Raw genomic sequence first — 139,148 nt, forward strand, 5'->3', positions numbered from 1 at the left:
TGAGAACATCTCCAAAAGACATAAAAATATATCAAGATGCGTTTTGCCTGCATGAAAGTCTGGGATTTAAGTGTTGCATCTGATTTGAAGTCCAATTGGGTTTTTTCCACCCACTTCCACATTAGTAATCACTATTAGAGCCAATTCCAACCCCAGATCCCAATCTGCTCATAATAAAGCTGCATTGTTATGCTCAAGTCCCCCCAGAGTCATGTGACCAGAGTGAGCGAGTTCATGAACTTCCAGAGAGAGGCAGACAAACACACGGGAACAATTTGGAGCTACGCAGATGCACGTGTACCCTCTTTGTTTTTGTTTCGTGGTCGCCTCGTCTTTCTCGTCGTGGATCTCTTTTTCATCCTCTGGTCAAAGTTGGAGGCAAATTCAAGGTTAAAGCGTGCGCCAAGTCCACACAATGACCGTTATCTCCAAGTGTCACATAAGCAGACTGCGAGGCCGGATGTGTCACAGCCCCCCCCCCCCCCCCCCGCTGCAGAAAACAACCAGGGAACACAAAAAGTTACATCTTTTTTTAAACAAAACAAAGCAATACGTCCAGTCTTGGGAGCTGAAGGTTGCTTCTTGAGGTGCTGTCGGAGCTTTGTCTTTTTGATGTTGTTGTTGTTGTTGTTGTTGTTGTGTTTTGGCACTGATAGCCCTGCAATTAAGTCCTCCATTACCGGCAAAGAGAAACAGTCCAAATCTCCTCCGATTAGGGCCATGGCTTTCAGTCAAGTCATCTGACAGATCATTGTCACACCGAACAAACCATTTCACGAGAACTGTACAGCCAAAAGAGACAAAAATAGACACAAAAATAGACTTGATATTATATTCTGCTAGGACAGCCCTATTAGTACTAGCTGCTAAGAAGGGGTAGAGAGACAGACGGGTAAAAGGGACAGACAGGCACTTAAGTGCTGATGCATAGCGGAGATTAAAGTAAGAGCTAAGCAAAAGACAGAAAGGAGGGAAGGAGATAGAAACAGAGTGTTGAAGAAGGATTTAAGGTCAGAGCACTTTCAATTTCAATTTTAAAAATGTAAAAGTGTATACTCTGAAACAGTTTGGTACCCTAATGTATAAAATAGCTGAGAACAAATTAGCAGATCCGTTTGTTATTTCGTACGGACAGAATTGAAAACGGTGAGACCCCTTTTTCTGTGCTAAAAGCTGTGTGCCGACCGCCACAAAGCTAGCATTAGCATGGCTATTGATAGGGTCTCTATCCTCCGCTGTTTGTACCTAAGGTTATTTTGCATCCTGAGACAAAGTGGATTAAATGAGACACAAGTGTCTGGAGCTAATAGCACTAATGGGATACCGTGGCTCTGTATCAGGGGTCTTAACCTGAGCTGTGGTCAGCAGGATGCTGGCACGATGCTTATATGTTAATTTGACCTCGCTGACTTAAGCTAACTAGCAAGCTACTATATCCCCTGCTACAGTGCCTTTTCTTTCAATCCTGTGGGTTTAATACTTTCGGTGTATGGCTTTGTTAAAAAAGTTAACGGAGAGATAAAAAGACAGAATAAGAGCAGCACGGGTCACAACGAGTCAAACGCTAACACAGGCTATGCTAATAGTTCTCACAGTAGACGGGAAGGCCAGCAGATTGGCTCGTACCATTATCGTTATTGACGTTAGCGGAAAAATGCTGCATTCGTGTCGTATCAGATTTATTGTGTTTTCCAGTTTCCGACTTCACCCAAGTCGTACTTATGAATGTTAAACCCATCGACACAGAGGTACATTTCACGGATATAGTGTTATATTGACCATGCGCAGTAGTTTCAGCCCTCGCAGGACCAACTCTTCAACTGGCAAGTTGTAAACACCAGAATCAAACTACAGGACATGAACGCAGCAGAAGCTCACACCAACGCTACCCCTTCTTTTGCTGCATTTTTTTGTAACTACATCAAATCAAGCACAACCCCCCCCCCCCCCCCCCCCAAAAAAAAAACATCAAAACTTCAGTTAGTTTTTTGTAAAATGGCTACAATCTGAAAACGAGGCACTTTTTGAGCAGATATATAATTCTATTAACTGTCTTATTCATAAACTCAATATCCACCTTAATGATTAGAATTTTTCTCCTGGGGAAAAAAATAAAAATAAACCATCAATCTCCATTTTTTTTTTTTTGTACCCTTCTCTGATTGGCTTTCACTCAAGGAACGAGAGCAGCAAATAGCTTTTCAAGAATGTCATTTGGCACAAATGTCTCTGTTGGATTCCACAACCAACGAGATAAAAATCAAAGAAAAAGTTTTCCATCAGTCTGTCAAAGTGCTTCAGGGGGCGTGTCCGATCCAGCTGCTCCCTCCATGTGATTGGTCGTCACAGAAGCAACGGGCAAAGCTTTGAAGCTCTCTCAGTGGCACCAGATTGTTTCCCAAAGGACGACGCACTGACATCAGCACTCTGAAGAGAGAAAAAGATCATTGTTTGGTGAGATGCAGAATATACAATAACCCAGATATGAAGAAATACATATTATGACATGTACAGTGTCTCTTGCTTATCGAGGTATTATAATATTTAATGTAAGTTATCAGTGTCTGCATACCATCTTAGGAACACAGTGACCCTAAAACGAACAACGGGAATAAACAATGAAGCCAAACAAGCTGGAAAAAGACTCTCAGATTAAGAAAGGAAGACAGCAGTAAAAGGGAACAGCGGGGGAAGGAGAAAGTGAAGACGCAGCGAGGGAAAACAGACCCAGAAATCCTTTTTCGTGGGCTTTTGTGTGGCAATTTCAGCTCCTCACGTCACATACAGGTGTACATTGCCGGGAAAACGTCACTACAGTGTGCCACCAGCGAATCAGAGTCTTTCCTGGCCTCGTTTGCACAGTTGATAGGATTAGCGGGAATGCAGACTTAATGATGATTCTGCTCCAGAGCAGAGAGAGCAGACGAATCACATGGCGTCGGGCAGCCATCTGCTCCTCTTTTTTTTCCACGGCCCTTATGCGCTGCGTGATTCTTGGGGCTGTCCCCGGCGAAAAGTTGATAATTGCGAGAGAAACCGGGCGAGATCTGAATGGTGGCACTGTGAGACACGACCGGCCGATGACAGATGTCAACGTGCTCTGAATGCATTCGCAAATTTGACTCATCCCCAAAAGCCCCGATCGATTTATTTTGGGGAAAAACAAAGTTCCCAATCGTCCGTGAAATCGTTCGTCTTCGAGTCCAAAAAAAAACAAAAAAAGGGGCTAGATTGCATTGTGATCATATGACATAATATTTCCAGACAGGCGGCTCCTTTTCATGGAGGACAACTGAACGCCTCACGACATCCTTTCAACACATGACAAGAGTTTTTTGCTTTGCGTCCTCATATGTGGTTCCACAACTTGGAGGTGAAGTAATACATACTCATAGCATCTGTGCGCGACTATAAACATGCCACAGCGCAAGACTGATGACGATGTTGGTGTTGACACCGTCTCCATCACCTATGACCCACGTGCAGGGGGCCTTGAGTCACGCCAAGGATTTACGATTCTGTGTTTCTTTTTTACGACCGAACCGACCGATCAGAAAACAGAATTAAGAGATGCAGAATAAACCGGCTGACACACATTTTGTTAGACCCGTTTCCTCCGGCGTGACGCGCAAGATGGGTGGCCATTGAGAATGTTTATTAACGTAGTTGTTCTGGTTGGTTCATAATGATTATTGCACACGGTGCAATTGCTTCGTCAGCGCCTGCAAAGTCATATTTCGTATATTACAATGTTTTAATTTTTAAAAAAAAAGAAGCTAAATAGTGGAGTTCGTCGAGGGGTTCGCAGGCTCACGACTCCGGCTACCAACATTCGTCGGTGCCCTTTAAACTGGGTTACGCTGTCAGACGTGATGATGATGACTCACACCAAAGGCACTCGGGCCGCCTCAAGCCAAATTAACGAATGCGCGACAGAGAGCACAGAGAACAGGTTGAGAGAGTTCCCCGTGTCTCCTGCCCCAAAATTTCCCAGCAGCGCTTGACTCCCTAATTGCATGAGGGGTACTCTATATTTATGCCCCTCCCTCTCTCTCTCTCCCCCCCTCTCTCTCCCTCCAGTTGGTCCTCTTCCTGGTGCAGTGAGCTATATTTAGCCCCCCTCGGCACAGACGGTGCCCGCCAGCCGGCCAAAGCCGTGACGGCCCAAAACCAGAGCGCAGCGGCGAGGGAGGCTCGCCCGTTCCGTCGACGAGCGGCTTCGAAAAACAGCAACACAAACAATCAAGCCGGCCAACCAGAGGGACCGGAGGAGACAGCCCGGACACGCACTGATGCAGTGCCATGGACACACACACACACACACACGCACACATGAAACCACGCACACACAAAAAAAAGGACACGAGAGCAAGAGCCTATAATTATGCGGATGACATTCACTTAATGATGACCTTTCACCAAACACAGACATGGGAAATTATAGAGGGAAACAACTCTCCAATGCCTCATCCTAATGCACATGCACCCTCTTTTATGCAACGACAAATGTTTCCACTCTCCTCCAATAGTGCCTTCTTATTCCCCCCCCCCCTCCCCCAACTCCATCGCTTCTCCTTCCACGAGTCTGACCCTCCCGCGGTGGTTTGTCCATCGATCTGGTTCATTTCCTCGCATCGTTTCTCCATCTGCGGGCCGATCGATGGAATAATGACCGCGGTGAGGATCGTGTGCTTCTCTTTCCCTTTTCTCTGCCAGACTGTTTAAATCAAGAGGTTAGACAGGGCGATCTGCCTCCGCAGTCTGTGTCTCGCCAGTAACTATTCTCCAGCCGCCTGTGTGTGTGTGTGCGTGTGTGTGTGTGCGCCTGTGTGTGTGTGTGTAATTAGGAGAGTCTGGGTCTTTGTGATGTCTCAATCGAGTACAGTCTAAAATTGAAAGCCACCGTGTTCTCTGGTCGTAAATCGAGTGTCAGTCTGTCATTTCCACGCCGCCCCGGCTCCCACAAGACACGGAGCTGGTCGTAGCAATGTGATGTGAGTCACCGAGTCCACTGGTCCCTTAGTCAGTTTGAGTTAAATCATGTTTTATTTTTTTTTAAAAAAGGAGAGACCGACACTGGATTTATTCGATTCATCAGTTCCAGTAAATGGAAACAGAAGCTGCGGAGAGAACAAAAACAGCAGTGTACTCCGTCAACCTGCATGCTTTCGCTGGACTTGACTTCACACGGGAAGAGATGAATGACCGGGAATCCCCGCTGTGTTTATCACTACATCTCCTCTTTTTGCTACTCCTTAGACGCATCAATCTGTGCTTTGCGTCCAAAAATGTGTGGTGTGAGAGATTTGTCTCCAAGCTCCACGAGAGCTGGCGTCGAAACCCGCGGAGACGTCTTCTTTACGCGCAAGATACCCGATTCCTCCCCGGCGCCGAGGCGGCAGCTTTGACGCCAACCCTGACCTCTGACCTTTATGGACAGAAGGTGTCGTTTCTTGTACTGATTACGAAGCCCCCCCCCCCGCTGAGAGCCAATTTGCGGTTTGTGACGTTGGGCTAAAATTGGACTCGACCATAACGGACACTTTTCACAGTAAGTAATCCGCCATGAACAGGAATCTGCAGCCTCGTCCAAAAAAAAAAGAGAAGAAGAAGCAAGCTGCAACCTCTTTAAAGTCTGCAGGGAACGAGGGTTTGATACTCAGACTTCTTTTTATGGGATGGGAGAGGCGAAGAGTGCAAGCTTTCATATTTTCTCTTTTTGATTGTCAAGGACGCTGATTCAGAGAGAATACGTTCAACCGGTTTGATGACGCTCCACTGGTGCAGATCTGGAGACAGCTGGGGAAAAATATATCCGGGAAAACATTGCGACTGAGTGGGCCGTCCCACATTAAGAATGCATGTTTTGTGGTTCCAATTATCAGTGACACATTTGCAAAGAATTCCTTGTCGGCATGCGTCTCCACTGTCGCTCCACCAATCCAGAGTCAACCTTTAATGAAGTGAATCTGTGACCAAAACTTCCACATTTTCTACACTCGCTTGCTCTCAACTGGCGTGGATCAGACGCGTCTTTCCAGGGAAACATGAAGCCCTTTTTTGTTTGTTTTCGTAGAAACACCGGCGGCAGTGTGTTTGGAATAAATGTGGAAAGCAATAAGAGACAATCCCCCCAAAAAAAGGGGAGAAGAGCTTCGCGTGGGGTTTCTGGGAAGCAACGACGAAGCAGCCGCATGCGGCGGCGAGTAGCTCCCATTCATTTTGATACAGTTTTGTTTTAATTTGTTGTCTTTTTTTAATTTTTTTATTGTTGGAGCGCTTACGGGATATGACCGGATAAACTCGACATCGTTGGAGAACGCAGCGTGCACGCCACTGAAAGCGGTCGAGAACTAAACCAGGATCTGTTCCACCACCCAGTCTGGCTAATGTCCAGGCGCAGAGAAAAATAATGAGGCTAACCCGGCAATGGGAGGTCTGTGGCTCCGTTCTTGCAGTATTATGGTCAAAAAATTGACGGACAGTGTCAAATTTGTAATCTTAAGATGTCGGCCATATCGCATAGGGAATTGTTTTATTGATTGCTCCTGATGCACATGGCTGCACGACTGATTTTTGTTTTGTCGCACGACATGTTTTCACTTGCGTATCAACGCAATACTTGTATCGTGTGTGTATCAGTGTGTACAGTGTCACGGTACCAGTGTTTTACTGGATCTGACATTAAATTATCCAGGCTAATGTAGCGAGCGGACGACAAATGCATTTTGTTGTGTCACCCATGTTGCGTAACGACAACACATGCTTGAATCCTTGCGCGTGCTCGCCTTTGATAATGTCATTCTTCGCGGAAAATTATGGCGACAACACCAATCCCTTAATACCACCGATGAATTGTCCGACAGGAAGCTTTTTTTATTGTTTCAAATGCCCCCATTATGAGAACCGTGAACGCAGCACATTTCCCCTCCACGCCGAGCCGTTCCATACATTACACTAAGCAGTTGGCAGCGGAGAGCAGGCAGTGTGGCGTTTGAAAGACGGATGCTGCGTGCGCTTAATGCACTTTCACACACACACACACACACACACACACACACACACACACACACACTCTCTCTCTCTCTCTCTCTATCCCGCCTGCCTTAAACGCTGCTGCTGTCAGTCACGCTCGCTGCAGCTACAAGCGCTCCGAAACAACCTGTTACCCAGGTGTGTGTGCGCGCACGTGCACAAATACGCGCGTCATTTGTTTAGACGTGCGACGGTGTGCTCGCGGGTCTGCGGTTGCTGAGGCTGGACCGACGAGGCGATGACAAGGGGTTACGAAATCTCGAGGAGGTGGGAGGAGTCGGGGATCTAGTCGAGTCCGAAAGCAATTTTTTGCTCGACATATTAGACGCTCCAACTCATTAAATGTTGCAATTTCTGTCTGTGTTTTCGTTGGCGTGATTGTGTAATTATTCCAAGTGTGAGAGTCTGCAGGCGGGTTTCATTATGCAGCGACACAGTGGGAGAGACTGAGTGGGTGTGTTATGCCACACAGAGGAGCTGGAATGTGTGGGGACAGGAAGAGGCAGACAGAGGCAGAGCGGCAGTGCTGAGTGGGGGGAAAAACAAAAAAATAGGGGGGGGGGAAAGAGCGCGGATGTATGTGGGAGAACCACGTTCACCGCCCACGTGCGGCCGAGTATTTTTAGATCACCCTCGGACAAAGTTCTGAACATGCAGGGTGCGTTCGTAATCCTGGGGAAGCGCGTCGGGCTTCACATACCTGGCTGTCGACAGCCAGAAGACTTTTGTGATTTTAAGAACAACAAACGAAGAGCTGCTGGAGAGTTTACTGAACTCTACATTGGCCCATGTGTGTGTGTGTGTGTGTGTGTGTGTGTGTGTGTGTGTGTGTGTGTGTGTGTGTGTGTGTGTGTGTGTGTGTGTGTGTGTGTGTGTGTGTGTGGTCTGCAGGTACAACACTATTTATTAGGGCTGAAACGATTAAGTCAGCTGTCATAAACATGTAAACATGTATCATGTAACATGATATGCGATTGATGGTTGATGTCAAATACACCAAATATTCAGGTTTATAATATTGTTATACACACACACACACACACACACACAATGAAAATGTATTTAGCGCACCATGGAAAATGTGTCACCTGCAATCAGGCTTAGTTGCTTCTTTGCTGCATATTAACCTAAATATGCCTCAGATAGGACAGCAATTGGGTTTAAAGTGCCAGCGACTCAAAAGTGAGTCTATTGTAAGCAAAAATATTTCGCACGTCGGTCCAAAAGTCAAACGAGCACCTTGAGGTTGAAAAGATGAACCGACGCTGGTGCAAACCGTGAAAAATAAATAAATAATAAAGGTGTAAAAGTTGAGCCTGGTTTGAGAAGAGACTTCCTTCAGCGGTTGTAAATATAGCGTATCAAACGAGGGCGACCTTGTGCCACAGAAACTGGCTACTGTACTGAAATCTGACATGGGACGTCCTGTCCCTGGACGGGACACGCGGCGCTAACGCCAAGAGGACTGAAGGGTTTTTTTTTTGGGGGGGGGGTGAGGGGGAATGTTTTCTCATTCAATCTCTGTCTCTTGCACACATTTCCAGTATTTGCTGACTCAGGCCACCGATTTCTCTCTCCGGCTCCGCGTGTCGTGTCGCTCCACCAGTTCTGCCACTTTCTCCCAATGTGGAAGGCTCTCCAGTACACACACACACACACACACACAGACACACACACACTGACACGCGTAGGCGGCGTCTCCAGTGAAGTGATATATAGAGTAATAGCAAAAGCAGGTGGGGTCCTCGGTTCTGAGTAAGGCTTTTTTCCAGAGCGCCAACTCGCCGCGGGTCTCTGACGGAGACGGACAAACAGACCGAAACACAAGAAGCTGTTGCACCATCTTGGAGAAGTTGAGCGACGGAGCTGCTGTTGAGACATTTTGTCTTCTCGTCTTGCTTCACTTGGTGCATGATTCAAATAACAGTCAGTGGGACACTTCTTTTGTTTCTTATCAGACTGTCTTTTTTTTTTTTTTGAAAGTCGAAAAACGGTAAAACTTCCAGTTCGAGCGAGATAAAAATTCCTCACTACTCAAACGTCGACGCCTTCCGACACGCCCTCGTTAAAGTAACAAGGTTTTCTCATGTTTGAGATGGATAGATATCTTTGTCCTCGTGCCGTGCCCAACCCCTCGCGGGGTTTTATGAGACACCAGCAGCACAGCTGCGGCGGACACACGTTTCAATAAGTTTCCTTCATTTGCAAAATTACAGGTTGCTTCACCGCTCCAGCTTAAACGAAACATTCTGCCTGCGCTCTCAGGCCCCGGGCGAAAAAAAAAAAATCCGCTTTAAAAATAAAAAAGGTTCATTTCCTGGAGCTCAACAAGTTTCTCGTAATCATCCAGTCGAAATAAATCAGATTTTGTCCTCTAAAAGTAAAATTAAACCTCGCGGTCTCTGGAGCTAATGGCAATGTCCCCGAGTGTAACTGCAAATAGAGGTACGTGTCTTCTGTTTAAGTTAAACTTCACACAACGTTCTGCACTACAGTCAGAAAGCCACATTTCTAAGATGTATATATATATTAAATCAAACTCTGGACACCATGTTGTGTAAAGTAGCCATACATTGTATTTACTTTATACTGTAATTACTCTCTAGATAGCAGTTTTTATTGTGGCGGAGTCCGCCATTCACTGTTCACAAATCATATCCAACACAAACCCAGTGAGATCCAACGCAAAATTATATTATACTACTAATAACTAATCTTATGAGAGTTAGCTTGCAGCTAATTCCCCCTCCATATTATTACCATCTGCTTCCACCGAACATTATACACCACAACGTTTAATAATGCACTTCTTATGGTCCTGTTGTCGTTTCAGAGTGATTATGAATTCAAAACTCCGCAAACTCCAAACAAAAGTAGCTTTCGGTCACATCTGCTTCACGCCGACATCGGCTCGGTAGTCGCGGAGTCTTTCGCCCGGATCAATTAAAAGCTTCCTTCTTCCGCTCGGACGGGACGGTAAATAATACATGTGGTCGTCACTTACCGACTAAACTAGATCCACCCTGTTTCTGCAGCACCAGACGGTGCAAAGAGCAATTGACAAACCTCCGGATCATTAAAACGAAGAGGGGCCGACAGCGGGGAATCTAGTTTGCATTTGGAAATCTTTTTCCTGCGTGTTTACAAACTGATGCCAATCTGTGTCTCGGAGTGCCTCTGTGTGCGTGTGTGTGTGTGTGTGTGTCCTCGTGCCAGCTTCTGGCCTCCAGTCTCATGATAAATTGTGTAATTATTAATAGAGACACCTCTGCCCCCTTCGTACTGCACGCGCACACAAAATCTTCCCTCTTCCGTTTGAAGTTGCTCCACGTAGCTCTATTACCGGCCGTAACTGTGACTACGACTGTATGTGTGTTTTAACACAATATCCATCCGACTACTATGAGTGTAGGTGTGTGTGTGTGTGTGTGTGTGTGTGTGTGCGTAAGTCAATGTGTGGCTGACTGGTTCGATAGCCAGACTAGGCCAACATGCACCGCAAATATTTATCTACGGACCTTCTGGAAGGCTCCGCCAGCGACGCTCCTCGCTCTCACTTCATCTCCACGGGGGGAAAAAAAACACATTTAACAAGAGTCCTTTCCTTCTCCGCCTTCCTCGCCATCCTGTTTTGAGCCTCCTCGACATTACTCGAATCCCTCTTCTTCATTTATTAGGTTTAGTTTGCGCGAAACTGTTTGATACAGGACTTTTCGGCCCCGTGTCAAATCTTTTGTCCTTTTATTCCCTTCTTTACTCCGGCGACACTATGGAGGGTGAAACGCTTACGGTCTTCCCACCGGCTTGCAAAACCTTCCACTGCGTTAAGTACATGTGATTTGTAGCAAATGGGCTCCTTTAAGGAGCTGGTTTTGACAGATTGAAGACGGCTGGAAACAAGAAAATAACATCAGATTTTTAAAAAAAACAAAAAAAAACAGTTAAAGTGACCTCACGTAAATGTAAGTGTCAGATAGCACAACAACAGGACACGCTGCTCGAGGTCACGACCGCACAAGGACATTACTACAGTGTGTGACTGGACAAGAGATACAAAAGAAAACGTGAACGCACACAAGTATTTTTTCACTGTTTCCATTTAAGTCAGACCCCGACGTAGATATGACGTCCCCGCGGCGCGTAGATGAGCGGCACGGTGACGCAGGGCCGATCCCTCTCTGTGTGCGTTTGTGTTGTTTTGGACAGGAGGTGACGATTCATATTCATATTCTGCTGTACTCTAACAAACACGTGTTGACGACACGCAAACACCCAGTCCCACACAACTGGGGAAACACGTGCAAGCAAAAACTCATGTTTCTTTCAGCTCCTCTTGACTCACAACCGGCCATGAATACAAACAATTTCATTACACGGCAAATGAAATTCAGCGGGGACAGCGGGGGTAAACGCACCGGGCGCCTGCACAGATGCCACCCCTCCCCAACCGCTTCCCGCATGTTATTTTTGACTTGTTTGTTCTGGACCGCGTATGACTAATAAGCAGGCAGGAGAGTCGGGCGCGTTTCATTTCCTCTCCCCGCTCGTTCGGGCTTCTTTTAATGCTCCGGTTAGGCGCCGTGCGGCGCAGAAGCACATCGTCTTAGCGGCTGTGCGGAGGTGCAGTCGGTGCGGGGGCTGTAATTGTAGATTCCAGAGATGCTGCCTGTCAGACGACAGAAACAGAACATGCAGTTTCCGCGGAGCATACAAAAAAAGAAATTGGCCTTAATAATGATAATATTCCAACCAGAGCCAAGAGGTTAATTCACATGTCGCCGCCGTTGGTATTTATTCTCATCGGCTGCAGAATCAGTCGCACTACCTGATTGTGTTAACCGTAGCTGCCGGCTCGAGCAGTTCAACTGGAACTAGCTGTAAACGGTGCGTGTGGTTGTCTAATAAAAGCCTTTTAAGTGTTTGGAGGATGTTGCTTTAGGCCTTGAAAATGTAAGGAGTGTACTGAACCACTTATTTGTCTATTTTAACGTTAGCTATAATTGCTAGTATGCTCGGCGAACTAACGGCAGTGGCCTAGCTTAACTTCCAGAGACCAGCGGCGTGTCTTAAGATGACTAGAATATTTTGTTAGGTTCAAAAAGGTCAAGTTGGAAACATACTTGTTCAACACTGTGAATATTTTGGGTATCAATAACCCGGAAACAGCGTTTTCAATGAAGCGAAAAGGATTTAGCGTCCGCATCGGCTAACATTAGCGACAGCCGTCACGTTTCGCGGTCCAATCCTGCTTTTTGTTCACTTTTGCGTGAAATTGATCGGCGAACCACCAATTATACTGTCAAGTATTGAATACTTTAATACTTATATACTTATTTATTCAGTCTCGACCAATTCTAACGCAAACACAAATGAACTATTGGCTAAATGTGCTAGCGGCTGTGCAATACAAGGTACAAAGGTCTCCTAATGTAATAAATCAATTTCCAGCGAGAAAGCCCACGTGTTCGCGTGCAACCCACTCCTCACAATGTAATCACTTCAATAAAGAAAGCCCCGCCAAGCACAGGGAGTTCTGCCACTGAGGCCCGGTGCAGGGTGCTGACGCCGAGGTGACGCCGAGGTGAGGCAGCACTCTAAAGGTTAACGACCGTTCTCAGTCCAATAATGGCAGCGGCGAGCAAACATCGCAGCTCCTTCATCCGATCCGCACTGACGAGCACCACGAGGCGGGTCGAGGAGCTGTTTGTTCTTTCTCTCACATCACCACAGAGACGGCGGCCACGATCTCGGCTGCGGAAGGTGTCCTGATGTGGGGCCCGGCATGCCGGGTTTGCACGCGGGGAACAGTCGGGGGGGGGGGGGGTTTCAACTGAAATCTCTCTGTCCACGTGTGTCTGGGTTGGAAAATGTTCTCTCGTGAAATGAAATTCTTGACTCTTTGTCAATTTGGCTTCCTGATGCCGCTGAACAGAGCTGCAGAGAACGTGGACCCTGGTCCATGTGTCAGGATTAGGTAACTGAAATGTGGGCTGTGTGTGTTTAGTCTACTGCGTCCCTCCAGGCCGTCAAGAGTTGAGCAATCCATATGTTTAAACGATGTCCTCATGCATCGCAGTTTCTAAGTAGAAACACACAATTTATAAACTTCCACTTTGCAGAAAGTCCTCAGAGTCCCATGCTGCAAGATCTGTTGGCTAACGCTACGGAGGAAAAAAAAAAGGTTGAGTTTGCATTTTCACTTCTTACTTCACACTTGAATAAATAAAAGGAACCGCATGTCGACACCAGATTATTGCCACCATAAACCCAAAACCTTTGACTCTTTGAACTTCAACCATCATGACGATGGTAATTATGAACGCCTGCACGCAAACTAAGCGGTTTCAAAATCTGGTCCGATTGGTCAGCATTCTTTTTGGTTGCAATTACGTTTTATTTCTTCTTTTCCACACATTTTAAATCAGCTAAGGAGTTATGAATGAATAACAACTGTCATTAGCAAATGTAATCCCCTGCAGAAAATAAATATATCTGGTTATATCTGCAAGCTATATGAGTTACACTCAAGGCGAACGTGAAGCAGTAAACATGTGAAAGACGTGCATGTCAGAAGTGCATACTGCAGTATTTTGTCGGGAAGATATGAAACTTGACATGTACGCTGTTCCAGTTAAGTGTTGGGTGTTTGACTGCTGTAATTGGGCGGAAACCATCAATAATATACTGATAATTCCTCAAAATAACACCAGTAATACTCAACATTTGGAGCATCGGCCTAAACCGATAACTTGGAGTTTGACTTGGTACAGCCCTGCTGTTTTGTGCCCTTTCTTTATTTCATTGCAAAGTGCCACCTTCGTCTCAAAAGGCGAAGGGTTATTCGACAAGTCGCCTGGTCTCAAATGGCTTAATTGGGCGACCGAGTAGCGGCACGGCCTCGCAGGCCAAAGCCCCTGTGGGAAAGAAAGAGATTTGATGGCCGCTCCTCTGAGAATAGCTTGACCTCTCTGCAGGAGTCTTAGCTGGATGTTCAACCCCGTCGTGCCCGTCAGCACTTCAGCTGCCCCCGGGATCAACTCTGACCTCCTCCACCTGAACCGTCCGGCCTACGCACGGCTCAAGACGCAACGCACGCTAACCTGTTACTGAAACCACACGCGGCCGCATAAACAAACAAGAGAAAAGACAAGCGCAAACACTCACACTCACACACACACACACACACACACACGCGCGCGCGGCCTCCATAGGAGAAGTGGCTCGTTAGTAGACGGTAATCAGCTTAGGGCTCACCTACGCCCACCGGCGCTAAGCTCTTTACAGACAAACCCAGTTAGAGAGGGAGCAGCTGAGCGATGCCGTTGCCCCAAATCCAATGAAACGCACACAGTCAGACACACACAGATCATGGTGGAGACATGGGGAGAAACACTTTGGCGGTGTCAAGACAATCACCTGAGACTGAGCAGAGCTGGTGTGCCAAAAGAAAAGGGGGGCGGGAGGGGGAGAGGGGGGGGGAAAGTACATTTATAGGGGCGACAGACGGAGAAGAAAAAGAGGCCGGGAAACAAACACGGAGGGAGAAGAACGGCCAGCGAAAAGGGAAACTTGGATGTTTTCCAGGGAGAGAGTGTGTGAGGAAGAAGGAGGGGTAAAAAAGCGGACAAATAAGAAGGAGTGTGTGCGAAAAACTCCCTCCTCTTCCTCCTCCTCCTCCTCCTCCTCCTCTGTGGCCTCAGTAACCCCAGTAGGTTGGTGGGTGGCTGCTCAGTTCTTTTCGGCAGCACCCGACGCTTCTCCAAACCCGGCATACATCCCATACCACAGCGCACAATCAGCGCTCTGTAGCCAGGATCACACTCGCACAGGGGGCTGGCACGCTGCCAAGCACACACACACACATACCAACACACTCACAGAGAAGAATACGTACAGTAAAGTGAGTTCATGTCAACGTAACCGGTCGGTGCAGACTGAAACATCCCAACAAGTGCTCGATGGATTGCCAGGAAATTTGGCACCGATATCCAGGCTTTGATGATCAACTCACATTCATATTCCCCTTCAGGAATGTAACAAGGTTTCGATGCGCGGCACTATCTCAGGAATGAGGAATCAACCGTTTCGTGTCCCGACAAGAAATTAATTGAGCCTATTTTTTTCCGAAAATGTCAAACTGTCCCTTTGAGGGCAACTTCAAAAATGCACCGACACGTTCACAAATTGTCGAAGCGATACACATCCATCACTCAAACTCGGCTAAGTACACAGGGTATTGATTCTGCAATGCAGACATGAGCAAAAAAACAAACATGGCGGTCATCTCTAAATGCAGACGGGCTCTGTACATTATCCAAGACTGTCATTCATTCATTCATTCATTCATTCATTTAGAAAACCTCTTATACACAAAACCCCGGCTCACACCAGCAGCTGAAAGCTGCTTAATTTGTGGAACGTGATTATGAGAGGAAAAGAAAAAAAGGGTCTGGTGTGAAAGTAAAGAAGAGCGAACAAAAAGTCTGCAGCAAGAAAGAAAGAGAGAGAGAGAGAAAAGACAGGAAGAGAGAAGAAAGACAGGTTTGGAGAGCGGAGGAGAGAGAGAGAGGCATGGCGGGGCAGAGGGGCTTTGTTCAAGACAGAAAGAGCAAAACAGTGTTGACAAAAGGGACAGGAGGGGTGTGTGTGTGTGTGTGTGTGTGTGTGTGTGTGTGTGTGTGTGTGAGCCAGGTCGGTGAAGGTAACTTTGGCCATTAGTTAAGGGGCTTTTGGCTGATCCCTGCTTCCTGAAAGGTGATTGGCTTGGATGATCTGTCTCAGCTTTTCTTATTTAGAGCAGTACGGCTTCGACACTGTGTGTGTGTGTGTGTGTGTGTGTGTGTGTGTGTGTGTGTTTTCATGTACATTATTCACTTTGTAATGTAACTAAAGAGAGCAGACGTGCTCAGGTAATCAAATGCTTTTCTGTCACATCTAATGACAAGTCCGATGGTTGCAGTCTTCAAGGCACACACACACACACACACACACACACACACACACACACACACACACACACACACACACACACACACACACACACACACACGGCGCCTCATTGCCTGACCAAGCTGCCAATACAATTCATTCTCCTGATGCTGTGTGTGTGTGTGTGTGTGTGTGTGTGTGTGTGTGTGTGTGTGTGTGTGTGTGTGTGTGTGTGTTTGCCAAATGCATGTAAATAAGGCACTAGTCAATCAAAACATGACTAGAGTACTGAGTCATTAGCCTCAGTTTTACTACTTAATTACCATTCGCTCAGCCGGGCGGCTCACCAGAAACATACACACAGACGCACACAAGGACACACACAGACACACACAGTCACACATGGACCCTGATAGAGATCCTGGTGAGAAGCCCTTGAGCAAGGTGCTTAAATCCTTAATAGGCTGGTGGGTAAGTGAGGGATTTACTGATGAAAAAGAGCCATTAATCTGTAAATAAATTAACCAAAGATCATACAAAACTACTCCAATTGAGACTTTTGATTCATTTTAGAAAGCCAGAGAGAAAATAATCTACAGCTGACAGGGATTTGAGAGTGTGCTAAGATGCGGGTACATTTTGTCACGCGCCGGTCAATCTTCTTACGATTTGTTAGTCTGACTAGTCAGATATTTGTGAGGGGATTTTTTCCCCTCACGAGCAGCTCAAATGTCTTCGCAATAACAGGTCGCTTGCAGAAAATGCCCACAAATACATAAAATCGTTGTAATAAATCTCAGTCAGACAGCCAGTGTTATAGATAATAATATATTTTACTGTGTTATATTATATAGTTCTATTTTTTAAGTTTCATATGGTGTCTTTTTTTTTTTACAAAGTCTAATTTTTTCTTGTCCCAAGGTAAGTATATTTCTGTTTTTTGTGCTTTGTGATACTTATTTTCCTTCCAAGGAAACGTACTGTTGCCTTTGCTGCTCATGTTAATTTAGTTTATCTTTAAAACAGATTTTAAAAAAATTGTAAAATATACAAGGAGCACATTTAGTCATGATGTGTTGATTGAGCAGAAATGGGAAAAAAAAGACGTCACAGACCGAACAACAAGTCAGAACAACCCATAAAATAATCAGCAGATGAACCTCTCGGACCTTTAAATACGAATTTTGTTATCAGCCGTAAAAATCCAATATGGGCTGGGCTCAAAGAGCAGCGGTTATCTTTATCCTCGCGGTTGTTTTCTTCAAAGTAGCTCCAGTTTCTCATGAACGCCTCACCGTCGAATACCTCGCTGTGTCCGTCTGTGTTTAAGTTTTAGTTTGAACACAACAAGCGATAAAACATTGATGGAGCGGGCAAGTGTGTGTGTGTGTGTGTGTGTGTGTCTGTGTGTCTGTGTGTGTGTGTGTGTGTGTGTCTGTGTGTCTGTGTGTCTGTGTGTGTGTGTGTGTACGTGCCTTTGTAAGTGATATAGTGGAGTTGAGTATGTGTCTGTTACATTACCGGAAACAAGATCTGATCCTTATTGGCCGTGTGGAATTACTGGAACACACACACACACACACACACAACTTTTTACTTGTATAATATTAAAGACCTCTGTGTTGAACTAAGCTTATTCTTACACCACCTTAATTCAGACGGATAATTCCCGACACCCTTATCTTCTCCACTTCACCTCGAACGTACCTCTCCTCCGGCCTTCGCTCTCCCCCAATGACTCATCACTTTGCTCCGTAAAAAAAGCAGTGAAAAGCATTCTCGTCCATTATCTGTGCTTTCCGGCGTGTCCGGCTTCAAAGTTCGAGTGTCAACAAGCCTTCATGAAAAGGCCCTTTGATGCGCGTAATGAGGAAATTAGTTACAGTATGGGGGCAAATATATGCAGAGGGGACGGTAAATATTACGCAATCTACAAAGAGAGAAATACATTTCCATCCAAATATGGAAGACAGTGAGATATAGAGACGGCTCAGTTCAACGGTTTGCTTACAGATGGTGTAGGGAGGTTCAACAAGTGCACTAGACTACATATCGCACACACACACAGACACACACATTAGAGATTTAGTCTCTATTCATTGTGCTGAACCAAACCACCCATTTCCTGTCCCCCCTTAGTCAATGGAAGATGATGTATGTGGCAGAGTGGACCTCGGGCAATATCTGAAAGAAAAACACACACATATAGACATATGGACACACACCTACTCTCTCACACTTACGCAAACAAGTCCCAACGTCTCTCCGCTCTGAAGGAACGAGTGAGTTCCTGCTTTAAATGACAGCTTTGACTCCATCGTTACTGAGGAGTTGTTTCGTTTGGATTTCCCCGAACAGAGAAGTCTACCAAAGCGAAAGACAGTAACACTAAGCACAACACTGGTCCGTCTTAAAATTTCTGTCAGTAAACTGAAATTCCCACCGCGAGGACACACACACACACGGTCGATTTTGTGCGACGGATTGAGGTCGTGTCGTCCATCACTGAGAGGAACTGAATGTAAACTGATAGTTTGTTACGACCGCATGAATCAACGCAACCTTTTCATTCACTCCGACGATGCGCTGACGGGAAGGACTCCGGGGAAATCAAGTTCGGGCAAAAGCACATTTCAGGTAGAGGACTTTCTAACGGCCGTAGAGCCGCTCTTCGTCGGAGGGATGAATGCCATCGTAAACAACGCTGCCGCGCTGGAACAAAAGCCGCCGTGGCCTCCGATAAGCCTCCAAATTCATGAGCATAGTACTCAGACCAGTCCTGCTACGGCTTAATTCCCTGACACGTCGAGTAATATTCCCACAAAGTCAAGAGCAGCAACAGTCACGGGAAGCGGACGCATGCTTCCAGAGACGCTCCTGTGCACTTTATAGGATTTCCCTAAAAATCAAACTGTTGCCTAAAAATGTTACCTAAGCAAAAACGGACACATTTGGACCCGTTTACAGCGGCCATTATACATTACGCACGTTGCTTTTCACAAAGTCAAACTCTCCATGATGGCGCCAGATGTGGCGGCAAAGAGATTTGTGGAGCTATTAGCGGCTCTGCATGCAGCCGAGAGCGGAACGGAGAGGGGAAACCGGTGAGGAACCTGGACTTTTTTTTTTTTTTTTTTTCGACAGCTCCGTGTGCGACGGCTCAATCAACCGCCGCAAATCTGTGTGGATATATGTGTGTGTGTGTGTGTGTGTGTGTGTGTGTCAGCGTTCAACTCAGGTTACTCCTCCAGGCCTCAGTTTCGCCTAATTGCACAGAGGCGAGGGCCGGTAATGAGTCCATGTTGCCGCCGCGGCGCACGCAGATGACCTCATCACGCGGCCTGCGCTTGAAGTGAGAGGGAAAAAACGTCTCAGCCTTCCGTGCCCTGTAATAAAAGTGTGTGCGTGCGTGCGTGCGTGTGTGGTGGTGACGAACACACAACCTTCAACACTCCCGGAAAAAAAAACCCCAAACAGAGAGTTGTTGCTATGTGCAGCGTGAGCTCCGTGACTCCCTGAACAGACCACCCAAACAAAAGCAGACCGGACTCCAGAAAACCAAATGTCCTTCGACTTTAACAGAAACAAACTCGCTCCCAAAAAAAAAAAAAAAAAAAAGGAAGAAAAAAAAAAAAAAGGCCGTCCTCCATTTTGTGATATTTTCCAAATCTAAATGTGAGGGGAAAATATTAAACAAGCGCAGAAATATGGCTTTTGTTTACTCAGAGGAGGAACTGGATCCAGACTTCTCTGCTGTCCTCGAATAAACTCGCAGGTTGTCCCGCGTCTTCTCTCTGTGGCGAGTTGTGTAACGCTGTAATTGGGCTAATGATGCGGAGACATTTGAGCTAATTTCCATCGTCCTATGGCTTATGTAACCATAAAGGAGACGGGGCTGTACCTCTCATCTCATCCGTACAGTTGAAGTCCGGGAGGCGAAGAATAATTTAAAATGTGACATTACGAAGTTGCTTTCATCTTCAGCTTTGACTAAATGCATCGCCGTTGGTCTCTCTTAATCTCAAAGCGGTCGCGGTGAATTGGAGAGAGTGCCGGACGGTTTTGTCCTCCACAATTTCCCTCCCGCTGCTCCCACATCTGTGTGCGTTTACACTCGGCATGAACGTAAGCGGAGCCGTGCGTCGCTGTGCTGGAGCACTCTCGCGTCGCTGAGTCCGATTCCTGCACAAACCAGGTTAAAACTGCACGTTCACACACATTCACACACTCTGCCCTGAGCCTCACCCTGTTGGGAGGGAGGGGGAGGAGAGGAGGGGAGGGGGGGGGGGGGGGTCATGTCCCATCCACGTGGTGGTGTTTTACATAACACTACGAGTGTTGTTAGTCTAACCTAGCGTTGCCCTAGATTACACACCCGACAATAAAAGTCTGTCACCTGCATAAAGAAAACTGTGGTTTGTAGAGGAATGAATGTGTGTTTTATTACGACGTGTACTCGGTCTACATAAACAGCCAGTTTAATGATTACGCGATCAAATACACATCATTTCTATTGGTTAGAATTAACGACAATTCAAATCCATTGCTGAGATGTTGTAATGTTTTTCTTGCTATCAGATAGAAACTTATTTGGAGGTAAAACAAATGAAAGGTGAAGTTTATCTTTTGGTATTAACTTTGAACATTGATCATTATTGAAGTATCCAGTACACTCACTTTCAGTTTTAACACAACTCAGTGGTTTAGAGACACAAGTTGGTCTCTTTGCATCCGACGGCTTCTTTTCCTGTTGATAATTACTTTAGTCGAGTACTTTGGTGAGTACAATGTTAAACGATACCAAGGCCCAGTTGTAATAAGCCTGAATCATCCTTTACATTTTCTTTTTTTTTCTCCAATCTTTATAATTCTATTTCCATTATTCCCAGAGAAGCACTCCCTCAGACAGACTGACGGGGCGAATGGGAGTGAATTACACGCCACGTTTAATGCCTATGGCGGACAGGACTTGGTTGCTAAAAGGACTTGGCTGTGTCTGTGTGTGTCTGTGTGTGTGTGTGTGTGTGTGTGTTCCACATTGCTCCACTGACTGACTTCAAGTATGTTTACCTCTTCCTGGCACACATGACCCGGCCTTGGAGGAGGTAGCAACCAGCTGCCAAGCAGGCCAATAAAACGACATGTTGCTGGCAGGGTCACCGTCAGTATAGCTTTATCTCTATGTAGTTAAAGTTCAGTTGTCATTTGGGTATTATTGTATTTGATATACATGTATTTTGAAAGGGCTTTGTAATGGTAATAATATCAATTGATATATTTTTCAGTATTTTTGAATGACTATGCTAAAGTTACTTCATCGGAAAGCTTTTTTTCCCACAGATTAAGCTAAAAAAAATATTTTTCATCCACTTACTTTATCTCTAAAACGGCTTCTTAAATGAACAAATTATTAATATCTAAATATAAACCATTGTGCGTATATATAGTATACACCGTGAGAGAAGATTTGAATCACATCGACTCACTATATGGCATTTTATTCCTCACAATGTTTGGCATTTTTCCTGAAAGACATTGCATTGAGCCCCAAAAAAGAATCTATGAATATCTATTTATAACATTCATCCGTATAGCATCATTACAAGTGATGAAAGAAAACATACTTAAAGTTTTTTAACCAATGCATATGTACACTGTAGATACTTTAGATCTATTTGGTCAGTTATGCATGACTTTGTCCAATTAGCAAACAGTAAACAAATGTCAACGTTCCCACTTCTGTAAACAAAAACAATGTTTTCAAATGGATCAAGGCTAAATTTGACACAATGAATATTCATGTCTCTCCCCATTAGAAGCTCCTTCCTCGATGTAGTGTGTCCCAGGGAAGGAGTTTTAAAAAGAGCTACAGGTTATTTTGAGGCTGGCACACACATCCTCCTCCAGATGGTAAAGAAATAGAGTTCAGGGACAGCTGGAAGCGTGGATAATAAACTTTTCTCACATGATTTCTCTGGAGGAGTTTGTGGGAGTGGTGGCTGATTTAATCTAATTAACATTTTGTCCCGAAAAATCCCTTCCCCTACATAAACTAATGTTTCCCCTCCGTTCTGCTGAAGGTCACGGCGACGCACATTATGAGGGGGGAAACGCTCACACGCACGCAAAGATCTACACCGCTAAGTGAAATGCCCACATCACAGCCCCTCATGCTTTGGCTGGGCGTCATAAAAAGCAGTCACATCAACAGAGGCGCTTGTATTTTCTACCATAAGGCTCAACGTGTTTGCCGCGGGGCACCGACGCACACGCACGTCACATTTGTTGCATTCAATTGGATTTTCTTAAAAGATGTTACTTGGAGTGAAATAGATCACGCTGTGTTTCCTCATTCTCCAAATCATGTGAGGATATCTTTACACATTACATAACCGGTGTCAAATAGGAGTGTTTTTGGCCCATGTCCCACTACTGATGTTCAAATTTAGCCTTTGGCCCTCTGTGCCAAAAGTATGCAGACCTGAGACACACACACACACACACACACACACACACACACACACACACACACACACACACACACACTCTTTCTATACAAGCTGGTTCCTGTTGGGTAAAAAGATCCTTGTAATTACAGCAATCAGAACTCTTTAAAAAAAAAAAGCACACAGGATCCAAGCAGACAAGATAATTAATCGTTTCTAATCTGTATTTAGTTTGTAGAAACGGATAGATTGGTTTGCTTTTTGTTTTCGTCCGTCTCTTCCTCCGGTCGCTGTCTGCTGTGCAGTAAAAGGAAAATGTCTAAAATCTATTTTTAAGTGCCTCTGCAAGCGTTTAAAGGATGAGGGAAGCACAATGTGAAAAAGAAGTAGGACGAAAGGCGTTTTGGTGAAAAAAGTAGTGTGTAGTGAACAGAAGGGAGGGAAGGAATCTCAAAAATCTGTCAGAGTGGATGTCGGGCGAGGACGCAGATTGTAGTACAATGACTAAGTGCGAGGTAGTTAAAAAAACAAAAGACAGTAATAAAGCGCAAAGTAGGTTAAGAAAGGAATCACGAACGCTCGATGGAAAGACCACAAATTCTGGCTGACAGGGGAAAACTCTTTCAGGAGAGTCCACTAGTCTTGGGGCTGAGGCCTGCCAGCCCACCGCGGCAAAAACACCCGAACAAAAGGATCATTTATTGGAGGAGGAAAGAGGGGGAGGCGGAATGGAGGGATGAAAGGAGGGGAAGGGGGGGGGGCACTGTACAGAGGCATTTGAGAGCTGTGTGAGTGAAACACTGGCCCCATCTCAACATTCACAGCCAACGTGCAACATTGTCCCCCACGCTGCCCCGCTGACACTCAGCAGCCAGAGCCCGTATGGTCCCACAGTGGTAGCCTGCTCGCTTATATGTTTAAAGTACACCTAACGATACCGTCTGCATCCACCAACAAGGCCTCCACTTCCTAATAAAAAACAAAAACGGGTACATATGGATGCAGACTGATGGTTAATTTCCTTGTGTGGAATATAAAAAAACAACTGTGGAGCTCAGCGGTGCGGCACTCACCACAAGATCCCCTCGATGAATTTTTGCTAATGCCTCAAATTCTTTATTAAATCCAACTCTGGAGCCAGGCTATGAAATGTTAACCACAGAACCCCATGAGGTTTAAGTCTGACAGAACCGTCGGTACAAATCAAGTGGAAGCTAGCAGGGCTACATAAACAACAAGGCTTGGCAGGATGCATTCATCACAAGAGCCCCACTGTGGAAAGCTAAGTGAGACTACTGAGTGTTTTACTGATGCATATAAATCCACATCTCCATTTAAATGCCTCTCTATCTGCAGGCGTCTATTTCTTAACGGGCCAATTTAGTGCAGACAGTGGCTCAAAGAGAATGTTTTTCTATGAGGAAACGTCTCACAGTGACCTAGTTGAGGCATTGTTTAGCTGCGGTGGAACCCCACCGCCAGAGAATTACCACACACAGTAGAAAAAAAAATTGCATACAATGAAAATTCATCATCTGGCCTTATTGACCTCCCTTCCTGACAATAAAGTAGATGTCTGTGGATGCTTTCTCATATGAGAACAGAAAAAAGAAAGCCCTGTAGGTGGCCGCATTGAACAATCACAGCTGTCAGCTTGGATTAAGCGAAGGAAAACTATTTTCGTATAGTCACGTCTATAAGCATGGCTATCCCTCCTCAATGCTTACATACTATCCTTCATGACATCATCATAACGTCAGAGATTTGGGGTTCTGGGAACTTAAAATAACATGAAATCTGAATTGTGAATCGTGGAACAATCCGTTTTCTCCATTGGTTTCCTATACCCATGTCACAATGGAGGTTATCAGGTCAACTAAAACTGGGCCAGAGTTCAACTTTATTCTACTTGAAGGAGAATGCCACAACGGTATGCCAAAATGTTTTCGTTTGATTTGAGTGTGTGAGCTGTTTGCAACAGCTCTTCTCCTTGGAAAGTAATGGTTATATGGAGCAGAAGGATTCTGCCGCTTGTCAAACATCTATAACGAACGTCTCCTGAATTTGCCCCTAAACATCAGAAGGAAGCCTTGAGGGGATCAATAGTAATTTCAAGAATATCGATATTCATTGTTATTCCAATACGTTGTCTGGCCTTTAGCACCTCAGATAATCACATAAGGTAAAAAGTGTGCACATGCCTTTCAAAGAAATCTACTTATGCATCGTCAGAGCAGACGATCTATATCTCATATTGTGCATCATACAAATCAAATTTGTGTCTCCATGGCGCCAGGTGAAGTTTGATAACAAGCACAGGTGGAAAGTGAGGCTGGGCCTCACTGGATTATCTTGCACGCGAATTATTTTTTTCTATCTGAACAATGTCACAGAGCTTGAGTAGCAAAAGAGAGAGAGACAAAACCTGATGTTAAACAAATGTGTTTCAAAAGAATAATGGAAACTTGTACCTGTTCCCTCCTTGTTTCCATTCTGATGCGTCCGCAGTTCCTCTGATTTGTAGAAGTCGATGCTGGCGTAAGTGTTGAGTGTTGAGCTGCTGCTGCCGACTCCTGCGCCCACTCCCACGACCCCAGACCCTCCACCCAGTACAGAGAAGAGGCGAGAGGGGGCCTGGCTACCTGAGGGTCCATCCAGGCCCAAATGGGGGCCCTCTTTGTTGGCCAAGTCCAAGTCTATGTAGTTAAGGCCTTGCTCTGCGGACGAAGTCTGAGAGTTTGTGGCAAGGGACTGCTGTCCAGCGAGGGCGAACTGAGCGGGGTTGTCGGTGACAGCACCGTTCCCCCACAGCATGCTTTCAAAGCCCAGCCGGCGGGCCACAGCTTGGGGGTGTTCTGGAAAGAGGGAGGCAGTGGAGGAAGAGGAAGTGGAGGTAGCGGTGGGGAGGGAAGGCGAGGCAAGGAAGGTTTCTGAGCAGTGCCGTCTGCGTCCTTGGGGGTCGGCCCGGATAACTTTAGCCCCATGGTCTGGGTTAGGTCCGGGTTTGGCTAGGGGGAAATCTAAACCCCGTGATAGCACTGGAACAGAAGGATCAGTCCGGGTGGGGGAAAGGGCTTTGGGGGAGACACTGGATGATGACCTAGGGACGGTGTTGCAATTCAAGCTGAAGACCATGTCTGTGTAGTCTCCACAGGATGATGGGGATAAAGACTCAGACACTGAGGGGACACTTTCTCTGCTTTTCCTAAGTGGGGCTTCAAGCACTTCGGCCCTCTCTTCACGAGGGCTGGCAGTACCCTCATCGCAGGACTTGGAAGCAAGAGTTGGTGGCGTTGGAGGGGTGTGGAAGGAAGGGAAAACGAGAGGATTAAGGGAGAGGGGTGAGGGGGATGGAGAAGGACCCAAGTCCATGTTGACATACTCAGAGGCAGCTGGGGGCGTGATGGGCGCAGAGGGGCTACGGGAAAGGGGGATAAAGTTCCCTAAGCAAGAAGTTGGCCTGTGCTGATGATGCTTGCTGCTTGAGCCATGAGGGAGTGATAAGCCATGCCTGAGACCCCGGCCGCGGCCTCCTCCAACCCCAGTCTGGCTGCTCTTCTCCCCCTTAAACTCAATGCTTACATACTCCCCAGGGCTCTTAGGTTCTGGGGGCAGGGGGTTCTCACGGACCCTAGGAAGGGTGTTAGCCTTGGATACGTCAACAAACAGGCTCACTGGTCTGTTCCTACTATGGCTACCCTGCTTGGACAATCCACCAGAGCCCCGTCTCTGCTGGAGCTTATTCCCATCTTTGGACTGAGTTCCCCCAGCCATTGTGCTCGCTGCCTGGGTAGCACGTTCCTCGCTCTCCCCGAGGCTCTCGCTGCTGGCTGAGCTGGAGGAGTATGAGGATGAGGAGAGTGACAGGTGGCGTCCAACCGCTGAATTGCCTGCTACTGTTGGCTCCTGACGTACTCCCGCAGTCCTACCTCCACCCATTCCCCTCGTAAAACTCCCATTGGACCTTCTGCCTCGTCCGGGCCCATCGTCAAAGTGTCCAGGAGAGGGGTTATGTTTGTATGAGCGGGGAAGAGAATAGTAAGAATAAACCATCTTGGGGACTTGCTGCTGAGAACTGGTCTCCAAATGACTGTTGTGTTCAGGTGGTGGGGGGCTGCCATTTACAGAACGTGCACTGATTGGAGACATATTCATATAGTCACTGCCTGCCCTGCTGTCTGCACTACCACTGCCGACCCAAGCTCCTCCAGAGAGGAGACCCCCACGCTGGTCAGGGGAGCAGCTGCTATTGGGTGACATTATCATGTAGCCATCAGAAGCCGGTGGAGGCCGGATCTGCTGTGGCGGGGACACGCTGTTGTTAGGGGTCATGGCCATGTAGTCGTCAGCAGGTTTGGAATCAGAGTCTGGGACAGATACAGCCAACGACTGGGACACCGGAGGCTGAGTGACGCCAGGCAGCATGGACATGTACCCGTTGTCCACACCTATGTCTACACTAACAATTGCTCCTCCGCCAACTTCACTCTTGAACTCACCAGCCACATCTAAGTACCCTCCCCCTGTCCCGGCTGACCCAACCCCCATGACCGATTCTCTCTGGGTGGTAGAAGAGGTCGAAGCAAAGGACTCGCGGCTTGTGCTCCTGGACATGATGGCATAATCGGCTGAATCTTCATCTGCGGGCTCCTCAGCTCTGCGCTGACGTGGGGCCAGCCTCTCCAGGGCCATCGGAGGTAATGAAGCCCGCTTGCTCAGCAGCCTACGTTCAGCTTCACATTCACGACTAGAGGAGCGGCGCAAAACTCTTCTGCTTTGTGACTGGGAGGCAGAGGCTGGTGTTACTGGTGCTGGCAGGGAACTGGATGTCAAGCCCCCCTGGTTGCCATTGCTAATACCGCCACTGCGTTGGCCCATCAGGATATAGTTGGCTCCCTCGTCGCCAAGGGACTGGCTGCCAGCACTACTAACAGAGCTTCCGGGGAGGATCGGGGAGGGGAGAACAGTGTGATCCCCAGGACTCGAGCCATACTCGTCCGAGGAGCCATAGTCACTGGGTGAGCCCGAGACAGAGGCGCGATGGGAGGGGACACGACTGTAGGCACCAGAGCCTGGACCAGCACCTGCTGATGTCGCGACTCCAAACTCAGAGCCATGCCCCGAGCTAGAAGAGAGGCTTGGGGCTGGGGAGGGCGTTGGAGTAGAGATGGACCGCATCAACCCAAGAGGAGTTTTAGCAGCTGTGGTGGGGGCTGAACGGGCTGATTTTGACCTAAGGATTGGGGTCGTAGAGCACGAGCCATTGGTGGAAGGGCTGGAGCAACTCCCTTGGAGCGGTGCGGTCCCTCCTATCCCATCGTCACCTTTCCCTCCATCACTTGCGGTGCGAGACCTCGAGAAGCTATGTCGTGGGGTGGGAGAAGCATTGGCACTACTGGCCCCTGCGCCACCGTTAGCTCCAGCTGGGGGCTCCGTTCTGGGCCTGCGGGTGAAGCCCACCTGGCTGGGAGGAGGGTTTGGGTGATGGCGGCGGGAGGGAACACTGATGGGGTTAGAAGCAGTAGCACCTCCTCCAGGGCCGGAGTTGGACTGAGACTTGCTGCGTTGGCGAAACTCTTCGCTCAGAGCCTTCATGGCCTCCAGCAAGGTTTCATGCATGTTCTGGGCCACCACAGAGTCATCCACCTGATCCAGGACACAAAAAAACTCTCAAACAGTGATTTCAAACCATAATTCTGGTGAAAACAAATGTACTGGTGGCCCTCTCTTTCTTTCTTTCTTTTGAATGCCTTCTGAGATTCATTTCCCTACTGTTTAGTGTTGAAAAGTTGGTTTAAGATTGAGTTTTAAAATCTGAAAGGTTTCGAGTTTAGGTATGAAAACAATACCAGGGATGTAAATAGTTAATTACCAAGAATAGGGGTTGTTACTGCAAGATGTTCAGCAGTGAGTTTTGGTGTGTGTGTGTGACACAGCTGTGTGTGTGTGTCCAGCTGTGTCACATAAATACCAGAGCGAAACATTAAAATTTCAGCACCTCTAATTAGATAGGGCTTCGAAATTCGGCACTTCAGATCACTGAGTCAAAGGAGCGCTGGACGAGAAGGAAAGCACCTGTTGTATTTCAAGTGATTTTCATTTTTTCCTTAAAGTTAACCGGTTAGTTACAGGGTATTGGGTGTTGGGCTATTGAAAGCAAAATTAACCTAAAATTATACCCCTAAAATCGGTACATAAACATAATGTATCCACTGCTTTTAGGAACAACCCTTTTGAATTGGACCATAATGTGGGGTTATATAGAATTTAAACATAATGTTGTGACTTTATAGTTTCTCTGACTTGATTATAGGCTCTTTACGTATAGATGGGGTTGGAGGCTGCAACTCTCAACATTATGGGAACTGCAGATTACAGGCTCACCTGCATCCAGAACTCGCCCGGGCCTGTCACGGCAGAGCGCCCAACCTCGACGAAGAAGAAGTTTTCTGAGTGGCCGCAGCGTCGGACGTTCATCAGCTGCAGCACCACGGCAGCAGCGTCAGAGTTGAGCTTGACAAAGTTGACCGTCTTGTCAGTCAGGCAAAGGCGATAGACGCCCACCAAGTTCTTGGCTTGACCCAGGCCTTTGGGCCACACCTTCACCTGCCACACCTCTTTGAACGCAGGCCCAGGATTGGGTATTCCATAGTCCCCCCCTTCCTCGGCATCAGTGAGGCTCTTACCTACAGGGGCAGAGCAGAACCAGAAGGAGATTAAAAGGTTGTTCAAGTAGAACAGAGGAGGATATGACTGGATAGGGAAAAACAGAGAGGTAATTAAAGTGTGATGGAGAAGAGAACTGGTTACAACAAAGCACTGACATGACCTTTAAGCACCTGTGAACAAAGGAAACACCGGTGAAACCGCCACTATTTACCTGTTAGTACAGGGCAAGGTGCCTCTATTATGTAAGCTGTGCTGATATTGAGCTTTTCACAGATTTCTAAACCAGATCTGAGTTCAAAGGGAGCATGCAGGAGCATGTGAGACTTGCTTACTGCACCTGCAAGCTCCATACCTGGGGTCTCATTAGTCAACCACACACAAAAATCCTGACACTCACACAAGCACACAAACCAGTTTGGAATTATGAAACCATTGACAACTGAAGCCCCGCACAAGAATGATGACTTTGAAAGAAGAGCAACCGTAAGCGAACCAACGTGGAAAATGCTTAACAAGTGAATCTTCTCTAAAACCAAAGCAAACAATGCCAATAGATGGTCAGAAACCAAAGAGCAAAGCACTTAATAAGCTCTTTAAGAGCCCTCTTCAGGAGCTGCTCTACTGACAATAAACTGGCTTTGTAAACTAATAACATCTAGTGTCTTTTAGCGGGAGGAGAGCCAGTCTATTCACCCTTTGTGTTTTTGTATTCAAACAGTAGAGAATTACTGAGGCAAACAAAGACAGGAGGGAAGTTCTTGGTGAGATTTTATCCCGGGCTGGTTTGGGCACACAAAAGCCTGGGACTTACTTAATCCAACATTTAGCTGGATGTTTGGTGTTTTAAGTCACCTCATTGTTCACAGATCTGAAGCAGGAACTGAGAAAATTACCTTAATTCTACCATACTGTGTCACTCATTGTCAGCAGCCACTGACACACTGAATATTCAACAGCTTTATCTCTAAGCTCCTTAACCTGCAGGCACAAGGGACCTCATATCTGTTGACTAAAAAGCCCAGGATTATAGAAATACCATGATGTGACTCATGTTTTAGGGTGGATTCTTCTTCCTTTTCAGGGAACCACCCTAAAGTGTTCCTTAAACATAGATCCTTTCCTCGCATGCACCATATTTGATGAGTTCTCTCTGTCAAACTGCCAGGTTGGTTATGTCTGAGCATGCCAACTACAGAAATCAACACTGAAGAAACAAACCTCCGCAGGGACGCTCACCTGTTGTGGGAACAAGATGTTCTTTGTGCGATAATGAGCACCTGTATTATTAAGACCATCACATATTGAAGATCTTTTTGACAAGTCACTGAGTGACACACTATATTCCAACAACGTTTGTGTGGTACATCTACTTCAAGCAATGATTTTGGCCCAATCCAGCTAATCATAGTGGACCCTAACCACAGAATTACAAATATATGATTGTATGTCTGCACGCGTTTGTTCTTCCTTTCCCATGACTCTCTGCTGCAAAATCTACAATGACAACCACATGTAGACAAGAAGCCTCAGCATGCACAGCGGATGCCATATTAGCAGAGTTTCCGTTATAACAAACATTTCCCCAAAGATCCTATTCCCAAAACATTTTGAATTTAGACTGAAAAAGAGGGGGCGTGTCTGACGTGTCTTCTTTTAGTTTGTTTTCCCAAAATTGGAGGATCGCGCGCAACTTGAAAGAGACTTAGAATAGATGTTTTGTTGAAAGCCGTGGAGGCTGTGGCTTAGTGTGTGTGTGTGTGTGTGTGTGTGTGTGTGTAGGCACTCCCCCCTCTATATTAGATGACTCACTCAAGGCCATGCATGGCTGTTTCATGCACTGCTTTTCTCTGTGTGCAAGAAGCCCTGTGAGCCTCCTCAATTTAGATTTACAACAGGAAGGGATGGTTTGGGGATTTTTTCAGTTGGGACAGAGGGAATTAGGGACTGCAGGAAATTGCAAAGTTGGAGAAATGGCCTTTTACAAGATTTTATATATATATATATATATATATATATATATATATATATATATATATATATATATATATATATATATATATATATAAATAAAAATAAATAAAAGGAGGATATGTTTATTCGTAGGATTGTTTGTAACAGAATTCTTAGGCATTATTTATTCTATGTTCAAACTTGCGACCTCGTTGCTTCTTGACACTGCAGCGCAACATGTTCCTCGAGGAGCGTCGTTTCCTTCTCAAGATCCGAATGAATGTCTTTTTAGGAGAGCACAAGTGTGTTGTTTGTTTTGAGTACAGTGCAGCCTTAAACCTCAGCTGTGCCCTCAACAGCACTCCCACACACAAACACCCTTGATGTCAGGGCCACTCAGGCTGCGCACTTATCAACGACGCTCAAAAGCACTGAAACCCTTTAAGAGGCTTTCCCAGACCCCTACAGGGATGCAGACTGAATTGCCCCTATCGAACATCATAGACCGCCCTTCGGGGTTACATAAAGCTGGGCTTGATCCTACACAGAGCCGTATGAATTATAGATTGCTCTTGGCTGTCTTCCGAGGGGCCTGCACGACAGGGTGGAGCTCCGCAGACCGGGTTGGTGGGAACGTTGTACCTTTCTCCCCCCCCCGTCCCTCCCACCGCCACTTTGCATGAAGACGTTATCAGCTTCTGGCGCCCCTATACGACATAATGAGCCCTCAGAAAAACACGCGCACATGACGGGCCCGGAGCAGGAGATAGCGCGAGATGAGTCCTAACGGCTAAAGGCGGATGCCCGTGAAATCAAAACACACCTGGAGGAAATAACGCCTCGACTGTTGAGCCTCTTGGTTGAATGAGGGATATGCGTGCGGAAAAAAACATTCAGCCAACCTTGACGCAACCTTGACGGAGGGTGTACGTCGGGTCAAAGCGTTCGTACAAGGCCACTGCGACTTGTTTCAAAGCTTCGGCGTCGCACTCCCCATTTTAGCAACCTGAAAAACAACTTACACTGGCTTATTCACGCACCAGCTGTTTACTTCGCTTTCGACCACGACCACACATGAAACTTTCAGACGTACGTGCGGCTCGAGAGCGGCGACCATACGCGGCCAACACTGCCGTCTATTCATGACATGTATTTGCTATGCTCGAGCGGCCTCCCCTGATACCATAGACCGTGTATGAAGGGGCCATAATCTACCCTCATTTTCTCAAACTGAGTTTTTTTAATTTGAGTTATTGGCTTTTAGGCGGCTCTGTGTCGCCATTACTTTCTAACGGGCTGTTGAAGTGTGTGTGTGTGTGTGTTTAGGGGGGGTATAGAGCTGTGATATTTACCCCCCGGGGCAGCCAGATGCCCGCTCGGATATCAACAGCTCCTCCCAAGAGTGGCTGATTATTGTTAGGGTTATCAAACTAATCCCAAGGAAGTAGGTCTTCCATACTAGATTGTATCAGCTCACCCGCAGCAAGAACAGGATGAGGGCTATTCTTATTCAAGCAAAGCACCAATGGGTGGGATTCGAGGTGATTTAAGATTGCGTTTTGAAATCTAAAAAGGTTCATGTTGGGGAAAAAGAAATTTTATAGCGAGATTCATAATAAAATCCCTGTTCTTAGTTAGCTAATGCAGCCTGTAAATCAGGGAAAACGACTCTGGCACTGAACCGGCTGACTCTCGCTGGGTTCTGTTTCAAGTTTCTGATCTCATTGCCCTAGCACGCTGCGCTGCGTCACAACACCGCAAAGCGCTGCACAAAACTTCTGAGGGCTAGACCCCATTTTCTGAGCCCGATCTCAGCCACGGTGCCTCCACTGACACCCCCGCTGCCGTACCGGGTTACCAGATAGGAGACAGCTGTGGACTTTTTGTCCTAGCATGCATCTCAGAGAGGAAAAGAGCGTGAGCTACTTGGCAGTGGGGACCAGTTGGTCTAATCTCTCGCTCCCATGTGTGCCTCCTTTCCTCTTTTTCAACTGCTCCACTTCCCATCTCTTCATCTGTCTCTACCATCTGTAATCCCTCTATCTGGGCCCACACTCAGGGACACAATGCCTCCGCAACACAGCAGCATCTGCCTGAGGTTCATTTCACATGTGGTTTGTGTTAGCCAGAGGAGCGCACACACACACACACGCAAAGACACACACGTAAGCGCAGGAAATTATTGGTGACGCATACAGTTTGCTGTCCCTTGACAAGACGCATACAAAAATTGCATAATCAGAAGCTCTCTGAAATCCAGCTCAGACGTTGTCACCAAACTTGCCGCCATCTTGGATGTTGCTGGTCAGCCGGTCTCAGAGTTGGTGAACGAAATGTCTCAGAGTCCCCAGAGTTGATAATGTGGATGATACTATGCATAATGTTACAGTCCAGCATCATTTTAGGGTGTTTTTTCTTCTACAACAAAGTCATGTTTGGCTTTGAAAATCCGTCTTCAGGATAAGTTTCGTCTTGCGCAAATTTTCCAAAAGCGGATAAATGAAATTTTGGAATTAAATCACCAGGAATTCGTTCTGGTCTTTAGGGAAAGCCGTCTCTCCAAGTTTCTTTTCAGCTCAAACTTTTCAGACGCAAGTGGATATAGAAAGCGCAGAGAATTAAATTAAGGATTAACGTATAAAATCCGTTAGGGAATTTAACGCCTACATATTCTCAAGTATATTAAACCTAAAGCTTATAGATACTTTACCTATTAAATGGACAGGTACTTAAACACATGACATGCAGCCACACATCCTTGGTCACTTAAGAATAACTAGAGCCCTTGTAATGTGAAACCAGTTCCACTTATAAGAAAGCATGCATTTATATTTTTATAAGAGTTAAATATATAATCTATAAGCCCTGTATGGAAGGGCTAGTAGTAGAGTGTGTGTGCGTTCAAGGAAATAGGAAATTATTTAATCCCCACTCAATCCTTTGTGCTAAAATGTACAGAACACGTGTTTTAAACCACGTTCACCTCCTTTTACCCGACAACTCCTGTGTTTAATACCAAAAACATAAAGTTCCTTTTACATTTTGTATTAGTATGTTTGTACTTGCATTTTTTTTTTTGATAGGCAAGAAAGAAAAAAAAAAGAAAATTGCTGACATTTACTGCAAAGATTGTGACGCGTGGGATTCATCCTCAGCCCGGAGCCGGGTGTTACAGTGCTACCAATCAATGCATGCAGCATCGTGTGTTGTATCTCCCAGAGGAGCAGCACAGCAGCTAATGAGGAAGGTTTTCACTCAGGTCTCAATAATGCATCCACTGTAAGGCTGACGAATGCCAACTCGTGAACCTCCTGACCTCCTATAACGGTGGTAATGGGCCTGCTTCCATCAACAGCAATCAATACGACTCCATATAAGGTTACTGTGCATTTAAAGCGCCGCGGCTCCACCCTGCTCAACATATGGCCGCGCGTTGACGACATGGATCTCGCTTGGCTTTGCTGTCGATCAAAACCAGAGCACTTAATTGACGGGCTGCCTCGGTGCCGGCGTGAGGAGCGGCGCTCGAGGCCGTTTTCAGATTCACCGTTACTCTGATGCGCCGCGTCACCAACAAAACCAGAGCTGCATGCCGAAGCCCGGCTGGCCATCTTGTCGTGTTAAATTAAAATTACCGGGTGTTAACGCGTGCTAACTATTTATGCAGAGGAAATAACTTGTGGCAGCTCTTAAGCCCGGAGCTAGGACAAATCTGCAGAAAAGACCCACTCAAAAATGTTAAAAAAAGACCACGGATCCATTTCCTAACCTATAGTTTGTATGTTTCCCCGCCGAGACTCTCTCCCCTCTAACTCTATTAGCACACAGCCTCTGCGCCACTAGCGGCTGGCCCTCGAGACAATAATTACTCCCTAATTAGGGAGATGAGCAGTGCTTAAGTAGGGCTTAACGTTTAATCGGCCGGCTCTGAGAGCCACTGGCGAGATCTGAATCTCATTGGTCAGAGCAGCCAAACGACCCTCCACGATAACAACCACTCCAGAGACTGACTGACAGAGAGTCTTCCTACATACGATTCACTTAAAAACACATTTGTACCCATATCAGTTAAGATGCGAGAGTTTGGATGTTGTCTGTGGTTCACACAGAAACTCATCTGTATGGTATTTTTGTTTTGCGGTGCTTAAGAGAGTGAAAAAACACATACTCATAATCCACCGACCGAACTGAAAACACATCCACAGTGAAGGGAAAACTGCTCACATTGAGGTTAGTGGATTAGCATGAAGAGGAACCATATCATTACCAGCTTTGAACATGGAAAACTAAATTCCACAGAGCTTTACTGTACTGCAGTGAAGCCAACAAACTGGAAAGAAGGACGGGAGGCGGCGAAAGACTCGCGTTCATTATCGTTTGATCTGATGATGCACATCACAAATAATCTCTTATTAATTTTTTGAAGTACTGAGTCTTAATCGGAGATCAACAGATGGAGTTCGCGCCACAGTTAAGCTGCAAATAATGTTTATCTGCGTTATTGTTTCATCTGTTTGATTATTTTTGACAATTGTCTCTCAAAAGTCAGAAAAAGGGAACAAACATTTTATTTTCCATATTGGATTATTGCAGAAAATAAGACTTCGAGACAAGAGAACTTAAAGTGACTTCTGAATCAGCTGAGAAACCCCACAGATGTTAAATTTACCGTCATATAAAAACCTAGAAAGACAGAAAAAAGCAGCAAATACTCAAATAAGCCCTCAAATTTTACAGACTTTTCAAAATAGTTGTCGATTAACTTTCTCCCAATTAATTCATCATTTCAGTAACAAATCAGATGCAACCCTGTCAGACTTCATCTGCTTCTTTTTTTTGTCCGTGCTTTAACTTTGCCGCTATAATCCTTGCAGCTTTCCGGCACGCGTGTACAAGTGGATGTTTTCTCTCTCGTTTAATGCTGCTGGCGCCAAAGTTTGACTCCCGCCATATTGTTTCACTGAGGTCAACAACAACTGAGGTGGTGCCGGAGCTGCGGGACAGTGTTCTTGGCAAACGCCAACTGCGGGCCGCACCTCGGCCCGTTTTGTCGAGGTTAAGCCTTTACACACTCGACTGACTCCTAATAGTTGAGCAAATAGCTGCCCTCAAGCCTGATACTGTACTCGCTGCCCGAAAGGGTCTTACCGGACTCAGCTGAATAAATAACTGGGATCCTGATATTGGCCTGCACGGCAGCTGGCTCGTGTTTGTGTAATTACCGCCGGCTCGAGGGGAGGCTGTGCGATATTGGACGGTTCCCGGGCTGCTTTAGGTGGGTTTCCCAGACTCGAGCGCACTAAACGGCAGCATGGACGCGTACGGTACATATTGCGCATCCACCGTGTGCACGCTCACACAATCCTGCAAGCCGTGGAGCCTCTCGCTGTGCAGACTCAAAGCAACCCCGTTATTCCGAGCTGCAAAACACTGCTTTGATTCCAGCTCCCACTGTGAAGGAAGGGTTGGGGGTGCTGAGAACTTCCCCTCCTGACAGATTTCTACGAACTGCTACGCAGGTATCAGATCGAGGGAGCGGTCCTCTGGAAACTATGCGAGACGGACGGTGCAGCATCTCTTGGCTCTCTGCCCTCCAGCGTCGCCCCTTGCTCTCAATCCACGGGCTGTGAATTCCTCTGTCTCCCCAACTGGGGCGCGGGAGGGACAGATACTTGACTGTGCCGACGACACTAGAGTGTGTGTGTGTGTAGCCAGGGCGATGGCATGAGGGAGGGTGAGGAGGTTCAGTTCACATACAGACACTGAAGACTTGAAACTGTGCATGATCTGCACATACCACAGGAGGGTTGTTACAGGGAGGAATCCTACCGGTGTTCGGCTTGTGTGCGAGTGTGTATGTGTGAGCATTAAGCTATTTTCACACATGCAGGTTTAGTCAGCAATTGGCCGTGACCCCCCGTGTGTGTATGGCCTTGTGTTATTGCATGGGCAGAAGCTGTATGTGTGTGTGAACTGCAGCGCATGCCACAAGGAAATGCCAGCCAACCTGCCGGTTTACACAGCAGCTCAGCCGCAGCCTTTTGTCACCGTCGAGGACGGTGATTTACACGAAACCCAACACGAGAAGCAACAAAAGCGGGGGACGAGTAGCACACCGGACCTGTAATTTTCAAGGACAGCTCATGACAACTCGCCGGCATTATGATGCTCGGGCCCGCCCGCGGCTGCCCCGTTCTGTACACCTGACCTTTTGCACCCCTAAACACTTAGTGGCCGCAGATTAGACCAGCCTGCACATTTGGAGACGGTTTTTCCTTTTGGTAGAAAGAGGTCGTCGAGTCAGTTTCTCACGGCCCTTTAGGCTCCGACATCTGTCGGCTCACTCACGACGTCTCGCGGGAACTCGTCAAATACTTGGGAGCGGTGGGCCGCACACCCACAAACACACAGACCCAGTTATGTAAAAGGCGACAAGGTGGAGGCGCCCAGCGGGTTGACACAAATTCCAAAATCCGCACAGGTGACAGTCGACTTCCCTGACTCCTAAACCTGCCGCCTTGAAACAACTTGCTCTCCCGGGGTTTTAAAAGAAAGATAAGATGATCAAATACGTCAGGATATGTATTTTTCTCTCTCTCCCTTCTCAGCTACGTTATGTAACAGAAGCCGGAGGTCAAGTACACCTTGAACCTGTATCTTTACTTTTGCCCAGATTACATCATGAGTCCCCTGTGGTTGGTCTGTCGCAACGGAGGCCGAACAGGTGATTTGAAGTTGCCCTGCTCACCAGCTCTGCTCTCAACAGCTGTGTTGACACAAGCGGCTGATAGACGGTGTCGCAGAACAATCTGCATGGGTGTTTTCTTTTTGGGAGGGGAGTTGAGGCCATTTGCACATTCGCAGCATTTAGATAAATCCACTGCAGGAGAAGCTTGATGGGACAGACTAAGCTGCTTAGCTATTTCTAGTCAAACCAGGACATATGAATATTTAATGAATGAATGTGCCGCTCAGGTGCAAATGTGCTTCTCCCGCCATACTTTTTGGGGACATGTTCTCCTCCTTTTGTAGGAGCAATGCCTGTTGTCACATTGCAGTGTCAGCAGAAAAGCAAGAGCAGGCAAAGTAAACAAGGGGACAAGTGTGTGGGGGGTGTTTGAGTTGGGAAAGAGAGGCAAAAGCCGAGGCCCACGGAGAGAAACCCAAAACGTCTGGAGGACAACTGGGAGTACATCTCCAGCCTGACACCAGTGTGATAAGAACTGGCGGGGACGATAAGGCTTAAAGGCGCATGTTTACAAACACACACTCCTCTCGGAGGCCATTCGAAAACCTGTTTTTTTTTTTAAGTGAAAAGCAACCACCCAACTTCAAATCTCAAAGAAAAGAAAACACACACATACGGCAATGGGAGTGTACCCGCCACAGAAACAAACTATGTAAACTTGGCTTGGCAGACCGTAATGGTTTCTTTCAACAATCCCTGCACGTTGTCCAACACACCGGAATGAGACAAGTCCCGATCTGCAGTGCGCTTCTCTGCTGCTCGCCTCTGCAGGCTTTGCCACGTTTCTCCTCACATGCGGAGCCTCGTACACGTGTGCGTGCGTGCGTGCATTTGTGTGTGTATGTGTAAGCACTTGCATATACAAAGAGCGTGCACCAGCGTGCGCGTTTAAGGGGTCTCTCTCTTTTTTTTTTTTTTAGTTCCGACTTACTTTTGCACTGCAGGTCCACCATGGCCTGGTACCACTCGTCCTGGTCCGCCTCGTTCTCCGCGGCGATGGCGAAACTCTCGGCCCGCGTGTACAGCACGATCATGTGCTTGTTCTTGGAGTCGGCCCGCTTGTTGATGTTGAAGCACGTCTCCAGCGCCAACGCTTTCTTCGGGACGGGGGCCTTGCCGCGGAATTTCTTCTCGCTCTCGTAGTACTCCAGGCGGGCCGGGCCGCGCTCCGAGGCGGCGCGGAGCACGAAGTACCGCCGGTGCATGGACTTCTGCTTGCGGAGGTATCCGCTCTTCCGCACGTCCTCGCAGCTCTGGAGGAGGTCGCCCGCTTGGCTCTCCATCACAACCGACATCTCCTTTTTTTTTTTTTATTCTGCACACACAGACACGCAAACTCTTTTTTGTGTGCGTCTCTTCTTCTCTTGTATTTCTGCAAGTTTAGAGAGACAAGTCAAACATGCCCGGGCTGCGCTCCCCTCCCTCTCTCTCTCCCCCACATCAACGCAGGCATGTGAGAGGGGAGGCGGGGGTCGGTTTCGGTTTTTTTGGGGAGGAGGAGGAGGTGAAGGGGGGGGGGTTGTCGCTGCCGCTGAGTCCGGGCGGTTGAACCTGAACCGATGGGTTTGTTGACGGCTGCAGCTGTCGCGAGTTTCGCTCCTCTTTGGGTTTGTTTCTCTGTCCGACGGACGGGACCGGCGCGAGCTCTCCACGCGGGCGCGCGCATGCGGCGGAGCTCCCGCTTCACGCTCCACTACTACTACTACTACTACTACTACTACTACTGAGCGCCGTCTGAGCGGTTTAATCCCATTTGCTGCACATCACACCCGCACGGAGCCCATCCTGCTGCAGTGTCTCTCACTCTCTGCGTGTCTCGCGCTCTGTCCGTCCCCCCACCCCCCTCTCTCGCCCTGCTCGGCTCCGGTCTCGTTGCTGTGGAGCGGAGAGCAGCGGAGCAGCTACCGTGGAGCGGGACTGTCACTCACCGCTGTACTAGTACTCCGGAGCGGTGGTGCGTTCACGGACCGAGCCCGGGCTCCGACACAATAGAGCCCCCTCCCACCGTGCATTTCGGCGCTCTCTGCCGAATTGCAGAGTACTTTATTAATGCAAATGAGAGACGGACAGGGTAATTAAACATACGTGGAATATTAACTATAAACTGAACTAAGAATAAAGGCGTAATGAATAGTTATGCCATATGTAGAAGTGTGTGTACATGGTTGAAACTATACCACGGATATATATCGCTAAATTTACACAACTAAAGTAAGAATACTCAACTCACGTTAGACTACTAATACTAGACTACTGTTGTCTCCAAGTAGCTTTAATTACACGAAGTAGACCATACATTAGCTGTGAGTTTAATTATTTGCACAAAGATAACACTAAATAGTTTATTTTTTACAAATGTATTTTTTTTTAAATCATAGATTTGCCCAAATATGTTTTAAGATAATGTATCTATTTCAGATTTCATCTATTCCATGTGTTGTTGTTTCTTGTGCTGCTATTCTATTGCATTTTGGGAGTTTAATTCAAAGTCACTCAAGTAACAAGCGAGACTTCCCACAGCCCGTGAAGGTAGCAACACTTCCAGTGTGTGGAGTAAGATTTCATATTGGCTCTGCCATAAGTCCATCCTGTTCTATTTATCGTTTAAAAAAAAAATCTAACCTCTGACTTGTATTTACACGTTTTATATATCAACTTTTAAAGCCCTACAGATTTGGAAATCGACACATGTGCGGCATTAATTGCAGCAAGAGGTCGCATAAACATATCTTAAATCTAGGTTAATAGTGAAACCACTCCATCCTGTGGGAATACAGACGTTTTGATGTTATTGTTTACTAAATGCTACACAAACACTGCATCAAGCTGCTGTAATTTGATAAACGAGGCATTTGTAGACGCCATATTTCTTTTTTTTTTTTTTTTGCCACTCAGACTGTCTGAGTACAATGATTTTAAATAGGCTTTTTGTTTTTTTCGACTGTCTGGCTGTGCACTGAAACCTCCATTTCTCACTGAATACCATCGAATAACAGACGTATATAAAATTGATAAGAGGCATGTTTGATCGGGATTGTGTGTGTCAATACATCTTTTAAAAAGCTCTATTAATAGTCTTCCTAACAGCTTTAAAGGGCTTCTATCTTTGTACTGCACGCTTATGCAGTATGTATGTTGTTATGCAATATGCATCCAAAAGTAACCTTGTGCACGAGGTCAGGAGAAAGTGGAGCTCAAGCGCCCTCTGCTGTTTGAAGAAGTAATTACAGCCTTTAAAATGTATATTGTACAAAGAGGGCTTTGTAACGCTGAAGAAGTACGAATATTTTTTAATTTAATACTTGTACTTTTTTTAGATTAAAGATGAAGCAGGACAAAAACACCCGGAGCCAAACTTACTTAAGAAGCAACAAACTGATTTTATGAACATGAATACTTGTCATTACAAAGACACATTAATCTCTCCGTTCTTTTTGGCAAAATTGGGAAAAAAATGAACTTTGCCTCCATGTCAACCCCAAAAAAAGAAAAAAGAATGAGCGATTGAGAAACATTTTGGTCCGGAACACGAAGCCATGAAGGTTTTTTTTTGTTTGTTTTTTACACACATTAAAGTTATTCTGAAATTGCTTTTTACATTCAGTAGTATCTCCTTTTAGCCCTCTAAGCGCATGCAGCCATAGGAAGTGGAAAACATAGATTACCCTTCAAAGAGGGACTTTAAAAAATGTAAAGAAATATATAAAAACAGAGACGAATGCAAACTTGTTCCACACGCCCATCACAGAGAAAAGCTCGTCTTATCTGTCGACGCTAGTTCACATGCAATCAGTTAAGGCTGTTTATGACCATCTGTGGAAACTCGTGATGCGGAGTCTCCTCCTTTGGACAACAGAGAGACTTGGACGTTTGTTTGTTTGTTTGTTTGTTTTCTTTGTTTGTTTGACCAGTTTGGTTGCCCTTTTTAAGCAGGAGATGAAAGCAAAGTAGCAGCAGCGACATGTATGTGTGTGTTTCTGCGAAAAAAATAGAACCAAAAAGTTTACTAGTGACTCCCACAGAGCCCTGAGGTTGGCGTCTACCGGCACACAAACAACTTTTGACATAATGTCACGTGGTACAAACACGGCAGGCGACTGATCTCTCTCACACACACACACACACACACGCACAGATTTCATAATTACATTCACACGTTTTTTTTTTTGTTGTTTTGTCTCCACAAACACGTAAACACAGACGGAGGGGAGGGATGGAGGACGTCAAACCCTCCCTCACAGGGGGACAATACTCCAGAGGCATTGAAATGGCAGCGACTCCTCAAGTTCACTTCTCCCTCCAGTTCCCACAGGGAGAGAAATGGGTGGGTGAAGTAAGGAGCGAGCGAGGGAGAGGGGTGGAGGGGGAGGTCAGATGAAAGGGTTTCGCGACGTCCCTCGACCGGGGTAAACGTTCCCCTGAAAGACAAGAGAGGACTTTACTACACTTCCTGGAAAAGAGAGCCTCGCGAAAGATGCAAATAAGCCCCCTCTTGTTTTGTTCCCCCTCCCAGTGCACTTGGGGCCACTTGTTTGTTTGCGAGGCGGTGAACTCACCGTGAACGGGTTCACCGACATCGGCCGCGGGACTTTGGGCTCAGAGTCGGCCGCAGGGAAGGAGGCGAAGCCTGGACACACACACACACACACAAGGACACGCACACTGAGATACACGCTGAGAGTGTGAATTGGTATTCCTGAGCGGTCGCTGGTGGCCACTGTTGAAATAATGAAACATTGTGTGTGTGTGTGTGTGTGTGTGTGTGTGTGTGTGTGTGTGTGTGAGTTTGTGTGTAGCTTTTTAAATGTTCATATATGTTAACTACATGGATGTCATTTAGCTCAGCACACAGCAGCATATTTTATTCTATTCCATTTATGGCTTAATGGGATGTTTTTTATTTTTTTATTTTTTTGGGGACAATGATTTCTGGCTTTTAAACAATTCACACTTCACTGAACCGATTACACTTTCAAACTAAAGTCATTAATTCGTATCCAAACAGGGACTGAACTGTGATAAATGAGGCTTTTTGTCCCTCACAGATTGCGTTATTATTTAAAATGTATTGGTAAATACTATTTTTCCTGTGCTTTTAATGTTAGCGTTTAGCGCATAATTGCGCTGTAGTTGTGCTGGCAGGACGGGAGACTGTCCGCAACTTGTTCAGCACAAACTGTACGACTAGAGCTGCTTTCTAGATGTACGACACAAACCTAAATCACAAACCTCCAGAGGGAACAGAAGGGACTGGAGCGCTCCGACTCATTTGCAGCCTTTACTCGTGCAGACAGACTCATGTTTCAGCACCTCTGTGTCTTCAACCGCGTCTAAATTAGAACTACATAGCGTGCTCTAAGCTATAGAAAGCAGGATTAAAGGCTTTGTCTCCCATGTGATTTAGGTGAGTGTACTTTAATTCCCCAAGACTATAATTGACGAACAAATTGGAAACCTCAACACATTTTTCTTCCCCATTAACGAAAACAAACAGCACATTAACACAATCTTCTCTTCAAATAAGAAGACAGTGTTAAAACCATTCACATATACTGCTATTTCTAATGTGTATAGACACCAAAATATCAGACTCTGACAAATAAAATAAGCTTTACCGTTAGCTTCCTGGTTGCTGGTTGACTCATGATGAAATGCATTCTGGGTGCTGGGTGCGGGGAAGGAGGCAGACGGAGGAAACACGGCGGTGGGCGAGCTGACAAACGCACTGGAGTCACCTGGAGAAAAGATGCCCACACACAGAGCGAGATGAGAGACGGCCACGGGATCCACGGGGAACAAGGTGAAGCTTTACAGAGAAATGATTTCCATTTAACTTCTGCATATGAAACCCCCGGATTATTAATATGCAAGCTGAATACGCCAACAAATCATGTTGTTATGTTTTAACGATTACATAAAACGCTGCAAGAAGAGTTCGAACAGTGTTGCTGCGGTTCACATAACAGCGTGCAATAAATAACAATACATTTGGATTTCTGCATATGTCACTGAAAATATTTGATTGCTTTCTAAAAAATATCTTCACATGTGAAAAGCTGAAACAAGCAAATATTTAGCTGATTAGGAGACTGAAATGATGAATCTATTATCCAAATTCTGGCCATCTAATTTTCCTGACGATCGACTCCTGCGTGAAGAGAATAATAGTTTCAACTCTAAATGAAATTTTAACATTGGGCTTTCCACATCCAGAGTCTGGATCGCAAAGTAATCCCCTGAACACGAAACCCTCTGATGATAAAGTCATCAGTTATAAACAAATGTATGACACGGTCAGGGGTCGTGACCTTTCCCCCGCCCCCAAAAAAAAGCAGCAGAGTCGCGTCTAAAGGGCCCCGAACACGAGTCTCACCTCCTGATGCGCTGCTGAAGGGGTTACTCGGGGAGAGGGCGACGGGCTGCTGGGGAGCGGTGCTGGAGCTGAACGGGTTGGGGAAATCTGAGACGGAGGGAGGAGGAGGAGGGGGGGGGAGGAGAAGAGACGCGGAGATGATTCACAGTGTGTGGGGTTAACAGAGTGCATTCCTGTCTATTCAAACCAACGCTGCTCTCGGTCACACAGACGCATCCTAATTAGGAGTGTTGTCGGCTTTAAAGAGGAGGGAGCTGAATGAAAACACAATGCCGGTCAGCGGGAGGGAATCGATGGCGTTTTCGTGCTCGGTACCTACTTGCAAAGGTTTGGGAGCTGGACGCGGTATCGACACCGGGGGAACTGGGGATGGAAGAGCAGAAAAAGAAACAAGAGGATCGATCAGGACATATGAGCTTTAAAAGGAGCTCCACACGCAGGAGATCTAAAAAAAAAAACAACAACAACTAAACTGTCACGTTAAACTGAAGCAGATTTGATGGATTGTTTTTTTTTTAAAATTTGTTTCTCTACCTGGCGGGAGTAGAGCCGGACGAGGGCCTGCTGCCGAAGATGGCGTTGTACTGCGGCGGGCCACCAGGTGGAGCTGCGAACGAGCGTTTCACACAAGACAGCACATAACTGGAGTGAGATCAAGCGCTTATTATCTTGAAAACGATGCGGAAAGATGGCAACAGGAAGAGTTCAAACGGCCGGTGCTCAGCGTGGAAGGACGAAAGCGTTGAGGAAGAGCGTCTCTGTGCTCCGCTTGATATGAATTAAAGGGAGCCGAGGCAGAAAATCAATAACCTCCTCACGCTGCGATGAAGGAAAACAACAAAAGCTTCTTGTGGGAAGCTCGAAGGCTCCTCGTATGAATCCTATGCATGAAAACATCCGCCTTGGTTGTTAGACCAATACGGCCGATTGTAAAACGCAGTTCAGACGATCTGGAGCAAACACAATGAGCTTAGTTCAGCTGCTTAAAGCCTTGGCATTTGGTGTAAGGATGTTATGCAACCTTGTTGAGCTGGCGGTGACAATCTGCATCACACTCACACTCCAACTCTCCCTCTATCTGTGAGCAGTGGTGGAAGACGCACTCGGTAAAAGTGCCAGTGCAACGGTGTAAAACACGGCATTACAAGTACAAATGTCTCAAAATCTAAATGAAAGTGAAGGTATTTAGGTATTAACAGCAGAATGTACTCAAACATACTAGTCATGCAGACAAATGGGCCTTAAAAATGAATAAAAAATAAGCTTCTGGGACAAATCATTTCTAATCTTTGCTTCTTTTTCCATATCTTACATTGAAAAGGTGCCAGTACCCGTCCTTCTACTGGAGTAGAAGTATGAAGTTTATTTTCAGCCTTAACTAGCACACAGATGCAGCAGAAACAACGAAGCATCCATCTTCTCACAAACGGAGATGTTTCCTACCCGAGACCGCCGATGGTTCACAGAAGCAGCTGTCCAGATGCGACACGGCGGCGTATCTGTCCCGGTGGTTGGAGCCTCCGACCGGCGGGTTGGTCTGTCCGACGCTTCCGGCCTGCTGCTGGGACAGCGAGTGGGGCAGGGGCTGATGATGATGAGGATGATGAGGGTGGTTCAGACCTCCGAAGTCCACGCTGAGAGACTTGGGGAAGGCCCTGAACGGCCCCGTGGTCCCCGAGGCCGAGACCGTACGACCTGAGAGCGGAGGTGAGCCGAGCTTCAGTCGCAAAGACGGAGGAGGGAGCGCTGCTGCAATTCGTGTGCGAGCCCGAATTTGCAGTGTTGAAACCTGAACGGCCTCATGGGTAACTCAGAAACAACTAGTTCTACAGGTTTCTCTACAGGAAGGTACCTCTAGAGCCAAAACACTTAATCCTAGGTAAAATAATCCAAGTATTTCAAGTTGCCGTTGATGGATTTGATCACCTCAGTATTTAAAACAACATGGATGAAAAGCCCTTAAAGAGCCCTCAAGTAACACTCCACCTGCTCAGGAAGATCATGTGATTCAATCGAAAGCTACTAAACGCTGTAATCTGATTATATGTTAGCACACGTTGTTGTACACCAATGCAGAAATTAAATAAAAAGTGATGTATGGACAAAAATACATGAGAAGAAATTCATGAAACAAAGTCCTCATGCTATACTAACATTTCCATGCTACGAGGCGCGTCGGCTGCGGGGTTAGCATGTAGCGCGTTGTCACAGTTGAGCTTTGACAGGATAATTGAAAAAAGGCACAGCAGCAAGTTCTCGGATGGTGTTCAAAGCACCAACCACAAAAATACAATTGTTAGATGGTAACAAAGGCAGGAAATTAACGTCCGTAGGTAGCAAGCTTTCCACAAACATGAGCCACAAAGCATGCTAGTATCAGCCAGAACTATTCACATGGGGGGGGGGATACACATGAAAACTATTTAGTTTATTTCTAAATCCAGCTCGTCTGTGACAGAAACCAGACCAGACTTGACTTGATGCAGATTATCTGAAGATATAGAGCGCGTTAAAGGCGGCTGCATGTTTTCGGGATGTGGTCATACTCCAGATAGGACCTATCTCTGCAGACATACCTGAACGTCCTGGAATACTTTGGGGATGTTAATGTGTCCCGTGGGATTACAGCTGTGTCCTACTTAGCCTTCAAGTGCTTCAACGCGGTGCGAAATTTCAGCAGCCCTCTGCTGACGGGGGCAGCGGCAGCAGCAGCTAGGGCCTAAAAATAGCTTTGAACTGTGTGTGAGTCTGTGTGTGTGTGTGTGTGTGTGTGTGTGTGTGTCTCCTTTGACCCTTGACCCTCCCAGCCTTCAGGTTCTGGCTTTGAAGTGAGGAAACCTACAACTATTGACCCGCCCGGTTGCAGCATGTGACGTTAGCCGACCACGGACCGGGCGGCAAATTGCCGACAGAGTGCCGCGGCTCCTCTCAAACGGCCACCGGCACGAAGCACCGGCACGAGCCACGAGGCCGGCCGTTTAGCGGGGGGCGACACACTTAGGAAGAGCCTATTGATCTCAGCCATTCAGCACACATTCAAAATGCATCGGTTGGCGCCGCGTCTTACCCAAAGTGAAGTGGTTTTTGAAAGAGCTACTGGCTACGAGGTCGATGGAGAAGAGATAAGAGAGACAGAACAAAAGAGAGAGGGATGAGTTCATGGAGGAGAGGAGAAAAGCCTGTTATCCCTCCCCCCACCCCCCGCTGTCAATTCCTAGCCCCCCAAGCCACTGTCAAGGTGCAACAGCAGGAGGAATAATGGGGAGAATAGTGCTTTTTTAGGGACTATTTTCAGTGGCGGATGAATAGCAACCCGATGAAATCTCTCTCCTGTTTCCCCCCTTTTGTACTACAGTGAATATTACATGATATCCATTGATGTGGTGTTGGTTTTTGCATGTGGGATGCTGTCAGTGGAGGACACACCTGAGGGCCGCGGGAGGGCGGGGAAGGAGGGGGCGTGGCTCTGAGCTCCCAGCGCCGACGACAGCGAGCCCGGCCGCTGTCTTTCTATCCCGCACATGGTGGGATCTACGTCGGGGGGAAAGAAGAAAGAAAAAAAGAAAGAGGACAAAAGGGGGTTGAAGGGAATCGATCGGGTTCAGTTCCACAAATACATCCGCTCCCCTGACGAAGGTCAACCTCCGACCTTTGAGCGCGGGGTCTCTGAAGCTCTGGGTGCGCAGCGGCCGCGCGGTGAACACGTCGGCCCGCATGTCGGCGGGCGAGATGGCGGGAGCTCGGTCCCATGACGGCAGCTGGGACTGAGACTGGGTTGGGCGAGAGATGAGAGGAGAGAGAAAGAAGCAGATGGGGGGCGGAGAGAGCGAGAGAGAGAGAGAGAGAGAGAGAAAAAAACACAAAGGCAGAAGAAGTGAGTCTCTTTCATGCTTTCTCAATAATTCAGAAGCAGCGGCTTTGATGCGGAGGCTACCTGGCGTCTCGCTGTCCGGCCCATCAGTCTCTGTCTCTCTGGCGGCGCGTGGAAGCAAATTTAGGTCGTTTCCTCACCTTCTACTCTCTCTACCGCCCCCGCCCACTTTCTCTCTTGAATCTCTCCCCTTCATCACTCTCTCAACCCCATTGCACAATCAGGACACATTAGGCCTCTCACCGGTGGCCTCGTGGACCTGGCGTTGGGGGGCAGGTTATGGGAGGGCGCCTGGCTGGTTAAGGGCCCGTGAGAAGGGGGCACCGCCTGGACCCCCGGGCTCCAAGGACCCTCGATGTCCCTCCGGTTCTTACTTTTGGAAAAGTGCCTGAAAGAGATGGTTATTTGGGACCGTTCTGTGCGACTAGCTGGACATTTAGTCAGTAATCAAAGGCCCCGATTCGGAATATGTTTTAATCGTGGAAGCTGAACCCAAATCAATGACTGTTTCTCCTATCCTCGCATGAAAGCAGCTCTTATCCGTGAGCTAATTCGTCCGAGTGGGCGTCTCCACTTCATTCAGTTAAATGTCTAAATTTGGAACAGGCATTATCAGTTGTTGTTCGGATCTAATTTGCCCCGGCATGCCCTTTCCCTTCGAGAGCTGAAACAACTGGGGGAACAATTCACATCAGTCACAATCTTTTGACGATTGGGAAAATAAGTGCTTTCAGGAGCCGATGCGCTCTGTGAGGCTGCGCTCGGACACGACGGTCTCATGAGTTAAATGCACATTGCAGCAATAAACTCCACTTGTTTCATCGCAGTTTTCCTACACACGATGCAGCCTAACGTGAGCTTTTCACGAAAAGTGTTGGTTGTGTGTGACGGTTACGGTGTCAGAAACGTGACAGCATCAAACATATCTGTTTGCCACAGAGCTTGTCTTCTCTGCAATAATCTAAAATCTAATAGAAACGCCCCATTTTGTTAAGGAAACCAGCGCAACGTTCACTTCCTGTTGGCCTACAAAAAAACAAAAAAAAACACATCATGCCTGCAGCAATCTATTCGGTCATCATTCAAAGATTTGGACAAATTAAAAAAGCTACCGAACATTTTTAGAATGATGTTAACATGCTGACATCTGCTAATTAGCTCTGGTCGGAGCTGAGGCCGATGGGAATGCCATTAGTTTCATGAACGAATGTCTGCAGCAAATTTCTTAGGAATTCTTCCGATATGCAATTCTGAAGATGTTTACGCTATTTCCTGATACTTCACGCCCCAAATGACGCGTAGATAATCAAAGCAAACCTCTGCTACTGCCTGCTCCCATTAGCGTGCGATGCTACAAACGTTCTGAAACGGCATTCTCACCACTTCTTCTTCTCGTATTTGTCCTGCAGGAACTCTTTGAACTTCTGAGAGTCCTTCATGTCGGAGCAGCCGTCCGCCTTTGGGTCAAACACGCACAGCCAAGTCCTCCTCCCGACCTGCACACACGCACACGCACACACACACACGTTCGGCAACAGAAACATTGCTCATCAGTTTTGCAGGTCATGCAGCACTCGTCTGCTTCATGTTCAGTATCGGAGAATCTCTCACAGACACGTTTTCTCATCGGCGAGAGAGGGGAGTCAAAAGTGTTGCAAGAATGACGAATCAAAACTGGGCGATCTCTCTTCAGAGGACGATGTGGAGAAAAACCTCTGCCTCTCCTCACGTTATACTTGACACACACACACTCTCACACACACACACACACTTTTCAAGCCAAGCGCAAGCTAATAAAAACAGTCTGCACTCATCTTGATAAGCCGGAAACTCTGCACCGTTCATTTGGTGTGATAAGAGCAGCGAGTGCGGCGCACACCGGGGAAATAAAAAAGCTTCACCGTATGAAATCCAAACAGCTGACGTTAACGCGACCTACATTTTGATGTCAATGTCGTCGAACATGTCAAAGTGGAAGAAATTACCGACAACCATCAACAATGTTAAAAACGTTTTGAATTCATTTTCTTTTCTCAGTTTGTCTTTTTGAAAACAGCTGAATATTATATTACTCATAGAAAATATAGAAATACATTGGCTGGAGAGGTCAAACTTGAACTTTTTTGATAACTGAGGCATTGTTTGGGTTATATTTTTCTTGGCGCATTATTTTATGTTTTGTGTGAGAGTAATTTGGGGTTTTAGACAAAAAATCCTTAATCTGATGATAATCTTTTGATTGCATTGATATAAAAACATAATAAACTAAAATGTATCACTAAAAAATGTTTTTTTTACTTTTACAGTGGATGAAGGGGTGCCCTGGTTTGCCCCACGCACACACTCACACACACACACACACACACACACACACACACACACACACACACACACACACACACACACACAGAGGAAATAGATCGTGGTTTGGGTGGGACCAGAGACCGCTGGTCCTTTTGTTTCTTGGCAGGAGCATTCTTCCCAAAAAGAAAAAGAAAAACATCCCGAGCACAAAGACGGGTCCATGAGGGACGCCTCATATTCCATGCAAACCCCAAACTTGACCCAAAACAACAGGAACCGGTGAGCAGAAGCTTTTGGACTCATCCCTCAGATGAGTTTATAAGCGTGAATAACACAAATAAAAACATTAAAATGCGTTCCCATGAATTTCGGCTCGAAGCCCCGAATTTATGAATATTACTCACCTCGTTGCCATGGTTTTGGAGGAATTCCACTTCCTGTTGGGAGAACGTTGTCATGGAGATGGACTTGACTCTATGGGGAGGGTTGAGGCCTCTCCTGGGAGAGATGGAGAGAAGGAATTAAGGGAGTGAAACGAAGGACGTGTGTAGTGACTCCTCGCCTCCGAGAGGAGACAAGGGGACAGGGCAGGTGGCCGAGGAAACACGCGTCACGTGACTGTGAATTTAACGGGCAGCACCGGCGTGAAGGAGGTGCCATGTGACAGAGACGTGTGGTTTCAGTAATCTCCATGCCGGGGACGCAAAAGTGTGACAACTGCTGTGCATGTGCGGGATTGCGCAATTACGCGCGTGGAGGTGCTGAAACCGTCTGTGTGTGTGTGTGCGTGTGCGTGTGTGTGTGTGTGTGTGTGTGTGTGTGTGTGTGTGTGTGTGTGTGTGTGTGTGTGTGTCGACTGGGCCGAACATGCAGAACAAAATGTGACAGCACACATACATACACACCCACACTGGAATGGAGCCTAGAGAGAGAGAGAGAGAGAGAGAGAGAGAGAGAGAGAGAGAGAGAGAGAGAGAGAGAGAGAGAGAGAGAGAGAGAGAGAGGGTGGGTGGGTGGGGTGGTAATGTCAAACCTGCACCATGACGAAATGAAACGTAACTCAGAGCTGGAAAATGACCAAATAGCGGTCTGTCGTTTAAGAAGCTGCTGGAAGACACGCGAGAGAGAGAGAGAGAGAGAGAGAGAGAGAGAGAGAGAGAGAGAGAGACTGCGTAAATTAATGTGAGCACCTCGGCTGTTGCACCGCACCAACACTCCCTGATAAACGCTGAAAAATAGAAAAGCACACACCGTTAATCTGGCTCCGTGCTGCATGGTGCATTCTCCGGCCTGCTACTTTGCTTTTATTTAAATAATTACATTCTACACACTCTCTCGGTATCTTCTCTGCCCTCCCACTGATGCTCAACGTGCCGTAAATGAAACCCCGGGAGGAGGCGCGGCTGCATATAGATATATATATATATATATATATATATTTATTTATTTATGTATTTTTTTCTTCCACTCACAGCATTCCGGAGCACGACGTGCAGACGAAGCTGCCCGCCGTGATGTCGGTGTAAGTCACCCCGGGCTGGCTGCACTCGAAGCAGTGTTTGTTTACTCCGGACTGGGCCAGCTCGCGGACCTTGCGGGCGCAGATCTCCTGGTTGTCCCGGTGCTTTCGGTTCGACATGGTATTTCCTCCGGTGCACCAGGCGGCGAGGCTCGGTGTGACGCCGGTAACCCTCCGCCTCCTGGACCCCCTCCGCTTCACGCCCGCATTACGGAGACGCTGCTAATGCGGCTTCGCCCCGACGCGAGGCAACACGGAGAGAGGAGAGGAGAGGAGAGAGAGAGAGAGAGAGAGAGAGAGAGAGAGAGAGAGAGAGAGAGAGAGAGAGAGAGGGAGGCGCGGCAAGTCCCACACGATGAGCCGCGCACGCGCCGGAAACACTGCGGATGTCTTTCAGAATAAAGGAAAACACACACACAAAAAAGATGCAAGTGGAGCTTTAGGTAACGGTCAATTTGAGTTTTTATGGTTGCCTGTGTCTTTAAAAAAAAAAGAAGAAAAAAAAAAAAAAAAAAAAAAGAAGTTCCAATACAAACACTGGTTATCTCGTCCAACTGTTAGGAGGGCAAAGTATTTCCCAGTATGCCTCTCTGTGTTCTGGGAATCAGCTGTTGTTCACATCACTTTGACATAAGGATATTGAGAAATAAATGACAAATGTCACCGTTTTCGGTATATACTCGATGTCCTGAAGATTGAAAATGAATTATTAAGCTTGGAAACAAACGTAACTCATGACAAAGCTCACTTTGCAGCTGTTTTTTTTGCAGCTTTTGATAGGTTCATTTCAACAGCAGATGGAGTTTGCGGTCGTCATAGGAGAGCAAGCTCAAACTGTCTTGACCCTCACCTCTTGAGGAAGATCATGTAATAGAAAGCTTGTGAATCATATATTTATTTATTCATTTATTTGTATTTGCTTTAAAAAAAAATAGGCCTGCCTAAATTAATGGTATATGCATATGACTAGCACAGGCTGCTTTATGAAATACCAATGATGGACTATAAACAAGCCCCGGACCTTCGAGGGCCCTGAAGGCGTTGTGTTGTCTGTGTATTGTGTGCTATCTGTGTGAGCGTATACTTTGTGGTCACCTAACCAATTAGCTCATTTGTCTGGTAATGTGCACCACTAAAACACAACAGTGCCCTAAAGTGGCTCCAGCATTTTCACATTTGAAATATGATATGAAGAAGTGACAGGAAATGAGAAGACGAGAGCGATGGTGAACAAAGGTCCTTGACCGGCCATGAACCTGGAGGATGGTGGTCAGTGGTTTATGTTTAGTGCCTTAACCCATAACTCACCAGGATGTTCCCAAAATCAAACTTTTGTTGTGCTTTTTTTTGGTGCTTTAGCACTCCTGTCATGGGCATAAGTGATTACTCAAGCCTGTACTGGGCTGTGAAAAGTCACTTTTGGGAGGAAATGTGCCTCGGGTGATCCCCTTTCTCCAGACATGTATGCATCTTTCACAAACAAGCTCCCAATGTGTCGATGCCGGCCAGGCCTTTATTTTGAAAAATCGTCGGCGCCTGAAATTCTGTGTGGTTTGACACTTGGACCGACGCGCAGGGAATCTCCTGTCAAAGACAAACAAGAAGCTGTCGAGCAGCCAAGTTTTACGTCGTCCGAGAACCGTGTTAATACTCTATTAGAGCCGACTGCCTATCTTGAGAGTCGAGACTCTGATGGTGCCGCGCTCACCGTGTGCGCCACACACGCACACGCCCCCGTCTCCTTTTGGCGCAGCGCTGCGCTCCTGACGCTCCAGCGCGCTCTGGCAAGGGGACAGATTACTTTAGGGGAGCTTATGAGGGCAGCCGGGAAACGCGAAGACGCAATGTAGCAGAGGTTTTTTTTTTTTTTTTTTTAGGACGACGTCGGTATATTTGAAAGTTCATAAAAAGTTGATTAGGATTCCTCGCGGTTCTTCCCATGACGTGTTGTCGACGACAGTTGGTTTCATTTACATAAACGTGTTTGGATGAGCCCCATTCCCACGAATCTTTGGTGAATGGCACACTATTAAATACAGAGTATTGCAAATCTCTTTGTCCTCAGAAAATATCCCCGGACTATTTATTTTGATGAAGCAACATAGCAACAAAACAGACCTCACTACGCCCTTCCCGTGACGTATGTCATATCTGAGATTTATTCTTACTGGCACTGTGGCACACATGCAGAGACGTCTCCGATCTGGGCGGTGGTCCCTGAACGCATCGCGGTACTGTTATCCTCTGAGAGATTAGACTAACAGGTGGAATAGATCATCTGCAACATGAACTAAAGTGAAGGAGAAACAAAACTATTATAGGCTGTTTTTAGATGAGCTGCAATGACTGTTAATGACCAGGAGGGGGGGTGGGGCACATACTGAGACAGACAGACAGACAGACAGACAGACAGACAGACAGATATATGTCTGTCTGTCTGTTTATATATATATATATATATATATATATATATATATATATATATATATATATATATATATATATATATATATATATATAAGGCAGACAATCCAGTTGAGCCACTGTAATTACACTTCACTCAGCAGTCAACCGCAGGCTTTAGGTTGTCTGACTTTACCATGACAAAGTGTGTATTGCATAATGTTGCCCAACACGTAGTAGTGGGTTGTTTTGTCTCTTAGGACCTGAGAATAATGGAAGCCTCTTTTTGTCAGGAGTTGGTCAAAGTCAAAGCGCCAACATAGTTGTGTTTGTCTTAGTGTCTTATTGTATGATTTTGTAAGTCATACAAGAGCTCGGTCTAGATTATCCCATTTTGACTAGTAAATCCTAATTGATTGACTTTTTATTTAATCATTGTATGTCAAATACAAGATAAAACACGTCTACATAGGCCTACATATAATTTCAAAAGCCCAATCTCATATTGGTGATTTAACATTGTAATTTATCAACTTAGCATCTCATATCTTTGATTTACCACAAATGTTCTCGTCATGTTTTCAGCTATTTTCGGGCTGTTTTCTTCCCTGTCTTGGCAGCAGAGAGCTTCCACAGTGTCTTCGTTCGCAGAGGGTGGCCCACAGCAGCAGCTTTCCTCACACCTCAGCCAATAAAAAATAAGAAGAAAAACAAGGTTGCCAGACAAGAATACACACCCAGTCTCTCTTCATGGGAATCACTGAAACTAAAAAAAAAAAAAAAGTTGAATACACAAACAGCAGAGACCAAACGAGAGGAGGGGGAGAAATAATCCACATGGCCAACTGTAAAGCATGATATCAACAATGTGATTGCATGTAATTAAACTCCATATTTTGTATATTAATCACCAAGTAGATGACTATAATTCATATTAGAGACATTTAAGTCTAACCTCTAATTTTGAGCCGTTTTCCTTATTCAAAACCACAATTTGCCATGAGTAATAAACCCGGAAATAGAGAGATGGGGGTTGGACCGCCTGTGTGTGTGAGTGTGTGAGTGGAGAGAGAGAGAGAGACAGAAGAGAGAGAGAGAGAGACTCCAGTCTCTTGGGAAAACACATCCAATCAAGCGGCTGCCATCTGATTTAATCATTTGTGAATATCAATCTTCATCGATCAGGAAGGATTTTTTTTTTTTTTTCTCTCGCGAGGAAACTTTCCGCAGCATCCGACCCGACGACGCGCTCAACTTTTTTTCTTTCTTCTTCTATTTTTTTTCGAACCGGATAAAAATGGTAACAACGCGGCTGACATCTCCCTGCGTTCATTCATAAGTGGTGACAAGTCGTCTCGTGGCTCGGAGGAGAGCAGGCACGCGGTGTCCCGTCAGGAGAGAAACGTCTGAAACGGGAGCGAAGCTGCGCGAGGAATACAAATGACGCTCGTGACAGAAGAATGAGTCAAGCTGCCCGGTGCGGAGACTCAAACCTGAAGATTTAGTGTCATCTGAGCCGCTCCAGCTTCCCAGAAGTACAGTCAAGTGTTATTAGTGTGATCTGCGCCCCAATACGCGGGAGGGATGACCGTCAAGCTGGACTTTGAGGAGTGTTTGAAAGACTCTCCGCGCTTCAGGTGAGAAGTTCACCTGCGCTTTACTGCGTCATGATGTAGGGAATAAACAAAAAGGGGGACTTAACTCTTGAGTCCCAGCAGCAGAAGTGAGTCCATTCACCTGTTGGAGTTTTAAAACTGGGCTAGAAAAGCATGATAGGTTGTGAAAAAGCAATGTTTACTCTAATGATATTCCTTACGTTAGGTTGTATTGCAAAAGCCCCAATGTCAGGGGCCTTTCAGACTTTAAACAAAAATGCATTAAAGTCAATTTAAACTGCTGATGCTCACAATCAGCAGTCCCTCTGGGTCTGAGCCATGCATGTCATTGCAAGTGTTTGGGGTGGAAGGTGTGTGTGTGTGTGTGTGTGTGTGTGGGGGGGGGGGGGGGTCAATAAGAGGAACGAGGCTACATGCAGGGCTGAACACAGCAAGCGCTCTGAGGGGAGAAGTTGCTGCTCCGGGTCACTGACACACAGGAAGCTGACATTGGCCCTATTGTCACTCGCCATCTTTTTTTAGAAACATGTCAATCAAGTTATACTGACAGATGCGTTACTGCTGCTCACTGAATTCTGCCCTCTTTGAGTGACTTTGCCTCATTAAAAGCCTCTAACGTCCCGGACTGTGCGGTCAGTGTGGAGCTCTACTACGGCCTCCTATCTTTCAACACAGTCAACATCTGGTGTAACCAAAAGGGAAGTGTTGCTAAATTAGTTTTGCAAACAGCTCAAGAGAGCGTTGGGCAGAACTTGGGTGTGCCCTGATCTTTTGTTGGCATGCCGCCTGAGTCACAGCGGCTGGTGTCTTCTCTTCCAGCTGATTTGGCATATTTCAACCACGAGTCTCGGCCTCTCTTAGCCAGTACTGAGTTTCTGAGGCTTCACACAGTGGTGGAAAGTTTGAGTCGTGGAAGCTGCAGCGGTGAGGTTTCATGTCAGGGTGAGCGCAGGGGAAAGAACAAGAGGGGGGGGGGGAAGGAAAGTTATCTCCCATAAAAAACACAGTCAATCAAAACTGATGAGCCGAGAATGCGAAAGCAGACCGAGGAGGATGAAAAGATTTTAAAAAAAAGCTTGTAACTGACAGCTCGGGGCAGGCGCTGAAATGTGCTGCCTCCTGTTGCTAGGTAGTGGTGAGGTGGGAGGGCAACAGGAAGTGAGGCGAGATGTGCTGAGGTGATCAACAGAGGAGACAGGAAGTGTGCTTTCTGTGGGGAGAACGACAGCGGAAGCTGTGCTTCATTTTGCTTTCTTACTCTCTGACTGACTGAGTGACACTGATGCAATAGGATGGGCCCCTTTAATGGAGGAATCTTGTTTATCTTGCCTTCATCTTCTCCTTTCTTTCCCTCTCTTCAAGCTGACCTCAGACTTTGATTCAAACATCCCTGCACAAACAAGCAGAAGCACAAACAGTTCCTGTGTGTCAAGGCCCTCCTCTTCTCTTTCCACTCGCCCCCCTCCACTCCTTCTCTCTCTCTCTCTCTCTCTCTCTCTCTCTCTCTCTCTCTCTCTCTCTCTCTCTCTCTCTCTCTCTCTCTCTGTACTGTTGGTGGAAGGCAGCGGAAACCACATGCTTGAGCTGTTGGTTTGAGATGAGACGAGAGGCAGAAAGAGATACCGACCGTTGCGTTGAAAGCCGTCAATCATGCACAGGACGTCTCGAGGCGCTTCCGTGCATGAGAGATGTTCGAGGGAGGCCGGCTCTTGTACTCGAAAACACAATTTAATGTGTATATTAGTCCATAACTGAGTCTGAATATTTGTTGGAGGCTCATTCTGCAAGCTCATACGCAACCTTTAACCAGGAATGTTGTTTTAAAATGCTGCTCAAGCAAGACCTCAGGTTTCATTGTAATTATATATATATATATATATATATATATATATATATATATATATATATATATATATATATATATATATATATATATATATATATAATTACAATGAAGTGAGTGTGAAAATAATTGCTTTAATTTGAGAAGTTTGAAACCTGTGAACATCAATTAAATTATGTTGATTGACTAATCAATGAATTAACTAATCACTTAATTTACCATGACATGTGAGGGGCATATTAGCACACAGGTTCATGTGTTACTGTGAGTAAATATGTCGCGACCTTTGACCCCAAGCTATTGTGTGTGACATTGTGTACTTTGTGCGTCTGTTTCAGAGCTGAAATCGAACTGGTCCAAAGCGATGTGAGTGAACTAGAGACGCGGCTAGAAAAGGTGAGATGCATGCACCTACTCCCACGCACACTTCCATGATATCATAGTGAGTCAATGCTCTACTTTCAAGAATGTTCCCTCCAACGCGCACACAAACAGACACACACACACACAGGTTTTAGTCGCCTTACACACATACTCCTCATGTGAAGAGGCAGTGAAGTGAGAGGTGGGCAGTGGTTAGCTGAGGTATTTTTCACCTGACTGTAAGCAGGAAGTGGCTGCAGGTGCTGTTTCCCCATCGCATTGTCCTAAAACAATGAGGACTCCAGTTTGTTCTGCTTCGATACAATAAAGTATATTCTCCATTCCATGTTTGCATGCATACGACACAGTTTCAGATCTATACATCTGATAGAGAGCTCATAAGCTGTGTTTCTCTTCCTTTTATAATAATAATAATGAGTAAAACGACATGTAAATACACTAGTCCTAGTTTAGATAAAGCCCTCGGTTCATTTAACTTTCCTTGCATGCATACGACACAGTTTCAGATGTATTCATCTGATAGAGAGTTCATAAGCTGTGTTTCTGTTCCTTTTATGATATGAAAAAGGAGTAAAACAACATGTAAATACACTAGTCCTAGTTTAGATAAAGCCCTCGGTTCATTTAACTTTCCCTGCAAGGCATCATAAACGTGAGTGATTTATGTGTGTGGCAGCAGGGAGATGCATTGATTTAGACAAAAACCCCTGACTGGGTTCAAACCCCCTAGGCTGCTTTTATTTGCCTTGTGTGTCCTTGAGCAGAAGAAAACAAAACGGCTGCTCTTAAGCTGAACTTTGACCTCTGACAAAAAAAGATAAATGTCCCTGCTTTGTTGGACATTTTTATTTTCATTGTGTGTTTAGATAAATAAAGATATCCTTTTTGTCTGAACGTTTTAAAGTTATAATTACTCACCATATAGTTGACCATATGTTTTATATGTAACTTAAGTAGTACAACTATAAAGTAGCATACAATATGAACAAGTGCCTCAACTGCCTTCCTGCTTTGACAAAAACTGTTGGCCCACAGTTGCTTTTAAGATAAATCATTATCAGTGTAAATGTTGGATAAGCTAAAATAAACTGTCGTACGTTGAAGGTTCTGGGAATAACAATGCCATCAAACGTTTCTAAAACTTCAGCAGCACAAGAACAAGAGAGTCATAAAGTCAACAACGTCACCCAGAAATGTGCAGCTATCTGACGTTTGCTGACATTAGACACCAGGAGCTGCTAGTCACACCAGAGCAGTCGAGGCAGAAGCTGTCAAACCTCTGTGTGTAAAGTTTATTCCTCTTTTAAAAGTACTTCGTCATCTTCGTCACGTCACACAGTCCCGAGAAGAGCTCGAACGGTTGTGATCAGGCACATTAAGTTGAAACATGGCGTAACATTTCAGAGGCTGTAGTTCAATCTGTATTAAAACTGCATTTTACTTCACGTGGAATACATTTTTGTCGTTGTATTGTTACATCTTATTTCAGGTCCTTGTTTTTGACTTTATTGTCCACAGTGTTACTGCTTGCTGAGTTACACTCTGATTCTTCTCTTCACTGTCACTGCTGTTATGCTTCCACTAGCTAGCTAGCTTTGCTCGCAACTAGCTAAACTAACAACTAGCGGAGCATTTAGCAGCTAAAGAGGCAGATATTTCCCTGAGATGTTAGTAAAGACCAGAACAGAGCAAAAAGAAGAGTGGACATTGTATTTATATATGTAGGGGGGCAACATATTGCTCCATGTGCAAATGTTAACTAGCAAAAACCTGAAAGATATGGACAGTACTACTCTTTAGAAAGTGTTGTAATATTGTATGTCACATTACAGTTGATGTAATCTTTTCATATCTGTACTGTAAAATTTGTGAAATATCTTGCCTCACCACTTTTTGTCAGGTAACATATTGGTGATGTATTGTTAGCAGATCTATATCAAATATAAAACCCAGTATTCAAAAGGAAAAAAAAATCCAGCTCGTAAATCCACTCATGATTTGTCTCAAATGCAGTTTAGTGAACTACAGAAGCTGGAGGTTATATTCAGCATTCGCAGTAATTACGCTCCACTGGAAAAACCTCAAACTCTGACTGTTTCATGGCTTTAATGTGTGGACTCCTAGAATAACTCGTTATGTTTAATTATTCCCACTGAGTGTGGCCTGTTGTCACCTCTCAAGTCTTGTTTAAGTATTCAGGATGACTCTGACTGTGGCGTTGCGTGTTTGTGTCATCCAGCTTGTGAAACAATGCCAGGCCATGCTGGAGGCCGGCAGAGTCTACTGCCAGACCAGCAAGAGCTTTGTGAATGGCCTCCGGGATCTGGGACAGCACTGCTCCGGGGACACGACGATGGAGGTGAAAGAAGTCTCTTTTGCACTCAGATTATGTCACATTTATCCAAAGAAAGTGGTACTTTTTTGTTTTAATTTAGAAGGTACTACTTCAAGCAAATTCAGGATATATAACCTTTTCTTTTTCACACAACATGGTTTTGAATGACAACAAATGCATTGAACTGAGCTTTGAATTTCAATCTGCACTTTCATGAAACAGAGATGATTGTTATAGAAAAGAAACACAATCTATTAAGATTTGATGAGTCTGATCTAAAATGTCTGTCCTGCAGGAGTGTTTGGACAAATTTTCTCAGAAGCTGTCTATCATCTTGGAGGCCCAGGGGGTGAGTCAGTCTGTTTCTGTCTGTGTTATCAGCAACAGTATGTGGTGAAACAAGGCTGCAGCACGTCGTTGGCCACATTTGACATTTAGCAGTGATCTGTTCTCATTGTGATAGATTGCATCTCTGTCTCCTCTTCCCTTTTTAGGAAGTGATTGAGACCACACAGAAGTCGGTCAAGACGAAGCTGCAGAACTTTGTCAAAGAGTCAGTGAGCTGCTTTTTCATCTAATCTTTAAGATGCACACAGTCGCCGCCTTCAGACTAAGTCACCCCTCCTGCAAGTTAGCCAACCGTTGTTGGCACACATAAATAATATTAAAGGAGTATGACCCTTTGTTCGACTTCCCCTCATACTTTGTCTTGCAGTATGCTGTTATTAGTGAATATGATACAGTGGATTAGATTAGAGAGGATGTCTCATAGCATGTGACGATAGTAATTAGCTAGACTTTTAGCCAGTGATACATTTTTAATGTGGTTTAACCGTCTGAGCTTCCATCGTCCAGTACCCTCCATTAAACTCCAGATCTCTAGATTGTGTGTTGGTATATAATAACCAACATCTCTGTAGTTTCTTCAATGTTCGGAATGTATTCACCAAATAAAGGTGAAATACTCACATCATCTTCCTCTTTTTTATTCCCTCCCTGTCTCCCAGAGATGTGCGTCATTTTAAGGACGTGCGCAAGGAGTTTGAGCGCGGCAGCGAATGCCTGGAGGGGGCGCTAGTGAGGAACGCTCAGGCCCCGCGGGGGAAGCAGCACGAAGTGGAGGAGGCGAGCAATGCGCTGCTTAACGCTCGCAGGTCCTTTCGGTCCGAGGCCCTGGATTACGTCCTGGAGGTGAGACTGAACGCCTGGCAAAGTAAAACGGCCTCCTTTTTCCCTTTGTGTTGGGATTTAAGACACTTTGGACTCACTGTTCCACTTCATCTTACCAGGAACTACATTTTATTTAGCGGTAATACTTGATATTAGTCTTAACTTTTATGGACAGGATGGTAGTAGTGTTAATTTCTTTTGGCTTGATTGACTGCTGTACCGTAAAAGCCGCTCCTACCGTCGGTGGGCGTCCCCGCTGTAGCAAGCTAGCGCTGCTGCTGCTGCTACTGCCCGCATTCCCGCGTCGGCCGTCGAGCCGGGGCTGGTCCCGCTACCTTTGGTGGTTGTCGGGGAGCTAGCGTAGAGCAAGCAGCAGCAGCGCTAGCTGGCTACAGCGAGGAGCTAGCGGGGACACCCACCGACGGTAGTAGCGGCTTGTAGCCCAACTTTTACAGTCATCATTTGTAGCCTACATCTATTTTATTTTATGTATTAATTAATTCACTGCATTTGTTTCCCTGTATGTTTCATGAAAACAGGCTTACAATACTGTTAGAAATCAAATGTTCCACTCTGCCAAAAGAAGGATAAAGTGGGAAAACCAGTCACATAATCGGAGCACAATGGTACCAAAAACAGTCCGGACAAGACACACAACAGCACGTCTAATTATAGTTGGGCTTTTTATGTTGTGGATGATAACAGGTTTGCCTTGGAGCTTTCCTCCAGCCCTGTGGCTGTGACTCCCAGAACCTCCACTGGCCAATGAGTTTTTAGTTGTGAAAACACAAGCGCCGTCTCAAACCACTGCTTCCTTTTTGTTTCAGATTAACGTCTTTGAGGCCAAGAAGAAGACAGACATTCTGATGGCAGTGAGTTCATGTTGATCTATTTTAAATGCTGTTGCCTTTGTAAAAAAAAATGTATGTTTCCAAGTGTTTTCTGAAATTCACTCTCATGCTTCCTGTCAGATGTTGTCGCTGATGGAGGCCCAGGCACAGCTCTTCAAACATGGCCACCAGTCTCTCTCAGAACTGGATGAGTATCGACGGAAGTTGAATGAAGAGGTAATTGCTCATTAAAGCCTAACTGATCATTTTCTACCGTCGTATCTTGGAGCAATCATGTGAGCTGACCACATCTTGTTTGATGACAGAACCTTGTCTCTGTCCAAATCTTAACTATATGATAAACAGCTGAGCGGGAAAAGGAGACCAAAAATAAATCAGCGGATGAAATTTTGCACAGCCTCGCCACGAGGTCCCGGTAGAAGTTGCTCTGGAGCTTTTGACCTTATTAGACGATATTCCTTGAGCCCAGCGACTACTGGAGAGCAATGTTTTAAGAAGCAGGTCTCCGTGTTGTTTGTTTGTTTCATCCGCTCGGCAGCATACACGGATGCAGAGGTGATGTAACGCAGGTTTCTGCGCTTGCAAGGAAAAAAAGAAAAAAAGAAAAATTGACCAACACGCAATGTGGCTTCTTTTGTGTGCGTGACTTTTCTCCATGCCCTTTTATTCACACATGTTGGATAGTTGGCCTCTTCTGGCTTCCATGAACCTTTTTCCCAGCAGACATGTTTTGCCTTATCATAATAGGGAAGGCATGTGTGGAATGGATTACATAGATGAAGTGTCCCTGTAAACTATCCCAGTGAACCAGCCTGCACAAACTCAGGGCCTCCCCGACATGGAATGCAGCGATCATCACCGTTATTAATTACACTCGTGCTTTTCCTGCTAGGATATGTCACAATGTCTTAGTTAAGCATGTAAGCATAAGAGCCAACACTTAGTTTTGGTAATTTGCATCAGATGAGTTCTTGGCATCTTTCTAAGGGCGGCAGGAGTCACGAGAAGACATCACACTTTCGTGACAGGAAAAAATGAGCAACAGCAGGAAATCTTTCTTGTGTGTGTGTGTGTGTCAGTCAGTTCCTGTCCTTTTGAGGGGGTGGGGGGCTTCTGCAGGATTATTGTGTTTTTGCTAAATTAAAAGGATTTAAAACAGGAAACAAATTTGTCGGTGTTTAATGTCCGACTCTCGCTCTTTGCTTCCTGTTTCAAGAGGAAATTTAGTATGTTCTGCAGTGCAGTTCATTCAATTGAATTGCTTTGTCGTAACATTGCACCTGGATGCAGTAGAACATCCTGGTACTTTTTTGGGATATGCAGGTGACGTACGATGTATTGGGACAAACCGATTCACAAGAGAAAAAACAAAGACTCTTGAGGAAAATGTTCAACACTTCCTAATTCCTTTTTCCTGAAGAGAGTGATAACCCGCTCTAAACTTCCTGTTTATGTTAGAGAGGAAAGAAAACCGGGAAAGCGGTCCTTCAGTTCAGTGAATAGACAGAAAAGGCAATAAATATAATATGCAACAATATAAATACATAGAGAAACACATGTACATAAATCATCAAAAGCATCAAAGATAATATTTTCTTTTACCCATTTCTACTTAAAACACATTAAAAAACATTAACCTCACCAATGTCTTAAAATTCACATGTTCTATTCATCATTTAGGATTTCCATGTTTCATGGATGGTTAACGTGTTGTGAATATTGAGCTGGGTTTTAAGCGCCATTGTTGGTAAGCAGCCTGCTGCTGTGTCATTGATCCCTTAACCTGTCCCACTTTGCTGAGTAAAACTGCCAATCAATAAATGTATTAAAGAGTTTTATATATTACACTTAAGAGCTCTGTTATGAGTGGAATAACGCACATCGTTTGACAATCAATACGTGTGTCTGGAGAATGACCTCCGAGTCTATTTCTGTCTCAATAGCACACTCAGTTTGTCCTGAACTCTGCCCGGGAGAAGAGGGACATGGAGCAAAGACACGCTGCAATCAAGAAAAAGGTAACGCATTCATGAAAATGTACGATTAAATACAACTTTTCTGGAAGCACGATTTAAAATACAGTAATAGGCCATTAACACTCCTTGAATTTCCACTGAGTTCCTTGTTTTTCCTTCATATTTCCAGGACGTGTCCTATGATGACTCGATCATGGATTTCAACACTGACGCAGCGAACGGGATCGCCATGGAGGGTTACCTCTACAAGAGAGCCAGCAACGCCTTCAAGACCTGGAGCAGGTACCAGATCGCCCAGAAAGATGTCTCGCGCAGAATGGCTGCATTGTCTTTGTGCTTCTTTCAAAAGGTCCACCGTGTTGGAAAGTAATGTCTGTGACTTTGACCGTGTCGTATTCTCCCTCCCAGGCGATGGTTTTCCATTCAGAAAAATCAGCTGGTGTATCAGAAGAAATTCAAGGTATATTTGAGATAAATGTCACTAACACTTGAATAGCCTTGGAGAGGACACAAATGTGCACGTAACATGCGTGGCCTGACGTGCACGCGTGTGTCTCTCAGGACCAGCCGACCGCCGTGGTGGAGGACCTGCGTCTCTGCACGGTGAAGCCCAGCGCCGAAAACGAGAGACGATTCTGCTTTGAAGTGGTTTCCCCGTCAAAGTGAGCATGCGTAGGAGAGCGTGTGTGTGTGTGTGTGCACGCTCAAGCGTACGTGTATTTAAGAGACGGTGGTGGATTTAAGTGGCGATAAGACTGTGTGTGTGTGTGTTTGCGTGTGTGTAGGTGCTGTTTGTTGCAGGCCGACTCTGAGAGGCAGCAGCAGGCGTGGATCAGTGCCGTCCAAAACAGCATCGCCTCAGCATTTCAGGAGCACAGAGAGGACCCACACAGCCCAGTGAGGACACACACACACACACACTTCTTACATACCTGCATTTTTGCATCAGTGGGCGTACCTTTGTTCGTCTTCTCATTCCTGTATGTGTGTGTGTGTTTATCAGAGACAGCGCTGCAGCTCGGTGTCTCTGAACAGTTTGGGCGGGGGAGGGGGAGGAGGAGCGGATCAGGATAACAAGGGCCGCAAGGCCTTGGAGGAGGTCCAGGCGATCCCGGGCAACAAGCAGTGCTGCGACTGTGGAGAGCCCGGTCCTGATTGGGCCTCCATCAACCTGGGCATCACGCTCTGTATCGTCTGCTCGGGAATACACAGGTACACACTCACTCCTACACACGCTCACTTGGCTTGAAACCCCAGCTTTAATTGTTTCCTCCACTTACCAGGAGCCTGGGAGTCCATTTTTCCAAAGTACGCTCCCTCACTCTCGACTCCTGGGAGCCAGAGCTCGTTAAGGTAATATAACATTTTAACTGCAGCAGCGACACAACGTCTTTATTGCATTTTCATGTGTTAACAAGATGTCTTCTCAGGTAGATGATGATGAAATAAATAATGTAATAGTTCACTTCCACTAAGCTCTCCAAATAGAGCAACCAGCACCGCGATACATTCCAGTATTTCTTTGCCTCCTTTTAGCTGATGTGTGAATTAGGAAACACAGTCATCAACAGGATCTACGAGGCCCGGATTGATGAGATCACCATCAAGAAGCCCCACCCCTCCAGTCCCAGGTACAAACTCAGCAACGCACAGTGTACCCTTCATAGATAGTGCTACTACGTCTTATCTGGCTGTGGAGGACAATGACCCCGGTGATGTCATCAGGGGTATCTTGGCTTTGGGGTTCACATTTACAGCGGTATGTTTATTTTATAAATCAGGTCATGGAGTTATGATGATGTGCAATTCAAAAGGAAAAGAGGGTCTCCCAAAAAAGATGTCATATGGGAATCGTAGGATCCATTCTTGTTGCAACGCGTCTCTTACAAGTCTCCTAATGTTGTGGAAGTCCAATAATAAATCGTTTGAGTCCCCTTTTAGTTAAAAGACACAAACCCGATTCATCTGGGAATGAAACAAGGAGCAGAAAATGTAAGAAAAATCACAAAGTGTTCCGCATTTATTTTACATTTTCAATCCACAGGCTGAGACTTGGTTTTCCTTGAGATTGATTTTCCCGAAAAAAAACAACAACCTCAAATGAGGTTGTGTCTCAAAGTGTCTCATAGTGATATGATATCAGTATGCTAATTGAATGGCTGTCAAACATTTATTGTGTTTGTGGTGATCGCATCATCTCTCGCAACTTCTGGTGGCCAAATGCAACTTCTTCATGTGTGACTCAGAAATCAGCAGAAATAAAAAAGAAAACACTCTTCACCTCCTCCTGCTGTCATATTCGTGTCATTACACAAAAGGTTTGATTCTGCCTATATGCACACGGATGATGAACTAGCCGTGAATCGACTCTCCACATGTCTGAAAAATGTATGTGTGTCGAGAAAATCAGTGCTTTCGGGGTCTGAACTTATAAAATGTAGCGTCTGCAAAGATATTTGTAGGGTTTAATGATTAATACATCAGCGGCCCACAACTCTCTTTCGTCCTATATTTTGACTTCCTGTTCTCCTCTGTGTTGTGTCGCAGCAGACAGGAAGTCCCACAGGTACCCGATGCACATGATTAACGTCGTGACTAAAGTGTTCTCCGGAAGCTCGCTGTCAGGCCGCGTGCTTTCTGCAGCATGAGCTTTCACTTCTGTCCTGTTTGAGCTTATGTTATTAGATTTTTTGTTTTCAATTTCCTTTTGGAATATTGCTTTTTATTTTTTTATTGTCACATATTGACTACTCACATTGCTTATAACACAGCTGATGAACACGGATTTCATTGTTTTTCAGTGTTATTCATCTTGCATTGTGTGCTGTCATTAAGTAGTAAAGAAAGGAGGCACTAAGTAGAGCTCTTTTTTAACAGAATTTATGACTTAACTAAAAGACACGAGCGCCTCGGGGACATGTGTGAAGCGTTCTTGTCTCACAGCTGCACAAGCAAGTCGCCGAGTCAAACTGGGAACAAGTAAAACCAGAAACATACTGACAAATACGGCCCCGCATGTCTGCTTTGTTTGTTTTACTGCGCGAGAGGAGACTGCTGAAGAAATAGGAGTTCTCTTCTTCCTCTCTAATCTATCGCTTCTGTCCCTCAGAGGAGACAAGGAGTCGTGGATCCGATCGAAGTACGTTGAAAAGAAGTTCATCCAGAAGCTGCCCGAGACCGGCCGGAACCCGCTCGTGAGGCGAGCCAGCGGCCGGAGGAACCGAACCGACACGCAGGACCGGACCGTGCAGCGGCCGCCGCTCAAACCCAAACCGAACCGAGCCACTCTGCCTCGAGTCACAGGTGAACGCCGAGAGGCCGCAATCAGGACTGATGCAGCGAGACCGGTCTAATAATCTAGCTGCTTGCTCGCTTGTCTCGTAGTTCATCACTCTTCATATTTCTGCTGATGTTAACAAAACAGAAACACACAATCCCCAAAGTTGGTGATCCAGCAAAAGTTGATAATCCTAAGGGCCTAGTCAGCTGTATTATGTGTGCGCTGTTGCAGTCAGCAGGATAAACCGGTAATCGTGGTGCTCTCTCTCTCTCTCTCTCTCTCTCGCTCTCTCTTTCCTCAGGACTGAGCCCTAGTGACCTTGTACAAAAGAACAATACACACAAAGGTGAGCTAAACATTGCCCCGGTGCGCGCTGATGCGGACGTCTGGCCTCTGGTGTGCAATGTGTTTAACATGAACTGTCAGAGTAGCTCATTTTTAAAACTGGGCATCTACATAAGAGGGAAAAAAAAAAGTATTCATTTGACAAAAAGAAAAGTTAACCCCCGTGCTTCGCTCAGATGTGGACGCGGAGGAAGAGGATCTGAGCGGACTTCACCCCGGGGCGTTGCTGTACCGCTCGGCAGCTCTGCAGAACTTCCCCGTCATGGCCGACGCTTTGGCCCACGGAGCCAGCGTCAACTGGGTCAACGCGGCCGAGGAGTCCAGCACGCCGCTGATACAGGCGGTCTCAGCGGTGAGGAGAGCATTAAACTTGATTTGAGGATTTTGACCTCTTGACCTCTGCTTTGGGTCTTTTTCTGCCTCGAGGGCCCACTCGTGGGGGCTTTGTGCATTTGGTGTTTTACCTGTTCGGGCAGGGTGATAGTCGGGGGAGGTGAAGAGCAGATCATGTAGGTTGTGTGTAGGCTCATGCGTTTCCTGTTTCCTGTTCAGAATGCGCTGGCGGCCTGCGAGTTCCTGCTGCAGAACAGCGCTAACGTCAACCAGACAGACAGCAATGGGAGAGGACCGCTTCACCACGCCACCATCCTGGGTCACACCGGGTAGGACACACACACACACACACACACACACACACACACACACACAGATTTCAGTGCCCCCACATTGGTAAAAAAAATAATTAAAAAAAGTGACATAATGTGACAAAATTGGATGTTTTAGTCATCAGTACAACTTACAGACCGTTTCTTCTAATTATTTACAAACATAAATTCTCCATAAGACAAAACAAACACCCATGTCCCAGCAAGTTAGTAACAATAAAATAAAACAGACAATGACACAGAGGAAGAAAATCTATCAGAGCCTTTTCGGCACGGCGCCCGGCACCATTAACGGAGCTAAGTGGATTCGCTCCATTTGGCCCAATGACATTCCTGTGTTGCGTAAAATCTCTGCACCAAGGCAGTGATACATTCAATTATAAAAGGATCTCCTGACGCAAATTCACTTTTTACAGCTTTATGCCGGATGATTTTTATGTTTGCGGTTGACAGTATTTATTTGTATCGATGTCAGATGTTTGATTTTAAAGCACCGCAAAGTTGCAAGTGATCTTTGCCAAATGAAGCAGGTTGTTTAGAGCGAAAAGAACAAAATGCAGAAAACATGGAGATCATATTTCACTGTTTGTAGTTTATCTAATCTCATCTCATCTAGGACAGATTACACACTTCTGCATGGAGCACAGGTTTGGAGCACGATTTCACTTCATTCGAGAGGAAGTTCGATTTTTATAGTACATTAAAGAAAAATATTTACAAGAGAACGGAGACTCTTCTTTTCCAAAATTCATAAATATTTAAACATGAACTATCAGAAAATTTGTGATACGAAACAAATATTCATTATTTCATTAATCAACTGGAAAATTTGCATGGCTATAAGTAATATTTCATTGAAAATATTCTTTTTGTAAAAATACAAACTGTAGAAAGACGTCTTGCCTGAAATGCGCAGGTCTGACGTGCGACTTTGTGAATTAAAAGTCCAAAAAAGACAAAGAGACGCAGGGCGTCGCCCGGCTGTCAGGTGGTCAGATTTAGTTTCTTAGACCTATGCAACGCACACACACACTCACACGCTCTCTCTCTCTGCCTTCTTCGCAGGCTGGTTTGTCTCTTCTTGAAGCGAGGAGCTGACTACAACGCCAAAGACAAGAGCCAGAAGGACCCCATTACTATCGCCGTGGACACCGCCAACGCCGACATCGTCACTTTGTGAGTATTTATGGCAAAAACACCACATGTGACGATGTGAACCGGTTCACAACAGCGGCTTCTGTAACTGATCCTTTCTTTGTTTTTTCAGGCTGCGGATCGCCAAAATGAACAAGGAGATGAGGGAGATGGACGGAGCGTTTGGCCAATCAGGTCAATCGGGGGGGCAAGAGTCTGGGAGTGTATTAGTTGGGTCAGGAGGAGGAGGAGGAGGAGGAGGGCGGGCCCACACCAGGAAGAGCCTCCTGGCTCTCAAGAACCACATAAGTGGCTGGGCTCTGGGGGGGCACAACGATTAGTGGGCCTTCCATCCATATCATTCAAGGACATTCACAAAAAAAAGAAAAGTTGCCTTCATTGAGAACGCATGAAATGAAATGCCTGTGAAGCAAGTAAAAGCCAGAACACAGGGTACGGCAGGATGAAGGCAGAGTCTCGAGGTCACGAGGGAGAACCGATTGATTACTTCAGTGAAGACAGGAACATGTCATGTGAAACAAGAGTTCACATTGCACTTTGAATTACTAACGCACATCATCCTGCACAACAACCCACACAATCTCTGAATAAACCGCGTCAATACAGAGGGCTGCATGTGGGCGTTCCCAATGTTGTATAATGAGGTTTATGTATATAACAGACACGCATCAGGCCTATTTTTTTATATTGTATATTTGGGATCTTTTTTAAATGTAGTATGTACAGCGTTCTGGCTTCAGATCGTTTTTATTTTGTGTGTGTGTGTGTGTGTGTGTGTGTACTGGCAGTGTTGTTTTCTGCCCAGTTATGTAAGCTAAATTCAACGTCTGGTGTAGTTCTCAAAGATGATTTTATCACGCTATTCTGTGAATAGTTTGAACTCCGTTTATATATTACGTGTTTGAATGTATCAGAAGCTCAACAGCTATGTGCTGCATCTCTTGTTAACCATGGGTTCTGTTTGCATTTTGTCATTTGGCTCATTCTCAAGCTGCCCCGTCCATTCTTTCATGATTGTCCTGAAGTGGCTTTTCTTGTTGTTGTTTTTTTTAAGTTCTTGTGTAAGCTGTTTTCAATCACGGTTTCACTCGTGAAGGAATGGAACCGTGACGCTTTTGTCTGCTTGAATCAACTGCTGGTCAGTATTTGACGTGCTTTATCACCGTGTGTCTTTGTTGTGTGCACTCATGTGCCTTTTGCCTTCTGCCCGCTGAGATGTCCAGCTGCTCTCAACTGCTTGTGCAGTGTGCCACCTACTGCAAACCGAGAGGTAAAGTGCATGTGCATGCACCGATATCTATGTGTGTGTGTGTGTGTGTGTGCACGTGTTTATTTGTTCAACTGCATGCCTCTCGCTTCTAGGGCTACAACTCTAAATGTGTTCAGGAAATAGTTGGTGGAATTACAGCCATTTCAACTGACTGTGTCCGCTTCATGCAGCTTTAGATGAGAGATGTTTGTGGCTCCAACACAGCTGTGCTTCATTAGAAGAGAGCCAAGAATTTAAAGTCAGAAGAGATGGCATTAATTTAAGAATGGATTCTTAAACTTTGTGGCTTGTAATACTGCTATAAAATGTCAAGCTCTAAGGCTCATTGTCTTCTTCTTTGGTGTTTTTCCAGGTGATGAAACCTACCACGACATCTTCAGAGACTTTTCACACATGGCCTCAAACAACCCAGAGAAGCTGAAGCGCCGCAGCGCCGACCCCAGAACCTAAATCGGCCGTTGGCTCGTCCTCGCCCCGCCGTATAATGCCACATTTCCCCCACTTGCATGCTTTCGAACGCGTAGATAGAAAGCGTTCTAGTATCCAACATGCAGGCGCACACATTTGCCCTGGCTACCTGCCACGTGTTGGGTCATAGCTCAGCTGGTGTTGACTTCAGAGGGGACGAACGCTCCAGACAGTGAATTCTTTGTGTGAACACGTCAGACCAGAACAATTGTGTCCAAGTGGGAACACTGGAGCAGCTTTATGAGACCAGCATGAGGTGTCTCTGTGTAGCAGAGGGTAACATCCCTTTGCCAAGATTTCTTAATTAAATGTGGTGAATCTGTTGAGGATTTTTTTTTTTTTTTTTACTAAAAAAGGGCAGTGTTTTTCTTTTGGAAATGGACATCATTGTTGCAAAGATTAAGTGAACTCCATCAAATTGTAATGTATACAGATTTTTACATTTGGGATGTTTCCAGTGTGAATGTCTGTTTTGTTAAACTGTGTGAGGTACTTGAAATTTGTATCATGATCAAATAAACTGCAATTTCAGCATGTTTAAGTCTAGATTCCTGGTTTTAACAATAGCTCACAACATAATGCAGTCTGTTTGCTGTCCTCAGTACACATCCCCAGCAGAGGGCGCCATCATGATAGAAGAAAAAAATGACTACCGATGACCTGCTTGATACGTTTAAGAGACACAAACATGACGACGTATTACACCAAAATAAATTGCCCTTTAATCAACAATGAGTACAAAATATCACATTTTTTTCACAGTATCATGTTGCAGCCAGGGTGTTAAAGTGGTGATGTACTTAGAAGTCACATCTCTTGCATTTTTCCAGCAGGTTACAGTGACCCAGTCCTGCAAAAGCTGGCATCAAAGTCAAATAGCTGACTTACAAACACAGTTTACGGTTTCCAAAAAGACCTTATGCAAGGCAATGATTGTGTGATCTGAAAATACACTTCAGTAAGAAGTCCTGTGTTCCCGTCTGTGGCAACACAACTTAACATACAACATAATACACAGATTGGAAAAGTCAAAAGTCCTGAGTTCCTTTAAACATTGCTGGTTTCTGTAGCTCTTTTAGAGCTGCTGATTTCTTCACGGAGGAGTGCTGTTAAGACGTTTACAAAGCTAGATGCGTAAATTACACTGAGCTGTAAAGACCAACAGTATCCTGTTATTTAGACATTTTGGATTACACACCAATGAGCACAATATATTAGCATGAATGCTAAAGTACTCATAACAAGTCATGCTTCATTACCTGAGGGTTTTTTTTAAATTTTTTTACAAATATTGTGAAGTGGAGGATCTTCTTAGCTATTTTGAGATGTACATACAAATGCACAAAGAGCAGGCGGGGCAGAAGGCCAATACTCATTAAAATAATATAGTTCTAATGAGGATTGTGAAGATCAATCATGGATGGGCTAGTTTTTTAATATACGAGTCAAGTAGACAGAAACTTGATGGCTTGTGTAATGATAAAAACAAAAAAGTACTTCCTATCTTGCGTGCCTTTCTACCCGGCATGTAAAGCAAACATTGCAAATAAAGCAGTTCCTTTTAGGCAGACGGTGCCGTCCTAAACATACTGAGGTTAGGATGGGGCGCAGGGTGAATGACCCCTTTATAAGGTCAGAGTTTTTACAGTAAGCCCCTTTCTTCTTTGGGTCTGAATCTCTGAGGTATATAGCAAACACGTAGCCATTCAGCAACATGTGGAGCAGCATATTAACCGATGATGCCTTCAGGTCGGCGCCATCCGTGCGCCGGCTGGACGGAAGATTGTCAGCAAGGCTGTTGAATCCTTAACTTACACACATTCTTGGGGCTTACTGGATATTTCATTAACTCCACTGCAACTGATGTCAGTAGGCGAACTATGCATCTGCTCCAACTCGGGACGTAAACCCTTATCTTTGTTATCAAGTGACCGTCGCTGAGGAGGCGGCGGCTCTTTGCAGGAGAAGTAGTGAGGCAGTGTGGCCACGGTCAAAGTACCGAGAACGAGGAAAGCGCCCGCGACCACGAAGGAAGCCGTGTAGTTGCCCGTGACGTCCTTGAGCAACCCTTGAGACAAGATACAATCAGGGCATAAAGATGAGAAATCACACAACGGAGATTGTGAAAAATCAAAAGTGCAAAAAGGCTGTAAATAAAACCGGCGATAACCTTTACTCTAGAGTGATACTACCTCGTTCTGTGTTACTGAGACAATCATTTGGTTCCACTAAGAAAGTTTATAAAAAAGGGTCAGTAAATTGTTTTTTTTTTAAACTACAGCGATTTGTTTCTTAGTTCTGAGCCGACGTTACTTTCTCTCGTCAAACACAGGTGGAACTAACGATGTTAATTACTGCTGAAGCGGAACATCGTTAATGTTATTGGTGTCACCTGTGCTCTGCTTCACAAGTCTCTGGTACAGCGCTCTGACCTTGGCAATGGTTTCAAGCAACAGAATAATATTCAGGATTTATATTCAGAAACAAAGACAAGTCAAATGAAAAGGGAAAACCGCTGATGCTCGTGAAGCAAATACATCAGTCGGTTGTGAAAATGTTTTACTCTTGAGTGGGCAAGTTAAAGACTTTTTTGTCTCGATAAACCAGAGTCATTATTATTGGGACTACTTTTGGCTGAAGAAAAGGTTCCTCTTTTTTTCCGCTTTAAGCTCCACAAATTAAACTCCATCTATCCCCATTGTGTTTGGATGAAGACAAGTCTCAGACCTATTATACAATCATCTGCCTGAATATCTACATATCACTAAAAGGTTAACTGTGAAAATAGCTTAAAAAAATACATATATATTTAGGTGTAGTGACAATTTAAGACATTTTATTCACACGGTCGGCTCTCATTGTAGGTGTGTTGTAAGGTTGGGAGTGGATTTCAGAGAAAAGAGGGAGTGAGAAAACTGGCTGATTACAGGTATTCAATTAATGATTGACTATGTTTAGCTTTAGTGTGTTAACTTGTATTTATAGACTGATTTAAGTTTCATGTTACAATAACATGAAATAAACACTACTGTGCATCTCCCGTGACCTACATCGGGACATGCACAGTAGTGATGGACTGTGCAACCACTACTGAGGGAACCATTGGGCTCCTTGGACGTGTGCGTACCTGACAGCGGGGTCCCCAGAAGTCCGGCGCTGCTCTCGATGAGCTGCAGCAGCCCGAGGGCCCCCATCATGCGCTCCACACCCACAATCAGCGGCACCACCGCGAAGACCAGAGAGGTCAACGCGCCGGAGCAAAAGCCGTAGAGGAGGCTGATCGCCATCAGTGCGGCGTAGGAACCGCACAAGGAGCTCACGGGCAGCAACATGATGAACAGCCCGGCCAGAGTCGTCGACACGGTCAGCAGATGAATCAGCCGAAAGTGACCCAGGTCCGCGAACCAGCCTGACACCACGCGGCCCAAAATGTCCGTAGCGCCGGCAGCTGACATGACAAAGGCAGCTTGGTACTCCGAGAAGCCGGCTTGGCGGCTGTGGGCCACCAGGTGGAAATAAGGCACAAAGTAGCCGACGTTAAGAAGAGTGATGCCCAACGTGTAGGTGACGTACGGCCTATCGACGAGCAGCGACAGCTCCAGGTAGGAGGAGACTCGCCGCAGCACTGCAGCGCATGACAAGCTGCTCTCTGGATCCACCTGCGGGAGGAGGAAGAGAAGGAAACGCTGAGCTACATCTTCACTTCACATATGACATCCAATACCCTTGTACAGCTTCAGCCAGCCTTAAGACAGAGAGCTGGAGTAAGTCCTACCTTTGCCGGGGCTTTAGAGCGCCGCCGCGGGCGGATGAGAGCCCCGCAGGCCACGATGTTGAGGCTGAGGCCCCCCAGGATGAGGAGGGCCCCTCGCCAGGCGTACGTCTCCACCAGCAGCTGGAAGAGCGGGTTGAAAGCGAAGGATGAGAGGCCGATGCTTGAGAAGCCCACTCCCAACACCAGGCTGCGGCGGCGGGTGAAGTTAGCCATGACTGTAGCCACCATGGGAGTGAAGACCAGCCCCCAGCCCAAACCTGGAGGAGAGGGGAGGAGTCCCTTTGATCACCTGTTGTTCACTAGGTTAAAAGTTAACAAAGTAACCAAATATATCCTGTTTTACAAAGCATTTAAAAAACAGGGCAACGGGGTGGAACCAGTTGTCCCTGAGGATGCAAGAACCAGTTATCTTGAATGTTTGTGCAAGGCTTCGTTACCGGAAATGACACCCATGGTGAGGTAGAGGTGGACCAGACTGGTGGCCTGCGAGGCGAGTATGAAGCCGAGTCCAGCAAGACAGCCCCCCGTCATCACCACCACCCGGGTGTCATATGCATTACACAGTGCTGTGCCAAGCGGACCTGCAAAAAACACACACACACACACACACACACAAATTTAGCTTAAAGCCAAAAAACTACAGACAACTTACCAAATACAAGTGCATACATTCACAAAAGAAAAATGGCTAATGTACAAATGTACGCTTTATTTTATTTTATTTTCCTCTCAAGTACTTTCAGGTTGTTGAAATAATCTTATTCTACACAGTATTATTTAGTCTTCTGCGTCAGTTTGTTTCAGATCTTTGACGTTTTGTGATGAATATTTATAGATGACTTGCGTGCCATTGCTAAACGTTTCCCCCAAACCTACATATTTGGCATCATTGAGGTCCCAATACAAGTTCTGTGGGTTTGAATAATGTTTAACTGTGGTATGAATTTGTAATGAGCGAGCCACTGGGGCTTGTCGAAGAGTTAATCAGTTGCGGCGCCTCCGCAAAAGGCTCACACATCGAAAATCCTTCCAGAAATAGTCTGCATCTCATTCGTTCCACCTCTTCCTCTGTGAGAAGGTTAGCTCTCAGTTTTATGTCAATAGTGAACACAATTCATAGTTTGAGCCCTTATTACAAGCGGCACAGTCACACTTGAACACTCACTGAAGAACTGCTGCGCTGCCAGCCCCGTGGACGAGATCCAGGAGATGGCCTGGGCGCTCTCCTCAAAGTACTGGACGAACTCCACAAAGAAGACCCCCAAGCTGCGCATCAGGCCGAACACGAGGCTCGTGCTGACGAACAGGGCGCCGACCAGCACCCATCCCCAGCCTCCGTCCGGGGCCTCGTCGTCGCGCCGTCCCTCTGCTTTGGGCTTTGCGTTGGTCATGTCTTGGAGAGATGGTCTCTGTCAAAGCAGAGTAAGGACGGCAGATTAGAAGAGAAAGGAAGCAACGTGAACAAGCCTCGGGAAAATGCATAACATCGCCTTCACCTTTGCATTACAGGTCTCTAAATCTCTCTGTGGTTGTCAATAGCTATAATGATTAACTTTCCCCCGAGCCAATAGATTCCCTGGTTGTGCCATATAAGTATTACTCGGCTGGTTAACAAGTTGGCCTTCGTTTAAGAACCAGATGTAGGTGAGGGGTGAGCGCTGAATGCTGACGGGCTCGTGGATAGGCGTTGAAGAAATAGTGGCATGTTCAAAAGTGATAAAGAGAAAGCCCTTAATCAACTTTCACTATTACAGCAGTCGAGAGGTGACACAGCAGATTAAAAGGTTGGGAGTCAGCTGGTTAGGCTTGGCTCAACAATTTATTTTTAACTATGGTTTTATCCCTGATACAAAAGGGAACTTATATTAATATGATAAAAACATACAATTGAGTACATATTCTCATACAGATACAGACTGTAACTTCTCATCAAACAGATCATTACTGGCAGAGACGGAAATAAATGCTTCTGCAGGAGGATCAACCAACAGTGCTGAAGATCCTTTCTGTGATCTGCTTTTACGAGAATATCTAGAGGAATCTTTCCCGTGTTCAGTTTTTTTCCTTTTTTTTTTTTTAGGTCATCTGATATTATTTCCAGAAAACTGTGCCGGTCAGCTCACTAATGCACCCTGTCATGTGCTCTCAGCAGGCACATACTTTGCTGGTCCTGCAGCTGCTTTCTGTTAACTGCACTGCAAAAAATGACGATAACTGTTCTCTTTTTGTTTCTGCATGTAAAATAAAAAAAATGTGTGCTGTTTGAGCCAAAGCCCCGAGTGGCAACACACAGTGATCCGATCCTCTGCGAACATAAAGCCATTTACTTAGCCGCTGCTAGAATTACAGGAATGTACACCGATCACTCTCAAACACATGCACTAATAAAGAGTTTCCTAGAAGTACGAATCAAACAATTGCTTAAAACGTGATACATTTTGGTTTGAGGACTGGGTATCTCTATTGTGTATTTCTATTTATGCGTTTACTTTTCAATGTTTGTATTGAAAGATAAATGAGGGACAGATGCAGGAGGTTCACAAACACTGGTGAAGCAAAAGCTGCACGTCAGTATTAAGGTTTCACTCTCGGATCATGTGACAGTTAAGTTTGATTTAGTCAAATATACATTTTCTAAGGTCAAACAACTAGTTGAACTGATGCAGCTCTGGGTTGAAGGTGGTACAATTGAATAATCCGAGTTAGTTCCATTTAAATAAAAGGCAAAACTACAACATCAGGTTAAAAAAGTATACAACTACAGCTGTGCTTTTCTTTTCTGCGAGCATTTTACAGCATTTAATCATCTGTTGACTGAACTCACCCTCATGCACAACAAAAAACAACCAGGTGAGTTCCAATCCACGTTAAAATGATTAATTAGTTTGCCATGAAGCAAAGTTACGAACACGTATTGCAGGTCCCTAAACCTAGTACAGGACACAGCAGCAAAGCACGTGCTCGCCCTGACTTTCCTGTTTCCTCCACACAGCTGCAGCCTTGTGTAAACAGTCGGCTCCATTCACGCTGAGCCTTAATTACCCACCAGCAGGTACATCGGCGGGGACGCGCACCGGCAACGGTGCACGCGGCCCCTCCAATCATAACCTCAAGGAAAACGAAATGCGCGTGCGCACTGGTCGACACACACACATACGTTACACAGTAAATTATGACGGTTTAAAACTGCTCCTCGACTGTCGCGAGCGAGCGGGATCTTTTGCTTCAACCGTGCGAGTGAAGTTAACGACGACGGTTAACCTCGAGACGCCAACCGGAAATGACCCGTGACGTTGACGTTGATATACACGTGATGTTCACCGGTTCCCACGTGAATTAAAAAGCTGCGGCTACTGTACTCACCCTCTCGGTCCGTCAGCTTTCCCCGGAGCAGCACATGGCCCACTGGCTGCGGGTCCACTGCCGGCGTTATCTGCTCAACTGTCACTACCCATAACAACGCAACGGGGAGCAAAGGTGCGCGTGCGCAGTCCCCCCGGGCGCGTGCATATTTTATGTCGTAAAGGATAATAACTCACGCTTGTGTAAAGCCATTTATTAGTCATTTTATGTGTTAGGCCTATGCCTTGTACGTTTCTCCTCCAACGTTAAAAATAAACTGTCGTGATGGATAAAAGCCTTTATAGTCGTTTTATGTGTCAACAAGTTCACTTTCATTGAGTGTAAAGTTTAGTTGTGTGGCAGATTTCGCATTTTTACCCTAAAATATGACCAAAAATTACATGATACATATTCAAACAAAACATTGTGTAAATTTTTTTTTCGGTTTAGTCAACAAATAGGCTAACCTGTTGATTCTCACATTTTAAGTTGATTTTGCCATTATATTATGATTTAGTTTGGTATTTCTTAACCAGCTCAAAGTATTCTAAGTAAATATATTATATTCAAACAAATATATTGTCAGGTCAGCCTGCTGCCACCGCGACCCGACCCCAGACTATGCGGATGAAAATGGATGGCTGGATATTGTATCCAGCTTCTTCCTTTTCTGCTCAGATACATTCATTAAATATAATTTTATTCAAAAGACTCCAAAACTGAAAAAAAGTGCATGTTGTGCTAACAGTTATTCTGCTAATAACTGCTAAATAATCACCACCTCTGTGTGTTTCTTTATTGTGTTGTTGGAATTAAAAGAGATTGATACATTCTGCAGTCCACTGCGGCACAATGTTGGCTGATGAATCTACTGCAAGGCCACAGTTTAAAAAGTTAAGTTTGCACTTGAAAATGTATCAAAATGAACTCGACTGAAACTATCACATAACCTCATATGAATAGAATCATTATTCTCTTTGCGCTGTTTGTTGCTAACTTGAAGAAACACATGACTGGATCATGGGATGAAAGAGAAAGGATCCTTTTTTTCTACAAAAACTAAAATTAGAGCACAGTTTGAGGCAGTAGAACATTCACTGAGAAAAACCTCAGCATGAACAAAAACTAGACCCTGAAAAGATAAGGATGTGGATTGTCATCCTAAAAAGATACAACAACATTGTGTTGCCAACTCAGTCAGTTCAGTAGCAACAAGGTAAAGAGACACTACAGATTTAAAACAAAACATTCAATTAATATAATTTAAAAAGATAAAACACAAGCAGCTTCTAGTAAAAAAAAAAAAACACCACCACCAGGAGCTTTAGGTGGTCAGAAGTTAAGGAGGCCTTAATAGATGCAACATAGGAATGAGTTTCCACATGTCTGGCACTAGAGGGAGGCAGCCACTAGGTCTGAACATAAAGTTTTCTCTCTCTTCCTGTTGACCTTCCTGTGTACGCCAGTATAGATAGATGTGCAGTTTCAGGTTTCTCGATCCAACATCTGCTTTATTTTGATCCACAACAAGCTGAGGATACTTCAATACTTTTGCTTAAGTTAACATTTTAATACAGGACTTTCACTTGGCATTGAAATTTTTTCCAAGTGAGGCATTTAGTTTACTTAGGTGAGCTATCCGAGTGCTTATTTTCGCAAGATAAATGGATTTATTTTTGGGATATATTGTGTAGAAGTGGCTTAGTGGCCACTTTGTTAGTCACACCTGTACAGTCTAATGCAGTCAACTACAACTGTACCATGAAGTCCACACCGTCAGAGAGGTTGTGTTAGATTGCATTTTCTTCATACGTGTTCCTAATATTATGTCGCCCTCGTGTATGTAAATGACAAGGACAAAATGTAACCTCCCTCTCAGCGTAATGTAATCCAGTACAACACCACCCATGACCCCAGCAAAGAACTATATACTGTATGAATGCACACGATGCAACGAGGACAAAGCATGATATGGAATCAGATGACAAGGATAACGCCATCTAGATATGATTCCCTCATTATTTCAGTCTATGATATACTTACATGGTGCATGCTCCTCAATTATTTTAATTAAATTGCAACAGCAATAGCAGATTTTATTTCCTCTTTCCTGATAACCGTCGTGGCTTCAGTGAACTGATTTGTTGGGAGGGGGCGTCAGGGTGTCACTAGAGGGGAAAAACTCTGGAAAAACTCTGTCGCAGGTTTCCTTTTTTCGGTGGTGGTGGTGTTGAGGGGTGAATGTTGGAAAGTCCCCTCAGACTTCCAACGTTTGTCTGCTGAGAACGGACAATAAGCCCAGCGAGCCACAACTCATCAGGGAGCAGGAAGCGGGGATGACAGAGGGTGGGAGAGTTCAGCAGGAGTCTGCAGCTCCCTCTTCCCTCCTCCCTCCTCACCTTCAGGAAGCACCAGCGAGCTAACACACACACACACACACGTGTTGTCGGCTGGTAGTGTGTGACTATACCCGCTATTAGGGAGCCTGGAGGAAACAGGTGCCCTCGGCTTCATTGTTTCCACAAAAGCAACCGAAAGAGAAAAACAAAAAAAATCTAAATCAGAAAAATGGCGGGACAGATTTGACTGAACAGAAGATGTGATTCATGGGTAGAAAGAGTGCGTTAATGACAGGAAGGAAGTTCAGGGAGGAGAAAGGCTGAAGGAGGGAAGTGTGCCACAGAGTGGCAGGGTTTGTACTAGGAAAAGAGCTGAAACATTATATCTGGTCTGAGCTTTTTCATATTAGCAATGTCCATCTTTTTCTTCAATTCCAGAGACATTTTATAGAGTTTATAAATCAGTATTGCATATGTCAGATATTAAATGAGACACTGAACACCGAAGCTCCAATTCATATAAAATGATTTAATTTAGATTGTACAAAACCACCTTTGTCCAGCAAATGAACTCATACACATACAACTGTAATATTATTATTACTTATCCAATTGTCATCTTACAGTCATCTTAATTTACATTTCTTCATGGCAGAAAACAATATATCATTTAACTTCTTTACTGACTACCATCAGTGCGACGAAGTCCTTTGCCTGCTTGGACTATAAAAGCAGACGTTACTGCATACTTTTCTTTAAAGAACATGCAGGCCCCAGGCCTCAAGGTGAAGAAACAAGTTAAATATACTTTTTAGAAGAATATTTCCAGCCTTAAAACAAATGTGTTTTTCAATTTGAATACTTTCATAAAACTCCTACATTCCCCATCTTCTCCTTTATAAAACTTGCTTTCTCTTTCCTTCAAACTTTCCACTTACTCATCCTTTCTTCAAAATTCAGTGTACACTCATCCCATAATATTTGACCTCTCTTTCCATATCTTGTTCCTTTCTTTCCATCCCTTCTCAAACCTTCAAAATCACTTTTTTACCACCATCTTCATCTCTGAAAAGCCACCCTAGATGTTTACTGAACCTCATGATCATCCAACAGCATGTAAATGTCTCTTTCTCTGAATTTAACCCTTTCTGACTTCTTCTGTCATGTCCCAGCTGGTCACCTAACCAGTAAAAGTTATCAATTATGACGTCATATAAAAAAAACAGGTTCTCATAATTTAAAACAATCCACCAAATTTCCCATTTTCTGACAGTGTGATTCAGATATTGTTCAGATAAATGGGTCAAAGGTCAGACGCCTTCAGCAGGCCTGCAGAATAGTCTGGTAGGGCTCGGTCAGGACCTTGTAGCGGATCTTGGTGTTGGTGACGGCCCCGTGCTTTTGGCGCAGGTGAAGACGCAGCTGGCTCTTGTGGCGGAAGTGCAGGTCGCACTTCTCACACTGAAAAGCAGGAGGCCGACAGATGAAGCAGCTGTGTGTGTGTGTGTGTTTCCTGTGAAGTGTATATATATATATGCCTTTCGTCAAACGGTCGGCGTGTGTCTCTGACTCACAGTGTACGGCTTCTCTCCGGTGTGGATGCGCAGGTGGCTCTTCAGGGTCTGCAGGTGGCGGAAGCGGGTGCCGCAGGTGTGGCAGGGGTACGGTTTCTCCCCCGTATGGATCAGAACGTGGGCCCGCAGATGGGCCACCTAACACCGGACAACACCAAACAAACAGGTTGAGAGGATTTGTATGCGCCAATGTAATTAGCTTAAGCGCTAATACATCACAGACTGACTCCATAAACCAACAAATATATTCCACCTGACAGACAATTAGACCTTTTATGAGGAAAAGAGGAAACTCTGCACTTCCTCTCCCCTCAAGCGCTCACGCACACACAGAAGTTAACCCTCACCTGCACAAACCGGGCGCCGCAGGTGTCGCAGCGGTACGGCTTCTCCCCCGAGTGGATGCGAGAGTGAGTCTTCAGGTTGGCCGGTCGGTTGAACTGGGCGCCGCACACGTTGCAGCGGTACGGCTTGTCACCTGTCAGGGGGGGGGGGTCAAAGGTCGGCGTCAGGCATTGGTTTGAAAGAAGGAAAGAGAATGGAAAAGATATTCCTTTTTTTTTTCTTCCAACGCCTCACCTGAGCAGACAGTCTTGGTTCCTTGAAGGTTTCCAGAGTAACAGTAGGGCGCGTAGCAGCTCTCGCGCTTGATCGCTTGTTGGGCCGCTTCTGGATCAGTTGGGTGCAGGTTTGGGTAAATGGCGCAGGGGGAGACTGAGGAGGCAGGGAAAAAGGTTGGACAAAATGAAATATTGAAGGCAGAATGCGTTTAATTACGGGTCAAATGTCTGCGTTATGGACGAGGTCAGGCTTTTACCTGTTCCCTGCTTGTGAGTGAGAGGCACTGTTGGGGGATCCGCAGAGGGCGGTGGCCCGAGGGGAGGGGCTCGGCCAGAACCCTCGTAGCAGGAGGCCTGCCCCTGTCTGCGGAAGAAAGGTTCAGTATTTTAGCAAACTTAGTAACCTGATGAAGGTGACTTCAATATCTTTGAACGCAAGTGAAGAGGTTTTTTTTCGTTCTGTACTTCTTCCGGTTTACCTATCAATCTGACCAGGCACTTCTCCAGACCACGCCTCTGTGGCTTTGGGTGTCGAGCCCATCCTGTCGGCGACGGGTGACGTGTGGCTTTGCGCCTCCTCCATCTCCTCTTCCTTCACCGCGGCGGCCGCACAGAGAGGGTTGAGGACGATGTACTTGTATTTCTTCCAATTGCACGCCTTTGGGTCCGGCGTGGCTTTGATATCACTCTGGAGAAACAAACAAAGTCCAGTTAACTACTTCACTTTTCAATTTAAAACACCACTCTCGTCGGGCTCATTGCGAAGAATCTTCTTTTCACTCACCATGAGGTTTTTGTTGCAGGTGTTGGATTCTGCTGGGGAGTTGGGTTGGCAGCTGGAGCGGGCGGGGCTGTCTGGAGATGGAGTCGGGGGGCCGGTGAGGGGCAACTTTGGCTCTTTCAGCCGTATTGACCCCGGCTGGCCGGTCGGGAAAGCCCCCGGCTTGAGAGAGCCTCCGACATCCGCAGGGACTCTGCAGGAGAAACAACAAGGAAGTGCTGTAATGAGCTAAACCTGTCAACAGACGGAGGCACACAAGCCACAATCTGTCAACAAAAAACTGATAAAAAAAAGCCCTTTTTCTGCCACCTTCAGCTCATTTAATCGTACCTACCTTGTTGCCACTGCTGTAGGGAGAAACCTCTGGGGCCCTGGATTGGGCAGGTCTCCTCCTCTGGGGGCCACAGAGGCTACAGACACCCTGGAGTCCAGCTCCAGCTGAGGATGTCTTGCACTTATTTTCTCCCTGCTACAAAACAAAGACATTGTCAACCACTCAAGTGAAAAAAAAACATGGAAGATTACACATCAAGACCCTTTTCAACTCATAGTATTCATGATTTGATCTGTCCTGGCCTGACAGCAGACATTTCTCGCAGTCCCTCACCAGTGCAGCTGCATGAAATCCCGGCAGGTATCGGCCACGTGGTCCATCTGCAGGTAGGAGGCGACAGTGAGCACCCCGGGGACGGTGCTCGGTGTCAGCGGGAGGCGAGAGGTGTACATGAAGTCCAGCAGCAGGGAGACGCTGGACGGGTCCAAGGTGTTTGGGAGGGACACGGTCATGAGCTGCTCGCCGCCGCCGCCGCCGCCGCCACGCCCCTGAAGCAAAACACGGCGGGAGTACAGCGAGTAGAAGAACCCACTGAGAGGAGAGAGGGGAAGACAGAAATATTGAATGTAAGAGTTTTCATTTGGATCACCTGCAGGGTTTTATTAAGGGAGAAATGGTGAAAAAGATAGAAAGAAGAAGAATTTCCGAAGTAGAAAGCAGGAAAAAGTGAAAGGGATGTTTTAAAGGACAGAAGTTGTGAGTCAATCATAATGATTGCAACCGTAAAAGAAAGCTAAAGTAAAATATATAACAGCAATATACACCAATTGGAGGGAAAAGCCGAAGACCCCTGCAGAGGGACTATTTTGTGTAGATGCATGGTCCTTTGCACCGACCTGCAGGCCACGAGCACGGCACAGTGCGCTCGTAGATGAACGTTGCCGACAACCAGGGTGGCGTCGGTCAGGATGTTGCGGTGCCGGAGCTCGTTCAGGTTCAGCAGCACGTCGTTGGAGTGGCGCGTGAACTCCTTCACGTATCCCTCCGCCGGGGCAGAAGACCTCAGCGCCTGCACGCCGTCGACCCTGAATCCCTCCATCATGCTCGTCTGTATCTGGAGAGAAGACGTGATGAAAATGAAGCAACCGACCATCGCACATCCTTTGACTGAATTTTGAATATTCTAAATACGTTTTTTTTTATGAGGAGAATGCACAATAATGACATACCTGTGTGTGGTTGGTGAAATAAATAGGCTGGAGTGTCCCAGACACATCTAGGTGAGACCAGCTCCCTACTCGTACCTGCACCAGGAAGGAAAGTATAAACATCCACTCTTTAATATGAATACTTAAGCTTTGACATTCACATTATTGCAGATATCAAGTAGATATACAAGGAAGTCATGGAGACATGAAAATATTGCGGAAAATCTCAAATACATCCAACCAAAGTCCTACATAGAAGTAAAGTTACTGAAAACAATGCAAATCAAAGGGTACGGACATCCTCATCTGACAGATTGGGATGTTCATTTAGGAATAATCAAGAAAGGAAAAAAACAAAAAAACATCTCCGGATAAGAACAAACAATTAATTCAAGCAAGCGGTGAAAGCGAGCCCATTCAAAACATTAAAACACAATTATTTTCCAACTCACCCCGACCAGCAGGGACGAGAACGGACGTGCACGGCGCTGATGTCAAACCCCGGCTCGGCGTGGAGTCTACGATCAAAGACCTGGAGCAGGGACTCACCCTCCGTCTCCTCTGGCTCTGAACGGCACTGTAAGGGGAGGCAGAAGGGAGGGAACTCTTTATAATGTCGTGCAGGAAGCCCCCATACAAGCCGGGCTGCTTGTTTCCTCTTTCCTCAATGGCCCCACGCGTCCACTGGAAGCAACGCAGGAAAAGCCCAGGCCCCCGGCTCCAAGTATTTTTAGTGGCCTATTAGTTTTTCTAAACCCCCATAGCTCTGAGCAAAGTAATGGCAGGAAAGCGGAGTGTGTTTTTGTGCCCCGTTGAAAAAATAAATATGAGCACCCTTGGGGGGAGGTGGTACGTGTCTGGCTGTCCAGGGGTAAGCCATCGGTGTTCCCCCGCCAACGCTTTCCTCCACATCACCCCTCTCCAGGGCAGAGGTCTGACAGGAAGCTGGAAGACCAACTTATTGTTGGATAAACAAGCTGTGCCCTCATCATTGAGATTAGATCTCATCAAGGGGCTTTAAAAACTATATATTCATTCAGGTGCCCCTCATATGTTGTCACAAGGGTCCTCAAGAACGCCTCAACGTGTCAGGGGAGTTTTTTAAACATGGGAAGTAAAGATATTCTGTGTCATTGCTGAGTTGACCATGGTACACGGGCACTAGCAAGTGCTCCACAACAGTGTCCGGAAGCTACTGGCCTGCTGCCTGAGAGCAGAGGCGTCGTGTTATGAGGACCGAGAGGAAGGAAGCAAGACCAAAGTGATCGTCCTGGATGGGAGACACCTTCTCCTGGCGGTGAAAAACAACCTTTGCTCCGCCCCGACTGGGAGAAATGCAGCCGACAGATGTGCAGGAACTGTCCAACACACACACACACACACACACACACACACACACACACACACACATGCATACACACATGCACACGCACACACACACACACACTTCTGAATGCATCCTGCAAAGCTGCTCAGAGACGTGGATGAAAAACGCCTGCGCAGGACATCCGTCAATAATAAAGCGAGCAGGAGACAAGGTAGTAGGAATGGAGGAATGGAGGGATGGAGGGATGGAGGGGGTATTGCAGGGAGGGGACAAGGGCTCCGAGGTCATGAATAACTAAAAAAAACAAGTGGAAAGTCACCTCATCCTTATCGCAGCCATGTGTTCACAGAGAACCGGGCGCAGGAGTTCATTGAAACGTGAACTATGAACTGAATTTCCTTCACATCAAAGTATTTTACACAAAGAGACAGTGAAGGAGGAGGAGAGGTTGACTGAGTCAAAGATAAGTGCAGCCTGCACGAAAGGCGAGGATTGCAGGGTGAAGTGGACCTTTGATTAACAAAGAATATTTTTATTTTCACGCGTAAGATTGAGTACATCAGCTACAGAAGCCCAAAAAAGAGATGATGTCATTATTTTAAAGCTGCTGTTACTTTCTACGATGTAAATACAGTGTGTGGTTGATAGGAAACATATGTGTGTGCTATTTTAGAGCAAAGAGACACTTCAATGGGGTGTAGAATAATTAAAAGATGGAGTTTGGGTATTGGCTGCAACTTGTGAAAAGGTTTTATGAAAAGCAAACGTGTCAAATGTGAAACAATCCGACGACATGACCATGTTTGGCTCCAAATCCACTGAAAAATATGACTCGGAAGTCAAGTTTACTCGGGGTGCACAGCCTGTGCGCGTGTCCTTGTGCTTTTATTTGTTTGGATGGAGGTGCGATCCGTTGTGTGCTTGGCAAAAGCACAAAAAAACAAAACAACGATTAAGAAAACAGAGAGGGAGATGTAGGTCTCGGCTACTTCCAGGCATTGTGAGAGGAACGGATGGGGGGAGGGGGCGGTTGAGGAAAAGTGAGAACATTACTAAACAGGTTCACCAATAGGCGGAAGCCATCGGGTCCATCCCGTTGGCGAGGCTTGGCAACGCTCACGGCGACTTCCTGCATGTTAACCCGTCTGTCGGCGTCAGCCGCCCTGCTCTCCATCAAGTGCAGAGATACTACTCGCCATCAAAGCAATGAACTTCCTGCAACTCCGAAACGACGAACAAACACTTCAGTGAGATTCCAAGAGGAAATCAAACACATTTCAACATCTTTCTGAACCGCTGTCACTCCTCGTCAAACAAAACAAAGGCAGGGATTCCCCCCGTCTTTTGTGGTTTCCTGGTTGCCTGGACAGAACCGCATTGTGTTTCTGATACAGTACGGGCTGCAGCCGTGCTTTGACTGCAAATGCCCCAGTCGGTGCCAAAGATGTTGATGGCTCTTACGACAATAACAGATCGGCTTAAACGGCCTCTTCCTGTGATTGCAGAGCGCTGTGGACATATAAGGGCAAACAAGCACAGACTGCTGGAAGGAGGAGCAGGAGGAGGAAGCGGGGATATCCCAGGGAGCGGCCTCGGGCGCTTGTCCACGCATTGGCAGAGATAGCCGTGGAAAAAATAAATAATGAAGTTATGAAACCCTTCCTTTGAAGAAGTGCCTTGGGGAAAGCAGTGGGCCTCCAACACGGTGCTGGGTGGAGTAGGAGGAAGACGAAGAAGAGGAGGGGCGAGGGGGAGGAGGAGAGGGACAGTTGACCCAAATCTTATGAATCTCAAAATAATAAATAAAGCTCCTTTGACCTCCATACTCACTGCTGCTTGCAGGGTGGTAAACAACATTCACATTCACACCAAACGCTGTGCTTGTCCCCGAAAGCCCAGAATAAAATCACATTATTCATACGACTAACATAAAGGAAAGTTTGACAACAATTAGCTCATGCTAAATAAAGTGTATTCCTAAATGTGAAATGGATACCGTCAAGAATATGAATCCATTAAATGTTAATGGACATGCATGTATTTATCATTTCATACTCTGTATCCAATGTTTTGGTGTCTTTTTCTTTTATTCTAACTTGTATTAAAGTGCATAGATTGATATGTATTTCCATATATAGTGTATATTTGCACCATGTATCTTGGCCACAAACATTTCCATTTGAGATTCTTATTATTAGTATTCACAATGAATGCAGTCTTAGGTGCAGCCATAAACTTACATAGCCTTGTTCATGTTATGGTGGTTCATTTTTTTTCTCTGGGCTTTTTGCTTTGTTTTCATACCCTGGTCCTGAAGAAACAATATTTTACTTCAGCTGTATTTAGCTTTCTGTAGTCTTATTTCAATATTGGGCAAATCTTCTCTATTTACTTTAAAAGTCTGAGTTTGCTATTTCTTCAACATATATTTCACCCCTCAAAAAAACTTTAAAATATCCTGTCATGTATAATTAAAACGTGAATAGGCTAGTAGTTATAGTATGGTCGAGTTTTATCTATAGTTGTATTTTTCATAAACATATGTGACAGACCCCCCACCTCTTTCCACACACACACACACACACACACACACACACACACACACACACACACACACACACACACACACACACACACACACACACACACACACACACACACACACACACACACACACACACACACACACCGACATCAGTTACGTCACACATCGGGAATGCAGTGAGGAGCTGCAGCCGCTGCCGAAGGCCTCAGGATCCGTCACAAAGTAGGTTAACGACGCTAAACCTGAAAGAAAGCCGCCTCTGCGTAACTTTCACTGACCCTCGGATGTTTGCAGACGCGCGGGTGGTTTTTGGAGGCTCGTTTCGGGCGGTAGGTGTCGGTTGTTTCATTGTTTCCTCCTCGGTTGTGGAAGTTAGCCCCGCACGAGCTCTCGGCTCGAGTTCAAAACAGGAAAGCAAACAAGTAAACAACCCTGTCATTAAAGTTAATTGTCGCTAATTATGCTTCATTGCGGGTTGTTGTATTACTTAAGTGTTGTGTTTTAGACACGTAGGTGACGCACAAAGGACATATTTGGACGAGCAGCCCAGCAGTTCGTCTCTCTAACGCGATTCATTCGCACCAGACGTCACGTCACCGTTAGAAACGAGACAAGATATCCTCTGTGTGCGATGTTTTACCTTTTTTAATATTGTCCTCTTTCTGTAGATGAGACTGAAGGGAAGAGGAGAGTAAAGCTACTGTGAAAGGTAAGAGATGCCAGTATGTTGTTGGTGTTTGTGAGACATACTGTTAACGGGTATAGTTTGTTTCTAAGTTCCTTATATATGTTTATTTGGGCGTGAATCCCGTTATCTGCCCGTTATTTTGTTAAATTTAACAAGCACACGTCGCTACATTAGGATACATTGTGTCAAATATGCGAAGCTAACCAGAGCATCTTGCCTTCAAAATAAGAGTCAGATGTGTCACAGAATAACAATACCTGTGTATACCTTGTAGATATGAGTGCATTGGGATTACGTGGTTTAAAATGGCATTGTATGTATTTCTGCTGTGCTGGTTTATCTGTTTAATCTTGTTTGTGTGTGTGTGTATGTTGCCAAAACGCTCACGGTATCGCCCTTTATTTTGAATTAATTTTATTCAACACCGGATGTCGTCTTTGTTTATCGCCGCGCGCTTGATTCTGGTCACTGTCATCAATTTTGACATTTCATGAGCTGCTAGGACTCCCTCGCGTCCAGGAAAGAGGTCCAGTCGAGACAGCAGGTCAACAAATGCACAAACGTTGATTTTTAAAAATTACATTATTAATAAAAAACCTCACTATTGACGTGAAAACACAGCCATGAAACCGTTGACAATCATTTCCTGGCCCAGCCATCCCCGGATTTGACTGTGCGCTCATCCGGATTCATGCGGCTTGAATCAAGTCGATTGTGGGAGTGTGGCTCACTTTTTCCTCCACGTGGTCTCTGTGCAGTGACAGTCAGGTTCATGCTGATCATGCATGCTTTAAGTCTAACTATAACAATCCAATGGGGTTAAATAATAAATAAATAAACCCAAAAGCTTAAATATCGTGTTCTACATCTTCTCCTCATCCATCGTTATAATCCTCTTACCAACAAGGATTTATGTCGGCCACACCACCCTCCATCAGTCTGAGTGGGCTGCGAGATTCTCCACTCTTTGTTTTGGCATTGTCATTCACAGTAGCTCTCCAAAAAGGACATAACGGCCTTAATTTGTGCAATGAAATATTGACAATTCTATTAAATACTCAATGTAATAACAGAAGTCAATGTAATAACAGAAGAACATAATCTATCTATCTATCTATCTATCTATCTATCTATCTATCTATCTATCTATATATATATATATATATATATATATATATATATATAATGATAATGTATATGTGTGTGTGTGTATGTATGTTATTCATTATCAAAAATGGACCAATCCGCATATATACCTTTAGTGAACATCTTTGCTTCCTCTCCTTAAGGATCTTGTTGGGTCATTTTTGACACTTTCTATGCGTCCCTGTCATGTATTTTGATGTGTTTCCTCAACCACCAGTGTCTTCACGACGGCCCGACGGTGCAAGTCAGCCCTTTTTTGTCGGCTCAGCTGTGAGCCGCAGTGTTGTTATCAATCCCGCGGAGAATACATAACATATTGTTACGAGCCAGGTGTTCACGTGCACACAGAACACACACATCATTACACAACGTTTCCTGTCCCGTTTATTTTTTGTCTCCGCTTCATTTGGAAATCCATGATACCAATGTGTAAACACCCGAGGACAATAACCATTGTGGCGGACAACCGGCGAGGGCTCAGCGCGGATTTGCACCTGTTTGCGCGTCTGTGTACGAGTTTGTGTGCCGGAGAGTGCACGAAAGCAAAAACAGCGCACACGTTTTCAGGGGCGATGTTGCCTGCTGGAAACCCCCGAACCGATCAGACTGTCCGCTCGCTTCCTGCTCCTCCACGCGGCGTCTATTGTTCTGTCCGTGTGTAAACAAAAGCGTGAAGCATCCCTCTGTTTCCATTGGTTACTTGAGATAAACAGACGCAGCAGAATTATGGATAGAAGATGAAAAATCACGTGTGAGGACTGAGGACGCACAAGGGCAACATTTTCCTGTCTCCCTTTGATCTCAGAAGCCTGCCATGTCCGGTCCCACCTGGCTGCCCCCGAGGACTCTGGAGAGCCCCGAGCGAGCCGCCCCCCCACAGATGTCTCACTCTGCTGGGTCAGCGATCTACAGAGCGCCCAACAAGAAGGGGCCGCCCGACTTCCGGCCGAAGTATGGCCCCTATGACCAGAACGGAGGAGGTGGAGGTGGTGGAGGCGGGATGGCCAACAGGTACATGGCTGCTGGACCCACAGGTAGGGAGACTGCTAGACCCTTCATACCTCATATTTAACTAGACTCACAATTTGAGATGATATACAGAGGAAATACCTGCCCTCTGAAATCATGTGTTTTCCTTTTAAAGAATTGAGTCATTGTTTGGGGGGGTAATCTGTTTTGATCACCGTTCTTTAAAGGCGGGCCCATTCATCACTCGTCTAGCGATCACTATTACTCTCCTCCCCATGGACCCAAAGAAGACCGCAACTGGAGCCCTCACATGGACAGTTACGAGCTGATGGTGGGTTATTGACGTAGCTTGGCTGGCGATACAAAAAAAACCAGCATTTGAAGTGGAGCACTGTTGCTGCAGACCGTCCTTATCGACCAGCGCGTTCTGTGTGTCTTTTTCAGCACCGCGGCCCGGAAAAGCCAGCGAACTATCACTCTAAAATCGACGCAGATATTGACTCCCTCACCAGTATGCTCGCTGATCTGGACAGCCACCCGCAGGACTCCAGCGCGCAAGTAGGACAAAACACAAATGGGAACAAAGTTTGGCGAAATTGCACATTTGCGTCATATTTTCATAATCCAAATGAATTGTGTGCGTTTCACGACTCCCCCGCAGCTGTACGACAATGTGCCTTACAACAAGTACCTCTCGGGGGATCACTACAAGCCTGCGCACCAGAGTGCGGGCCCGCCTCAGGGTCGGCAATCCATGGGATACCCCCCTCATCCGCAGAGCCAATACCACCCAGCGCCCCGCTACCCCGGCGAGCACCAGGGCCCTCAGTACCCCGGCGAGCACCAGGCCCCTCATTACTCCACCTCCCACCAGCCGGACTACTACTCCTCTTCAACCCCCAAGCCCTACCCTCAGCCCGTCCCGGCCTCCTACACCACGTCCTCGACTCCCAGCGGGCCCAGGTTCACTGTCCAGGTGAAGACGGCCCAGCCGGTCACCTACTCTCAGACGGGGCGGCAGGCCGAGCAGGCCTACACGCCGCCCCCTCCTCGCCAGCACGTGTCGCGGCCCCCTCCCCAGACGAGTCCGCAGGGCTGGTACCCGCCACACCCGGGCTCGCAAGCCCAGGAGATGCACGCGGAGGTGGTGTACAAGGGGAGCAGCGCAGCGCCTGGGGGAAGAGTTCTCCAGGGCCCGCAGTCCAAGAGAGGGATGGAAAACCATCAAACGGGGCCAGGCGCTGCACAGAGTCCTGTTTATCAGGCCAGCAAGGTAGAGACACATGGACACAAGCCTGATTGAAGATTATATGTGAGCATTTATTTTACTGAGAAAATGAATAAAGTACACACAAATATACTATCGGGCTGGGTTTCATTGGACGAGTACGATAAATCCATTTCATGATTTCATTTTCCTGATGGCTATATATGAACGTAACCTCTAAATTATTTAATATATGGTTACCAAATTATGAATCCGACCAAACGTACAGTAGCACAACTACTGTCATAACTGTTCAATGGCCTGCTGCTATGAAAGGGACGGTTTCCGATCGTTCTTTGTGTCCTCTTTTCTTCCAGCAGGGGATAGCAACAGCCAGGCCAGAGGAGGAGTTGGATCGGCTTACCAAGAAGTTGGTATACGATATGAACCACCCCCCCGTCGAGGACTATTTTGGTACGGTCCCTTCCCATTGCATTAATGCCTTCTGACGCACTGAAAACCTGCCTTCTGCGCGTTCAAAATAAACACTCTTTATATGGGCCTCCAGGCCGCTGTGCCCGGTGCGGCGACAACGTGGTCGGTGACGGCAGCGGCTGCATCGCCATGGAGCAGGTCTTCCACGTGGAGTGTTTCACGTGCATCACCTGCCACGCCCGTCTGCGGGGGCAACCCTTCTACGCCCTCGACAAGAAGAGTTACTGTGAGAGTTGTTACATCGTAAGCCAAGCTTTGGTTCTGTTTCTAGTATACAAATAGATGTGTGTTTGTATCCTGGTTTATTGTACCACGTCCGTTTTCTTCTTTTCTTCATCAGAGTACATTAGAGCGCTGTTCAAAGTGCTCCAAGCCCATCCTGGACCGCATCCTGCGGGCCATGGGCAAGGCCTACCACCCTCGCTGTTTCACGTGCGTGGTTTGCAACTGCTGCTTGGACGGGGTGCCCTTCACCGTCGACGCCACCTCCCAGATACACTGCATCGATGACTTTCATAGGTACAGAAACATTCAAACGTCACGATGGTATTCCTGATTTTCTTTTTTTCTTTTTTTTGAGAAGAGAAGTGACCGCCAAACTGTGCTCCATCTCCCCGGACAGGAAGTACGCTCCTCGCTGTTCAGTCTGCGGCGAGCCCATCATGCCCGAACAGGGCCAGGAGGAGACCGTGAGGATCGTAGCTCTGGACCGCAGCTTCCACGTTAACTGTTACATCTGTGAGGTGGGTCAACGTGTACGAGATCATACGACGCAACGCGGCGGAAACATCAGGACACGTTGACTCAAAACTTCTCATGTGATAGGTTTGAGGGTGTCAAATAAGTATTTTGGACAAACAATCAATTTGAAACACCAATGTGCTCCAATTTTTGATATATTTCATATCATTTGAGTCACATTTATTCATAATAGGCCAAATCTCATCTTTATTACTGCAGTTAACATTGAACTTTGAACTTCAAACATCTGAATTACAGCATCTCTGTCGCTTTCTTTAAACAATTTAGGTATTTAAAGTCTTTAATTCATGCAAAAGCAGTAGGATGAACAACCCATATTCTCTCCAGTAAAAGCATTGGTTGAGAGCCCCCCCCCCTCCCCCCTCTGCTGGGTTCGTTACAGTTTTACGTGCAGTACATGTACGAGACGAGTCCACACCGGAGTGTTTATTGAAAGTGTCTGTGTGCGACAGGAATGTGGTCTCCTGCTGTCCTCTGAAGGGGAGGGCCGAGGCTGTTACCCGCTGGACGGCCACATCTTGTGTAAGAGCTGCAGCGCCTGCCGCATCCAGGACCTCTCCGCCAAAATCTCCACCGACTGCTAACGCTCGGCTCGGCACAAAGCCGCATCTTGCACGTTATGGACGGCTGCAGACGGGATGTGCTGCTGCTTTGACCTGTGAGATGCTTTCTCTCTTCTTTTTTTTTTTTTTTTTCCTCTCTCTTTTTCCCTGTTGCTCTGACGGCGACATCAACTTTGCTCTTGCTCCCTCTGTTGGTTTCCAGCTGTAGATTCGTTTGCAGTGGGACATTTTTTTGTCCGAGCCGGAGCCAGAACCTTTCATTCTGATGTCCTACTACATTTACTTATTATTATTATTTTGTATTATTGGTACACTGCTGCCCCGTGTTCCCGGTTTAGTTCAGTATTAGTATGACAGTGGCCTGACCTGCCGGCAGCTTGGGCTCCACATTTATCGGTACTGCTCAACTATTAGCGTGCACATTATTATCGCTGTCAAAAATCAATGAAGTATGGAAGGATATCGCAGATTTAACCCTGACATGAAGACGGGAAGCAGCTTAAGTGATACATCGACGTGTCTGAACTATCTGAACAATGGGACCCGTACGTTTTGTAAAACACTAAAGATTGAAGTTTCAGAACTGCCTCAAAACAAAGAGTCTTAAAAGCACATAATGCAACAACTGTGACTGTACATAACAGGTTTGGTGGGACAATGAAATTGCCCACGACTGTTGTGTGAAGCATGCAGCCTTCAGAGCGGTGCATCTTTGCAGAGACGTAGCCTCGTAGCAGGAGAAATGTAGAAGGAAAGGAATGTGTAGTTAACCTTACAAACTAGTGTTTTTGTTTTTTTTACTTTAGCTTTTATGAAATGGAAGTACAATATCAGCTCAAACAAATCTCATTCATCACAGCATCATGTTCAGTTGTTTAGTTGGAGTTCAGAACAGGATTGTTGCCATTTCTTTCTTTTTTTTTTAATCATCTACAATAACTCTTTGAATGTCTACGAAACACAATCTTTTGTTTAACACGTGTTGGTCGATACTTGACTGTTACATTGAAGACGATGGTGCAATGAAGTCAAACGCTTTCTTCTGTCTTCGGAAAACAGGGTGTGGTCACTCGTGTTGTTTGAAAGCATCCTATTGTTTTGAAGTTTGAGCCTCGTGTGAAGAGTTCGTACAGGAATCATTTGGAGGAAGTCCCAAACTAAAGTTCATTTGAACTCATTTTAGCCGAATGGATTTGCTTCACAAAATACTTTTACATAATAGTTTCTCTTTATGTTTCAACAAATAATATGGACTTAAATGTGACGTATTTTTCACCCCAAAAAACAATGGTGGTGGTTTTGGAAGGCGACTCTTCAACGTTTGTGTTCGTCTTTGCACTTCGGAGCTTCAGTGTTTGTTATGATTGTGTTTAACCTTTTGTCTTTCCGTCCCGATTTTGTATTTGTCGAACTTTTAAAAGGGCTAAAACTTTAAAAAAAAAAAAAAAGCCTTAATCTCAAGGATGTCATTAAGTTTCATAATCAATTTCTTTGAAACTGAGTTTGTCTGTGAATTCTTTTTTCCTTTTGTTCCTCATCACGCTAAAACAGTCCCGTTGCATTTTTCATCTCTTAATTTATTTACTGCATCAATCTGCATTTGATCATCAAGGTTATCATTTCATTTATGCTCAGAAGTGTCTTTTCTTTACTTTTCTTTATCCCGGCCCCATGCCAATTCGTGTCATACTCCCTTTAAAGCACATAATGTTGTTTTCTTTACACTCCACCGTGTGTTCACTTTGAAATGCTGGGAGTTGGCGCTTGTAGATCGAAGCCTTCGCCGCTGCAGCAGACCTCGGTCCACCGGTGTCGTCATACGGAGAAGAAGAGGCCATTTTGTACCCAATAAACAGGTCTTTGAAGTAGAAATGGCGGTTCCGTTAACGGGAGAGCGCGTTGAACACATGGGTGGATTTTCTCCTCATACAGGTTGTAGTATTATAATTATTAAAATGTCATCAAGTCAATCCTTTTGTTTGTCACTTTTTATACAAACGCAGCGGATTTTTACACTTTAAGTTCAATTTACTATTAATGTCTTCAGATTACCAGGAGAGTCTGACAAAAATATTTAATTGAGTTGCATTGTGGGAAATGTAGGATCCAGTGTCTTTAACTTTAAGTCTTCTAGCGTCTAATGATTCTTGTTAATGTCTCTTGTAAGTCTACAAACTTTGCGGAAAACAATACAAAATCACTAGAACATCCCTTTAAGACAAACATTTAAACATACCCTTTTAAATAAGAAACATTTATTTTAGACACTGTACTTCCCTGTCACTCAAAACATACATTATTTTACTGTTACAAAACACCTGTATGTTTGACATCTTGGCTTCAAAATCCAGTTACAACAAAGTAAGCACACGTGGACAAAAGCATCCTTAAAAAGTACATTTCTACTCTTCTATGTGTATTAACACGAGGTGAAGGTTTTCCAGAAGAAGTTACGACAGCCCGCCTTCCGCTCCCTCTGGCTGACGGGGAGATGTCGCCGCATCATCGCCTCCTCCCCGTCTCCCTCCCCCTCCAGCTCGGGGAGCATCTCTGCTCCTCTCGCCGCCGCCAGCTCGGACACGAACTTCAGCAAGAGCAAGTAAGCGAGATCCTAAAAGGAGGACAGAAAAGGGAACTAAAGGGACACTTCACGCCGTATCTCACCTCCTGGCACAGTCGCAATATCGAAGCGCGCTCACCTTGTCGTTTGCGAGGTCCGCTCTCGGCGTCAGCATGTCTCTCCGCGGGGCGGCGCCGACCTGCAGCAGCGCCGAGGAAAGCCAGGCCACGAGAAGCACCTGCACCCGAGAGCCGAGCATCTCCGCCTCAAACGGAGGGAACTCGTATGTTCTCCTTTCCAACGCCGGCAAAAAGTCCAAACGGAGAGCGGGGCGGCCGGAGAGCTGAACGCTGCTCGAGGAGGACGCGTCGAGCTGATAAATGAGCCTCTTCGTCTTCAAATCCTCCTCTTCCTCAGGCCAACAACAGGACGCGATTGGTGGAGGAGAAGAGCAGCGAGGGAACGAGGAGGTGCGTGTTGAACGGACGTGTCATTGGACAGGAGAAAGGTCATCGGTAGCCACGACGGCGTGAACCAAACGCCTCCGGTGACGCCTCCGGCGAAACCTTCCAGGATCTGGCGTTCGTCACTCGCTAACTTTACATTTGCATTTCAAACTTTAAGACGAGTGACTTTCCGTCAGAGATGATTAGCTACGCCGGCTGCGTGGAAGGCCTGAACGCGACGTGAGGCCTCTCCTGCTGTGCAGTGTTGTTAATGACACAATGTGACTCAAATGTTAATGAAGCTGCTCACGCAGAGGAGGATAAACACATCCAAATGTCAAACTGCGAACAAACAGATGTAAAAACTGTATTTTTAATGTTCACACGCGTTCACTTACTTAAAAAAAGAGGGTCTCACATTATGCAATATGCTTCTTTTCCCCTAAAGATGCAGCCAGCCAAGTCAAAAAAAAAAAGAGCATCAACTGCCGATGACCACACCGTCTAAATGCATCGTGACCTTTTCTTTCGCCGCGGGGCTGTCACTGATTACTCTGCCGTTTTTAATTTTGACATCACTTGACTTGAAGTAACATTTCCGGAGGAGCGAGGATGTCGTGACCGCAGGCGTCCAGCTGGGCCGGACAAAAGGAGAGCGCTTCAACCGTGTGATGAGCTCACACATGATGAGCCTCCAACCGCCTCCACACCTGCGGCGACATGATGAAGGAATTAGTGCCAACGTGACAACAGTTTGTCAGGGTTAATTAAACATCTATAGGAGTCACAAGGAGCACTTCCTTCTGCTGGTTTGCACACATTTATGAATTTGAGTATTTTATTCTGGGCTGGTGAGTCAAACATTTCAACGGGCACGATTCCCTGCGAAGGTGAATTACATCACATCGACGACCTTGCGATACACACTTTCATACAAATTAAAAGTGAAAGAACAAACGATGACAGAGTGAGACCGAGACTCTTCTTTGCTTCTTTCTAAACTCCGTTTGTCTTGTGATTTGTGCAACATTCATACGATTTTCACTGATGAAATGACTCACATCCAGAAAACAACTGAGTAATTGTTATCAGTGCTTGTCCAGCCAATTTGTTTGAGTGTTTGTGAAACAGAAAAACTGAGATGCTCTGAAGAGTCGACATACGGAGCATACATCTTATCTGCTCTTCTGGATCAATGAGGATTATTAGTAATAGTATAACTTTTGTAGGGAAGTAATAGTTCAATATTTACCTGTGAGATGTAGTCAAGTAGAAGAATGAAGCTGCATACAATGGTAAAATTACAATAAAGGCCTAATGAATGTATAGCCTGCTTGAGTGACAATCCACCACTTCAAGGTTAAAGCATGTTTAATTTTCCCTTCATACTGCCTTTTAATTTAATCTACTTTTATATTATTGTTTGTATAATGTCAAATAGGCCTATTTTAGGCGTATATTATTATTTTTTAATTATTTTTTGTTGGGTTTAGTAAAAAAAATATAAATCAGAAACCTTGTATTTCCTGTCATTGAAAATAACATTACTCCAAACCAAGATAAACACATTCAACACATTTTACAGTTAAAATGAAAACATGAACGTATAGTTTGTGGACTTACATGAAAAAGTAGCCTAAACCTAACAATAAATTCATAATTTGGACTACCTGCCAACAGGTGCATCCCCAGCAGTGGCACGGTGTGTCCACTGGGTGTCGCTGTTGGACTTGCATTTTAACATCAAACCCTCACTTCATTCAACACGAAACGCCTCATGAAATATCTGCAAGAGTTTCCCGCTAATTACCGCTGACGTAAACGACAAGCTGTGCTCGTAAAGATGAAGCCCAAAGAAGCTCATCAGCTTCTTGTTTAACACGCGAGTCGGTCAAAATGGCGACTCCTCCAAAAGGTAAACACACACCTGACAGACGGCTCAGCCTGCGTCGAGTCCTAAACGATGACGACACGTCTCCATATGCTGTGTGGGTGAGTCCCTGAAGTAAAAACGAGATAATTGTTTAATTGCTGCCTCGTGCAAAGACTCGCGAGGTGTTTATGTGACGTAACTCTTTTCAGCGCGCTGCTGCTGCTGCTGCTCGCTTTCTGTAGCGCCGAGCCAGAGCCGACAGGTGAGCAGCTCAGGTGATGTCACGGCATGTAGCCGACAGGGAAAATAACTGGTTATTACTTCAGCCGTGAAGTATATGTCATTAAATGGGTTTCCTTCGAAGGTAATATATTATCTGAGTTGTATATGTCTGGGGAAATATATATATTTTTATTTATTGTATCACTGCTGGAGAGCTCCTGTCTGAAAGGATACACAAGATATGGAGGTCTGCAAGCCAGTGTGGACTAAGATGTAGAAAATCCGGGTTTCTACAGTTTTACCACAGTAATAATAATTTTAAAATATCAAATATGACTTTATAATGGAGCAAATTGTTCAAAAATGTACACATAAGGTAATCAAATGGATGTGCACGTGTTAGAAAAATCAACTTGACACCTTTTGTGTAAAATCATTCAAACAAGTACATTTATTCTTCAAAGAAGGAGCAGAGTCAGAGGCAAATTGCATCTCCGAGACTGCTCTCTCAGCCAGCCCAACACTGTCATCTTAAATACATATGTTTATCAATACACAAAGGCTCACATGAAGTCCTTATGGCCATATTATGAGCTCTTCCCATGTCATCTGATTATAGAAAGACAGGCGCCCATGTGTTTAGACTAACAGAGACATTATTGACACTTGCTGTCTCATGACTTATCAGGAGATACTGCGTTGGTGTGCAGATGCTGCCATGAGAGAGACTTCAATGGAAAGTCACTGGCCTTCTAATAGTTAATATTATAGTTAAACAGTACTTAATATTATGGTTAATCAAGAGTAAACACGTTTTTCTTCCAACAGCAAAGCAATTAATTCTGTCCCACTGCAAACTCTTTTTGATTTTAATAAATCATTTGAATTTGCATATCACTTTCATATATTTTCACATAATCATGATGATACAATTCCAAAGAATGTCCTAAATGTTAAATTCATTTACTAAATTCTTCACATTTTCAGGAATGTTTCAGGCCAAATGTCTCGAGCGTCACTTCTGGCTTTCTATCAAGTCCAGCTTCCTGGGCCGGAAGATCCGTTTTCACTTTGAAGGTGTGTTTCTTCCTCCTCCTGGGCAAAATGTGACCCAGAGAAGTCGGCCGTAGATCCAAGAAGGACATGTTGATGACCTTTTTTTTTTTTTTTACTGTTTTCACCAGACCAGCACGGCCTCCACTCCTTGTCCAATCGGGAGGCCGCACTCTGCGGCTACGCCGTCTCCGTCGACCACGCTGGAGACCTGCTGCTCCGTGCCTCCTTCCTGGCCTGTCACGTCCGCAGCGAGGTAGAGTTGTCTCCGCTTTATTTGTGCTTCCGATGCGTCAGAGGATTGCCTTCCTCACTGTGTGTGTCGCCCCTCTGCAGGGCGGCTCGGACTATCTCCTGCGCCTGTGGGTCGTGAGCCTGCAGGCGGCGTTTCCCCTCCAGCTCCACTGCCCCCTCCGGGAACGATGGAGCGCCAGAGAGATCGTCTGTGAGGAAAACTATATGGAGGTGTGTTATGGCATCACATCCAAGGAAAATATTTGTATTGTATGTGTGTGTGTGTGTGTGTGTACATACACAGCTCCTGTGAACATGAGCTCGGGCTGAGGGGTATATCAAGCCCTGTTTTTTCCTCTCTACACTGTAAAAACAGAATAGTCGGACCAACTTAATTGAAATGCTTCAATTGGTAACACACACATTAATTCTTTTTTTTTTCAAGTTAGATTAACACGATTGCTTTAAGTCAGATGTATGTCATAATTTGCTTGTTTTGAAATCAATGGTTTGCATTACTCCAACCTAAAATTGAGTCAATTTAAAGATTTTAGTTAAAATACTGCTCCTTTACAACCTAATAGTATAGTTTCAGGAAAGGTCATTTTTATAGTAACCTTAGGGTGACATTTTAGTTTGTTCAATCCAGTTAACATACCTGTCCTCACATTACAAGTTTAAGTTGGCTGAAGGAAAAATTATAGACTCAAATCTGATGTTTTTTTGTCTTTTTTTTTTTTAGGTGTCCATTCAGCTGCCTCTCCGGCAGAAGGTTAGTAAATCATAAATGGCATCAATCGAACGGGAAGCAACTATTTGTTGCTTCCCGTGTGCATATATTCAAATCAAATAAAAACTTTATTACAGATGTAAGGTCCAGATCATACACAAGACATAAAATAGAGTAAAATACATGAACGCACAATTAAAATACATAGACCTGTCAATGCTTTATCGATAGCTGTACCAATGTCTCCACAGATGACACTGATATAAACCAAGATGCTCTCACTCTCAGAGTCATTACCTCGACAGATAAACATATACATAAACATGTACATGTTCTTAGATGTCTGCCTCTCTGGCTTCACAGACATGTTGACCGGACACCTCTTCTTCCTCACTGAGCAGGGCGCTGGTGAGGCCGACGTGGCCGTGACGTTCCACAGAGACGATCCGCCGCCGGAGGAAGCGAAGGTCTTGTCCCCGATGGCGGCCGCTGCTCTGGGCTACCACGTCTCGCTGCGCGGCTCCCGCCTCGCCCTCCGCTGTCCCTACTCCTCCCCTTTCTCATTCTTTGCCAAAGTAAGATAAGATAATGCTTTATGAGTCTCGCGGTGGGGAAATGGGATGTGTAGCAAGAGACGAGATTCTTCACGGGGGATTTGGTCGGCGTATTTAATATTAAATCCTTCCCTTTTTAGTGTCAGTGCTTGGTTTTATATTTTTCTGGATGCCTTGTGTGTGTGTGTGTGTGTGTGTGTGTTTCCCAGGAGAGCGGGGTGGATTTGGAGATCGTCAGAGCGACCCTTCTGTACCGACTCCAGAGCAACTTCCTGGCTGTTGACGCCACCATTTCCTGTGCTCTGAGTTAGTATTTGCAGGATCAGAGTTGCATTATTTAACAACTGTAAAACACCAGAGTGACACGTCTCCTCGGTCCCACCCGTCTCACCCCGATAGACGAGGCGAAAGCAGATGGGTCGGACCTGCTGTGGACGGTCCCGTATGTCCTGTCGGCGTTAGTCCAAGGTCGCTTCAGGGACAGAGGCGTGAGCATCGGCGTGAACGGACAAACTCCGAGTGAGGCGGAAAATAAAAAGAGGGGATACAAGATCGGCCTGCGGGACGGAAGAGTGGAGGTCAGGATTCCTGCGGGAGCCGACGGGGGACGCATTCAGGTGAGGTGTGATCTGATCTGGGGAAATGTGAGGGACAATGAGAGGATTTGAAGGATGAGAAAGAAAAATGTGATTTTTTTTTTTTTTTTTTACAATAAGATTTGTGTATTTTTTTTATGACAGTTCTCAAATCTTTGCAAATTTTTGGGCTTGTAGAAATATAACGTCAACTAAAAATTTTCAGTCAGGCTTTATCTCTTAGAATCCTTGAGGTTTTCCAGTTTGTATTATAATATTTTACTATATTTTGTTCTCAACATTGTAATGTTAATTGTTCTTTTATTGTTATTTTACTTTATTTGTCTTTGGTGTCGCCAATCGCTCGCGAAGCTTTGAAACGCGTTTGATTTGTTCGAGGGCTGCGGTATGAATAAAGTTTCGTTTGATGGATTCTTCCAGAGTGGGGTCCTGAGGGGACAGTACAGCCAGTCCATGTCGGCGGATCTGTTCTTCATGAGTCAGTGGGAGGACGAGCGCTGGCCTCTCACACAGCATCGCTCCTTCAGGCTCCTGAAGACTCCTCTCGTCCCACGAACCCCGGTCCTCACCAACGGTGAGGCCACGTTCACGTCTTTGTGCATATTTAGTTGATAAAAAAACTATAGAAAACACAGATTGTGCATCGGTTGGTGATAATTCAGTATCCTTTTAGGCAAGATGGCTAAATGTATTGAAATACAATGATTGGATAGCGAAGCTGCACTTTTCCCTTTTTGTTACTGTGCCATATAATAATGTAACAAAATTGTAAATTTAATGATTTTCAAGCAAAAATATCATTAGATATGACAAAACAATTGATATTTTTAAAGTTTTATTTTCCGTGTTTGAAGAGTGTTGTCTGATAAAATACCAGCATCCTTTGTACTGGAAGTCATTGTCATTACTTTAAATGTGATTTTTATATCATGACGTCAGACACATTTTTAATATTGTGATATTATAAACGAATATTCAGATTGAGATTTCTCCAAAACATTCAATTCATTACAAATAAGTCCCACTTTTGTCACTTTTCCTTGCGATTTTGGTCTCTATATGCTCTTCTATTTTATTTTATGTTAGTTTTACAGACCTCTTTACTTTTTCTATTTATCTGTACTTTCTTTTCTTAACAATGTCCTCTCTGGGGATCATCTTTCAAACTGAAAACAAACACGAGCTTGTTTGGGATGAATAGATTTAGTTCAAATGTGTTGAATACCTCTTCATCTCTCGCTCCCTCCACAGACACATTGTCACCTGAGGGATTGTTCTCCGTCACTTTAGGCCTCTTTGCACCTGACGTTTCCCTCCAGAAGGTGACCGTAGACGGTCTCGGTGACCTTTTGACCTGGACCCGCAGTGACGCAGGCGACCTCACGGTGTCCAGGTTCTCCTCCTTCAACGGGAGTCACTCCTACCAACTTAGTTTCCTGTTGTCGCACCCGAAAATAATCCCACAGGTGAGATTAACCAACACTGACCCTGTGCTATTATGTGTGGAAGTTCAAAACTATATGAAACATCCTGCTGTCTAATCCCAGTACATAGGTGGTGGCCATAAGACGTACAGCCTCGCTTTCACCTTTATTCTCAACATCTCCCCCAGCGGAGAGGTGTTTCACCATCAAGCCACATTGGAGCCGAGCGTTAAATACGCAGGTGAGCGCTTAAATTCGTCACCACTGATTTCACACCGTCTGGCGCAGCTTGAACGATACCCTGTTGATTCCCCCGTCCACGCCGGCGCAGCTCCAGATTCCCCCAAGCTGCAGGGGAAGTGCACGGAGAGCAGCCTGCTGGTGCTGCTGCACCACGGGGCCCACAGTGAGCTGCAGTGGGAGCTCTTCCTCGGCGCTCGCAAACTGGACTGGGACCTGGTGGAGCTGGGCGGGTTCCTGGTGGAGGCCGAGGTGGACTACCTGACCGTGGAGATCCCCCTCTACAGCGCTGGCATGAACTATACGGTGACGTAACGTTTACACGGTCTGTCGGGGGGGGGGATTCAGTTGTTGCTTTATGTTTGCGTTATCTTCGAAAGGACTTTTAAAGGAACAAAGATACTTGTGTTTTTAACTTTAATTATGGATTTCAAATGCACACACTCTTTTATTGAAAGCATTCTAATGCAAAGAGGATTTTAGTACATCATGGATACAAAAAATATAATAATAATCTTGATTACAGTGCAATTCACTTCACAAGCATCCTGCTGTCACGCCATCACATTGCTGCTGTAAAAAAAAAAATCCCACTTGCTCCTTTTTCTTTCCCCGTGCAGGATCTGACGTTGCGGGGTCTGGTCGCTGGGGTGGAAGTCTCTGTTGTGGACGCAGAGTCTCTGACAGTGAAGGACACGCTCGTCCACGAATGCACCTTTGCTGTTGCAGAACTACTGGGTACAAACCACCAGCGCAAACTGAAGCATACACTCTTTTAGTTTTGAATGAACTACACACTCGCAGTGTTTCTATTACAGTGTGTTTGCCAGAAGGGAGGATGGTGGCAGTAGTGGACACCACCCACACCATCCCGCCCACTAACCCCAACCGGACCACCCTGTTGGACCCCAGCTGTGTCCCCCTGGAGACGGACAGTGCCAGAGCCCTGTTCAACTTCAGCCTGGACTCCTGCGGGACGACTGTAACTGTGAGCTACCTTTTTTTTAAAAAAAATTAATATAAATCCACATATTGAACATGCTCTCTGGCGTGTTTTTCTGATCTCCTCGCATCTCCTCAGACTGAGGGAGATGTCCTCGTTTATGAAAACCAGATCAGTTACCCTCAAGATGTCCTGCCTCTGGATGATCCTCTCATACACAGAGACTCTCCATACAGGTGAGAAACGAACATGCTAAACCCGGCGTGCCTTCAAATGATGTCGCTGATGTGGGTCTTGTCTGTTTTTAGGCTGACGATTCGGTGTCGCTACCCAGCGAACCAGAGCAGTACTCTCTCCATCCAGCACCCTTTGAACGCCTCTCTGGACCTTTTCACTCGACCAGTCAAACGCACGCGTAGGGAAGCTGCAAACACAGGTGTGTGTGTGTGTGTGTGTGTCTGTAAAACTGTGACTTTAGTGAACCAGCAACTAAATATGCAAATGTGTGTTTTGTTCTCTAAACAGGGCAAAGAAAATGGAGAGTGAATTTGGAGGGACAGCAGAAACTAAATCTAGGTATTGAAACTTTTATTAAAACTGTAATGAAATCGTTGAAACTGTGCTTAATGTTCTACACAAATGTACTTTGTATTGAAACTTGAATGCTGAGACTCATATAATTTATTGTCATTAAAGTTGGTGTAAAAAACTCAACGTTTAACCTCTTGTCTCTTATCTGGAGTTTCAGTGTGGACCACATGGACGCTCGTCTCTGTCCTGCTGCTACTGACGCTCGGCTCATTGCTTTCTTCATACACAACCTGTGAATTAAATAAATGAACACTGTTTTATTTAACGGTTTTATTGGGTCTTTGTTGTGAGTTATTTAATGTGTTTTCTCTGTTTATCCTGACAAGATAAGACATAGGAAAAGATAGTTTCTCCTTGCCTACATCAAGGACCTACTAAAATAAACTATTGCTGCTTTATAAAAGCTTTTTCTTGTATACCAGGTCCACAGATAATGTGTTAAAGAAGGTAAAGCAGACAGAAAACTTACTCATTTCATAAAATAGACCTGTTTGATGGCACAGAATTACATCTACAGTAACGTTTTGGCTTTGTGGTTTAAGCGCCCTGTTATAAACATGCAGCTTAGTAAGACTTCTGCAGTGCACATCGTTAATGTCATTTGTGACGCATGCTTTTTTTGCCTGTGAAGAAAATAAGACAATCCACTGATTGGATATGAGCTTGATTGATAAAGACATACACCTGTGGGTCACCTGCAGGCCTCTGATTGGTTGGTGACCAAACAGACTTATAAAAGCAGGTGCAGCTGCAAAAATGTGATTATAGTCCCAGTGGTAAACTGGTCTTAAGCCAAAACTATGAAACATTTTGACAGTTTGTAGAAGAGTTCTTCATAAGGAGTGTTGTGATTGTTACTACATGATAGCTGTTCTCTCCTTTTACTGGGAACGAGCCTCACTTTGAGGCTGTTAAGTCCTGCAAAGCTTTAGGGACAGCAGGTGCGCTCACTCTTGAGCTACATTTGCTTTTAAAGCTCATTTGTCTGTTCTGACCCGTTTAAATTTGGCTATTTTAGGTCAGTAAACATTGTCAGGTCAGTCTTAAGTATTAACTCAATAAATGGCGTTGGAGAGTCAATGTAGCTTAAGAGTGAGCACTACACTAGAGCCTACACCTGCTGTACCTCATAAAGCGATGCAGGATTTAACAGCCTTGAAAAAAATGGCTTCCAAGGGTCATTTACAAGCTGCTGGTTTACATTATAATACATGCTTTTGTCTTGACAATTAAGCATTGCTCCTGTGTGTGTGAACAACTGCACAATTGATTGTATTCCCAAATGGGAAGATTTTTAATGTCACCAGCCAACAATGATTGTAAACAACTTTGACACTTTCTTCATGCAGGAGCGCTTCATGTCATGATCGATAGCTAGCCTCGCTGCTAACCAAGACGAGCTAAAGTGATCCACTCGCTTATCCTATCCAAAATGGCACTATGTGGCTGCATGGCGTCTCCTCCGCCAGCTTTTATAAGTCGGTTTATTCACCAATCAGAGGCCTTCTGGTGTTACAACCACATGTGTGTCTCATTAGCGATCAGGCTCACTGCCAATCAGTTGAGTTTTGGCTTTCCAGCCTCGTGGGGGAGGAAACTTATAAAATGGATGCAAGACACTTTGGCCCTCAAAGCAAGTGGTTCAGTTTAGCGTGTGTTGGTTGGCAGGTGTAGTTTGCTAGTAGCTAGTTTTAGACACTGCCAACATATCAGTGGCTATGGCCTTTTGGTTCTGCCTTGGGTAAGTCTATATCATTTTGTGGCAGCCAACAGTCTATGTAACTGTGTTTTTGCAAGCAGCAGACGCATGCTTTTGTCTTGCAGAGTTTCCTTCCTCCTCTCTGTGTGGTCAACTGCACAATGTTCTGGCATTCCCAAAGGTAACTGATATATTTGGCTCATTGAATAACTTATAGTTTCCATATTTTGACCTTCCCTTGTTTGTGCCCAAAGGAGCTCTTCATGTGGAGTGTCGTGATCGTTACTTCATGATAGCCGTTGATCTCTCCTTCACTGGGAAGGACATTCACTTTGAGGCTGCTGGTAAGTCCGCTATCGTCTGAAACGGGGCAACACGTGCCGTGAGGGGAAATTGGTATTTTCAGAATTCGTATCGCATGAATGGTGCACCTTCAATCCAGTATTCAAGTAATTAAATCATTGTTTGAAGTCTCAAACAGTGTTTTTTTAACAAATTAATCACTGAGCTATTAGATGGGTTTACTATGCTTTAACGAGACCAGATTAAGACATAATATTAGGCTTCTTTCCTCATGTAATATTTGTCTTCCAGATGGGACGGGTGTGTACGCCATCACCAAGCGGTATGCAGCTCAGTGCGGCTACAGCGTCCGTCTCCTCCCTCTCCAAAGCCGCTTGGAGCTCCGAGCCTCTTACTTCAGCTGTCACACTGACAACAAGGTGCGTACAGATATAGCATGTAAAACATTTATTTTACGTTTACTGCTTAAAAACTACGTAATGGTTTACTCTTGATCTTTTAGGATGATGAGGTCTTCACGTTTAACTTCAACGTGATTGTAACACGCGACGGAAAGAAGGACTACTATCCTCTGAACAGGACCTGTTTGCTCTCTCTGCCCTGGTCTCCCAGAGAAATTACCTGCGAGGAAAACTACATGGAGGTAAGCTTGTTTACTTTTTTTTAAACCAATGAAAAAGTTTCAGATGTTTACTAATTACGGTTTGTTGTTAGGTCTCTCTAAGGAGTGAAATCACCTGTTCCCCTCGGACAACAGCGGAAGACTGGACGTCTCTCAAAACTGTAAGTTTAACATGCTGAATGGATTTCCCCATTCGGTGCAGTCAGGTGCCACCTTTTCTTTGTTTTTTTTAAGATTTTTAAATCCCCCCTCAGGCACATGCCTCCACCACCTCGGACTGGCAGGTGATGTTTCAAAACGAGGCGCAGTTGCCGCCCATGAACCTCTCTGAAGCGCGCAAGCAGGGCTACGAGTTTCTGTTGACCAATGGAAGGCTGGTGTTTCGCACGCCATACGGACAACTAGACCTTTTCAGCACGGAGGTGAACACTGACGCATAAATCTGTCTTGCGGCATCGAGTTCAAAGCCGGTATTGATATTTGAGTCTCTCTCCAGGTGGATGGTGTTCCAGTAGAGGCCGTCCATGCAACTCTGTTCTCCAGACAAAGCTGGGTTGTCGTCATGGTCGACCTGGTGGCCGCTTGCTCCATGCGTCAGTATTACAACCGTTTGTGCTCCTTCTCCCCTCGATAGGAGAGTAAAGCTATAATCCAAGTGTGACGTCCACAGATGAAGGATCCTATGACTATGACGGCTACATGATGTGGGAAACTCCTACGGCGCCGTACCCGAGTCTTCACGGCACGACGCTCAACATTGGCCTCAATGGTGAACTTGTGGCGCAGCCAGTTGCTGAGGAGAGAGGCTTTATTGTGGAGAACAACGACAAAGCAGTCCAGATAAGCTTCCCCTATAAAGCTGAAGGAGGATACAGGAAGGTCAGGATAACTTATGAGTGGATAGATGTAATCATCAGATGCGTTCATGGTTTAAAAATAAGACGATAACAGACTACCAGGCGCATCAGAATGTTTAGTGTTTTATCTGTTCTGCGTATTCTGTTTCAGAGCTTTGTGAAGGGCGATCTCTATGAGTTTTATGTATTTCATCTCTACTTGGAGCAAATCCTAACGGATGAGGATCACTTGGAAACCAGACTACGATTTCAAAGGACTCTGTCCACGCCTCTGCTGCCGCGCCCCATTTTCACTGAGAACCAAACGGTTCTCGACGAACGCACATTCACGGTCTACCTCGGAGACGTCCCTCAAGACGTACACTTGGCTGCTGTTTATTTGAATGGGCAAGAATTTGCGGTTACTTTTACAAACTCAATCAACCACACGATCACTAAAGTTCTTCACCCCAACGAGACTCTCGGCTACACTCTGAAGGTTTCCTTTGACGACCCGGTTGTCGTGCAGAAGGTAAGAGATCTTTTCAAAGGAGCCTTTAAAGTCTTGCGACGGTCAGCCGACTACAGACATTGTTTTTTTTCTTCTAGTTCTCTAAAGATGCAGTTCTTCAGTATAGGCTCGACATGAACTTCACGTTGACGGTTTTGCCTGAGAACAAGTCTTTTTACCAACTGGCACGTATCGTGGCATTCACAGACATTCGTAAGTCCATTCAATCTAGTTCGTAGAGCTTCATCACTGTTTGCATTAGTGGTGAGCGTCCCGTTTTGCGTTTGACAGCGCTACCAGTTATTGATGCCGTCTGTTTGGAGTCTGGCATCAGCTTCAAACTGGACCACCGGCCTTTTGACTACCCCTTGGAGATCAGTATCGGCTCAGACCTGCTGACGCCAGCGCTGGCGGTCCAGCGCGGCTACATCATGAGCAACGATAGCCAGCGTCTGCTGCTCGAGGTGCCGCTCTTCACTCGTGGCTACAAGTACCAGGTGAGAATTATTGGAAGCATCGACTTGTGTCCTTCAGTTGATTTGAACATGGGAGATGAATGACGAAGCTGCTTTTATTTATTTATTTTTTTTATTTTTTTTTAATAGAACGTTACGTTGAAAAGCTTCTTCGGCTCCTTCAAGATCCTTATGCGGCGTCATGAGTTATCAGCGGTCCAGAGCTCGACTATCAAGACTTGTCTGTTCTCTACTACTGAACTCATTAGTAAGGGCCTGCTGTTGCTTACTTTGAGAGCTGGCGGGTTCTCTGTGTTGTTAAAATTCCTTAATTCCTCGTTCTCTAGTGTGTTCAAATGATGGGATGATGACTGTGGTGGCTGACTTCTCTCTGGCCATCCCAAGTGGAGGAGTTCCTGCAAAATTCAACCTGGCCGACAAAAACTGTGAACCCAAGGAGACGGACGGCACCAGGGCTCTGTTCTCTTTTCCACTCTACAGCTGTGGCGCCACCATCAAGGTCGACTGCTGCTGCACATTTCAAACTAGCGATGCCATTAAAACGAACAGATGCCTAATCTAAATGTCCTTTTGATCAATATTTGCATTGTTTGCTTTTTTTTTTTTTTTTTTAGCTCAACAAAGAAAATGTGACCTATCAAAATGAGATTTTCTATAGCAGGCCGTACCTCGGTAGGAATACGGCAGTGTCTGATGATGCTACTGAAGGGTATGTATCACAATAGTGTTCAAATGAAACATTTTTAAATGCTAGTTAGCACAAGAAAAGGGGAAATTCATCGTGTTTCTTTCTTGCAGGGTGATCATGCAGTGTACATATTCTCTGGCTGGTCTTCATCGCCTCTTCTCAGTGTTAAGGTTCGAGTCTGACAAGGTTGGTGTCGGCAGCATGACCCACACGACACGGCCCACAGCAGGTAGAGGAGTTCGTTCACTTGTCTGGGATCAGTTGTCACTCGTAGTCGTATTGGGTTTGAGGAATTTCTCATCTTTCTGAAGCTATAGCGCTGCAGAGTCCCACCATCAAGCCCACTGCAGCACCTAAAACCTCACCTGCTCGTCGACCCGTCCCATACATGCTGGCCATCCACCCCACTGCTCGCTACATCAAACTTCATAGAGTTCGAGATTTTGACACGGTTGTGACGAAAGGTGAGCACTTAACATTGGAAATCTGTAATTACGAGCTACGGTGTCACTTTGTTCAATTTCTCTTGACGTCTCTTCACAGGAGGGCGACGATTCTGGAAAACTTTTAACTTGAAGAAAGTGTAATTTTTTTTTTTTTTTTAAATGTAACTTTTTGAATTTAATAAAGCTGTTTTCTTAAGTGTTGTGTCAATTAAATGAATCCCCAACTTCTACTTCACAGACATACATTTAGACACAGGAAGTTTAACATAAGAAAAAAGACACAGAGTTGTGAAAGATTAAAGCTTTCTAGTAATTCAAGTCGCCCAATACATGTATAACAGTATCTGATTTTTGTATGCATCTTTAAAACTACTGAATTTCTGGGGGAAAGTACTAAATCTAATAGTCACTATGCCAATTTGTAAAGTTGTAGTAAAAAATGGTTTCACCTTAAGGGTCATAACCTTATGGAAAGGATACATTTTCCAATTCAGGAAATGTCCTTTGACTCGTCTTACCCTTTCTACGGGCACTTCAAAGCATCTGAATACTACTTCCCCCTCCAATATGTGTGAGCCTAATCCATAAAGTGTCCTTGACTCACCCAGGACATGAAGACAAACTTAACTTTTTAGCATGACATGAAAGAACACTTAAATGGGCTTTTGCATTTTGGGAGGGTGAATTATAAAAGGACATATCTGGCTATGACACTGTTTTTTTTCTTTTCTTAATTAGACACACCCGTTTAGTGATTGCAAGTCAGTCAAAAGAACGGGGTCTCCAACGTCAACCAGCAGGGGGCGCTAGCAGTCTCCCCAACGACTGTTTGTGTATTACTTTTCTTGCCTTTTAACACAACGCGTGAGTTAGCCAACGAGCTGGACGACGCTGGTTCACTATCTTCGCGCCACGCCGCTGAGCAGAAAGGTCAACCATGAACAGCGAAGGACACAATGTGAGTTTTCCATCACGCGACATTCAACCAGAGAGGACACTCGTCGTAACCACGTCCTCCATGTTTCTCCTCAGGGGTCACGGCGGCCCACGCTGCCTCCTCTCTCCAGCCGGACCCTGCACCACCCCTCCCTCATGCCCATGTTCCTCCCCGCGGGCTTTGCGCACCATGTCCCCGACTGTCGCAACCAAACCTGTGAGTCCGTTTCTTTCACCCACGTTGCTTTGAAACAAACCGTCCAGCTGTTGAAGCTGACGACGTGTCTTCCCCCTCCAGTGCTCCCAATCATCCCAGCAGACTTCTTCTACATTGACCCCACCATGGGCTGTGGGCAGAGGGTCCCCAACATAGTGACAGAGCTGGGGGTGAGTCTTCAGCACTGGTCTCCATGAGCCCCATCCATACTGAAGTCAACATGGACACACTATCATAGACACTAATGTTAGAGATGTTTTGTTTACAGACTCATCTTTTTTTTCTTCTTCTTCCCACACAAAATATAATAACGTTTTGGAAATGCTGCAGTTAAGTCTGGGCCTCTGTCAAATCCAGATTAAGCCCTTTTCAAGACCCTTTCTAGTTTAATTAAATTATTTTATATTAAGAAATTAGTAAACAAGAGTATATTACAATCTGTGTATATGTACATGTTTGTAATCAAACGTAATATAAAATCCGGAGGCATGTGGGAACGTATTGAGCACAGGATGAGGTGGTTTGGCCGGTCCTCTGCTCTTTGGGTTGTGGTAGATGGTAATGTTTATACAGGGGCTCAGACAGAAGAGGACATTTAATAAGTTTGGCGACTCGAGCAAGGAAATTGAGACCGCAGGCAAAGGGAGGAGGCAGTTTGTTTTGACAGTGAAGCGGTTCATTTCAGGAAATACCGTCTTAATATTGCATTTTGTGAAAGCACCAGAAATGCTATAAAAGAAAATGTTTTCAAGTAAAAGCAGCTGTTTTTCCAGCTTTTAACGTTCGTAATATGGAAATTTAAGACATTAACGTTCACATTTGCTGTGTGCAGCTTTACGACTTCATTCTTGTCTGTTTTTTCACGAAAACTCTTCCCACTCATCTCTCTCCATCAGGTTTTAGATTGCTTCCAGCTCAACACTCCGACACCGGTCATGTCCGCCTTCCCGGCTCCACCAACCCGTCCAGACCCATTCAGATCAGGACCACACCCCAGCAGGGATCTGGGCAGCCTCACCTTCACAGTAAAAACTCTCCACATTCCAGTGCAGCCAAGACAGGTCGTCCTCCAGCTGACCCAGGAGGAGGACCAGGCCATTACTAATCTCCTGAAACTGCACCACCAAGAAGAGCCTTTGCATTGGGGCTCAGCTGAGGGAGTATTCAAGCCCCTTTGTAACGATGTGCCGTCTGAGAGGGAGGCCAGTTTGCAGAGTCAGTTGCAGCAGAGAAGGTGTTGGTCAGATACAGAGCTCGAGGCAGCGCACACCCTCTCGAATGGCTTCAGGCTGATGGAGGAGGACAACATCTCGAGCCTAAACTACTATAAACCTGCAGCAACACGTCCTGATCCTCCGCTGTACCAGCATCCCGAGGAATCATCAACAAACACTGAAAGCCAACACAAAGCCCAATATAACGTTAGCTACATCGACTTTAGTTGTGCCATGGAATACGGAGAAACCGGCTCGGGGGATTTGGGGTTTGTGGTAAAGAAGGTTGTCGATGTTCATCTGCCTGCCCGTGAGTCTTCGCTGTCCTCAGACTCAAAGACAAACAGAGGATCAAGCGCCTCAGAGGTGAAGTGGACGCTCTCAGATTCGGAGGGAGAAGCTGTGGGTGTTCTCCTCAGCCTCGGAGACGCGGACGCGCTGGCAATCGTGTAGAGATTGTCTAAAACCTGTGTGTCTCCTTGTCCCTGTAAGGGACTTTACCTCTTTCTCATTATGGAAACTATAAGAGTTGAGGGTTCTTTGCACTTTAAACTCATAAGGGTTTTGACTTTGATAGACACCAAAACCCCTTAATTTTCTAAAATAAGAATCTAGTTCTCACTTAAAGTCTCCCTTTATTTATTGCACATTTGTCTCGTAATTTTCTATCTACCGTATCAGTGTTCAATAAAAATGATCAACCGTTGAGCCTCTATTTAAAAGACACATAATTTTTAATAAAATCACAACTACTGCTTTTGAAGGAGAGAATACCCCCTCGCTCATTATTTACAACATATTGTACATGTACAGCATATCTATCCACAAATAATATCCATGTCTTTACTGACAACAAGCTGCAGGGGGCGCTAAAGTATTAATCCATAATGGCTACTGACACGAGCTAACAAGGTAGTGGACAGCACAGCGACTGAGCGGCTCCGCCCATATTTACACACGTTCAAAGCTCGTAGGTGTATTCAGTGTTTCCAGGTTGTTCAAAGGCACTTCCTGATTTACATTTGTTTTTTAAAAAGGTGTTCTTTTGGTGAGAGAAATTACTTTACCGCCGAGTATCACACAGAATGTGTTTTTCTTCTTTTGTTTGATACAAGATTCTTAAAAAAACGTGTATTTCCTGTATTCCGGCTCACACGTTGAACATGTGCGAGCAGGTGCCTCGCTCTGACACGGGAGGCATAAGCGGGAACACCCAACCCTGTTCCTCGCAGCGGCTCTGATATTTATACGGTCTTAACAGGGCTATTGCGAGAATGGTTGGCATTTCAAACCTGCCGTGTCGTAGCCGGTGAGGAAGCAGATGTAAACGCCACTCCAGCTGTCAGAGGCAGATTACTGAATGCATGCGTGCACATTCCCAAAGTCTCTGTCGTAAATTATCACCTATGAGCTTCCGGCCTCACACTCCAGTCGTATAAATAAGGTAATTATTACTGTTGTGTCACATGATCGTCACTCTTCTCCTTTTTTATCTTCCATTTCCTCGTTGTAAACAAACACTTCAACTAATAATCTTCGTACAAAGTTCACCTTTTTGGAGAGTTTGTATCCGTACAGCGTCGTATTACAGTATTCTTTTAACGTAAACATCCTTGATCCGCGGGTCCTACTGCAGGGTGTTGGCCTTGCTGCTGGCGACCAGGCTGGCCACCTGCATGACTCTGTAGCGCTCTCGCAGGTTTCGCCGCCTCACGTGCTCGTTGGTGATCTCGATGACGTTCGCCGCGGGGAACCAGCCCTTCTGGCCGTCGGACAGGCGGATGCCTTCGTAACAGCCTGAGAGGGGAAGTGGGAGGAGAGAGGATGGGTCGGGAGGGGAACAAACGAGGGGGAAGATTGGAGGTTTCTGTATCGTTCATGCGAGGAAGTCAAAAATAAATCAATAAACTGCTCCGGTGAGAAGGAGGAATGAGGCAGTCATGAGGATCAGGGTGCATAAACAAGCAGAGTCAAAGGAAGGCGCACGTTAATGGAGGTGATTGATGCCATGTCGGCACACTTAAACACATTGAAACCCTTTCTTGGTCTGTTTAAATCCACAAAAACGCTGATAATGACAAATATGGACGAGTGGATCAAATTATTTGAGAAGGTTCATATCACTTTCGGGCACTTTCAGCTGCGGCGCTGTGCTCTGCAAAAGAGGAAATGTTTACAACCGTGTGTATCTGACAAGCTCTTCTAATCGTTCTTGTGCGTGTTACCGGCTCTGTGGAAGTCTGATACAAGTCAATGAACTCTTTCGTCCGGGTTTCCCGTCCTCGTTCTTACCCTCGTTGGTTTTGCGGATGACGTTGACGATCTCAGTGGGCTCCAGGGCGAGCTCGTCTGCCTGCTGGGCAATGTACTGCTCCACACACTGCACCTGAGGACAATCTGACACACACACACACACACACAAGACACTATGGGTGTGAAACACACACAAACACGTACAGTATATTCAATGTGTGTGCATCAGGTGCGTGTCCTCACCCCAGTCCTCATAAATCACTTCTTCTTCATCTCTGTCCGGGTTGGTCGGGTTGGGGAAAGCCGCCATCCACCTGTGCATGTCTGACCTGTTCACAGAAACACAGCTCAGAACAAATCCTTCAGACGATCCCGCAGAAAGTCGGGTCGGTTTGTGCGTCGCGCAGCGCTACTCACTGGGAGGGAGCTTTGAGCAGCCGCTCCATCATGCGTCCCTGGTGGTTTTCCAGCAGCGTGAGGTTGAAGCAGTGCTCCAAGGCGCCGACGCTGCCTCCGCCATCCTCTGTTGACTGCACCTGTACCAGAGAGCGGTGGGCGTGGTCGAGAACCACAAAGCGCTCGGCACTGTCAGAGAAACAGAAGGACTTCAAAAAGGAGAAATCGCGTGCAGTGAGAAATACCGAAGCGTGTGTTTTAGATTTTGTTTCACATGCATGTGGATGCAATTCTTTTTTAAAACGCATCTACCGTCGGTGTGGCAACGACGGTATGTTTTAAACCTACTTATCTGTTCCTCTAGGTTCTCTTCAAACACTACTTCCTGCTACATTTGAGGAAGTTTAGACTAATTTTATTTTTGATGACCGAATGTGAAAGAGCCGGTTTTTTTTTGCAGTCGGTTCTCGTGCTCGTCATGACAATGCCGACAAGCTGATTTAAAAAATACGGACAGTTACTCCGTTCACCATCTTAGCTGAGCTTGTTAGCGCGCTAGCATTTGGTAATCGGCACGAAACAGGAAGCACACCGGAGTCTGATGGGAAAGCCATTCGTGTTGCAGGTGTTTGGTCACAGACCAAAGTATTGGACAACTTTAAAATGTGGCCTTGTGGACGTTGGACGTCTGTACAGAATTTCCAATCCATCAAATAGTTGTTGAGGTATTTGTAAACCGACCGACCCCTGACAAACTCATTGCCATCCCTGAGGTTTGTTTCCTACTGGTGTTTAAAACCGACCAGCTGTGCCCTCACCCCTTCTTGGCAGCGATGATGAGCAGATCATTGAAGAGGAAGAGGTAGACGGGGTTGAACTTTGACCTCATGTTGAAGATAGTGCCACCTTTGGACATTTCCTGCAGCTCCCCTTTCTTCTCCAAGTATCGCGTCTGGGAGATGATGGGGACGGCCTGGAGGAGACGCAGGCAAAAGTAGGTCCATGTTGCCGTTTTTTTGAATAAAGAAATTTCTAAGAGGGGCTCAAATCCAACAGAAATACTGACATATTATAATTGTGCACATGCTTCTTGTGTGTGTGTTTGAGTTTACCTTGAGCTTGTCAAACTCCAGCGTTTGATTGACATGGTATAGCTCCTCCATCTGTCGCATCTTTCCCACCTGCGTGTTGCACTCCTCGATGATCTGAGGGATGGTGGAAAAAAGAGACGCAATCGTAAAATCTCTGCTGACGTTATGTATAGAACTGGCTGCATCTGATTGAGAGTATCGGGTTCACTCCTTTGACAAATGTCTCCCTGTTTGAGCAAACCATCCCGCACTGCCTTTGTCCTCGGTGGCAAGTATGATTCACCGCCACCGCCGAGCTCTTTCAGTAGGAGATCCTTCACTCAGACAATGGCTGACATCCAATATCCAGAGGCCTGCGAAGCACTCTGGAGTCTAATTGTGTGGATATGCAGGCAGAAGAGAGGGTGAGGGGTGAGGGGCCTTTACCTTGGACACCGAAGTCAAAGCCTTGGAGGCCGTCTGCTCCTCTTTCGTCTTCTCCTTTGTCCTCCTCAAGATGTTCTGAAACGACAAACAACAACTTTGTTTCTGCTACACGGACAAACGGCATCAACAGGATACATTTCCCCCCCCCCCCAGCCAAATGCAAACAAAGGTCCGGAGGTTGAAGCAGGGTGTTTGCTCATAGGTCAAGGCAGTGGCGCGGCTGAACGGGGAGGATTACGCTGGCATGAGAACATTCCAGGAAGCAACACACCGTGATGGACTCGGACTGTTACCTTTCAGTGGCTGGTAGGAAAAGAGATGGGTCAGTTATACCGAATGAACTGGCATTCTGTAAAGGCCGCGGAGCAAATCATTTAAAGGTTAGGAAGGCTGACTGCATTGTAGTTACATACCTGTGACATGACCTAACAATACGCTTCTTTTTTCACTCGCAGGGAAAGAAAACACAACTGCAAACTGACTCACAACCACGAAACGATTGAAGCAGACATTTAATTCCCCATCGGATCATGTATTCATTTCATTACTAGGATGTAGACGAACTGAAACACAAAAAGAGACAGGCCGCTGTTAAAAACAACGTGTGCTCCTGTGACGTCGCTCACCTCAAGGAGCATTTTGATGCGTGTTATTCGCTGGAAGGGAAGCAGCAAGAAGGACATGAAGGGCAGCCGCTGGCATTGAGGCGACTCCTGGAGACGAGCGATGACCGTAGCAAACTGTGCGTTGTTCTTCCTGCGGACAAACACGAATGCACATATCAAAAAAGGTACGCAAGGCAGCTCCGATGTTCATATTCGTGTGAAATGCGGCGACGGAGGGAGAAGAGGGAGAAAATATTTGTGAGAATTCCTCACAGGAGCGAGGTGTAGGTCTTTTCCTGGTAGAGCTGGTTGCGGACGTAGTCGATGTAGGCCTGGAAGTTGTGCTGGGCGTGGTAGTGGAGAATGTCACAGATGTCCTGGAAGACCAGGTCCTTGAATATGCGCTCCTCCAGGTCCTTCAAGAACCTGTCAGACAGCAAAGGTTTCCCCCCGAAACTTAAAGAACAACCAGGCAAAGACTGACAAAAATGACTCATTTCGTCTTTGTTTTTCCTTCCTGTCTCTTGGCATCGTTGTCCCACGTGACCTTATGCTAGTACAAGTCATCAATCATCCTGTTTCCCCTTTCCTTTTATCTCCCTTCGTCCTTCCTTCCACCATTTCTCACCTCTCGCTGACCTCTCGGACCCTCAGGATGTTGGAGAAGAGGGTTTTCTTGTCTCTGATGATCATCGTCTCCTCTAGCTGCCGGTTGTTCAGGAAGTGGTCGGTCAGAACTCGCAGTGATCGAAGGTACGAGGTCTCGGATGTCAAAACCTCGAACATACTCTGCCAGGGACAAAACAACAAATATATACTTCAGCCGCAGATGTGCTACGTAGGTTTCCTGTAGAAAACATGTCCGAGGTTCTATCTAAGGAGGGAAATGTTGGTGGTTTATCAAAAAATGATCGTCATTTAAACTATTCCTTGTCCATGTTATGCATCACTTATCTTTTACTTCCTGTACTTAACAGGATGCTTTTTCCTTGCTGATGCTGGAAAGTTGACAGTGAAAGCTTTCATGAACTGGGTATGTCGTGAATCAATATTATATTACAGCGTGAGTGATACAGTGAGGCGGAGTGGATCTAAATGTATATATATAAAAAAACACCACATTATTATTTCACGATGGGATTTAAAGCTCGATGCTGCAGCTCCCATTTCTGTTCTCCTCGCATGATTGATCTCTCCTCAGCACATTAGCCTCTCCCTTCCCTCCTCTCCTCAGTCCCTCACCTCCTGGTACTTGCACTGATCCGGGGTGAGCTTCTCCAGCACCCCGCCCTCCCGCACGGCCGGGAGGTCCTGCCACAGGGTGCTCTGGCTCGCCGGGGGCACGAGGCTGCCCCTCGGCGCTCCATTTCCAGTAGCAGTAGCAGTCCCGGTCCCGGACCGGCGAGCGGTCCAGTCCATGGCGTAGTCCACGCTGGTTTTGCTGATGTTGCGACATACTGTCTGGCGTCGGATCTCCTTGGTGATGACGGTGGCGCGGTACGTCTGATACAGAGGCTCTGGGGGGGGGAAACAGGTCACACACGGGTTCTTAGTAAATCCCAGTATGCAAGTAAGAAGTGATAGTGGTGACGGCCAGCAGACAAACATGCTGACATTACTGGGACTTTTTCAGTGGACTCTCCTTTGTGCTTTTATGTTTTCTTTGTTACAAGTGTCCGTCTTACCATCCTGCAGCCGCGACTCCCAGCTGAACGATGACACCCTCCTGAGGGAGTTGCTCCTGATTGGACGCCTAAAGCAGGAAGTATGGAAAGAGGAAGGGATCAACACGGGTGACAGGAAACAGAATTATCCAAGCATCAGAGCAAATGGTACATTTGATGTTGATACACACAAAGCACTAATGTTGACTGTTGACATTTTTTTCTTATCGTCAACAAATCCCATAAAAAAGACCAAACCCAAAAATGTGTTTCTGCTGAATACTATCTGTGCTGCTCTAAGCTCCAGCTGAAGAACTAAATATACAATAAAAGGCTAAATAGTGTCTTTAAACCGCTGGCTATGGAAACTAGACAAAACAGCACTTTAGTTGGGGACTATTTTCTGCTGCGGATGAACACACATTTGGTGTGCTCGTCAGTTTTTACAACAGCAGGTGCGTACATGATTGATTGAAAGTAAACTACAGTGCATAAATATCCAGTGCAACAGAGCGCCTCATTGGTTTTTAGTAGTTAGGATCCACTAATGGGCGGCTTTGGTCTATTTTTTTTGGTCAAATACAAGAATAACAAAATATCGTCAGCCTTGTCCTTTTAAAAATGGAAGTAAGAGGTCAAGTGAGGCTGATAACTCACGGTTCTCCAGCCGAGTCCTCGCCTTCATTCCCTCCATTCTCCTCTCCGTCTGAGGAGACAATTCAACGGCGTCATCGCTTTTTGATCACACACAGAAAATGTACAGTTTGTTTGCTCATCCCGGGCAGAAGATAATAATGTTTGCTCCGCACAAACCTTTTTTCGGTGTGAGCGATTGCATGGAGGCACTACTGAGCCTCCTGGGATCCATCTTTGGCGGTGGAGGTGGCGGCCTGTGGGGGCTGGGCGGAGTGACGGCCACCTGGGGGCTCAGCCCGCTGGCCGCCGAGCCGCAAGGGGACGAGGGCCGCAAGTTGCGCCGCTCCTCCGCCGTGGGCAGCGGCAGGGCGACGCCCCGGTGTACCGGCGTGAGGCTGCGGCCGTCGTGACTCACGGGCATCCGCGGCGGGACGGCCGGCGGCGCGTCGTCCGGGCTCGAGATGGGCTCACAGTCCATCTGGAACTCGGATGTGGGGTCCGAGGTGCTGTAGGACAGCTGGGACAGGCGCGGTGGTTTGCGTACCCTGATAAGAGGAATATCCTGCTCCTTACACAGCGACGTGGACGTTTTCGGCGCGGCGGCGTCGACCACCGGAAGCGTGGCCTCGTAAATGTTTTCCTCTTCGGCTTGAGTGGGCAAGTAGTGAATTTGGGGCGACTGGGCCCGTTTCGGGGGCACCGGGGGCGACTGAGAGCGAGTGATGGCGAGGGAGGAGAGGACGGAGCGAGGCCCCGGGTCCGAAAGTCTCCTGTGACCGTCGGCGATCAGAACATCCAGACACTGGTGGAACTTTGCCTTGTTGTGTTTCAGCGCGTCGCTCTCATCAATCACAGACATCTTGTCCACGTCATCCCCGGCCTCCCCGGCCTCCTCCCCACCTGTCACCACCTCCGCCTCCTCCTCCCAAGTCTCCGCATCCTCCCCCCTGTGCTCTTCCGCGTCAGTCTCCTCCTCGACTCCCTCCTCCGCCCCGCTGTCGTCCATGTCCACGGGCACCCATATCAGTTTCATGCCGGGCCACTGCAGGTGGCACACACAGCTGCAGTTGGGCTCGCAGCTCGGACCCAGAGGCGTGTGAGGCCTGTGCTCCGCCTCCGGTTCACCTCCTCCAACCAGCGGAAGCTCCACCTCTTTTCCATCCGGCGCTGCATTGAAAAAGACGCAACGAAGATTAGCTTCTTTATTTTCCACAAACGTGTCACAAAGCACACACATTTTGTTCGTTCCTGCAGGAAACGTAGCGCTTCAAACACTACGCTAATAAAGTGTGACGGAGCGGTTTCCTGCATACTTCTATCCGACATGTGTATCCCCCGATGGGGCGGCACACTTTCGTAGAGAGCTTTCTTTTCTTTTGAACTTCACATTGGCACGCGTTGGACCGTCGAGTCAGCAGTTCATCAATATGCAAATACAGCAAGTCTGCAAGTGGGGTCTTCAAATATTCATGGGAAGCTGGGAGCGTTGCATTGGGCAAAGAAAAAAAATCCAGTATTGACAAAAGGAAATGGAGGAAACAGAGAGGAAGAAGGTCAAATGGGGTCACATGAAAGGAAAAGAAGATGAAGTAAAAAATTTTAAAAAAAAAAGCCCAACTCAATATCCAACATTTCCATATTAGCCAGTACAGACGTCTTATGAATATAGGAAAATAAAGAGGATTGCAGTATTTTAAGATAACGCCACGATTTTTACAGTTGCTTAATTGCTCAAATATCACCAGTCGGGCTCATAGGGATCATTTGATCAAACTATTTTGATCGTGGAAGAATGTGTGACGGTTATATTTTAGGCACAAACTCCTAAACCTTCTCTGGACCCGACCTTTTCCACAATTATCTTTCCAAACAATTGATCAGAAAGATAACTGAACCGATGAATCGTGACAGAAAATAATCGCAAGTTGCGACCACGATCTCCAGTAAAAGATACGTATTGGCCTTTGAAACACGGCATGTGGACGCATGGCCACAGAATCTGGCTTCTTTTACGGCTTGTTGTTGCCAACGGGGAACCAAAACAACGAAGTGAAAGCGCAGTGTGCGTCGCGGTAGAGGAACCACATGAATCACAGCTAATACAAAGACTTTGGCTTCCTTGTCGAGTCGGGACAAAGCTGAACATGACACATCGATTGACACTCCTCTGTCAGCGAGCTGTAACTGAACATATCCTGCACAGACACGCACACACACACACACACACACACACACACACACACATATGTGACCAGCTGACTGAGAGAACCTGTTTATAGCTGTTGATTCATATTTTATGAAGTACCACACCTGACTGTTGTGTCCAATCGTGTAAAATGTATGTTGTTTTTTTTCCAGTTTTATTTATCAAAAACTTCACTCAGTCTGTGAGACTGTGAGAGGATAAAGTTCATCGTGACCGCAGAGTTGTAGCGTCAATAAGTGACTTCAAATGATTCCAGCTCTGAACAATAAAAGTTATCTCAGGGAAAAATGATTTCCAATAAATCACATGACACAGCTTCCTGATGCTCACCATATCAAGTTGGAGGCGGGACAACTGTTGTGTGTCACTCCTGCCGTTATAGGTCATCCTGTAATAAACACCTAAGCTTCACTTTTGACTTTATTATTATCCCGAAGTTAACCAAACCAAGTCCAGGTGAAGACGACAATGTGCAGTTTCAAACGTGTGAAATACATTTAAAAGTAAAATACTATATATATTAAAACGCAGGAGATGAAGCCACTGTACCTGATCGACCTCCTTCCACACTGACGCCGTCCTCCTCATCACCTTTCCTCCCTCTCCCCTCCCGCGCGATGCGGCTCTTCTTCAAGGGCAGCGGCGGCGCCTTCTCAATCTGAGGCGGCAGACTGGTGCGGCGCGGTTTGGGCTTGACCGTCGGCGGCCTTTTGAACCGCTTAAGTGACGTCGTTACTTCGGCGGTACCGTTTGTGGCTCGTTCCGCCACCTCACTCGAATCCTGTTTGCTGAACTTGTTTACAATACTCTTGACCTTCCCTCCCGAAACGCTCGCGCCGCTGCTGCCTCTGTCCGGCGAAGGAGGGGAGCTGGCTTGTGGCGACGGCTTGGGAGGGATCTCCGGTCTCGGCTTGGCCTCCGGTTTGAGGGGCAGAGGCGACGCGGGCCGCTGGGACGCTCCCTGGACCGACATGGTAGCTTGAGTCTTCTCCCCCGATGTGTTTAACTCCCAGCCCTGACCAACGAGAGGTCAGGCTTTAAGGGCAAAGGTCAATGTGAGCATGTCATCGTCACCTGGTGAGTAAAGACAAAGGAAAAGAATGTTTAAGACCAGTTTGACATTATATAATGAAATGTCTGAAAGTACATTTTCTGGCATTTTCTTCATTCGACATAAGGCCGGGATTTGGGGACAAAAGAGAGCGACTGACTGAGGAAGCAGCGGTGACATAGTGAGCTGTGCACCTATCCGTTATTGGTTCTCAACCTCTTCGGCTTGCGACGCCTTAAAAAAAAGCCCAGCTCACGACAATTATAGTCACATTCTGTAGCTGAAATGAACATTTACACAATCAAATAAACACCACATCCACTCAGTATTTGCATTACAGTATAATCTCGGGATAAGACTTTGGCGCTCCCCCCCTGTAAGGCCTCACAGGAAAAGGAACTTTGCCCCGTAAGAAGCCCACTCCTTACAGGAGATTATCAGGCTATAACATAGATGACAAGTCTGTTTACAAGCTGACGCAGCAAAGGAAAAATCCAGCTACAAATAATGGATTTTTCAATCCTAAAGTTGCCTAAAAAGCTTCACTTCACCGTGTAAACAGACACAGTGAAGCGACAAATACAAATGCCAATACTTCTGTGATTAGCTGGTAATTCATGTGTCATACCTGCGTAGCAAGCGGACTTTCAAACAGCTTCATATGATGCATTATTGTATTTCAAATTAATAGTTAACCACTGTTTCAATACAGGAGGGCCGACCACAAAGGGCAAGACAGTCGAGGGATGGTTTCGATACAAATGTGCATTTATAATCACCATTTACAGGTTTAATAGCCTCGAGCGCCTCGTAATCTTTTACCTTCAAGCTACATTGCTTTGTTACACTCCTTTATATTCGTTGTGTAACAATATTGTCTGAAGTCGTCACATGATGAAGTGCCACCCATTAAACACAGACAACTCCTCACTAGGAATTCAATAAGCATGCGACAAAACCGGTAAAAAGAAATTAGAAACACACACCGCTCCTTTAAAATTCAAACACAGAAATGTCCTTATTCATTTCAATGAAGCTGTCACTTCTTTCACAGGAGTGCCTAAAAAAAAGAAACGTGACGACAATAATAAGAAATGTCAGCTTCCATTGAGGCGACCAAATGGCCACGCTGCAGATTCTTCACATTGTGTGTTTGTGCGTGTGTGTGCGTATATGTGTGTGTGTGCAACAGCTGATGCAATATCAATCCAAAAGAGGGTTAGTCATGTTATGAGTCATCCAGAAAAGCGAGTCAAGGTAGAGAAGACGATGTTACTCCATTCAGTTTGCTCCAGGCTGAAATATCTCAACGACTATTTGCGGCTTTTTCGAACAAATGTTGAGACAATCACTTGTCAAATAATGAAAGGAATGACACCAAAACAAATGTGTTCTTCTGACAGTCACTGGTTTCAGCTTCTCAAAAAGGAGAGTGGTCAGCATCATATTGCAGACAATTTCATACCTTGAAAACGGGACATTTGAACACGTCATCTTTGGGTCTGGAAAAACTTCTGATGGGCAATTTTGACCTTTATTTGTCTCTCGCGAGTCAGCCATTTTTTATGCAAGAAGAGCAATACCCAATTTGTGGAGTACCTCATTACTGGGACATTCACAAAGTGCTCCCTTGCTTTGTGAAAGATTATAGAGGCTGCTCCTTTTATATAAAGTGCCGCGACCGGACCGGGCAACATTTTTGAGAAATTAATGGAGAGTACAGCGCAGCGGATATAAACAAAAGCATCGCCACAGTCAGCGATCCAGGTTTAACTCACTAAAGTCAACAACACACAACCAGTCGCTGTGTGTTATTGAGAAAGTGCACCAGCGGGTCAGACCAGTTTGGAAGGGATGTGCATGCTCGCCAGTGAGCTTAAAATAAAGGAAAAAGACAGATGAGGTTTCAAGTTTCAGTCCGACTGGAAAATGTTCCTGGTCAGACAAACAGCATTGGATGGTTAGAAAATGGCATCGTGTGAATGTTGACTGACAGACGGTTCCCTTTTCTAACCATCGACCTCGGTTCTTCTTCTGCCGCTCCTTGTCTTGCGTGTTTTGTTTTGTTTTTGCAGGAAACATCAGCAGCGTCTATGTGGGTGTGAGGGTAATGACGCTCTGTCCAGGTTTCAGTTTTGTCCCTCCGGGTTATTATCATGCTCCACAAGGTGACATATAAACCTCAGATAAGAGGGTGTGAACGCTCACAAAGCACTCTTCTACAGCGGGGGTAACGTGCTCTGAGTGTGTGTTAATGCACTTATACACCAAGTGAGAGACGAGACTTGAGGTTACAATTCCCCCCTGACTTTCTTTCAATCAGCCCCCCACCAGACTGCACTTCTCTTTTGTCTCCTTTTGCTCTATTGACCTGGTTCGTTCAATGGCTCCTTTCGGTCTCCTGGACGCTCCGCGCTCTCAGGCGGGGTCAGTGGGACAGTCATTCATTCCAGGAAGTGTATTTGTCCTGCCAACTCCAACACATCCCAGATATGGTGCGATCCCTTAAATCAGAGCAGTTTGAGAACAATCCTTAAGTGCTTGGACACCCATCAACACAATGCTCTCTCTCGCTCTCTCTCTCGCTGTACAGTATGCCATCTGCTCTGGACACTAATGGGTCAGTGTGTATACAAAATGGGTAAGGGGAGGGGGCTTTGAGAGAGCTACCACTCCAATTCATGTGGTGTGTATAAGCTCCACGTTGGACAGGAAGAGGGGACGGAAAAGGTGTGTGGAGAAGGAAAACACACACGCACACACACACACACACACACACACACACACACACACACACACACAGGAGGGAAGTCAGGAAAGAGGAATATCCCCATATAGAGTTGGTGAGGTGACTCAAGTTGCAGAAACAATAATGATATGTAAATATAAATGTAATATTTGGGCCTTTTACACATCTGAAGCTGCCATCGGTGGGCCAGTGACCATTAGTATAACATGAAACTCCATACAAATGTATTTTAGCTTTAAAAAAGGTAGACTATTCATAACATGCTCAACATTAAAGTTTGCCTTTCACGGTGTTATGTGTGTCCCTAACGGTGCAGCCCCTGCACACTGTAACCTGCATTAACAAAATGGGATCATATCCCATGGTACTGAACTATTTCAAGATATTCCAGGGTTTAAATCATTCACATTTCAGCGTGACAACGTCCCTGTAATCGCATGAACCCTGAACAAGTGTCCCCGCTGCTTCCTTCAGGGCACAGGTGCCTCCAGACTCACGCAAACCTCACGCGCTCAAGGACCCAACATGAAGCAGAGCCACGTAAAACATGAAGGAAACCTCACCGGTGTCACTCGGGCGCGTCTGGCTCTTCCACTCAGTCATCCGGCTCTATGTTGGCACTCCAACATGGAAGAAGAAGAAGAAGAAAAAAAAACGCGTTTTGCTCGAAATCGGTCCAAGGCGCAGCGACGTTACTTTACACGCAACTCGTCCCGCACAGAGACAGAGAGAGAGAGAGAGAGAGAAGAAAATAATATTCTGTTACTAAAAATGATCCACAAGCAGCTGCGGTTTCTTATTGTGTCTCTGACTGGCTGCTTGTGTGAGCACCCATCATCCCACTGTTGTTGTCTCCTTTGTTACCAGCAGCATGTATGAGAGGAGAGGACGGGAGGCAGGAGAGCAGCGACCCCCCCCCCGAGGGCTCCACGCACAAGACACACGTCATGACGCGCACAGCTTCCTGCAAGGGATTTCAAAACAAAATGTGGATTCAATCACTGTCAGAATCGGAACAGATTATTGCCAATGTACGTGACACGTACAGGGAATTTGACTTGACGGAATGTGCATGACAATACAAAAATATAATTTAGTAAAAAAAAATTGAAATTTATTTAAATTTACAATTGAAATATGGTAAACAAACAAACAAGATACAATATATTGGTATTATCAAATGCACTCCGTACAATGAAAATATCACTTTCCTCCTTCCACACAGGAATACAATAACTTAAAACTTAAGGTACACATTAAAATTAAGCCCGCCTGTGTGGTGGGTTTTAACATTTGTTTTACACGTTTTATAATGTGTTTTAGAAATGTTGTATAGTTTTCTGTTTAAGTCTGTGAGAGTGTTCTGTGGTTTACCTGCAAGACAAATTCACCATCAGGCACAATAAAGTTATAATAGACCTGAATCGAACTACGAAATGATTATCATCAACACATATTGTGTGATGATAAAGGAATATAAAATACATGTTTTTATTTACTTTGATAACAAAAAAACAACAACTACATTTAAACCAATTTAAAACTAATAAATAACAATTATTTATTAATAATACGGGGGGAAATAAATGGATTACATTACAGTGCTACGCTGTTGCTCACTACAGATGAAATTCATTATTAGCGCCATTTATTCACACCTAGCATATTCACAATTAACTGGAATTTTCACCAGCCAATTTATTGACAGTGCGAAATCACAAGTGAAACACGATACAAACGAGATCTTCAATTTTCCAGCTACATGCTATTTTATTTCATAATATACATATTTTAATTTAAAGATAACACTGCCCTTCCACTTTTTTTATTTTGGCACTCTTATTTTGAAGGGCAAAATGTCCCAATTCTGTCACTTCTTGGGTATTTATCATATACTTCACTTTTCTTTGGTCTTCCATTCTACTAACGTCCCAGAACCTCTTTAAATCTTTACATATTTGTTTTATTTTAAGGTTGGTATTGCAAACGTATTTTATAATGTTTACTGACAGTAAAGTTGCTGGTTTCAGTTTAAAAGTGAAAAACGTGCTGCCACTCATTTAATACCAATAATAATCATTACCTTTTTTAACAACCAACGCAGTTCCATAATGTTACGGTGTGGTGACCACAGCTTGTATATTAATGTCACGTGATACAACATCGAGCAACTCTTTAAGGTAGATCACGTGCTACAACCACAGACAAGGCCCTCCCATAACCTCTGTATTTCATATTTGTATCATACTTCCACCTAGCGCCTGAGATCGGAACCGACAGTAGTGTCCATTAAAAGAGATACTGGAGTCATAATATTTTAATGGTTCTGCAAATCAATATATTATTGACGACCGCGAGGAAAAACTAAATAAAAAAATAGATGAAAAGTAAGTGATGGCACTTTTACTTTTCATCACATTAAAAAAATTGGATGACTATTTAATTTTAATGAACTTAATATTGTATTTATTTACTATATAACATTTCTGATTTAGCAATTTAAACGTTGTACCAACTTCCTTATTAGTGTTGACTTGCCATTATATTTCTGACAAACTAGCTTGTCATAAAATCTTTACTTACTATCTTTTACTTAGCGACGTTTTACTCATTGTCTCATAATTAAGAATATCATGAATTTGACTTAGAAAGTAAACATGTTTAATTACAATCTCATAATGTCAATATTAACCTAAATGTGTACTTTCTATCTCATCATTTTCACTTACCTTTTTTTTGTTTTACCTATGAAACCTTTTTCTATTATTAATAATTCATTATCTATGTTTTCCTATCCTAGTGAAAGTGGGCTTCCATATATCTAGGCTGCATATAACCTTATGTTAAAAAATATATAAGTATATAGTGGATGCCTCCTGTGGAGCCATGTGTGGAGCACACAGGCCATTATGAATGAGAAGTAGACCCGGTTAGTTTAAAGAAACTTCAGACGTTGCGAGGTCTGATTACTTGAAACATTCTTTCACTTATCGATTACCCTTACGAAGACCACATTTCACTCTTTCACATCTGGGAATAACAGCAGAGTGGGAAGATGGAAACTAAACTCAAGCGGGTCTATTTAAGTTAGATGCTCCTGTGCGCAAAGATACTGCGGCATTTTCCTTTATACTCGGTGAGACGCAGTGCATGCTGGTATCACTCCGCCGGCAGAGGAAATGCTCCTAGACCAATCACATCTGTGTTTACACCATCACCTGTCAAACACACATCCTCTGCTATAATTTCTCTCTGAAAGGTAGGAATTCTGTATTTATTTAATGTTCGCAGTGTCTCTAAATGTGAACACCGCGGGACGGACTCGGGGTCTGTTAATACCAGCGAGGAAGCCGGTTCACCTCCAGCGAGAAGCGGCTGGGGTTAGCAAGGTTAGCGCCCCCGGAGCCCGGAGAGCTTGGTTATCTGTCCGCCTGGCTTGTTTTTTAGCCGATTATCAGAAAGTCCTCGCGCTTAATCATCTGAGAGGAAGACGAGCGCTAGCTTCGCGAACTCGACTCTCTTGGCGTCTGAAACCCCTCCGCGCGTGTTCCCCCTTCGCGTTCGCGGAAGGTTAACGTCGCCGTCGAGCTAACGGGAACCGAGACGCGCGGCGCATCCTCGAGCGAGAGATGAACCGCGGCGGTGTGGGCGAGCGACAGTCGCGTTCGGCGGAGCCGTTAGCTCGCGCGCAGGACCCGTTGGATTAATCCCAACCGTCAGAGCAAATAAGAAGCACTTCTTATTTGTCTCCGGAGTTTCGGTGACAGCGGTATTTGTGTCGGTCGCAGCCGCCGCTGAGTTAACGTTGAACTGTGTTGCAGCGAGTTGCTCTTTGTTCCTATTTTTTTCAATTCTTGGTCTCACGTTAAGAAGGTGTCACTTTCTTGCAGTTTCTTTATAATTAACCCGGCAACAAACAGTGGAAACGTTACTTTAAGAACATGTCAAAAATAAAAAATAAAATAAAATAAGTGCTGCCTTCACAATTGGTTTAAAAACCTTTTAGAATGAACGTAGTAGCAAAATATACATGAAGATTAATAATTCAAATGATTCATTGTGTGAGACATCTCAGTCAGTTACATGTTGTTATAGTTGCAGTAATTACTATTGCTGCATTCATGTGTAAGTAGCTTTTTACTATACTTAGCAAGCTAATTCATGTGTTTCATCAAATTGACATTTTCCACATTTGTCGTGCAACATTTTATATACACATTTATCCAACACTTTAAACTGTGAAGCCAATGTACAAAAAAAAAAAGTGTTTTGTTTGTTTCCCAAGTGCAGTACAGAGTCACATTTTGTTTTTTCTTACTCTCGAATTTCCTGGGCCATTGATTTTTTTTGTGTGTGTTACAACTGTAAAGGTGGGGAGGTGAGCAGAGAGATGGGAGGGGAAGAGAAAGTAGGAGAGTGAAACAGATCCAGACGTGTGAGCTGCAGTGCAGTGTGGGTGTTCACAGTAACAACCCATCCTCCGCGCCGTATACCTTTTTTGATTTACAGTGTTCGCTTTCAGTCTTTTTCTCTCCCCTTCCTGTGCACCCAGGAGCTAAAACACACACTCAGACTGAAGCGCCTACGGTAGCCGCTAACTGGACGGACTCTCTGGCAATTGACCTTTTGCAGGTAAGCCTGGGCTCCCTTTGTACTACACTATCATACAATAGACACGCTACTAGCGTTTGATCAGCTTTTACACATCTTTTACCTTCGTGCTGCTGTTTTTTTTATATTTCCCTATTTCTTTTGCTTTTAGAAGGGCTTAGAAGTGTCTTTACCAGCAGGGACAGATTCCACATGACAATTATGATCCGATTACACACAGTAACATCCCACAGCGAGGGGGTGGATGTGCATACTTGTCTGTGAGTGAGGAAAAACATACATTTAAAGCAAAAATATAACATGAGTGATTATCCATAATATGTTCCGTTATTTTGGATCATGACTTTGTCTCAAAGAGATGTAACAGACAAGCTGATTTCCCCTCTTAACTTAATTAGAGAACAATTTTTATGAGGTTCTCGTAAACATGTGTTTTTTTAGCGTTTTAATGATTTTCATTTTATCGCTGCACCAGCAATTAAATGTAATATCCTCCCTAAATCACTGTCTCTGTGAAGACCTACAAGAGCTTGTGAATGTGATTCACAAGGGATGCAGCCGTTGTTTTTAGACGAAGACAGCTGACTTGGGATAACCCTGTCCCCGAGGCTTTGTGGCACGGTGTGTTTGTCTGTGGCATGTAAAGTGTTAATTGGAGCATCTCGGGTGTAAAATGCAGCACTGGTGCAGTGAAGTAAATCTTCTGGGACTTTTGGAAAGCAATCCTAGAGAATATGCAACAGGGCAATCAAAGTAGGAAGGAATAACAATATAAGAGTTTGAAACAGGTTTTTGTGTTTCTGATGGCGTTCTGCAGTCGGATCGTCCAGTTATTACTTTATAATAAAACTTCACCATCAAGCGATTCAACAAATTTCCTCCTCAGAAATTCTAAGGTTTGATTCCTTCCTCTCTTTTTTTTCTCTCCATCCTTCACGCCTCTCTGTTTTAGTGGAAAAGCGGAATACGTCTTGAATCATGAGCTCAGTGGCAGTGTTGACCCCGGAAAGCTTTGCGGAGCACCGCAGTGGCCTCAAGGGCCAGGAGATGACAGGTAAGAGCCGCCCGTCATCCTTCTACCTGTTTTTACTTTTGTTAGAAGGTTTCACACAGCGGCTAAACACATTTAGAATTCCCCTACTTTGCTGTGCATTCTCACTTTTCTTTTTTTCCATCTCTCTGTATATAGATTAACAACCCCCATACTATCGCTCTATCCATCCATACATGCATTCTGTTTTCTTTCTCCATCCTCACCTTCATCCCCGCCTTATTCATCTTTGTCTCTCTGGGCCAGGCTGTGTCCCGGAGGATGAGGCCTACATCCCGACCTACCTGGAGGCCTTCCCTCCGCTGCCGGAGAAGGGGGCACCAGGGGAAAAGACCGGGGAGCCAGTTTCGGCGTGGGGGGGCAAGATCAGGCCCATCAAAGCCTCCGTCATCACCCAGGTCAGGCAGCCACTGACTACAAACACAAACAAACAGGCAACATTATATAGCGTTAGAAACACTCAGTTTCTAATGTACCAACCATTTTGAAGTCACTCATGCAAAAGAATGCAACGCATCAATATTATGCATCGATGCTCATTCCTCTGCTCTTTAGATATCTTTCTGATAGTGACTAAATTTGGCCACAAAGCGGGTCGATAAGATGCACCAGTTATGGGAAAATAAGCAAATGAGACACGTTGCCTGAAATTTGAACCTCCTCCTTCCTCTCCTTTACCCTGCTCTGTGTGTAGGTGTTTCACGTGCCCCTGGAGGAGCGTCGCTACAAGGACAACAGCCAGTTCGGGGAAGGCGAGGAGGCCAAAGTGTGCTTGGACATCATGCAGCGGACGGGCGCTCACATTGAGCTGTCTCTGGCCAAAGACCAGGGCTTGTCCATCATGGTCACCGGCAAACTGGACTCTGTCATGAAGGCTCGCAAGGAAATCGTCGCTCGCCTGCAAACGCAGGTAAATTCCCCTCAGTGTTTTGTGCTTTATTTAGTTTTATGTTTAAACTGTTGGGTTGCGGGATACTGGCTCTATTGAAAAAAAAAAAGCTTTTCTTTGGCTGAATGAAAAATAAGCAGTCCAAAGCATCGAGCAATTGAAATTAGTTCTTTCATTTTGCCATTTTAAAAATGCCTGTAGTGCCGCTTTTTATTATTGATACATTGAGTGACGATATATTGGTCCAAGCACATTGTGTGCTAGTGATGATTAATGTGTTTTTAGGGATTATATTTTTCTGTATTTTGGTACCTCACCAAGTCTGTGTTTGAGTGACTGAAGTATAAAAGGTTTTGTGTCTAAATGGTGAATACCCGTGGAAAAATGCCACAGAGTAACAGATGTTTCTTTGAAGAAGAAAAAACGACTCGCATCACTCAAACTTCTGAATGGGACCCAAGGTTTTAATGCAACATTAAAAATGGGACATCTGTCACTTTTATTGGTGTTGGCCTTTTTTACATCCTCACAAAATGATATAGCATGGTTAGTTCTTACCGTAGCTTGAAGAATCCTATCTGTGCGGGCAGGCCGGTGCAGGACAAAAAGTTGAGCTGAATAATGACCGTCAGCTCCCGAGGGTGGCCTTTCTGGGCTTCAGCAGTAAACATGCTGATTTCCACTTCAATTGGTGCACTGAGGTCCACCCGTACGGCTGAGCTGCAGTTATTGATACAGTAATGCAGAAAAACAAGCCGTCCTCTTCGCAAGGTTAAATGCTTTTGTTTTTGTTTACCGACTGAAAACTTAAGTAGTCCATTGTTACTGAAAAATAGAGAATGTATATTCTACTATCATGGAAATGTCAAAATCGCAGCTGCTACTTCAATAATTCTATATTTTTATGGATATGTGTGACCCCTAACTTTGTTAGAAAGATGGACATAATGCTAATGAAAGAAGTTCAGCCTTTTTCCAATGCAAGTCTGAATAAAACTTCCGCCCTCTCCTCCCAGGCCTCAGCTACGGTCGCCATCCCCAAGGAGCACCATCGTTTTGTCATCGGTAAGAACGGTGAAAAGCTGCAGGAGCTGGAGCTGAAGACCGCCACCAAGATCGCTATCCCACGTCCTGACGACCCCAGCGCCAACATCCGCATCACTGGCACCAAGGAAGGCATCGAGAAGGCTCGCCATGAAATACTCCTGATCTCTGCTGAACAGGTGAGCTGTGGGGTTTTCAAGTCCTCTTTAAAGATGAAGGCCTAAAACCGGAAGGAGTAAAAGGTTAAAGGGCTAACCCCCTGACGCTCACCTGCTCAACAGGACAAGCGCGCAGTGGAGCGTCTGTCACTGGAAAAGGCCTTTCACCCGTTCATCGCGGGCGCCCACAACCGGCTGGTGCAGGAGCTGAGCCAGGAGACGGGCGCCCGCATCAGCATCCCCCCACCCAGCCTGCCCAAGGACGAGATTGTCATCACCGGGGAGAAGGAGGCGGTCGCCCTGGCGCTGAGCCGCATCCGAGCCATCTATGACGACAAGGTGTGTTTGATCAAAAACAAACGGTTTCTTGTGACCATGGAGCTCAAACTAACTCACCTGATAGATGAAGAATTGATTTGTAAAGGCTTTTGTCTTTACTGTAACTCCAATGTATTTGACTGTGTGGGTGGACTAACAATAAAGACACACATCATGTAACAGCAGCGTTCACGTTCCAGCTGGGGACCTTTTGTGTCATACCATACCGCTATCGCTCCCCTCTATTTCTACTCTCAACTGTTTATAAAGGGCAAAAAACTGTTAAAAGCAAGTATTTTCTAGCATCTAGATAAAAAATATAGTTATTAGTTGATTGATCATTTGCACTCAGTGCTCTTAAACTTTAGTACAACTTATTTTATTACCATAAACTGTTAAAATTCTAATTTCCATTGTTTCTATTGTCTATTTATTGTTTGCTATTTTACAGATTTTGTCAAATTCCCTTTTGCTTCTATTTTTAAAAAAAAACAACTATTTATTTGTTTTAGAGATTTTCAATCTTTCACTGCTGTTGAATTACTTTTTCTTTTCAAAATGTGAAAACTTTCTAAATTGAGGATCCGGAAACATATCAACGTACGCATCGCAAGAAGCACTAAAGCAAAACAAAACATGGAAATCAGATTAGGGAAAGTTACTCGCTTGTTTGTTGACATTCCTACCGGCTCTTGTTCTCGGATCATTGCGACAATTTGTGGTTTTTCAGTATTTCATGTAAACTTTCAGTCTGTGCTACACTTGACCTGAATGAGGCTTTGTGGCTCGGCAAAGAACTGCTGATATTCACCCTGTGGTCTTGTTTTTTCACCACAGTCTCACTTTTTCACTCTGCTGCCTGCATCTTAAACCTCATCTGCGATAGCGATGTTTGGTGACGTTACACAGACTGTGTGTTTGCAATACGGAGGTTTTATCATTGTTTACAACAGTGGTGTTGTTGTTTTCACACACAATAGATTGATGGAACGTGGAGAGGAAGTGTGTGTGTTAGATGAATGCCGGCGATAGGCTGGCCGGAGATAATGTGGAGAGAAAATTGGATTTCACCAGAGAACAACAGGATGAGAATGCCAACGTCGTTTAGTGCATATGCATGAGAGGCAAAAACTAATATATTCTCCTGCATTCAATCACTCTCCCTCGCTGCTCACTTCTTGCCAGCTTATTTCCTTTTGTCTCACTGTCGCGTCTTACTCCTTTCATCTGCTCTGTTCTTCCTCTTTTCTGTCCTTCCTCTTTTCTGTCCTTCCTCTTTCTACCTCCTGTCGTGGTCCCATCCATTCCTCAGCGTGCTCCTCAATTCACCCGCTTCCTCCCTGCTGCGCTTCCTCTCACGGCCGTCTTTCTTGTCCGTGCGACTCACACATCAATTCTGATCTTCTGCCCATCCCACCCTGCAGAAGAGGAAGACCACCACCATCTCCGTGGAGGTGAAGAAGTCTCAGCACAAGTACATTATAGGTCCGAAGGGCAACACCCTGCAGGAGATCCTGGAGACCACGGGGGTGTCTGTGGAGATGCCTCCTCTGGACTCTGGCTCAGAGACCATCATCCTCAGAGGGGAGCCTGACAAGCTGGGACCGGCGCTCACACAGGTGTACGCAAAGGTAAGCAGAGAGGTGGTTGAGAGTGCGCGATGATTATCTTTTTTGTCGCACTAGCCACTCCTCTCACATTACATGACATTACAGGCATTTGATCCATTGTCCATATAACATGCGCTGGTGCAGCTTTAGTTCGCAGCCAGCTATTTGGAGATTTCAGTGAACTTGTGAATGTAAATTGTACGTGAACTTGGAACCTTTTTTGTCCGTGCGCAGGCGAAGAGTGTGATGGTGGTGGAGGTCACCGCTCCGGCTTGGCTGCATCGCTTCATCATCGGCAAGAAAGGACAGAACATTGGGCGGATCACACAGCAGCTCCCACGGGTAAGGAGGAGGGAGAGAGATGATGGGAGTTAGAAACTAAGGACAAAACACCCGGGTCTGCTCCTACAACATGACGGATTATTAGTTCTTGCAGTATTGCCCAGAGACCGCAACAAAACAAGAAGACAAGCGAGCTGGCTGCTAATAACAGCGATGTATTTGCCACAAACATGAACGAAACAATGCAGTGTGTAGATGTCAGTCGTGAAGTGCATGTATTGGATGTGTGTATGTGTGGCAGTGTGTATAGGAAGAAGCAGAATACAAAGCAAAGGAACAGTGTCATGCCGTCAGCAGAAAGGATCTTCTACCCCGGAGAGCGAGGCTGCCGAATGAAGGAGTCGGATGAGTTCAGGTGTGGCTCATTCAGCTGATGATCCCCCATCAGCAACAAGGACACATAGTGTATGGGAGTAGGAAGGTCGTCACATAGTGCAAACCATGACGGAGGTGAAGAAGAGGGAAGATGTAGAAGCGACAGCAGCATGGCGGAGGACACATGTAACATATTCTGAGATGTGTTTTATTTACTGTGACACATTGTGAGTAAGCCATTTCATCTTTATTTGTGTGTGTGTGTGTGTGTGTGCATAGGTTCACATAGAGTTTACTGATGGTGAGGAGCGCATTAGTCTGGAGGGTCCAACAGCGGAGGTGGAACAGGCTCAGGCCCAGATACAAGAGATCATCAAGGACCTGGTGAGTATACACACTTAAACACAGACACTCACACACTCACTCACTCACTCACTCACTCACAATACCAGATTTTCCATTCATAAATGTGTCTGTTACAAAAAGCTTGATATGCATCTGTATTTACCTTTAGAGCTGAAATGATCAGTGAATTCATATTTGTTTTAAGTGACTGGCTCCTGTTCAAATGTGAGGATTTACTTTATTTCTGGGGTTTACATCATTGTGAACTAAATATCTTTTAACTTAGTATTGTTTTGAGTAAAAAGGCTCAAAACACAGGCAAATACTCCTGATATTATTTCTTATTTCATTAATTTCAAGGTGGTTCACATTCTTACCCACAATTACATCACTGCTGTCAGAAGTTCACTTCTATTCCCTCTCAGAATAAAGATACTTTGAAAGACTTAAAGTGACCAAATGGGTTCAGTACTGCAGCTCAGGGAGCACATTGAGTGATAAATGGCTCTCTGTGTCCAGCTGGTGAGGATGGACTACACTGAAGTCATCATAGATCAGCGTTTCCACAGACACCTCATCGGGAAGAACGGAGCCAACAGTGAGTACACTTCTGTTCCCCTGACCTCAGCAGGAAAGCAACCCGTCAAATACCAGACGTTTTATTTCCCTCTGACTCAGTCAATGTAACCACCTTTTGAGGTTTAACTCTTTTAGTCAGAAGCATCACATCTAGATGACTTGTTTGCTTGTCCAATGACAGATCGGGAGAGTCAGTTAAGAGACGCTGCATGAAGTTGTGGTTTCAATCATGCAAA

At 45.5% G+C, this 139,148-nt stretch overlaps 11 protein-coding genes across 23 annotated transcripts in view; 5 read left to right on the top strand and 6 right to left on the bottom strand.

Annotated features, from left to right (window-relative positions):
• Nucleotides 1-1,955: 1,955 nt before the first annotated feature.
• Nucleotides 1,956-39,776, bottom strand: si:ch73-335l21.1 (insulin receptor substrate 1-B). The gene is made up of 4 exons (XM_068587569.1): nt 38,708-39,776; nt 28,794-29,095; nt 24,881-28,055; nt 1,956-2,427 (listed from the first exon to the last, which is right to left on the bottom strand). The coding sequence occupies exons 1-4, from the start codon at nt 39,069-39,071 to the stop codon at nt 2,420-2,422; spliced, it is 3,849 nt and encodes a 1,282-aa protein (XP_068443670.1). The 5' UTR covers nt 39,072-39,776; the 3' UTR covers nt 1,956-2,419.
• A 2,136-nt stretch (nt 39,777-41,912) lies between these two features.
• Nucleotides 41,913-52,242, bottom strand: agfg2 (ArfGAP with FG repeats 2). Of its 6 annotated transcripts, none has more exons than XM_068587696.1 (14): nt 51,797-52,239; nt 50,729-50,822; nt 49,401-49,516; nt 48,264-48,408; nt 47,799-47,919; nt 47,576-47,680; nt 47,217-47,249; nt 45,593-45,844; nt 44,684-44,756; nt 44,469-44,512; nt 44,150-44,236; nt 43,392-43,511; nt 42,333-42,403; nt 41,913-42,194 (listed from the first exon to the last, which is right to left on the bottom strand). In XM_068587696.1, exons 1-14 carry the CDS (start codon nt 51,961-51,963, stop codon nt 42,147-42,149), a joined length of 1,476 nt encoding a protein of 491 aa, XP_068443797.1. In that variant the 5' UTR covers nt 51,964-52,239; the 3' UTR covers nt 41,913-42,146. The 6 variants fall into 6 exon arrangements, with proteins under 6 accessions (XP_068443797.1, XP_068443799.1, XP_068443802.1 ...); XM_068587698.1 differs by lacking the exon at nt 51,797-52,239 and adding an exon at nt 51,515-51,704; XM_068587701.1 differs by lacking the exon at nt 51,797-52,239 and adding an exon at nt 51,576-51,638.
• Nucleotides 52,243-54,833: 2,591 nt separating this feature from the next.
• Nucleotides 54,834-78,832, bottom strand: slc16a13 (solute carrier family 16 member 13). Of its 4 annotated transcripts, none has more exons than XR_011078084.1 (7): nt 78,743-78,832; nt 76,545-76,788; nt 75,817-75,960; nt 75,380-75,636; nt 74,732-75,263; nt 68,511-68,694; nt 54,834-54,929 (listed from the first exon to the last, which is right to left on the bottom strand). XR_011078084.1 is itself a non-coding variant. In XM_068587660.1 (6 exons), exons 2-6 carry the CDS (start codon nt 76,768-76,770, stop codon nt 68,645-68,647), a joined length of 1,209 nt encoding a protein of 402 aa, XP_068443761.1. In that variant the 5' UTR covers nt 76,771-76,788; nt 78,743-78,832; the 3' UTR covers nt 67,948-68,644. The 4 variants fall into 4 exon arrangements, 2 of the variants coding, with proteins under 2 accessions (XP_068443761.1, XP_068443760.1); XR_011078083.1 differs by lacking the exon at nt 54,834-54,929 and adding an exon at nt 67,949-68,391; XM_068587660.1 differs by lacking the exon at nt 54,834-54,929 and having other exon boundaries at nt 67,948-68,694.
• Nucleotides 55,322-72,299, top strand: acap1 (ArfGAP with coiled-coil, ankyrin repeat and PH domains 1). Of its 2 annotated transcripts, none has more exons than XR_011078082.1 (23): nt 55,322-55,883; nt 58,044-58,101; nt 60,329-60,448; nt 60,720-60,773; nt 60,919-60,977; nt 61,432-61,615; nt 62,422-62,466; nt 62,566-62,661; nt 64,389-64,463; nt 64,591-64,703; nt 64,830-64,881; nt 64,983-65,083; nt 65,207-65,318; nt 65,425-65,633; nt 65,705-65,774; nt 65,958-66,052; nt 67,531-67,724; nt 68,003-68,047; nt 68,223-68,398; nt 68,599-68,708; nt 69,777-69,887; nt 69,979-71,136; nt 71,489-72,299. XR_011078082.1 is itself a non-coding variant. In XM_068587658.1 (23 exons), exons 1-23 carry the CDS (start codon nt 55,831-55,833, stop codon nt 71,584-71,586), a joined length of 2,292 nt encoding a protein of 763 aa, XP_068443759.1. In that variant the 5' UTR covers nt 55,322-55,830; the 3' UTR covers nt 71,587-72,299. The 2 variants fall into 2 exon arrangements, 1 of the variants encoding a protein (XP_068443759.1); XM_068587658.1 differs by having other exon boundaries at nt 69,979-70,040.
• Nucleotides 78,833-81,607: 2,775 nt separating the features above from the next.
• Nucleotides 81,608-86,022, bottom strand: bcl6b (BCL6B transcription repressor). Its single transcript, XM_068587879.1, has 12 exons — nt 85,910-86,022; nt 85,479-85,553; nt 85,146-85,363; nt 84,583-84,840; nt 84,310-84,444; nt 83,979-84,168; nt 83,674-83,882; nt 83,452-83,558; nt 83,214-83,348; nt 82,982-83,112; nt 82,635-82,772; nt 81,608-82,521 (listed from the first exon to the last, which is right to left on the bottom strand). The coding sequence occupies exons 3-12, from the start codon at nt 85,349-85,351 to the stop codon at nt 82,381-82,383; spliced, it is 1,650 nt and encodes a 549-aa protein (XP_068443980.1). The 5' UTR covers nt 85,352-85,363; nt 85,479-85,553; nt 85,910-86,022; the 3' UTR covers nt 81,608-82,380.
• Nucleotides 86,023-89,481: 3,459 nt separating this feature from the next.
• Nucleotides 89,482-96,614, top strand: trip6 (thyroid hormone receptor interactor 6). 4 transcript variants are annotated; one of them, XM_068588321.1, is made up of 11 exons: nt 89,482-89,551; nt 89,998-90,038; nt 91,969-92,197; nt 92,360-92,463; nt 92,577-92,690; nt 92,794-93,405; nt 93,717-93,813; nt 93,908-94,077; nt 94,175-94,353; nt 94,457-94,577; nt 95,049-96,614. In XM_068588321.1, exons 3-11 carry the CDS (start codon nt 91,978-91,980, stop codon nt 95,178-95,180), a joined length of 1,749 nt encoding a protein of 582 aa, XP_068444422.1. In that variant the 5' UTR covers nt 89,482-89,551; nt 89,998-90,038; nt 91,969-91,977; the 3' UTR covers nt 95,181-96,614. The 4 variants fall into 4 exon arrangements, with proteins under 4 accessions (XP_068444422.1, XP_068444421.1, XP_068444420.1 ...); XM_068588320.1 differs by having other exon boundaries at nt 89,502-89,658; XM_068588319.1 differs by having other exon boundaries at nt 89,502-90,038.
• A 790-nt stretch (nt 96,615-97,404) lies between these two features.
• sst5 (somatostatin 5) lies at nt 97,405-98,045 on the bottom strand. Its single transcript, XM_068587853.1, has 2 exons — nt 97,859-98,045; nt 97,405-97,770 (listed from the first exon to the last, which is right to left on the bottom strand). Exons 1-2 carry the CDS (start codon nt 97,976-97,978, stop codon nt 97,579-97,581), a joined length of 312 nt encoding a protein of 103 aa, XP_068443954.1. The 5' UTR covers nt 97,979-98,045; the 3' UTR covers nt 97,405-97,578.
• Nucleotides 98,046-99,943: 1,898 nt separating this feature from the next.
• zpax4 (zona pellucida protein AX 4) lies at nt 99,944-112,347 on the top strand. Its single transcript, XM_068588315.1, has 33 exons — nt 99,944-100,157; nt 100,248-100,300; nt 101,248-101,337; nt 101,445-101,569; nt 101,650-101,778; nt 102,290-102,319; nt 102,679-102,852; nt 103,041-103,137; nt 103,231-103,448; nt 103,848-104,001; nt 104,679-104,893; nt 104,975-105,092; nt 105,183-105,397; nt 105,712-105,869; nt 106,004-106,073; nt 106,173-106,270; nt 106,343-106,449; nt 108,579-108,668; nt 108,919-109,046; nt 109,130-109,270; nt 109,342-109,410; nt 109,504-109,671; nt 109,746-109,842; nt 109,920-110,128; nt 110,258-110,617; nt 110,695-110,809; nt 110,888-111,093; nt 111,202-111,319; nt 111,399-111,571; nt 111,687-111,781; nt 111,871-111,989; nt 112,078-112,224; nt 112,304-112,347. The coding sequence occupies exons 1-33, from the start codon at nt 100,129-100,131 to the stop codon at nt 112,345-112,347; spliced, it is 4,359 nt and encodes a 1,452-aa protein (XP_068444416.1). The 5' UTR covers nt 99,944-100,128.
• A 705-nt stretch (nt 112,348-113,052) lies between these two features.
• On the top strand, nt 113,053-115,290 carry LOC137792256 (uncharacterized). The gene is made up of 4 exons (XM_068587852.1): nt 113,053-113,164; nt 113,239-113,359; nt 113,441-113,529; nt 114,256-115,290. The coding sequence occupies exons 1-4, from the start codon at nt 113,144-113,146 to the stop codon at nt 115,024-115,026; spliced, it is 1,002 nt and encodes a 333-aa protein (XP_068443953.1). The 5' UTR covers nt 113,053-113,143; the 3' UTR covers nt 115,027-115,290.
• On the bottom strand, nt 115,285-128,357 carry arhgef15b (Rho guanine nucleotide exchange factor 15b). The gene is made up of 16 exons (XM_068587851.1): nt 128,214-128,357; nt 124,400-124,924; nt 121,822-122,811; nt 121,666-121,714; nt 121,030-121,097; nt 120,587-120,861; nt 119,973-120,133; nt 119,618-119,770; nt 119,366-119,495; nt 118,740-118,814; nt 118,335-118,427; nt 118,041-118,195; nt 117,244-117,411; nt 117,070-117,155; nt 116,866-116,970; nt 115,285-116,370 (listed from the first exon to the last, which is right to left on the bottom strand). The coding sequence occupies exons 2-16, from the start codon at nt 124,821-124,823 to the stop codon at nt 116,201-116,203; spliced, it is 3,102 nt and encodes a 1,033-aa protein (XP_068443952.1). The 5' UTR covers nt 124,824-124,924; nt 128,214-128,357; the 3' UTR covers nt 115,285-116,200.
• A 2,472-nt stretch (nt 128,358-130,829) lies between these two features.
• Nucleotides 130,830-139,148, top strand: part of hdlbpb (high density lipoprotein binding protein b) — a 14,938-nt gene continuing 6,619 nt past the window's right edge. The window contains exons 1-11 of the mRNA XM_068587641.1: nt 130,830-130,909; nt 132,203-132,282; nt 133,214-133,315; nt 133,559-133,710; nt 134,007-134,222; nt 135,218-135,424; nt 135,527-135,742; nt 137,146-137,352; nt 137,566-137,673; nt 138,268-138,372; nt 138,853-138,931. Coding sequence (XP_068443742.1) covers nt 133,240-133,315; nt 133,559-133,710; nt 134,007-134,222; nt 135,218-135,424; nt 135,527-135,742; nt 137,146-137,352; nt 137,566-137,673; nt 138,268-138,372; nt 138,853-138,931 — 1,366 coding nt within the window. The 5' untranslated portion in view covers nt 130,830-130,909; nt 132,203-132,282; nt 133,214-133,239. The remainder of the gene's footprint in view (nt 130,910-132,202; nt 132,283-133,213; nt 133,316-133,558; nt 133,711-134,006; nt 134,223-135,217; nt 135,425-135,526; nt 135,743-137,145; nt 137,353-137,565; nt 137,674-138,267; nt 138,373-138,852; nt 138,932-139,148) is intronic.

This window comes from Clinocottus analis, unplaced genomic scaffold (assembly GCF_023055335.1).
Source record: "Clinocottus analis isolate CAN_PGR_092001 unplaced genomic scaffold, fCliAna1.0.p SCAF_21, whole genome shotgun sequence".
Lineage (NCBI taxonomy): Eukaryota > Metazoa > Chordata > Actinopteri > Perciformes > Cottidae > Clinocottus > Clinocottus analis.

Excerpts from the sequence above, each read along its gene's own strand:
- si:ch73-335l21.1 (XM_068587569.1), bottom strand. The coding sequence starts at position 39,071 with ATGTCGGTTGTGATGGAGAGCCAAGCGGGCGACCTCCTCCAGAGCTGC. Across the intron at positions 29,096-38,707 it reads GGTGGACCTGCAGTGCAAAA|GTAAGAGCCTCACTGATGCC; the intron begins GTAAGTCGGAAC and ends CTGCCCCTGTAG. Across the intron at positions 28,056-28,793 it reads CGGGCGAGTTCTGGATGCAG|GTGGATGACTCTGTGGTGGC; the intron begins GTGAGCCTGTAA and ends GTCCTGGATCAG.
- agfg2 (XM_068587696.1), bottom strand. The coding sequence starts at position 51,963 with ATGTCGAACCGAAAGCACCGGGACAACCAGGAGATCTGCGCCCGCAAG. Across the intron at positions 50,823-51,796 it reads ACGTCGTGCTCCGGAATGCT|GAGAGGCCTCAACCCTCCCC; the intron begins GTGAGTGGAAGA and ends CATCTCTCCCAG. Across the intron at positions 45,845-47,216 it reads CAAAAACCACTTCACTTTGG|GTCGTACGGTCTCGGCCTCG; the intron begins GTAAGACGCGGC and ends CTCCGCTCTCAG.
- acap1 (XM_068587658.1), top strand. The coding sequence starts at position 55,831 with ATGACCGTCAAGCTGGACTTTGAGGAGTGTTTGAAAGACTCTCCGCGC. Across the intron at positions 62,467-62,565 it reads AGACAGACATTCTGATGGCA|ATGTTGTCGCTGATGGAGGC; the intron begins GTGAGTTCATGT and ends GCTTCCTGTCAG. Across the intron at positions 69,888-69,978 it reads AACGCCGACATCGTCACTTT|GCTGCGGATCGCCAAAATGA; the intron begins GTGAGTATTTAT and ends TTGTTTTTTCAG.
- slc16a13 (XM_068587659.1), bottom strand. The coding sequence starts at position 76,770 with ATGACCAACGCAAAGCCCAAAGCAGAGGGACGGCGCGACGACGAGGCC. Across the intron at positions 75,961-76,544 it reads GGCAGCGCAGCAGTTCTTCA|GTCCGCTTGGCACAGCACTG; the intron begins GTGAGTGTTCAA and ends TGTTTTTTGCAG. Across the intron at positions 73,673-74,731 it reads TCTGGGGACCCCGCTGTCAG|GGTTGCTCAAGGACGTCACG; the intron begins GTACGCACACGT and ends TCTTGTCTCAAG.
- bcl6b (XM_068587879.1), bottom strand. The coding sequence starts at position 85,351 with ATGATGGAGGGATTCAGGGTCGACGGCGTGCAGGCGCTGAGGTCTTCT. Across the intron at positions 84,445-84,582 it reads GATTTCATGCAGCTGCACTG|CAGGGAGAAAATAAGTGCAA; the intron begins GTGAGGGACTGC and ends TTTGTTTTGTAG. Across the intron at positions 82,773-82,981 it reads GCGGCGCCCGGTTTGTGCAG|GTGGCCCATCTGCGGGCCCA; the intron begins GTGAGGGTTAAC and ends GTCCGGTGTTAG.
- trip6 (XM_068588321.1), top strand. The coding sequence starts at position 91,978 with ATGTCCGGTCCCACCTGGCTGCCCCCGAGGACTCTGGAGAGCCCCGAG. Across the intron at positions 92,691-92,793 it reads CGCAGGACTCCAGCGCGCAA|CTGTACGACAATGTGCCTTA; the intron begins GTAGGACAAAAC and ends ACTCCCCCGCAG. Across the intron at positions 94,354-94,456 it reads TGCATCGATGACTTTCATAG|GAAGTACGCTCCTCGCTGTT; the intron begins GTACAGAAACAT and ends CTCCCCGGACAG.
- sst5 (XM_068587853.1), bottom strand. The coding sequence starts at position 97,978 with ATGCTCGGCTCTCGGGTGCAGGTGCTTCTCGTGGCCTGGCTTTCCTCG. Across the intron at positions 97,771-97,858 it reads CGGACCTCGCAAACGACAAG|GATCTCGCTTACTTGCTCTT; the intron begins GTGAGCGCGCTT and ends TCCTCCTTTTAG.
- zpax4 (XM_068588315.1), top strand. The coding sequence starts at position 100,129 with ATGACGACACGTCTCCATATGCTGTGTGG. Across the intron at positions 106,450-108,578 it reads TCGACCAGTCAAACGCACGC|GAGCTCTTCATGTGGAGTGT; the intron begins GTAGGGAAGCTG and ends TTGTGCCCAAAG. Across the intron at positions 110,129-110,257 it reads CTGAAGGAGGATACAGGAAG|AGCTTTGTGAAGGGCGATCT; the intron begins GTCAGGATAACT and ends ATTCTGTTTCAG.
- LOC137792256 (XM_068587852.1), top strand. The coding sequence starts at position 113,144 with ATGAACAGCGAAGGACACAAT. Across the intron at positions 113,165-113,238 it reads TGAACAGCGAAGGACACAAT|GGGTCACGGCGGCCCACGCT; the intron begins GTGAGTTTTCCA and ends GTTTCTCCTCAG. Across the intron at positions 113,530-114,255 it reads ACATAGTGACAGAGCTGGGG|GTTTTAGATTGCTTCCAGCT; the intron begins GTGAGTCTTCAG and ends TCTCTCCATCAG.
- arhgef15b (XM_068587851.1), bottom strand. The coding sequence starts at position 124,823 with ATGTCGGTCCAGGGAGCGTCCCAGCGGCCCGCGTCGCCTCTGCCCCTC. Across the intron at positions 119,496-119,617 it reads AAGACCTACACCTCGCTCCT|GAAGAACAACGCACAGTTTG; the intron begins GTGAGGAATTCT and ends GTTTGTCCGCAG. Across the intron at positions 116,971-117,069 it reads AGTGATTTATGAGGACTGGG|ATTGTCCTCAGGTGCAGTGT; the intron begins GTGAGGACACGC and ends TGTGTGTGTCAG.